The following is a 130,922-nucleotide window of genomic DNA, read 5'->3' as shown; positions in this document are numbered from 1 at the left end:
CTTTGAACTCACAAACATCGTATTGACTCTGGCCCCTGAGTACTGTGGTTAAAGAATCAGGCTATCATGCTCAGCTACTTTATTTATCTATTGTCTTTGTTATCTACCTAGCTCTGTCTTCTCTTTTCTTACCTCTTCATCTGTCGGTCATGTACCTTATTATTCCCTATCATCTATAGAAAGTATCGTATCTGTCATCCATCTCTCTTCTATTGTCTTTTACCTATCACCTGAATCATTATTTTCTATCATCTTCTCTATCTATCTATCTATCTATCTATCTATCTATCTATCTATCATTTATCTACAATCTATCTATCTGGTAAACTGTCTTCTATTATTCACCACTATCATCTATAATCTATATTTGTCAACCATTATCTACTTTCCTATTTTGTGGTATTGGGGATGAAACCAGGGTTTCCTGGGTAAATGTATTTATTTATTCATCTATCTCTTTTCATATATGAACTTGGCACAAGCTGGAAGAGTGAACCATAATTTTTAAGAAATGCCTCCACAAAACTGACCTGTAGGCAAGACTGTAGGGCATTTTCTTAATTAGTGACTATTAGGGTTAGGCCCTACCCATTTGGGCACCTCTGGGCAGGTGGTCCTGGAATGTATAAGCAGGCCGAGCAACTCATGAGGAACAAGCCAGGAAGTAGCCCTTCTCACTGGCCTCTGCTTCAGTACCTGCCCTGAGTTCCTGCCCCTACTTCCTTTAATAAGGAACAGTGACAGGTGGAAGCAAAAGATGGAATTAACCCTTTCCTTTCCTTCCCAATTTGCTTTTGTTCTCTGGTTTGTTCGGGGTTGTTTTGTTTGTTTTTGGAGACAGAGACCAGTTTCTCCATGTAGGCCCAGCAGCCCCAGAACTCCCTCTGTAAACAAAGCTGACATCAAACTCAGAAATCTGCCTGCCTCTGCCTTCCATGTGCTGGATGAAAGGTGTGTACCATCACTGGCTTTGGTCATGGTATTTTGTCTCAGCAACAGGAACCCTAACTAAGACACAGGGTTTGTTGCATGCAAAATAGTCTACTGTTTCCACTGAGCTTTAATTTGAATTTTCAGTCGTTCCTAAATTTTTTTAGGCTATACCCCACCCCATTTGATTTATGATTTTGATTGTGATAATATTTGTAGATGGATATACATACACTCATATGTATGTATATGTGTATCTCCAGATATGTATTCTCTAGCTATCCAAATCATATACTTTATATAACCTGTAGGCCAGTTTGTAGGGCATTTTCTTAATTAGTGAGTAATTAATTAGTGATTAATTAATTAGTCAGTGATTAACATGCAGTTGACTGTGCCAGCTATTTTTCAGCAAAGCTTTGAGGAAGTCCCATATTGGTCTTGGAGGAGACACATGATGAGAATTAAGAATCCAGTGAAAAGTTAGTGCTTGGTCAGGAGGGACTCTTCCAGAGCTCTGATAGGCTCTTAAAACCCAGCATCCAACAAAAGCTTCTAATTCTTGCATTCTGCTGCCTGTAGCTCATCACAATACCACCTCCATCGCTTGCTTGTTTAGTAGCAGGCAGCAAGGCCAGAGCTGCGAGGAGCCCCCTTTATCTGGAGCCCACTGTGGCTCCTACCTTTATTTCCTTGATGTGTGCTGCCAAAGCACACCCATGTATAATTTGATAATGAACCCTGTCATTTTGTACAAATAACATAAGGTAATTAATTTAACAGGTGGATGTAATCTGACTTTCTATCACTAATAAGTGCTTTACCATCTGTTTTGGCTCTACCCTTAACCCATGAAATTATTTCTCAAGCAGCCAAAGGAATATTAGTGTGTGTGTGTGTGTGTGTGTGTGTGTGTGTGTGTGTGTGTGTGTGTGTGTGAGTGTAGTGTGTGGTGTATGCATGTGTGTGAGTTTCTGGAGTACTGTTAACATTGGATTGTTGGATATCCCCTTTCATTGCTCCCCTGCCCTCTTGTCTTGTTAAGCTTAGACAGGGTCTCTTGCTCAACCTGACGCTCACCAATTGGCTACAGTGCTGAGCAGTGTGTCCCTGGGATTCTCCTGCCTCTGTCTATCAATAATGGGATGAAAAGCTGCCACACCCAGTTTGTACCCGAGTGTTAGGGGTCCCCATGCTGGAGCAGTGACTACTTTACCTGCTGAGCCATCTTCCCAGAGTCAAGTCTTCTTTGTTTTTAAAGTGAAAGGACAGTTATGTTAGTTGCAGACATGAAAAACCACACTCTAGAAGGTTCTAGGTCCCTGTGCAGTCAGTGCCTGCCAATGTCTGTAGCACCAGCTTTTGTGAGAGACCATCCCGTGAGAAATCAAGCCCTTCACAATCTCCCTAGGCAAAATGGCCTTTGCTAGGAGCTGGTTATCATCCCCTCCTCCCTATTCCCTTCCTGGCACCTGAGGCTGTAAAAGCTGAATTATAGTCCCTTCTTCCCTATCTCTTCCTGAACTCCCATGCCATCCAAGGACAGGAGTTACGCCTGAGTCCAGCCTGACACCCAAGGCTGTCAAGGAGGATCTATGTTCTGAAGATAAGATGCAGAGTGCCCGCTGCCTGGTGCCTGACCTCGCCCCCCATGTCAGCAGATGCCCGCTTCTTTGTTCTTTGTAAAATTCCCCCTCGATCCTGAAGAATAAAAATTTTTATTGAACTCTTATTCACCCCAGAGCCTAGACCCCTCCCATCTAGAGGTTGTTCTCGGAACACTCCTAAACTTTTCACCCCAGAACGTATCCCTAAACTCCTCACCCTACCCTCCCTACCCTCCCAACTGAAAACTGTTCCAAGAACATTTTTAAGATAAAAGACCTTCAAAATGACAAAATGAACCGAGTACATTGCCAGATGAAGGACATGATGACCCCTTAGTTATGTAGAATCCTTTGGCAGAACCCCTTGTCCCTTGGCAGAACTCCCTAGTGATGTAAACTTGTACTTTTCCTGCCCAGCTCTCCCCCCTTGAGTTTTCCTATATAAGCCTGTAAAGAGCTCTGGCTAAGGGTCGATTCTCCTCTACACCACTAGGTGCCGCTAGGTGTATGAGTTTCGACCCCAGAGCTCTGGTTGTCTTTGTGTGCTTTCATGTCGCTGCTGCTTTATTAAATCTTACCTTCTACATTTTATATATGGTCTCAGTGTCTTCTTGGGTACGCGGCTGTCCCGGGACTTAAGTGTCTGAGTAGGGGATCTCCCCTCGGGAATCTTTCATTTGGTGCATTGGCCGGGAATTCGAGAATCTTTCATTTGGTGCGTTGGCCGGGAAACAGCGCGACCACCCAGAGGTCCTAGACCCACTTAGAGGTAAGATTCTTTGTTCTGCTTTGGTCTGATGTCTGTGTTCTGATGTCTGTGTTCTGATGTCTGTGTTCTGTTTCTAAGTTTGGTGCGATCGCAGTTTCAGTTTTGCGGACGCTCAGTGAGACCGCGCTCCGAGAGGGAGTGCGGGGTGGATAAGGATAGACGTGTCCAGGTGTCCACCGTCCGTTCGCCCTGGGAGACGTCCCAGGAGGAACAGGGGAGGATCAGGGACGCCTGGTGGACCCCTTTGAAGGCCAAGAGACCATTTGGGGTTGCGAGATCGTGGGTTCGAGTCCCACCTCGCGTCTGGTCACGGGATCGTGGGTTCGAGTCCCACCTCGTGCAGAGGGTCTCAATTGGCCGGCCTTAGAGAGGCCATCTGATTCTTCTGGTTTCTTTTTTGTCTTAGTCTCGTGTCCGCTCTTGTTGTGACTACTGTTTTTCTAGAAATGGGACAATCTGTGTCCACTCCCCTTTCTCTGACTCTGGAGCATTGGAAGGAGGTGCGGGTCAGAGCCCACAACCAGTCGGTGGAGGTCAGAAAGGGTCCGTGGCAGACCTTTTGCGCCTCCGAGTGGCCAACGTTTAGAGTGGGCTGGCCACCTGAGGGTGCTTTTGACTTGTCACTAATTGCCGCCGTCAGGCAAATTGTTTTTCAGGAGGAAGGGAGTCGATGTGAAATCCGACCCCGTCAGGCTTCTTTTTCTCTGTTGCTATCTTGTTTTTGCTTGTGGTTTTTGTCATGAGACACAGACACTGTACGTCGGAGATAAAGTGGGATCCCTCCCTGTCTGTATGTCTGTGTGTCTGTGTGTCTTGTTCACTTGTGTGTCCTCCATTGGACCACCTTCTGATTCTGTTTTGTTTTTGGTTTGTCTGGTTTCAGGTCTGGTCTTGGTCCCAAGGAGTTGACTGATTATCTTGGTTTGGTTTTAGGCCGGTCTCAGGTTCTGGGGCCTTCCCATGGAGACAGGTCCATTTGGGTTGGTCATAGTGACAGTAAGCTTCTCTGAAAATCGCATGTAAGATGCCCTGTATTGGTCTTGCTTGTGTTTGTCATTTCTGTGGTACTGTGATTCTATAGTGGTTGCCTGAAAAACGGTTTCTGTGTGTGTCTTTTGTGTCTCTTTGTGTTCGGACTTGGACTGATGACTGACGACTGTTTTTAAGTTATGCCTTCTGAAATAAGCCTAAGAATCCTGTCAGATCCCTATGCTGACCACTTCCTTTCAGATCCTCAGCTGCCCTGCCTCCCACTCCAACTCCAGAGAGCAGCCAGCGGGTCACAGTGGTCCCGCCCATGGACCTGGAGCCTAGGGAAAAATGAGCTCGGAAATCCAGAGCAAATGAGGAGTGGTCCCTGAGAAGTCAGTGGCCTGGATGTTGTGGCTGCTGAAATAAAAAGAAGAGGAGGCTGTTCGAGTAGCCGGCCAAGAGCGCTGCAGGTTCCCAGGCAGCTTCTCATTCCCCTGTCCCTCCCATCCCGTCTCTTGTTAACAGAAAAACTGCTTTCACTTTAAGATAAGTGCCGGTTGCAGCCAGCTGTGAGAGCTGCACTCCCGTCTGTCTCTGCTCTAACGTTCCCTCTTCTCAGAAGGTGGCACCACCCTGAGTTGCTGGCAGTGAGTCTGTTCCAAGTTCCAGTGAGGGAGGCATCCGCCCACTTGGGGCTTCTGTCCAAGGTAAGGAGCACCTGTGAGTCTAACTGCCAGACTCTGATGGGGGTCTCGTCTCTGTGAGACTAGAAAGTGTCCCAACAATCTGACCAAGGTAACAGAAAGTTAAGACAAAGACAGAGATCAGAGTCAGAATCAGAGCTGTGCTGTGAGACAGAAAGATAAGAGAAATAAAATGCTGGTCACAAAAGTCAGGAAAATTAGAAAACTTAGATAGTACCTGGCAACAAAAGAAAGCTTTTGGCTGAAGATCAATGTGTTTAAGAGATAACAAAAGGGGTGCTAATACAGAAGCTGAGTCCTTAGAAGAGTCCGGTGGCCTACCTGTTGAAGCAGCTAGAAAAAGAGACTGTGTTTCATATTCCTCCACCGACCAGTGCAAAACAAGCTAAAAAGTTCCTGGGCACTGCGGGCTTTTGCAGATTGTGAATTCCAGGTTTGCTGAGTTAAAGAGATAAACAGCCCTTCGTATATATAAAAAAAAAAAGAACAATCTTAGATGGCCTTGGATGCCATTAAGACTGCCCTGATGTTATCCCCAGCTATGGGACTCCTAGATGTGACTGAGAACAAAGGTATTGCCAAAAAAGTTCTTACTCAGAGATTGGAACCCTGAAAAAGACCTGTGGCATACTTATAAAAAATTAGACCTGGTGGCTGTAGGATGGCCTGCTTGTCTGCACATAGTGGCTTCTGGTCAAGGACGCAGATAAATTGACTCTGAGACAAAACTTGGCACATGTCCTAGAAAGTGTGGTTCAGCCCCCATGACCGATGGCTGACTAACGCTCTTGAAAGCATTATCCAACCGTCCCCCTGACCAATGGACACATTATCAGAGCTTTTTGTTGACTGAACGAGTGACCTTCGCTCCCCCTGCTGTCCTCAATCTCACTACTGCCTGAGACTTCATCTACTCATCATTGTGCTGACATTCTGGCAGAAGGAACTCATACTCGAAATGATCTGAAGGATCAGATCAGCCTTGGCCTGAGAGTTTGAGCTGGTACAGGGATGGCAGTAGCCTGAAGGTTAAAAGTAAGCGGAAGGCGGGGACAGCAGTGCAGTGGTGGACAGAAAGCAAGTGATCTAGGCCAGCAGCCTCCCTAAAGGGACTTCAGCCCTGAAAGCTAAACTTGTGGCTTTAATACAAGCTCTATAAATGGTAAAAAAAAGAAAAGTCTACACGGACAGCAGGTATGCTCTTGCCACTGTACAGAGCAATATACAGACAAAGAGAACTGTTGACATCTGCAGAGAAAGACCTAAGATGCTGTGGCTAAAGAAATCAGATGGCAAATCTAACCGCCCAGGCATCCTAAAGAGCAATGATCCTGACAGTCTGAAGACTATCAAGTTATAGACAAATTAAGACTGGTAAAAAAAAAAAAAAAAAAAAAAACCCTGTATAAAATAGTAGAAACTGAAGAAAGAAAACTAGTCCTCTCATGAGGAGACAGACCTGACATCTACTGAAAAATAGACTTTACTGAAAAAAAATATGTGTATAAATACCTTCTGGTTTTTGTGAACGTTCTCAAGATGGATAAAAGCTTTTCCTTGTAAAACTGAGACTGCTCAGATAGTCATCAAGAAGATTATTAAAAATTTTCCAAGGTTCGGAGTGCCAAAAGCAATAGTGTCAGATAATGGTCCTGCCTTTGTTGCCCAGGTAAGCCAGGGTGTGGCCAAGTATTTAGAGGTCAAATAAAAATTGTATTATGTGTACAGACCTCAGAACTCAGGACAGATAGAAATACTGAATAAAACTCTAAACAGACCTTGACAAAATTAATCCTAGAGACTGGCACAGACTTACTTGGTACTCCTTCCCCTTGCCCTATTTAGAACTGAGAATACTCCCTCTTGATTCGGTTTTACTCTTTTTAAGATCCTTTATGGGGCTCCTATGCCCATCACTGTCTTAAATAATGTGTTTAAACCTATGTTGTTATAATAATGATCTGTATACTAAGTTATAAGGCTTACAGGTGGTGCAGAAAGAAGTCTGGTCACAACTGGCTACAGTGAACAAGCTGGGTACCCCAAGGACATCTTACCAGTTCCAGCCAGAGATCTGATCTGCGTACACCTGCGTCATGCTGAGACCCTCAAGCCTCACTAGAAGGGTCCCTGCCTAGTTCTGTTTACTAATCTGCCTTATTCTGTTGTTGTTCCCATGTTAAAGATAGAGTAAATGCAGTATTCTCCACATAGAGATATAGACTTCTGAAATTCTAAGATTAGAATTACTTACAAGAAGAAGTGGGGAATGAAGAATAAAAATTTTTATTGAACTCTTATTCACCCCAGAGCCTAGACCCCTCCCATCTAGAGGTTGTTCTCGGAACACTCCTAAACTTTTCACCCCAGAACGTATCCCTAAACTCCTCACCCTACCCTCCCTACCCTCCCAACTGAAAACTGTTCCAAGAACATTTTTAAGATAAAAGACCTTCAAAATGACAAAATGAACCGAGTACATTGCCAGATGAAGGACATGATGACCCCTTAGTTATGTAGAATCCTTTGGCAGAACCCCTTGTCCCTTGGCAGAACTCCCTAGTGATGTAAACTTGTACTTTTCCTGCCCAGCTCTCCCCCCTTGAGTTTTCCTATATAAGCCTGTAAAGAGCTCTGGCTAAGGGTCGATTCTCCTCTACACCACTAGGTGCCGCTAGGTGTATGAGTTTCGACCCCAGAGCTCTGGTTGTCTTTGTGTGCTTTCATGTCGCTGCTGCTTTATTAAATCTTACCTTCTACATTTTATATATGGTCTCAGTGTCTTCTTGGGTACGCGGCTGTCCCGGGACTTAAGTGTCTGAGTAGGGGATCTCCCCTCGGGAATCTTTCAATCCCTCCTCTACTCCCCGAGATGTATGCTTTAAAAAGAAGGCACCTCAGCATAATAAACGAGACCTGGACAAATTTGCTTGGTCTCCTGCTTTCTTTCCCTTCTTCTCATCTCCTTCCAGGTTTGTGGTCGCAACCACGAATAACTGAATATGGCAGGCTTTCTTTTCCTTTGCAGGCAGGGCTCTAACCCATGTAAGGCCTTCTTTCTCACAGCTAACAAGTTCCCACCTCAGGGCCTTGGCTCTCTACATTCCTTTGGAGGACTCTCCCCAGCCCCTTAGGCTCAGCTGTTTCTTCTCTTCATCTCAGACTTAGCTCAAAGTTTGCTTCCTCTAGGAAGCCTTTTCTGACTGCCACTGTTGATGTCCTGCCCCTGCCCCAGTTATTATTGCGTCACCTCATTTTGTTTCTCTCAATAGGACTCACAGGAGGACTGTAGATGTAGCTCAGTGATAGAGTCCTTCTCCAGCATGCACAAAACTCTGAGTTGTAACTCTGCCCACCCCCGTCCCCACCCTGACCCCAGAACAAAATAAACTGTGCATAGAGTGTATTCCCACATATGAGAGGTAGAGGCAGGAGGCTCAGGAGTTCAAGGTTATCCTTAGCTATGTATCAATTTAGAGGAAAACCTGGGAGACACATGAGCCTAAACACACACATACACACAACTTCAAAATGACACATTCATATGATAGAGACCCAAACCTCTGATTTTTCTTAGATTAAATCCCAATAGTACAATAGAGTTCGCACGCTTTGAAATTGTACCCTTCTGACAAAATGAGAAAACAAAGTCCTTGTTTAGGTGTATCCCTGTGTAAGCTAGAAAAACATCTCTCAAAGGTTAAGTGCAAACGAGTTAGCTCGAGGTCTCCCTAAGTCTTGGTAGGAGTGAGTTCTGCATTTCTACCAGGCTCCCAGGCAGCTGCTGCTCTCCAGACCACAGTTGTCACACCACAGATTGAGGCAGGAGTTCCTTTATTCATATGGAACTGTGTTCATGGCTGCCATCTTGAGCCTTAGGCTTCCAACATGGAGGAGGAGGAGGCTTGAAAGTTACTGTGTCTGATTGGGGGCAGTGTCGGGAAGTGCAAGGTGGTCCAATCACACCCTCCCAACCAGTATGTTTATTCCTCTGTAAATATGTTTCCCAGACTACTTGAGCAGCTTGCCTAACCTATCATGGGTGAAGACCCCATTCTGTCTTGGCAGATGGCAGACCAATGGCTTTCTCAGTAAGGATTTCATGTCACCTCTCATTCTGCCTTCCAAAAGCTAAGTGGTGCCATGCAATTAGTTTTCTAGTAATGGTTATGGACTCCATAGAAAGACCCAGTCTCAAAAAGACAAATGAAATTTATGGAGGTCCTACTCTGTGTCTGCCCCATTTTAGAGCTTCCCAGAAGCTGAGTGCAAGAGGTGAGCATCAAGCAGCAGATTCTGGAGCTGGTGAGCTGGCTCAGTGGTTAAGAGTGCCAACTGCTCTTCCAAAGGTCCTGAGTTCAAATCCCAGCAACTACACGGTGGCTCACAACCATCTGGAGTGTCTGAAGACAACTACAGTGTACTTACATATAATAAATAAATAAATAAATAAATAAATAAATAAATAAATAAATAAATAAATAAATAAATATTAAGAAGCAGATGCTTTGGTGATAAGTGCAAATAGTTCTATAATGGAAGCTTCTAGAACAGATTGGGGTTGAGATGTATAGTAAGTTCAGTGAAATGAGTGCTCTCACCTTGTCTGACTTAATTTTTGGCCTAAAACCAATCACTTCACATATCAGTGAAATTGGAGACAGGCAGAGAAATGGGTTGTAGGCGTCTCACTGTGCACCAAGATCTATTAGTATTATTCTTATTAATAATAGTTCTTTTTTTGTACAGTGCAGTCATTGTCCCCCTCCTGGTATAACCTCCGACAGTTTCTCATCCCTTTCCTCTTCCCAGTCTCCAAGATGATGTCCCTCCCCGCTACCCCCATGCATCAAGACCTTAGTGCTGTGCTCTGCTCTGTTTCTTTTCTGCTGCCTTACAGATTCTCTGTCTAATGCTTCAAGGAAGGAGAGTAGCCAAGACCACCAATTTTGCCCAGACAGGCTGAGAAAGAATTGAAAAGAGCTGGACCCTCAGGCTCAGGTTTAGGGTTGATTCTGAAAGATGACCAAGACACTTCCCAAGCAGTCAAGAAAAAGAAAGTGTTCCAGGCCAAGGATTTGGTGCGAGGGTATGAAGGTGTGTGAAGATGAGGAAGCTCACAACAATGTTCCAGGGTCAGAAGCTAGGTAGCCTGTCCTACAGGAAGCCAATGAGGAGCAGAGCTGCTCTTAGTGGGGAAACACAGAGGGGCACTGTGAGCTGCAGGGAAGGGCAGCTTGAAGTCTCAAGGCTGTGGCTGACACTCTCTGCTGAGCAGGTCTAGTGTACTGCAGATGCTTTAGTGTGGGGCTCTTGGGTGAGTGCTGCAACTTCTCAACTCTCTACAGGTGAATGAATGGTGTGGTCAAGAAAGTTTCCTCAGACTGGGCATGGTGGCACACGCCTTTAATCCCAGCACTCAGGAGGCAGAGGCAGGTGGATTTCTGTGTTCGAGGCCAGCCTGGTCTACAAAGTGAGTTCCAGGACAGCCAGGGTTATACACAAAAACCCTGTCTCAAAAAACAAAAATGAAAGTAAGAAAGAAAGAAAGAAAGAAAGAAAGAAAGAAAGAAAGAAAGAAAGAAAGATAGAAAGAAAGACAGGAAGGAAGGAAGGAAGGAAGGAAGGAAGGAAGGAAGGAAGGAGAGAGAGAAAGAAAGAAAGAGAGAGAGAGAAAGAAAGAGAGAGAGAGAGAGAGAAAGAAAGAAAGAAAGAAAGAAAGAAAGAAAGAAAGTAAGAAAGAAAGAAAGAAAGAAAGAAAGAAAGAAAGAAAGAAAGAAAGAAAGAAAGAAAGTAAGTTAGTTTCTCAGGGGAAGAGAGGTAAAGCCGGGTCACCTCTGAGGAGCCAGTGATGGGTTGGAGTGTGAGTAACGGTGTGGAGTTGTGGTTCTAGATTCTCCCTGGCCTCACCATTATGGGGGTGTGCTTGATCATCCCTGGGGTGTCCACTGCATACATGAACAATTTCACCAACAGGGGCAAGGAAACAGCTGCTCAAGTTCAGTCCCAAGGGCCTGGAGAACATTGAATAAGGAAGTGTTTTCCTGGCTGATGAGAAAAATCACTCAGCTATGGTCATCTGTTCCTGTTAGAATGTTGCGGCCGCCAGCAGCTCACAACATGAATGGTTCCACTGAGAAGGCCACTCGAGCTGTAAGAGAGGAATCTAGATGGGGCGAAAGAAGAAACGGAGCTAAGACAAATTCATTCTGATCAAAGCTCAAATTTTATTGTTGCGACACTAGTTATAAAGGAAGGGGGAGGGGACCCGATTCCCGCCGAATAATCTCTGGTCCAGTAGAAAGGTGCACGTGTGAGGCTCCGCAGGTTCCAGCAGTGGGCGTGGCAGAACGAATGAGCAGGAAGCTCCACCCCTGAGCAAGCAGGTTTCAGGCTGGGGGAGGGGAGACTACATTAGAAGGCTATGCAGCATATTATATACTATGTGCATGTTATGAAATACATAATAAAAAATGTTTCCCAGTCATTCATGGCTGAGTCCCACAGAACCTGTGAAAGTTATTCTTAGTGGAAGGTCTCTACAAAGGCAGGCAGGCTTGGGAGGTGCTTAGAGGTCAGAGGGTAGCTGGGAGAAGGATTGGGGAAAGGGCTAGAGTAGAATCAAGAGCTTCACTTTTATTTCATAGACAATAGGAAAACACTGGAGAAATGCCTGCCCCATCTAAAGGAGAGGGAGAGAAACCTATGAATGCATCCACACGCTGAAGAGGGATATTTTGTTTGTTTGTTTGTTTGTTTTGTTTTGTTTTCTAGAAATAGGATCTGGCTTCTAATCAGCTCTGCTGCCCGGAATTTGTAGCTTCAAATTCCTTAGCTTCCCACTCAGCCTCACAGGTGCTGGGATCACAGGCATGCACCACCACACCCAGCTATGAAGAGAGTGCTGTGATCTAAGAAAAAAATAAAGTATGCAAGCACTCTTTAAAAGCTTTAGCAAAAGCTATCTGCATATGGAGTGCTAATTAAACTCTTATTTTTTTGTTTTGTTTTGCTTTCCCATGAAAACAAACCCCACCCTTCGCTGGCACTTGTTTGTATTATTCTAAGTGCTTAAAAACAACAAATAGCATTTCCTTAATTGCTGAAACACAAATAATATTTTTAACACTAGTTGCGTTTGCTTGCATTTCAGCATATCAGGGCTTTAATCCTATATGTATTTAATTCCAGGAGCATGAATCAGAGTTGGGAGGGCCACTGCTCTGCCTGTTGGCAGGAAAGATAGAATTGTATTTAAAGTGGACTGGTAAATACTGAAAAGCTAGTCTCTGAAAATAGATGTGTGTATATTGCGTCCCACTCGACCGGCAAGAAAGACGCAACAAACCGGAATCTTCTGTGGCAAAGGCTTTATTGCTTACTTCTTCAAGAGCAAGAGAGAAAATGGCAAAACCCTGTCCCTTTTAAGGAGAATTATCCTCCGCCTAGGACGTGTAGCACCCTGATTGGCTGCAGCCCATTGGCCAAGTTGTCATCAAAGGGAAGGCAGAGCACATGGAGTGGAAAACTACCTTGGCACATGCGCAGATTATTTGTTTACCACTTAGAACAAAGGATGTCAGCGCCATCTTGTAACAGCAAATGTGAGGGCGGCTCCCCACATGTGTGTATATCCATAAATACACTTATTTTATGTTTGCTGACTTACAGACTGGAGAGCACACAGCCTGCAAAGGATTCAGAGTTATCTGCTACTCTCTAGTGAAGCCCATGTAGCTAATTGATTCTCATAGATGTTTCCATTGATTTTTGCCAAGTGCTTGCATCAATACCCAGTCTGCAGTTTAACCATGCCTGGACAAAATAAGACGTAGAAGAAATGCTTATTATCCAGCTCAGTCAGCAAAGAAGTAGCCGCTGTCATTGACAGATGAGTCTCTTTCTGACATCAATGTCAGTTGGCATTTGTTTATGTTAATGAGCAAGCAAGGCTGGTAAAGATGTCTGGTGTAACTTCATCTGCCCATGACACCTGTGGCCTCCTTGCTATAACAGAGAGGATTGGCAGCATTTTCCCACAAACATCTTTGCTACTCACAATGCGGTGGCTCAGATGTGCCTGCCTGTGAATATAATCCTCAACAAAGTCACAACACTCCCCTGCCTTGTTTGGCTTAGACAATCAGTTAAGCAAGAAGTCCAGTCATGATCAGCAGCTGCCCATTTCTCTGGTGTAAATACACCTACGAAGCAATTTCAAGCTGCCAGACTATGGAACTGGGAAGAGATGCATAGTGACATACCACCATGTAGTATTTCTACCACATACACAAGTTCCCAAACCCAGCTTTCCTGACTGTGTGCAGAGCTCACCTGACTAGCCCCCACAGACTCCAGTTTAAGCCTCCTTTATCTAGGAATGTCTACTTTATTTCCTCAGGGAGAGTGTACAGACTTTATTAAAATGTCAAAATGAACAGTCTTTGTGTGCTGTTCTGTAAAATAAGCTGAGGATAGATCTGCTTGTCATTCATTTTCTAAAGTCAGTCATAAAGGTGACCCAGAATACACACATTTTCAAATGTTGAGGCCTAAACTGGGCATGGTGGCACTTACTTATAATCCCAGAACTCAGGAATGTAGAGGCAGGCCAGTTTCTGTGAGTTTGAAGCCCGCCTGGTCTACAAGAAAATTTCAGGCTATCCAGGCTACAAAGTAGACCCTGTCTCAAAAAATAAGAACAAACACAAGCGTCTGGGCCCAAGGATGAGCTTCCTAAGTTATTTTCTTTCTTTGCAGAAACAAACACAAAACATGGATATTGGGATCGTGAACACTAGAGCAGAGACTTGTGGTGTAGACGTGAGCACATCTAGGGCATACCTCAGTGGAAGAACACCTTTTAACGGGGGGATCATTCAGAGGTTGAGAGCAGGTTCAACGCCCAGCACAGAAGTTTACAATCATCTGTCATTCCAGTTCCAGGGAATGTGATGCCCTCTCTGGTCTCTGAGAGCACTGCATGCATGTGGTGCACAGATATACATGAAAACAAAACAGCTACATACAATAATGACAAGAACTTTAAAATGTGTGTGTATGTGTGCATGTATATGTGTACACTTGTACATGTGTGTGCATGCCTGTGAGTGTGTTTTAAAGATAGGGGTAGGGTGGAAATAGATGACTTGGCAGTTAAAAGTCCTTTTGCTCCTCCTAGCACTCACATGGTGGCTTATAACTATCTGGCCAGGCAGTGGTGGCACATGCCACCACTGGGACACTTGGGAGGCAGGGGCAGGTGCATTTCTGAGATGGAGGCCAGCCTGGTCTACAGAGTGATTTCCAGGACAGCCAGGGCTATACAGAGAAACCCTGTCTCGGGAAAAAAAAAAACCAACTATCTGTAACCCCATTTCAAGGGGATCTGACACCCTCTCTGGTCTTTGGGCACACCAGCAAAAAATTGACCCCCCAGATCTAAGTTTCCATCTGTGTTATAATTGTGTGCTGCCAAATCCTTCCCTGCCTCTGTCCCCAAAGCACAAACCGTGAGGTGAGTGACACATACATGTGGCTGTCTCTCACCTTGGGGTGTAAATGGCTTGCTTTCACAACATTATCTGGGGGTAAGTACTCTATGAGGTGGAGGTGAAAGTCCCAGTGACATTTCCCTGTTCACATCACGGGTCCTTGTGGGTATTCCTATTTTATTGCATTGTTTACCACAAAGTTCCTTTAAGGCTCAGATCTGTTCATTCCAAGAGTAATCACTTACAAGTTAACTGCAAGCAAACTGGAAATGTCTGTGTTAAACCAGCCAAACCTCCAGAAAATTCCGGAGCTGAGAACATTACCTTTTCCCTTGGCTGGACAGTGAGAAATCTCAGTTTCTTGGGAATAACTAGAGGCAGAACATTCCTCTGGAAAATGGGCTGTTAGCCAATCTTACTGTGCACCAGGCATGGGCTATTCTATCCTTCTTCCTTTGGTTTCCTTAGCTGAATTGAGTAAAGGATGAAGCTTATGTTGCCTACAGGATTAGAGGTTTCTGTCCTTTGATCTTGCTGGTTTGGGGCCTGTAGATGAGGCAAGACATCGTGGTGGAAGAATGCAGGGGAGGGGAGATGCTCACAGCATGACAGAGGGAAATCAGAGAGAGGATAGAAGCCAGACTTCCAGTATTTTCTTCCCTGAAAGGATCTAGTAACACTTGCCCAACAAAGGCCTGTCTGCTAGCTTCCATTACCTCCCAGAAGCACTGTTGAGAGGATGCTAATGATGTCATGAGAGGTCTACAAGTCTTTATCCAGATGTTTTTAGCTCTTCAAAGTCTCAAAAAGAATCCACTTGTCTGAGAGAGGGTCTCACTGTGCAGCCCAGGTTAGCCACAGCCTAAGAGAGATCTGCCTGTTTCTTTCTTCAGAGTGCTGGGATTAAAGGTATGGCCACCACACCTGGCAAAGGTCTAGTTTTTAAAAATAACTCTCAGTGGTAAAACTGATCTGAAGTGCTGGGCATGGTGGCACATGCCTTTAATCCCAGCACTCGAGAGGCAGGGGCAGGCAGACTTCTGAGTTTGAGGTCAGCCTGGTCTACAAAGTGAGTTTCTGGACAGCCAGGGCTACACAGAGAAACCCTGTCTCAAAGAAAAAACAAAAACAAAAACAAAACAAAATAAAACTGATCTGAAATGAACTTGTATGAATTTATGCATAGTTCTTGCTTATCCCAACTTCTGGGATAACAAACCCTTTCTCTCTCTGCTACTGCTCTGATGTGGTTTGTCCCCTAATGATCCTTGTATTGGAACCTAGGCCTTGGTGTCATGGTGGGGCTCAGGTGGGGACTAGGAGGAGTTAGGGCACTGAGGGTACTATCCTTGGAAGCAATTAAGGGAGTTTTCTTGGGAACCTCCATTACTTCTCATTCAAGCGAGTTCTAAAGTAGGGAGTTGATGTCTGTTTTTCTGGCTTCCAGCCTGTGAACAATCTTACAAGTAAATAATGTCAACATTATGCTACCACCTACGTGAAGCTACATGGAAGGGGCTGCTTGATCTTAGACTGTACACCTCTGTCCTAGTTTGTTTTCTGTGCTGTGATAAAATACTGATTAAAACGAACTCGAGGAAGGAAAGGGTTTAACTGGGCTACAGGTTATAGACCATCATTCAGGAAAGCCAAGGCAGGAACTGGAGGCAGAAGCAGAGACCGGGGAGGAATGGTGCTTACTGGCTTGCCTTCCTTGATCTACTTAGCCTCTTTCTTACACAGGCCAGGCTCACCTGCCTAGGAATTGTGCCACCCACAGTGGACTGGGCCATCTACATCAATTAATAATCATGAAAATGTCATACAGACATGTCTGAATCCCAATGTGATGGAAACAATTCCTTGACTGAGATTCTCCTTCTTGTTATATCTAGGTTTGTGTCCAGTTGACAAAACTAACCAGGGCAGCTTCAAAAACCACTAGCTAACTTCCTCCCCTCTCCCCTCCCCTTGCTGTTCTTATTTTCTCCCGGTGTAGAGATGAGCCCACAGGCTCTATATAATCCAGATAAGCACTAACAATGCACCATTTGGGCAACATCCTAGCCAACCTCCTCTTCTTCAAAAATTTCAACCTCAGGTATATTATAGCAACAAAAACAGACCAGTACACCCAAGGGAAAAATAATAGGATTATAGTCTTTCATATGAAAAATATAGACTCAAATATATATGGATTCATAATTTCTCAGACTTTAAAACTAACATAGGTTTACATGGTATGTATTTTGAACCAGCCCCTAGTGAGGTCTACAAGAATACTGTATGATCAAAGGCATTTATATTTTACAGCAAAACATAAATGTTTGCATGGTATAGGATAAGTGAAATTGTATATTGCCTCAATTCAGTTTTAGAACAATTTTATCGTTGAGAATTATTATATCTTTTTTGAGTCAGGGTTTCTCTGTATAGAGCCCTGGCTATCCTAGAGCTCACTTTGTAGACTTGGCTGTCCTTAAACTCATAGAGATCCACCAGTCTCTGACTCCTGAGTGCTGGGGTTAAAGGGATGTGACACCATTCCCAACAAGAATTATTTTTAAAAATAGATATTTCAGGTATTTTTTAAAATAAATTTAGTGGTGTCCGTGTCTCTAAAGGTAATATCAGCATCTTCTTTTCTCGATGCATTAAAAATATGTAAATGAGGGCTGGGGTAGTAACTCTGTGTTCGAGCACTTGCCTATAGGTTCAAGGCCTTGGATTCAATCCTCAGTACCACATACAAAAGAGTGGGTAGTGTTCTCTTGATTCCTGTTCAACATTTAAACCTTAAATTATGTTCATGTCTCTGTGTGTCTGTGTGTCTCTGTTTGTGTGTGTATCCCTTTGTGTTTGTCTCTGTGTGTGTTTGTCTCTGTGTGTGTGTGTCTCTGTGTATGTGTGTGTCTGTGTCTATGTGTGTGTCTGTGTGTGTATGTGTGTGTCCCTGTATTTGTATGTGTGTGTATATGTCTATGTGTATGTCCGTGTGTGTGGTGTGTGTGTGTGTGTCTGTGTGTGTGTCTCTGTGTGTGTCTCTGCGTGTGTGTGTTTGTGTGTCTGTGTGTCTATGTGTCTGTGTGTGTGTGTTTGACACATTGATTAGTTTGACTGGTACTATATTATGTCAAGGAAAAACACTACTTTCTTTTAACTTCCCAACTCATCACAGAGACCATGTCTCCAAAAATAAAACCTTGAAAAGTCACAGGGAATATTCTTCAATTTCAGAGAAGAACAAAAGGACTTATAGGTGGGAAGAGAGGCAGAGGGATCAGAAAATTGCCTTGTGAAGGAGAGCCTGTACTATAACACAATACCCTGGAGTTATACATGCTGAGATGGGTGTGTCCCTGAGACACTCAATGGAAGGATGTTCACAATGGTGGAAAGTGGCAGAGAGTTGCAGAGATTTGGGATTGCAGTTTATTGCCTTGCGCCGGAATAAAAGCTACCCACTGGCACAACTATACAGCTATTTTTTTTTAAAGATTTATTTATTTATTATATGTAATTACACTGTAGCTATCTTCAGACACTCCAGAAGAGGGAGTCAGATCTCATTACGGATGGTTGTGAGCCACCATGTGGTTTCTGGGATTTGAACTCTGGACCTTCAGAAGAGCAGTCGGGTGCTCTTAACCACTAAGCCATCTCGCCAGCCCGACAGCTATTTTTGAAGTCTGAACTTATTCACAGGCAGTGCTGGTAAAATACTAGAAGCCATACATAATGTCTGACCTCAGCTGCTACCTCATACAGTATATTTGTACATGGGAGCCTTAAGAAGATGGACTGCTCTACTGTCCTATGGCAGCAGGAGACCACTTTTATTTCCCATGTTGGGCTTATAATGTCCCTCACATTCCCTTCTTTTCAGACCCACAAAAGATTTTTGTAAGGTTTCTCTAGGCTGTATTGTTGGCAGCAGCAGTAACCATGCCTCTTGCCTCGGGGAGTTAGAGGGTGTGATATTTGACTAGTGTCTTCAGAAACTCTGGGTTTTTAAAATACAGCTGAGAATTTCTGAATGAGATATAGATGAAAATGTCCTAATTCAGATGATTTATTGGCCCAGTTGTGTCTGTGATCAGTCAGCTGTGGGTTGGAGTACTCTCTGAGGACCATCTCTACCTCTGGTTCTCTTGGGTGTCCCCCACTTCCCACAGCACATCAGTGCATTCTATGATTTTCTCAGGGTGAAGCCTGGCCTAGCACCCTAAAACTATCTTCAGGTAACTGGGAGTGTCCCTAATTGTACAAGCTTAGGGGACAGGATGCTTAATAGTGGTTGGAGTATTCTTCCAAGTCGAAGGTCATGGGTTTGAATTCCCATTCGGCTTGTACCGTGGTCAACTCCCTATGCAAAACACGCACCTTTACCCTTTAACCCTGGCTTCTTAAGACTATGAGAAGGAGCACAGACAGAACATGGTCCCTATCATTGCATCCCCAAATAACTGTCCCTACATCTTGTCCCTCTAAAGTGCCCTGGAGGATTTCACTGTCCTGTAGGGGGCGAGCTACCCACACTGTCTCACTGGCCCTTTCCTGAGGTTCTGGTGGGGAATTCAGGGGGTTCTGAGGCTAAAGGTGGGATTGGGGAGCAAAAGGGTGGGCTCCCTTCCAGCCGGGAAGCAGTATCCCCGGTTCCACTCCACGCCCTCTGGGCAACGTTGCTAGAGGTCATGGCGGGTGCCGGGCACCGCAGTCCAGGACAGGGCGCGCCCACGAACCCAAGCACGTCCGGAAGGCAGAGGTAATGCAGCAGACCACAGCCACTGACAGGCCCTGAGCGCTCATAGCCCTCCTTGCTGAGGCCTCCGCTTCCTGGCGGCGCGGTAGCGGCGGGCGACCCGATTGGTGGTCAGGTCTGCGCCCCGCCCCGCCGGGGGTCCTCCGCGCCCTCCCCAGCCGGGCCCTCCCCTTTCCGCGGGAGGCGTCCAGGACAGTGGCTTGGTGGCGCGCAGTTCCCCCTGACTGTGCGCGCCCGCGTGTGGGCTCCTTTGCAGAGGACTCGGTAGCTGCAGCTCCCGGAGCACAGCGGACAGAGCTGCGGGCTGCGTGCGCCCCTGCTGCCACCGGGCCTGCCGCGGTGGCTCCCGCGCCCCGCGGCGACTTCCGCTCCCGCGCTTCTCTTTGTTCAAGTCCCCGAGCGGCGGCGGGGTCGGAGCCCGCGCCTTGGGCGACTGAGGCGGCCGCAGTCCGCGCCCCGGCGCCCTGGCGATGCCGGACCAGATCTCTGTGTCGGAATTCGTGGCCGAGACCCTTGAGGACTACAAGGCGCCCACTGCCTCTAGCTTCACGCGCACGGCCCAGTGCCGGAACACCGCGGCGGCCATCGAGGAGGTGAGTGGTAGCTTAGCCGGCGCCCGGCGGGAGGCTTAGGGTCGCGGGGATCGCGCTGCGCCCTGGGCACCCGCTAGGCTTCCGCGCCTGGTGCCCGATACCCAGTGCCCTCCGGCTGCGCCCACACCCGGGAAAAGTTTCTGGTACCCCAAAGCCGGACGCAGCCGGACCAGCAGTGCCCGACACAGAAGCCCTTTGTTCCCTGCTCTAGGGAGAGGCTGCTTGGCCACCTTGGGCCTTTTTTGGGAACGCTCCTGTCTGTTCCCATTTCCCTCGCAGTTTTTCAGGTTCTTTGCTCCCATCCTCAGAGAGGTCAACTTCGGCTGTAGAGTCTGTGGCGGCTTCGAGCCGGGGACCCCTGCGAGCTCTGCTTCCCGGAGTGATGGCTCTCCCTGCGTGGACCTCTCCAACTTGTTCCGGACTTAGCCCGGCGGGGGCAGCTGTGGCTTCTGAGCCACCATGTAGAGCAGATCCAGGGACCCCAAGCTGCTTAGGCACGGGTGCCCATCCCATCTTGGGAGGCCTGGCAGTTCCCACTACTTGCCACAGAGCAGAGCTGTAGAGGGATGTGGAGAATGGTCTCTTTGAGGTCCAAAAGGTCTTTGGTGGCCGCTTCTGGGCTACCTGTGTGGTGCCTGTTGACAGTGTGATCAGCTCCTGTGCCCTTAACCTGGAAAGGGCCTGCATAGTCATTGTATTGAGTGGCTAAGCAGAAAGCTCTCCAGATCCTGGGGAAGAGGGACTGCGAGAAGGAAGCAGTTTGGGTTGAAAATTGAAGCAGGCTTGGAAGAGGCTGTGTGAGTCCAGAGACCACGGCTGTCCACAGCTTGGGGAAGCCTCACTTACATCATTTTCTTTACCTCCCCAACAGAATTTAGAGTTTCGTGTTTTCGGCTCTGTAGGCATTGTGCGTCCAGCTGGACAAACAAAAGGTAGCTGGAGAACGAGACACACATGTGTAGTAGTAGTGAACCGATGACTACATTTCCTTTGCTCAGAATTTTAACATCAAGGTACATATATTAAAATACTTGTGTCAGAGGCTGGTGTTCAGAGAGCTTTTAAATTAAGCTATGTCATTACGTCCTTTCCCCTTGCTTGAACAAAGCATTCGCTATTAGGCGGGGGATGGGGTTGGGGACTAGACTATTGTTCTTTCTTGTAAAATATTTGTCTTTGTAGACCTACACAGTCAGGACTAGACTCAATGAAAAATACTAGGTTCAGCATCCTGCTCTTGGAAGTGAGCTCCGGTATCCGTTCTTCTCCTTCATCCTCGTCTCCTTTCTTTCCTCTCACCCCTCTTCCCAAAGATCTGCTTGTAAATCTTTTGTAGTGAGTTCAGTGAGAGCAGATTGCTTTAGTCCACTTTTCTCAGCCTGGCCTTTAGGTGCCACTGATGCCTTTAATGAGGCAGGTGGGGGATGAGGGGGATGAGAGCCCCTCCCCCTTGAGGGCCCTTGAAAAGCACTAGGAAGATAGTCACAGTGTTTTGAAAATACATCATTAATGCTTATGAAAATGATTACATCCAAAAAGGTAGGATTCCCTCTGTGGAAAGGACACTTGTGTGTGATGTCCTTAAAAGACAGCCCATGTTTATAAAGTTAGGACGCTTCTTTCATTGTATTGAATCAGTTAGGTATCAGTAATACTGGCAGATGTTGGAAAGCCTGGCAAATAGGAGTTGCAATTAAAGTAGGCATGGCCTCTCTCTGATTAATTTTAGTTTATAGTGGATGAACCCAAAGCTGCTTTTCCATGCAGTGCAGGAGATTACCCAAGAGCTCAGTTACTGAGTAGATTAATGAGAGACTGGATTTGGTCATTCTGTTAAATTGCAGGCTGGCTTCACTCAGCCTCCAAAGCAGAAAATGGATTTGAGTTGGAAACAGGGAAAACCTGAACTCTTTGCAGGCTTATCTCATTTTAAGTGAGGCCAGCATCCACTCTAAGCTAATAGTGTGTATGAACTGATTTGAAGGGTGAAAGGACTCAGTGTGGATTACTTAAAATAATGCTGTCTTTCTCCTCCTACAATATTTAATGTTTACTTCCAAAACAAAAAGTTGTTCTCTTTCTAGTGTAATAACACACCATGTTTACAATACTTAGACTTTAAGCAAATGTCTTTTTATGGTCAGATGAGACATTAGGGTAGGTTTTGTGACATACAAAAAGTTACGCATTTCATAGAAATACTACTAAAAAATAAGTCCCTGCTCTTCTACTTAAATGAGTTATGGAATTAGTAAACTTATCTGATTAACTTTGGCAAACCTGATTGCTCCCAATGGAGAATATGTCTAGCTGTTGTCATTTTCTGATTGAAATAGGCTTTCTTTCTTTTTTTTTTTAAGATTTATTTATTTTTATTATATGTAAGTACACTGTAGTTGTCTTCAGACACTCCAGAAGAGGGAGTCAGATCTCATTAAGGATGGTTGTGGGCCACCATGTGGTTGCTGGGATTGAACTTCAGACCTTCAGAAGAGCAGTTGGGTGCTCTTACCCACTGAGCCATCTCACCAGCCCCTGAAATAGGCTTTCTTGACTTGCACACCTGTAGCTAGAATGTCAGTAGTTAGCCAGTGCCTTCCTTGTATTACAGGTATCAAACTGTTGTGTTTAATCTCTATCCCTGCTGTGCAGATAAGGAATTTGAGGCTAGGAGATTAGTTCAGGTTATAGACACAGCAAGTGGAGTTTAAACTTGGCTGGATGCTGCTTTCTCAAACTGCATGGCGTTATCTAATGCTTAGTTATGGTGCTTTCTCAAAACTGCCCATAGCTAGATCAGCCACCTCCAAGTCAGGCTCCATCACTTTCCAGTTGTATGAATTGGGATGAGACCGTAACAGCCCATAGATACTTTTACCGTTTTCAGTCCAGTTCACAGTCTAGATAATCATGTCTATTTCTGAAGATTCTGGTACAGTACCCAGTAGACTTAGTAAATGGTAGCTGCTTTACCAGATTTCACTGTAGTTACTGTATACACCCTGGAATGAGAATGGAGCAGGGGAGAAGAAAATGGATGAATGGATGAAGGTGTGCATATAAATGCAAATTGTTGTCCCTCCCCCTAGGTGTGCCTGTGTGTGTGTGTGTGTGTGTGTGTGTGTGTGTGTGTGTGTGTGTGTGTGTGATGGCTCCTATGCTGACTGAGGCCAGAGGCTGAACTTGCAATGCTTTGCTGAATCAGTTCCCCACAGCCTGTCTCTGCTTCCCCTGAATCCTGGGGATCCCCAGCAGGTTCACAAGCTTGTGCACCAAGCACCTGACCCCCTAAGCTGTCTTCCCAGCCCCCATGCATTCTCTCTAAGGAGCTTATTGTCTTGGTAACAGGTGAGAGTGTAGGTGGTTTGAAACTTTTCACTTCCTGATGACTTTCTCTGGGTGACTTACTTTGCACAGTTTGCAAAGTGCAGAGTGCAACTGGTGACAGCTTTGTGCTTTGGAAATAAGGGAGGAAATTAGTAGTTGTGGCATAAATCTGAAAACCGAGCTGCGCCACCCCCCACCCTCTTCCCAGCTTTGATTTTTGTATCTTAGTTTTTTTAAGCCTCTGGTTACTTCAAAATACTCTGGAAATAGAGAAACATTGTGTGCATTCTTGGGACAGTCCTTTTGTTTCTTAGGGCTTCTTCATAGCTCCATTCATTCCTACCCTGCTTATTTGGCATTGATGTAGTTTTAAAAATAAATTTGATATTGACTCTTAAGTATTAAAATTTAACTTTTTCCTTCCATGGCCATGAGTCTCTTATTCTGTTGTCCTTGGTTATCTTGGAAATTGCTTTGCTGTTCTAACTGCCAAAGGAGAATGAACATCTAGACTGTACAGACTCCCAGGGGATGCTTTTCATTGGCCCAGGCTCTGCCCAGCAGTTCCAGTGGGAACTGGCCTTGCATTTGATTCTGAGTTGTAGTCCTTTGTGACTTGTTTGTAAACCAGCTCCTTCAGAATCCCAGGCTAACAGATTTTGAATCTATGGTCAGAAGGATACCCCCCTTTTCTCAGTGTATCCTTAGAAGGGAGTAGGTTAACAGGCGATCATTTTATGCTGCCCGGAAATCTGAATTGGTGTCTCTGGAACGTCTTGAATCACTTAGGGTGTAATTGGTTTCCCTCCAGCTGAATTCAGTTTCTCTTTTATGATTAGTAGTGCAGTTACTATGATACCACTCCTTGTGCATCCCAGCTCTTGCTGTGGTTCATTTGGGACCTGCTGCTGTGTGTTAGGTGAAGGGATTAGACATCTCTTCTCTTTGAAAGAATCTGTGGTTCCGTGGGGAGAAACCGATTCTCCAGGCAGATCAGTGACGTGAGGTCATGTCTGCCAGAGCATCTATGGTGATGATGTAGAGAACAGGAAGCCTGGGACCACTTACATGTGATCAGGGATGTGGATGAAAGGGCCTTGAATGGAAGCCTGGTGTAAGAGGCTCCAAGGTGGTTTAATCTAGTCTTCCATATCTGTGTCCCTACCTTAGAGAAATATTTATCCACTCTTGGGTTGGTGATCAACTAGGCCTTTGGTGGAATTTTCCTATCCATCCAGACTGCAGAAGGCTCCTTAGGCCAAGAATTTACAGAGGCCTTTCATGGTGGGGGACTGTGCTTTTGGCTTTTGGTCAGCATTGTAGCCCAAGAATGAAGTCAGCTCTTTGCTAACATTACTCTGTCTCAGATGCTTGGTGGCCACATGGGTTGGTGGCCACTCTGTTCTGTGATGTAGATTCAGGACTTTGTTCTCCATACTTGTAGGAAGTCTTGTTGATGAGCACAGTTTTAGGCCCTTGCAACTGCAAAATGCTTCACCTGACAGCACCAGTCAGTGTGGTGTGGAACTTGCAGAGCCTCAGGTTCCATGGCAGAGCTGTGGAAATAGAGTGTGCATTTTAATAGCACTCTCAGGAGCAGTGTGTGCACCAGGGTTTGAAAGTACTGTTGTAGGCTGCCCTGAGTCCTGGCTGTGTTCAGAGTTGCCTGGTGAGGGAGGGGGTATCTGTGGACTGGAAGAACCTGGTTCTGCTCTCCTGAATTCTGATTTCATAAGATTTGGGTGAGGCCTGGAGCTTTTATATTTGTAAAAGGCTCCTCCCTAGTTGATAATCACTGATAGACAGGTGATTATGTCATGTCGTGTGCCAGGTAGTGATGAATCAAGGTTATGCATAACTTGGGGAAGGGATGTGGTTTTGGAGGGGAGGAAACTGAAGTCAAGACAGGCATCTCTGCAGAGGTGACCTTTGAGCAGTCTGGAATGTAGAGGCTGCCTGCTTGCAAAGACCTGGGCATAGAGGAGTCCTGGAAAAGGGCTGAGATGTGAGTATCAGGGCAGAGAGAAGGCCTGTGATCAGAGGGGAGGGAGAGCAGAGGGGGCTGTGTGTAGGGGTGGCTTAGGTCCAGATAGCACTGGGCTTTACCTTGGGTAGAGAATTTGCACTTTGGCTGTGGAGTGATGCGAAGCTGTTAGAGGGTTTGGGGCTCAGACTCCCATGGTCTGATTTCCTTTTTAGGATTTACTTTTTATTGATTTGTATCTGTGTGTGACTCTCACAATGCAGATGTCCTTAGAGCTTATGCAGCCGGAGTTGTAGGCAGCTGTGAATTGCTTGGTTGTGGGTGCTGGGCATGAAACTTGTTACCTCCAGAAGAGCAGGAAGTTCTCTTACAATAAACCTTTTCTCCAGTCACTGCTTCACAGTTTAAAGACATTTCAGTGCTTGTTCCTAGGCCTTGGAGAAAAGTGGGGAGACCAGCAAAGGAGTAGGGGTTCATTTGTGTCTGCAGTGGTGGCAGTGTAGAAATCTCCTTTGAGCTGGGTTTCATTCCCTGATACTTGAAGCATGGGTCTCCTATCATCCCCAAGGTAAAAGTGGCACTGTCCAGTATGCCTTAGTGGTAGAGACCAGCTCTAATGTGAAGATTGGCTGGCTGGAGGACTTGTATTGAAAACAGTCCTTTTTTGCTTGTTTGTTTGTTTTTGGTTTTGGTTTTTTATTTTTATTTTTATTTTTGTGTTTTGTTTTTTTTTTTCAAGACAGGGTTTCTCTGTATAGCCCTGTGTGTCCTGGAACTCACTCAGACCAGGCTGGCCTTGTACCCAGAATATCTGCCTGCCTCTGCCTCCCAAGTGCTGGGATTAAAGATGTGTACCACCACGCCTGGCTATAACCAGTATTTTTATATGCTCTAATTCTATGTTAAGAAAATGTGCTTTTGCCAGTTGGTTGCCTAATACCAAATGGTCAGCACAGAAGCCAGACATATAAATAATATTATACAGATTGTGCAGGCTGTGTTTATATAATTAGGGAATATACATATATGTATAAAATAACAAATGAAAAGAGAGGTAATGAATTTGAAAGAGAGCAAGCAGGGATATATGGGTTGGTTTAGAGAATAGAAACGATGAGGTTATATTATACTTTCAAAAAATAAAGAAAAGTAATTTTAAAGTAAGAAAGCATTAAATGGGCTTATTTAAGATTATTCCTTTTTGAGAGAGTTCATATAGGCACAGTGGAGTCATGTGACTCTGGGTTTCAGCAGTTGACAAAACAGGAGTTCTGACCACTCTGGTTGGTTCTTCTATGTCCTTTCACTGTACAAATGTGGGTTTCCTTAGTGTAAGTACTAAGTACTTATTTCTTCAGAATTCTAGTACATAGTGAATATCAGCTGTACTATCCTGCAACATGAGATAACCCGCCCTTGATTTTTCTAAGTTCCCTTGGCTGAGAGCCTTTCTATATTAGACATTAGAGAGACATTCTCTTAAATTTCTTTTCTATATCCGTAGAGAAATTCATTCTGATTTGAGATATGTTTACCTAGAGAACCTGTCCTAATACAACTGTGGCTTTTCTCTACTTGGCCACTGATGGCGATGTGCTGGCTAACAAGATGGCTCAACAGTGTTTCCCTTACATTTCTGTCTTTCCTCCCAGGGTTGGTTGGTACCTATCATCTGGGAAAGGGAGCTGAAGTCTCCCTGAGCCCAGCACTGAGCCACAAACAAAACTCTTGTTTCCTAAAATCCCTCTTTATGTTCATTGCCTGGGCACCCTCCCACTCAGATTAATAACCCCACTGCACCTTGGGTAATGGGCTATGCAAGCTCTTCCCCTGGATTTCAGGAAGAGGAAGGCAAGTGCTGTGAGGCAAGCTCAGGCAAGGTCTGAAGTCAGGTCCTGGTAATGCAGGATCATTGCTCACAGAGAACAGGAGCAGGCAGCTGACTAGCCTGAGCTGGAATGTGTTGGGAACTAAAACGGGGCCCTGGGCAAGAAAGGAAAGGGGGGAAGACCCACACCCTGCCAGAGTTCCACCTATGCTCTGGACAGAGATGTGGGAGAGCTGCCATATACTCTCTGCTCAGCCCCGAGTGAGCATCTAACCCTTTGCCCCACTCTTTTTGTCTGAACAAGGGGCAGCCCAACCTGGGAGCCCCAGGGCTACTTTCCTAAAGCCCTGGAGTTATGGGAGAGAGGGATGAGGGGTGAGAGGTTCCCACACTGGTGAGAGTGAGCACAGTGGATCTGGACTGGAGCAATGAAGGCCTTCCATCTGGAGATTAGAAACGGCTCATTACAAGAAAGCCTATCCCTTCCTCCAAGCGCAGTGGGCCTTGATGAGCAGAGACATTCTATGGTTTTAGAGCTTTATTATAGAAAGGCAGGGAGAAAGAGAGAAGGTAGAAGAGAGAGACGCCCCCCCCAGAAGGCTCGAAGGGGGAAGGCTAGATAGAAAGAGAGTAAGAGGGAGAGAGGAGAGGAGAGAAGACAAAGAGAAATGAAAGAGGAGAGAGGAGTGAGAGAAGTGAGAGGTAAGAGAACAAAGGAGAGAGATCAAGAGAGATAGGTGAGGCTGAACAGTCCTTTTTATGGTCTTTACTGTTGCTAGGTAACTGTGGAGGAGTTTAGCCTGAAGGTCAGAAGCTTGGGACATTGCCTACCTGACTTTTAGCCAGGCTTCTCTTGTGGTGGCTGGGGTGGGGGTGGTGGAAGGTAATTTAGGCAAGAGCCTGAGTTCCAGAAGCATGAGGGAATTGATGCCTTCCTTGTCAAGTAAGTGAATTATCACGCTCCCGGGGTTCAGACCTCAGCTCAACTGGAGACCAACCTATCTGTGCATAGCCCAATGCCGCACATGAATGTTGAGTTCTCCCCCAGGGCTGGGAGGGGTGAGAGTCTCCCCCAGGGCTGGGAGGGGTGAGAGTCCTCTTGCGAGACTGACTCAAATGCTAATGTAGTGCAAACCACACCTGAGATCTGGAAGTGCTCTGGTCCTGGACTTGAAGCACACTTTAACCTTGAGGAAGGGTGAGACCCACTGGCCAATCAAGATCTCCACAGGCAGACCTGCCATTCAGACAAGTAGGCGGGATTTTATGGGTGCCTTTCCCCAAGTTCACTGTGGCTGTGCAGGCTTGAATGGTTCTCTGTGTCCTGCTCTGAGCTCTGCTGTTGGGTGCTGTGAGAGGACCTCAGGGAAGCTCTGAATTCGAGACATGGTGAGCACAGGGTTACTGCCCACAGAGGGTAGGGGCAGGGTGCTGAGCAGTGGAAGCTGGGGTGGTGAGTCCTCTTGGGCTGGATGGGAAGTATAAGCCATATGTGAGCACCTGTGAGGTCTCTCCTGTTGCTCCTCACTTGCTCCATCAGGGGTGACCTCTGAATGACTTCCCTATCATTGCCCAAATCCTTTTGACCTTAGGCTGGCTTGTGAAAACAAGGGTGGTTTCTTTGAGTCTGTAGCACACATGTCCAAACCCCTTTGTCTTTTAGTATACATTAAGAAGACAGGTAAAAATCTAGTAGGTCTGATTTCATACATTATACTTCTTTTTGTTTTGTTTAGGTTTTGTTAATTTTTTTTCTGTTGCAGTTTTTTCATATATTTTGCATCATATGTTTAGTGAGTTGATTATCATTTGGCAAAGGGACTTTAATAATTTCAGATAGTTTTGTGGTTTTATTGAAAAATGATAGACCTCTGAGCTGATATTCTTCTATTCCAATCGTTTCTAATTTTCGCCTTCACATATTTTGCAGAAGTCCCAGTTGTTTATTGTTATGAAACTTTTAGAATCCACATTTTTTGACTGAGATATCAATTTTTTCTCTTAGTTTTGAATCCCTGAGATTCTGTCTTCCTTTCCTGTTCTACGGGTGACCCTTGCCTCTGTAGTTGTCAGTGTACAGGTAATCTCATGTCCTGCTCTTAGAGACTTAGCAACAGCTTATGTCATTTCCTGCCTCCATCCCCTGTGTCTGTTGTCAACCGTGCTTTATATACATGGACCACCAGCTATAGCAGCTCTCTATTTTTGTTCCCTGTCTCTGTTCTCTGCACATGCACACTCTCTGTCATCTCTCCCCTCATGGCTCTCTTTCTCCTCCCTGTCTGTGTGCCTGTCTGCAGGTCCTCTTGTGTACTTCTATCCCTTCCCCAGGTTCTCACTCCTCTCCCTTCCCCCAAACAACCTCTTTTGCACTTTATCTGTTGCATGCTTTAATTTCTCAGACCTGCTGTGATGGGAGAGCTTGGATTTCTTGGTTGCAATTGTTCCTGGCTGTTACTCTCTATGTTGCTATGCTGGTATGTAGCCATCTCTGTTTGGGTGATTATTGACCTAGGTACTGGCCTCTGGGTTTGTCTTTTTGGGTGGGAGTTTTGTTCCTGGGTTACTGTTTGATGCATGGATTTGAAGATAGTGTTCATTGACAGTTTCCTATTTTACTGACCTGTTTGGTGGGTACGGTCAACAGTGGATGCTTTGTGATATTAAAAGCTGGGAGAAGAGACAGGCAGTAACAGAAGATCTTAATAATCCACAAGGAGACATGGTCAGCAGAGAGGTCAAGTACCCCATGGTGTTTAATACAATGTTGGAACAACTGGGAAAATTGAATCTGGGGTAAATCAATCAATCATGAAGTTGATCTATGGAAGCTTACCTTGTGTCCTTTCAGGTATGGAATGTGGTTGAACAGGGAGTATCTGCCCAAGTCCGGGCTGAGACACAGGGATGAGCCAGGAATGGATGGGCAGGTGGGGATTGTCTATGGTGTTATAGGAGGCTTGCACAGGAGAAGAGGAAATTTCCAGTGGTATTCTGTTCCAGTGTTAAGGGCAGCTGATATTAGGGTCTGCAGTAACAGATAGTGAGGTAGGTCTTTGGACAAAGTCTAGTCTACAGACAGGCATGGTTGTGGTTAACCAGGAGTTTCTGTCTATAATCAGGGGGCTAGGAACAGAGATGAGTTTGTAAATCCCAAACAGTTTGCTTTTTGAGAATGTACATTTGTACATTCCAGCAAAAATCCCATGACAAAATCCCCTTATCAACAGCCAGTTAAGGTACATCAGCAGGGTGAAGCTACATAAAGATAACTAAGACCTCCTATAGAAAACAAAAACAGAAACAGCTTACCCATCATGGTTGACAGATTTTTTACCCCCTTGCTTCGTTCCTGCACATTATGCCAGATATACACTTTTAAAAATATTAACAATGCTGATTTGTATGCAAACTCCCCACTCTTGTTGTAACTACAATAAATACTCAAAACCTCTAGACTTGATCTCTCAGTTTGTACCTAATGGGAGTTTGACTGCTGAGAGTCCTTGTTACTGAGCTCACAAAAACGACCTCTGTGTGTTTGCATTGCAATCGGCTCTGTGCTGGTCATTGCAGTTTCTGTGAGTTGGGCATAAAACCTTGATGCTTTGACTGGAACCCCAAGACCCTCAGGACTCCCATCTGAAGGGTTGAAAGCCCGCTGTTAGGATGTGTCATTGCTGTTCTTTGTATCAGTGACCTGTCTGTCAGAAATGTGTCTGTCTACCTTGGTTTTTTGATTTTTCTTGAGTACTCATGGAGGGAGATGAACAAAGCGATTTTTGGAACTCCAGTGAAGTGGAAATGCTGGAGAGTCATGGCAAGAAAGGGCTAGGAAGATGTTCCAGGGCCTGGAACAGGGGTTGTGTGCCCCTGGTCTTAATTTCTGGGTAGTTACAGCAGTCTTGGAACCCTGCTCCATGGCTCACAGCTGCCATTTTCTCCTCTGTACAAGTGGTGGAATCTGCTGCATAGCCTTCACTGCCCCCTTGTGGCCCTCTATTATGTGTGTGGAACTTTAGTATTCCCTTACTGAGAGAGGAAGTGAGACTGTTTCCATCCCAATTGGTATAGTTACTCACCCTCCAACTTGGGTTAAGTCCTTCTTATCAAAAGGACCTGTACCCATTAAATTGCCCCTGACAGAGAGCTCTTTATGACCTCATTCAGGGCAAAATCAGACTCTGCAAAACGGTGGAAAGGACAAAGACCTCATTTTTCCCCCTTCTAAACAACCCTGTTCTCAGTCTATATGTGACTCTGTAGTTTTGAACTTGATGCTGTCAGTATATGGGAAGTTGTTTTTCATCCCTTCCAGCAAAGTTAGCATATCTTCCTTAGACCAGCAGTCTTATTTCCGGGTCTGTTGGGGTAATCTGCTCCTGTATTCACCTTCCAGCTGTTTGGACACCTCACCACAGGGCAGTGCAGCCTCTCTTCTCCCCATTCCACTGTATCCTTCCATGCTCTGAACCAGGAGCCCTTCCAATTTTATCCTGGGTCAGACACTACTCCATCTCCCTGATGTGGTGGCAGGGGTCCTGTAATTGATATGGTTAGATCGTTGGTTTTGGAATTTTACAACTTTCTCATTTATTATTGTCTCTGTCATAGTTGTTTTAACTCAACATTTCAGACTACAGTCATCTGAAGGAGCCTCAGTTGCTGGTGTGCCCTCATCAGAATGGCTGGTTCCTATGTCTCTGAGAGATAGTGTTGATAATTGATATAGGAAGACTCTTCCATGAAGGGTGGCAATATTGGGAAGCAAGTGGTCGTGGGTTGGATGAGAGAGCTAGGTGAGAATTGTAGCTGCCTGTGGCCATGTGAACTGGGTTCCCCTGAAAGGCAGCCCGGGGCTAAAAGAGATCAGAGGGCAACAAAAGAATGAGGCCAAGACAAACCTTTATGTTCAAAGCCTCTGAAGTTTACTGAGAGTCCCTGCTTATAAAGAGGGTAGGCCCATCGTCTGCCAGCCCATTCTTTGTGCCTGGAGCCAGCCCATAGGTGATCTACAGGGCTTGTCTCCAGATAGTCTTCAGGACCTTTCAGCAGGAAGCAGAGTATTGGAGAAGAGCAAATAGAGCCATCAAGGCTCTACCCTAGGTGTACTGGCTGGTTTTATGTGTCAACTTGACACAGCTGGAGTTATCACAGAGAAAGGAGCTTCAGTTGAGCAAATGCCTCCATGAGATCCAACTGTAAGGCATTTTCTCTATTAGTGATCAAGGGGGAAAGGCCCCGTGTGGGTGGGACCATCTCTGGGCTGGTAGTCTCAGTTCTATAAGAGAGCAGGCTGAGCAAGCCAGGGGAGGCAAGCCAGTAATGAACATCTCTCCATGGCCTCTGCATCAGCTCCTTCTTTCTGACCTGCTTGAGTTCTTGTCCTGACTTCCTTGGTGATGAGCAGCAGTATGGAAGTGTAAGTCGAATAAACCCTTTCCTCCCCAACTTGCTTCTTGGTCATGATGTTTGTTTAGGAATAGAAACCCTGACTAAGACACTAGGTAATCTCCTTCTTAGTGGCAGCAAGGTCAAACTCTGGATCAGCTTGCTTCAAGGTTGAGGGGGGCTACAGAGCATGAGAGAGTGACCAAGCAAGAAAGCAAGGCAGGAAGTAGTGTTTGTCAAATGTTTTTGCCTTCATTTTCTAGCTTTAGTTGCTAGTCTGAGCTCCCAATATGGTGGGCTGTGATTTGACAGAACCATGTAAAACAAACATTTATTACCTGAGATGCTTCTGCTCAGAGGAAAACAATTACATCAGCAGAGTTGCAAGGTAGAGCAACAACAATAACAACAACAGCAGCAATTATTTCAAAAGCTGATTTTGCTGCTGGAGAGAATCTATGGTCTCTTTTGAAGGAATATGGAAACTATCAGAAATTGAGATGGCAAATGTCATAGAAAGCTGTACATGGAGCTTAATCAGTTGTTCCCATAGGGTCTGGAAGATTGGAGTGTTGACAGTAATGCAGCCACACGAAGTTGAGGTCATATTATTTCAATGGAAAATGGACTGAAAACTTTAGGAAGAGGTCATTTGTGTGGTATTTTGGCCAAAAAAAAAAAAATCTTTTGTACTTCACTTATGCCCTGAGATATTGAGTATTGAGTAAAAATTATTGCCTGATTTGTATATTTTTATTCTATTGATAAGTATTTGTTCAATCTTCCTATTTCTTTATTCAAGTTACATTCATATCGGTACACCCATCCCATTCCACCTTCCACAGTCCCTCATCACTGACTCCCTTTTATCTCCCCAGAGAGGGTGGGAACCACTTGAGTATCCCCCAACTATGGCATGTCAAGTCTCTGTAGGGTTAAGTCTCTGCAGGGTTAGACACATCCTTTCCCACTGAGGTCAGAAAAGGTAGCCCAGTTAGGGAAACAGTTTGCACAGACAGGAACAACTTAAGGGAAATGTCCCGCTCTGGATGGTGGGGGCCTCCGTCCCAGCCTGCGTGTGCTCTTTGGTTGGTGGCTCCATCTCTGAGAGTCTCCTAGGTTCTGGGTTAGTTGACTCTGAGGGTCTTCTCATAGACTTCCTATTCCTTCAGAGGCCGTCAATTCTTTCCCCAACTCTTTTAAAATACTCCCTGAGCCCTGTCCAATATAGGCTGTGGGTCTCTGCATATGTTTCAGTCAGATGCTGGATGGAGATTCTCAAAGGACAATGATGCTAAGCTACTATCTGCAAGTATAACAAATTATCCTCAGTAATGCCAGCCTTGGTGCTTGCCCATGGGATGGGTTACCAGTTGGGCAGGGTATAGTTTGGCCATTCCCTCAGTCTCTGTTTCAACTTTGTGCCTGCCTTACTTGCAGACGGAACAAATTTTGGGAGGAAAGGTATTTGGTTTTCTTGGTGTACTGAACACTTAACTGGTGGTTCTGCCTGACTGCAAGATGTCACCTCTTCATGGCCCATAACTCAATGCTATATATCTCAGCTAAGATCACCTCCCTAGCTGCACTTGTGCCCTCCTATTCATATTCTCAGGCACATTCGACAGGTGCCTCCACCCTAACCCTCCCAGCATCTGCTGATTTCATTTCATTTTCCTGGATTTCTGGCATTCTCTTGTCTCTTACCACACCTGTTCCTAACACTCCCCTTCTTTCTTGACTACCATCCCATCCAGTTCTCTCCCTTCCATCTGCCTCTTCTGTCTCTTTCATACTCCCTTCTGAGTGAGATTCAACCATGCTCATTTGTGCCTTGTCTTGTTTACTGTCTTTCCGTCTATGAAGTGCAGTGTGGGTATTCTGTACTTATGGTTATTATTCACTTGTAAGTGAGTATGTACATGCATGTCCTTTTGGGCCTGAGTTACCTCATTCCAGATATTAGTTTCTAATTGTACCCATTTCTCTAGAAAATTCATGATGTCCTTGTTTTTTATATCTGAAGAGCATCCCATTTTGTAAATGAAACATGGTTTTTTGTGTCCACATTTCAGTTGAGGAACATCTGCCTTCTTTCCTGTTTCTAACTTTTATAAATAAAGTGGCTATGAACTTAGTGGAGCAAATGCCCTTGTGGGTATACGCCTATGAAGGTACCCTAAGTGTAGCACTTCCTCCTGCTTGTATGTTTTAAATTAATGGGAGGAGTATTCAACGTGTTTCCTCATCCCAGGATGGAACCTTAAACAAAACCTGCTGCAAATGTGGTCAAAGGGAGGCAGGGTCCGTTAATTTAGAAGCCAAACGTCACAAGATCATCCACATTGTGCCGCTTCTAGAAACTGAAAGATGAAAATAGCATAGTCATATATTCTTTCTCTATGGTTTCAGTTTAGCACCACTCCAGCCATCTTTTGACAGAGTCAGGATCCCAGGGAAGACTCTTTGAGAGTTCCTTGCATTTAAGTGGTGAGGTTGATGCTTGAGTTGCATTTTGTGACCACAGGTTGTGGAGAAAACTAACACATTGAGAAGTCTGCCATGGAGAGATGCTTACTGGGAGATGAAGTACCCAAACTGAGAGATGTATGAGAAGTTACAGGAAGAGCACCATCTATGCCTTTAGCAATTGAAGTCCAATGTGTTTGAGACAAAGCTATAGGATTTGGTGTTTGCCCTGCTGGTTTTCTTGCCTTTGTCCAATCTTCTCTCCCTGTGTGCACATTCCTATTGATTGGAATGGAAAGGGGTATTCAGTGCCATTTTATGTTGGAATGATATAACTTGCTGTTTGATTTTGCAACTTTGCTTTCTGATGTGGCTGTCAAGATATTGTCTTGAGTGTCAGCAGAGACTTTAGACATTTGAACAGTTCAGGAGCCTTTCTAGATTCATCTTGGGGAAGATGAAAGTGTATATACACTCAAAATTTTCCTTTTTCTTTCTTTCCTTTTTTTGTTTATCCTATAATTTAGATATTCATTATCACCCTGATCACTGTCCCTACTCTGGGTCCCTGCCCTCACAGATTCCCTCCTCCCAATCTCCTATGTTTCTCCTTTGAGTGGGGTTGGGGCCCCCTATGTACCCTGTGGGCACATAGATTATAGTCTATTTTTTAGGATGGCATATGCTCATGACATCAATACTGCCTGAGGGTTCAGAGTCATTGTATTCTGGCTGTTGATGTTTCCCCAAACTCTTGTGTTTGTTTTGAAATTTTTAAATAAATAGGAGTGTTTTTGCTGTGTGTGTGAATATGAATATCATGTGTGCCACATCGTTACTGTTGTTGGAAGGTGGATTCAGAACTCCTGTTCATAAAGCCATGTGTCCTGTGAATGCTAGTATTTGACAACTGTTATCTGAAAGACCAGCAAGAGCTTTCCACGGCTGAGTTATAGCTCTCTCCTGCCTTATGCTGCTTTTTATGTTCTACACTTACATTAATAATATTTTCATCTGTCCATTGGTCCATTAAATGTGCCTTGATTGCTAGTAAAGTTTTAGTAATGTTGCAGTTTAAAGAGTAACACTTCCTGTTTCTGCTAGATGAGTACAGAAGTGCAGGGAATGTATACTTCTTTGTAGGAACTGTAGTAAACAACTGAGTTCTTTCTATCATTTTTGTCTCCATGGTTGATTTTGGCAGTGGAGTAAGGGTCTTAATATGTATCCTTTGCTGTCCTGTAATGTGTTACATAGAACAGACAGGGATCCAGCTCAATGATGTATACCTGCCCGTGACTCTGGGATTAAAGACATGAACAAATACACCCTGCTTGTCCATGGTTTTTCTCGTTAGTGATTCTTCTTACAATTTCTGGGATGTGTCCTCAGTACTGTTGATCTATTTCACCCTACATCTCCCTCTCAATTGGAATTCCTCTGGAAAGTCTTTACCCTATTTATTTAAAATGTTCATAAGCAACACAGGTGAACCTTCAACTCAATTTCCTTTAAAATGTCATGGTACTTAGATTATAACTTCTGTGTCAGGAAGTCAGTGGAGGAAGTACCAGAATTACATGAATATATGGTCAAGGAAGCGTACATTTACTTTACAGTGATGTCAGTACCATGCTTTGTGATGTACACATGTATGGGATATTTTAGGATGCAGTGACTTATGATGATGTGCACGTGAACTTCACTCGGGAAGAGTGGAATTTGCTGCATCCTTCCCAGAAGAGTCTTTACAAAGATGTGATGCTGGAGACCTACTGGAACCTCACTGTTATAGGTATGACTGTGAATTTTCTTTTGCTTTTCAAAATAGTGGGAAGACATCTCTCTTGGTTAGTGATGGTGCTCTGTTATTACAATTGAGAACATGGAAGACTGAGCTGGATAAATAGTGTCCAGTGATGTGAAAATTCACAGTACCTTGAATTTTGCCTTATTTCCAATACTGTATCATTCATTATTCTGCTATTGTCTTTTAGGCTACACTTGGGAAAACCATCATATTGAAAGACATTGTCAAAGTTCAAGAAGAAATGAAAGGTAATTTTCATGTGAAAGCTTATGCAATTATGCCTCTAAGGAAATTTTACTATGATATTGAAGCTCTAAATCAAAGCATGAGTGTAAAATGTCAATACTTAAAGTGTAACTATGATTACAATATTTTTTTAATATTTATTTATTTATTGTATATAAGTACACGGTAGCTGTCCGCAGATACTCCAGAAGAGGGCATCAAATTTTGTTACAGATGGTTATGAGCCACCATGTGGTTGCCGGGATTTGAACTCAGGACCTTCGGAAGAGCAGTCTGTGCTCTTTACCACTGAGCCATCACGGCAGCCCTAATTATACTATTCTTATAAAATTGTACTGCCTAGATATAGTTATCTGATTTATCTATCAAAGCATTCCTTTTTAAAAAAAAAAAAAAAAGAGGAGGAAACATTGCCTTAAGGGATACCTTTATTCAATTTGTACCTCTACTAGAGCTATACTGATCTGACAATGTGTATAGACTTACAAGACTTAGATATTGCACATCGAATAGTGATAAATATATATGCAAAACCTTCTGTTAAGCAAATAATCTATGGGAAAGTTGGTGATACTCATATCTTTATAGTGAAATTGATCATTTGTTTAGGGTACAGTTTATGAGAGTCAATAGTGTTGTCATAGGAGAAACCTTAATTCATATATTACAGGTCTATGAGGAACAAAAAGTCAAACAGTGTGAATGCAGTGTGGAAACCTTTCATTTGTTACTCTTCTATTAATATATATATATATCATGTGTCACAATTGACAAAAGCCATGTGAGCATAGGGATATTGAAAGAAGCAATGTACCGCTTTCTATCCCAGAACTGTGAGAAAATTGTCAGATTCTATCTTTGGTAGACTTTCTGAATATGATAAAAGTTTGCAATGAATTGGTTTTCTAATTTTACTGGGAACTTCCCCAAGCTCACACTGGAGAAAATCTTTATGGGTACTAGGAATTTGGAAATTCTTTTTGTCCTGGTTTACATTCAAATGTGGTACAATTCACATTGCAGGAAAAAATTATGAAAGCAATTACTGTTATAAAGCTATGAGTTGTTCTATTTTCCTCATATAGATGAAATACATCATAAAAATATCCCGTATAAAAAGGATGTTATAAACGTTAGCCATGTAAGAACCATCACAGATATCTCAAAAGATGCAAAACAACCCATAATGAGGGAGAACCCCATGAACATATAAAGTGATAAAACCAGATGATCTGGTACATCTTTATCAGTAGACCAATTTGTAAACTTTATTCATCATGATGAAATGATTGAACAGGGAAATTAATGTAGTAAACATATCACATGTGCCAATTTTCATTGCAGGTATGTAAGTAATCATAGTGGAGAGAAACTCTATGAATGTAATGAACGTTCTAAAGCCTTTTCATGTGCCAGTCATCTCCAATGTCTTAAAAGAAGACAAATTGGAGAGAAAACACATGAACATAACCAATGTGGTAAAGCCTTTCCAATACCCAGTCATCTTCAATATCGTAAAAGAACCCATACTGGAGAGAAACCCTATGAATGTCATCAATGTGGTAAAGCTTTTACAAGTCACAGTGGTCTCCAATGGCATAAAAGAACACATACTGGAGAAAAACCCTATGAATGTAATCAATGTGGTAAAGCCTTTACACGACACAGTAGTCTCCAATGTCATAAAAGAACACATACTGGAGAGAAACCCTATGAATGTAATCAATGTGGTAAAGCCTTTGCACGACACAGTAGTCTCCAATGTCATAAAAGAACACATACTGGAGAGAAACCCTATGAATGTAATCAATGTGGTAAAGCCTTTGCACATCGTGGTCATCTCCAATGTCATAAAAGAACACATACTGGAGAGAAACCATATGAATGTAATCACTGTGGTAAAGCCTTTTCACGATACAGTTATCTCCAATATCATAAAAGAACACATACTGGAGAGAAACCCTATGAATGTAATCAATGTGGTAAAGCCTTTCCAATACCCAGTTATCTCCAATATCATAAAAGAACACATACTGGAGAGAAACCCTATGAATGTAATCAATGTGGTAAAGCCTTTACAAGTCACAATGGTCTCCAATGTCATAAAAGAACGCATACTGGAGAGAAACCCTATGAATGTAATCAATGTGGTAAAGCCTTTGCACAACTCAGTACTCTTCAATATCATAAAAGAGCACATACTGGAGAGAAACCCTATGAATGCAATCAATGTGGTAAAGCCTTTGCAGAACTCAGTAGTCTCCAAAGTCATAAAAGAACACATACTGGAGAGAAACCCTATGAATGTAATCAATGTGGTAAAGCCTTTGTACAACTCAGTAGTCTCCAACGTCATAAAAGAAAACATACTGGAGAGAAACCCTATGAATGTAATCAATGTGGTAAAGCCTTTGCAGAACTCAGTAGTCTCCAACGTCATAAAAGAACACATACTGGAGAGAAACCCTATGAATGTAATCAATGTGGTAAAGCCTTTGCAGAACTCAGTAGTCTCCAACGTCATAAAAGAACACATACTGGAGAGAAACCCTATGAATGTAATCAATGTGGTAAAACCTTTGCATGTCACAGTGATCTCCAATGTCATAAAAGAACACATACTGGAGAGAAACCCTATGAATGTAATCAATGTGGTAAAGCCTTTGCAGAACTCAGTAGTCTCCAACGTCATAAAAGAACACATACTGGAGAGAAACCCTATGAATGTAATCAATGTGGTAAAACCTTTGCATGTCACAGTGATCTCCAATGTCATAAAAGAACACATACTGGAGAGAAACCCTATGAATGTAATCAATGTGGTAAAGCCTTTTCACAGTACAGTCATCTCCATTGTCATAAAAGAACACATACTAGAGAGAAACCCTATGAATGTAATCAATGTGGTAAAGCCTTTACAAGTCACAATGGTCTCCAATATCATAAAAGAACACATACTGGAGAGAAACCCTATGAATGTAATCAATGTGGTAAAGCCTTTTCACAACACAGTCATCTCCAATGTCATATAAGAACACATACTGGAGAGAAACCCTATGAATGTCATCAATGTGGTAAAGCTTTTACAAGTCACAGTGGTCTCCAACATCATAAAAGAACGCATACTGGAGAGAAACCCTATGAATGTAATCAATGTGGTAAAGCCTTTGCAAGACCCAGTTATCTCCAATGTCATAAGAGAACACATACTGGAGAGAAACCCTAAGAATGTAATTGGTAAAGCCTTTGCATGTCACAGTCATCTCCAACGTCAGAAAACTAAACATACTGGTGAGAAGCCTTATTAATGTTATCAATTTGATAAAGCCTTTACAGGTCACAGTCATCTCCAATATCATAAAAGAACACATACATTCCTGATATAGCTGTCTCTTGTGAGGCTATTCCAAACCTGGCAAACACAGAAGTAGATGTTCACAGTCATCTATTGGATGGAACACAGGGCCGTCATTGGAGGAGCTAGAGAAAGTCTCCAAGGAGCTGAAGGGGTCTACATCCCTGTAGGCAGAACAACAATAGAGACTAACCAATACCCCCAGAGCTCATGTCTCTAGCTGCATATGTAGCAGAAGATGGCCTAGTCTGCCATCATTGGGAAGAGAGGCCCCTTGGTCTTGCAAACTTTTTAAGCCCCAGTACAGGGGAATGCCAGGGCCCAGAAGTGGGAGTGGGTGGGTAGGGGAGCAGTGTTGGGGGAGTGTATAGGGGGACTTTCAGGATAGCTTTTTAAATGTAAATGAAGAAAATATCTAATAAAAGATTGAAATGTAAAAACAAAATATGCTGGAGAAAAACTCTATGAATGTAATCAATGTGGTAAAGCCTTATCAGGTCACAGTTGTCTCCAGTATCATAAAAGAACCCATAATGGAGAGAAACCTTAGAAATGTAATCAATGTGATAAAGCCTTTTCTCAAAGTTATTGTCTCTATAATCAATGTGGTAAAGACTTTTTACAACTTTATAGTCTCCATTATTTTGAAAGAACACATAGAAGACAGAAACCTTAGGAAGGTAATCGGTGTTGTAAAGCATTTGATGTCACGGTCATCTACGATGACATAAAAGATCACATACAAGTGAGAACCCATGTCAATGTTATGAATGTAGTAAAGCCTTTGCATGCCATAGTTCTTTAGGCATACACAAGACAAACCACAATGCAGACAAACCCCAATTTAAATGTTTGCTTTTCTGAGAGTTGGTTTGGTCATGAGATCTGTTCCTAGCCATTGAAAGGCTGAGGGAGAAACCCCCTGAGTATATTTAGTAAAGCCTTTGCACAATTTTGTAGTTATCTTCATCATGGAAGAATTTTAACTGGGTAGAAACATTGTGAATCTATTTAGTATGGTGAAGCTTTTTCATTGAGCTGCTTTTTATGTATATTCTTCTTTTTATGAGACTATTCGTACTGGTGACAGATGCTATGAATGTCAGCAGTGTGGTAAAGCCTTTGCATTGTTGAGTCCAGTTAGGTTCAACACAACTCACACTCCACAACAATGCAAAGGATAAGAATTTAATTGGGCTGGGTGGTGGTGGTACACTCCTTTAATCCTAGCACTCGGGAGGCAGATGCAGGCAGATTGCTGAGTTGGAAGCCCGACTAGTCGCGAGTGCATTCCAGGACAGCCAGGGCTACACAGTAAAACCCTTATTGGGAAAACAAAAAAAGGAAAAAAAAAAAGAATTTATTGAGGAATTTTCCATCTATATTCATAAGGGATGCAAAAATACTCAATAAAATTCTTGCTAACCGAATCAAAGAACACATTAAAGCAATCATCCATCCTGACCAAGTAGGTTTTATTCCATGCATGCAAGGATGGTTAAATATACAGAAATCCATCAAAGTAATCCATTATATAAACAAACTCAAAGACAAAAACCACGTGATCATCTCGTTAGATGCAGAAAAAGCATTCAACAAGATCCAATACCCATTCATGATAAAAGTCTTGGAAAGATCATGAATTCAAGGCCTATACCTAAACATGATAAAAGCAATCTACAGCAAACCAGTAGCCAACATCAAAGTAAATGGTGAGAAGCTTGAAGCAATCCCAGTAAAATCAGGGACTAGACAAGGCTGTCCACTCTCTCCATACCTATTCAACATTGTACTTGAAGTCCTAGCCAGAGCAATTCGACAACAAAAGGAGATCAAGGGGATACAAATTGGAAAAGATGAAGTCAAAATATCACTTTTTGCAGATAATATGATAAAATATATGTGACCCTAAAAATTCCACCAGAGAACTCCTAAACCTGATAAACAGCTTAAGTGAAGTAGCTGGATATAAAATTAAACAAGTCAATGGACTTTCTCTACACAAAGAATAAACAGGCTGAGAAAGAAATTAGGGAAACAACACCCTTCTCAATAGTCACAAATAATATAAAATATCTTGGAGTGACTCTAACTAAGGAAGTGAAAGAAGAAAGAAATTAAAGAAGATCTCAGAAGATGGAAAGATCTCCCATGCTCATGGATTGGCAGGATCAACATTGTAAAAATGGCTATCTTGCCAAAAGCAATCTACAGATTCAATGCAATCCCCATCAAAATTCCAACTCAATTCTTCAATGAATTAGAAAGAGCAATCTGCAAATTCATCTGGAATAACAAAAACCCTAGGATAGCAAAAACTCTTCTCAAGGATAAAAGAACTTCTGGTGGAATCTCCATGCCTGACCTAAAGCTTTACTACAGAGCAATTGTGATAAAAACTGCATGGTACTGGTACAGTGACAGACAAGTAGACCAATGGAATAGATTTGAAGACCCAGAAATGAACCCACACACCTATGGTCACTTGATCTTCGACAAGGGAGCTAAAACCATCCAGTGGAAAAAAGACAGCATTTTCAACAAATGGTGCTGGCACAACTGGTTGTTATCATGTAGAAGAATGCGAATCGATCCATTCCTATATTCTTGTACTAAGGTCAAATCTAAGTGGATCAAGGAACTTCACATAAAACCAGAGACACTGGAACTTATAGAAGAAAAAGTGGGGAAAAGCCTTGAAGATATGGGCACAGGGGAAAAAGTCCTGAATACAACAGCAATGGCTTGTGCTGTATGATCGAGAATTGACAAATGGGACCTCATGAAAGTCCAAAGCTTCTGCAAGGCACAAGACACCGTCAATAAGACAAAAAGACCACCAACAGATTGGGAAAGGATTGTTACCTATCCTAAATCAGATAGGGGACTAATATCCAATATATATAAAAAACTCAAGAAGGTGGACTCCATTAAATCAAATAACCCCGTTAAAAAATGGGGCTCAGAACTGAACAAAGAATTCTCACCTAAGGAATACCGAATGGCAGAGAAGCACCTGAAAAAATGTTCAACATCCTTAATCCTCAGGGAAATGCAAATCAAAACAACCCTGAGATTCCACCTCACACCAGTCAGAATGGCTAAGATCAAAAATTCAGGTGACAGCGATGCTGGCGAGGATGTTGTGAAATAGGAACACTCCTCCATTGTTGTTGGGATTGCAAGCTTGTACAACCACTCTGGAAATCAGTCTGGCGGTTCCTTAGAAAATTGGACATGGTACTACCGGAGGATCCAGCAATACCTCTCCTGGGCATATATCCAGATGATGTCCCAACCGGTAAGAAGGACACATGCTCCACTATGTTCATAGCAGCCTTATTTATAATAGCCAGAAGCTGGAAAGAACCCAGATACCCCTCAACAGAGGAATGGATACAGAAAATGTGGTACATTTACATAATGGAGTACTACTCGGCTATTAAAAAGAATGAATTTATGAAATTCCTAGCCAAATGGATGGACATGGAGGGCATCATCCTGAGTGAGGTAACACAAAGGAACTCACACAATATGTACTCACTGATAAGTGGATATTAGCCCAAAACTTAGGATACCCAAGATATAAGATACAATTTGCTAAACGCATGAAACTCAAGAAGAATGAAGACCAAAGTGTGGACACTGTGCCCCTTCTTAGAATTGGGAACAAAACACCCATGGAAGGAGTTACAGAGACAAGGTTAGGAGCTGTGATGAAAGGATGGACCATCTAGAAACTGCCATATCCAGGGATCCACCCCATAATCAGCTTCCAAATGCTGATACCATTGCATACACTAGCATGATTTTGCTGAAAGGACCCAGATATAGCTGTCTCTTGTGAGACTATGCAGGGGCCTAGCAAACACAGAAGTGGATGCTCACAGTCAGCTAGTGGATGAGTCACAGGGCTCCCAATGGAGGAGCTAGAGAAAGTACCCAAGGAGCTAAAGGGATCTGCAACCCTATAGGTGGAACAACATTATGAACTAACCAGTACTCCGGAGCTCTTGACTCTAGCTGTATATGTATCAAAAGATGGCCTAGTCGGCCATCACTGAAAAGAGAGGCCCATTGGGCACACAAACTTTATATGCCCCAGTACTGGGGAACGCCAGGGCCAAAAAAATGGGAATGGGTGGGTAGGGAAGTGGGGGGGGAGGGTATGGGGGACTTTTGTGATAGCATTGGAAATGTATTGAAGAAAATACATAATAAAAAAAATCAAAAATTTAAAAAAATGAATTTATTGGAATTAAGTCACTACTGATCAGTGAGATACACAAAAGTATACTCAGAAGTTTATCTTCAAAACCCCACCGCCCACACCCAACCTGAGACAGAAAGTTGTATAGCTTTCAAACACAAAAACCTCAAAGTCCTGGGCCAACTTACAGCTACATTTTCTCCCAAATCAAAACTTATTTTTATTGAATGAGTCAATAAATGGTGATTGCTAACTCCTTGTATTTTGTTGTTGTTGCAGCTGCGGGTGGTGTTGGTGTTGGGCTGGGTGTGTGCTTTCCCTTCTTTTGTAGACAGTAAGAGATTATTTACTACCCGTGTTTTCATGTGTATCCTTAACTTCCTCGGGTTAGATTCTACCTCTATCTCTTTGTGTTGGTCAGTATATTTAGAGAGAGGTTTTTTAAATTTGAGTTTATCGTGGACTATCTTAATTTTTTCTATTTACAGTGTAGTTATTTTTTTACATATTAAAATCCAGGCATCTGTTTTTTCTGGGGCACATGTGTACAAACACTTCTGACGTCTACAGACTCCAAGGAGAAGACATCTGTGATCTTAATAGATCTTCCTTTATGTTTTTCCTGGCTTTTTACCTTTGCAGCTTTTAGTATTCTTTCCTTGAACTGTGTGTTTTGATTATTACACAAGGAAGAGACTTTATTTTTTGGTCCCTTCTGTTTGGTGTTTTGATGATTCTTGTGTTTTCTTTTTGTTAGGAAGTTTTTCTTCTAGGATTTGGTTGTCAATACTTTCTGAGACTTTGAGGGAGGATTCTCCTTCCTCTCTTCCTAAGTATTCTTATGTTTAGTCCATTTACAGTGTTCTGGATTTCCATGATATTTTATATCAGGAAGATTTAGACTTAACATTTTCATTGTCTGATTTACCCATTCCTTCTATTGCTTATTTAATGATTGAGATTTTTCTTCCATGTCTGTGTCCTGTGGGTGAACTTTGCCTCTGTAGTTCCTTTTTGCAGTCCTAAATTTTTATTTCCACTATTTCCTAAGATTTAGTTTTCTTTTTTTGTTTCTATTTCCACTTTTATGTATTGAATAGTTTTGTTTACTTCACCCGTTGGTGTGTTCTTTCTTGGCTTTATTTATAGGAATTTTGGCTTTCTCTACTTTTTGGTTTGTGTTTTCCTGGCCTTCTTTGTGGAATTTATTGATTTCCTCCAATTTTTTTCTGTTTTCCTGGATTTCTCTAAGTGATTTGGTCATTTCCTCTTTAAGGAACTCTGTCATCTCCATACACTTGGGGTTATAGTGTTTTTCTTGTAATTTAGCTTTGTTGGAATATTTAAGACCTTCTTTGACAATATAAATGAGCTCAGAGTCATTAGCCAGAGAGTGATAAATGCTGGTCCTTATTACATTATCGAGTACCAAGGTCATGGAATGGAATGGCGCTATCTAAGCTAAGTATTCAGCTTAGATTTAATCAGATGTGTGATTAATTCCAAGGTATTCTTTCTCCTTATACTGGACAGGTAGCCAAGTGAGGCACTTTTTGAACGAGTTACTTTTTGTGAGACACCTGTTTTTATCACTATCCTTGGAGTCATCATTAAAAAAAAAAAAGAGCTGATGGTGACAGGGTGAGCAACTTTGTAATTTTCCAGCGTGTATTTATTCATGTTAGGTGAATGAAGACAGACCAGATTGATAGATATGCAAATTTGGGACTTTAGCTTGAACCAAGCAATATTGAATTTCTGATTTTGGAGATATGTCCAATGTACCTTCAGGGTTTAGTCAGCTCAGATGATTATGACACAGGCCATTGGCTGTAGTTGTGTGTCATGTGACAGATCACAGTAACTGATATTGCACACAGGAGCCAGGTCAAAGAGTATTGAATTAATGCCATTTTTTTTCTGCCAGATAACACACACACACACACACACACACACACACACACACACACACACACACACATATATATTCAATTATGTTTCAATTTTTCCTTTTTTAATTATTTTTTTATTTATTTAAGTGCATCCTGTTCCTGTCCCATTGTGGACAGAGAGACAAGGCAGTCCTCTGCTACACATGTGCCTGGGGTAATGAGCCAGCCCTGGATGCTTCTTGGTTTTTGGCTGGGAGGTCTGAAGTGTCCAGGTTAGCTCACAGTTTTGTTCTTCCTATCTGGTTGCCATCCTCTTCACCCCCTGAAGTCAGTACACTGTCCTGTCCTTATGTGACATTTCCCCCTACAACAATATATCAATATATAGATATATATCAATCTATATATTTCTATATCTATCTATTCATCTCTATATCTATATATCATCTATAGATCTTCAATCTATATATCTATGTATCACCTATAAATCTATATATCTACATATCTATACATCTATATGTATATATCTATATATCTGTACACCTATCTATACACTATCTATATACTACACTATACATCTATATATCTATACATATATCACTAAATCTATACATATATCATCTATATATTCATATAGATATAAATCTATATATAAAAGTCTATATATCTTTAAATTTATATATATATATATATCTTAATCTATCTATCCATCTATCTATCTATCTATAAGTCTGTGTATATGTTTTGCTTGATTTACCCCTGTCTAAAAGGTCTGTTATTTTCTAGGTTTCAGACGTTCAGCCTGAGAGGAAACAGTATGAGTAACATTTGATCTGATACCAGATCCTCGACTCTGGACCCATATTTTAGATAATTTTGGGGATTGTGATTACATCAGTCCTACCTCCTGTGATCAATCAGTAAACACATCTAATGCCTGCAGCTGGCAAGAAGAAAGGTTGATGGCATTTCAGTTCCCGGCCTTGGTGTCTTTGGAAGAGACCATGAAGGAGAGGGAAGAAGAAGCAGGAAAAAGGTCCCATGGGTGGATGGATTGGGAGAGCATGGCCAGGAGGGCTAGCCTGAGAGTATGAGCAGCCTGGGCAGAATATGGCAAGTGAGCCGGGCGTGGTGGCACTCGCCTTTAATCCCAACACTTGAGAAGCAGAGGCAGGCGGATTTCTGAGTTCTAGGCCAGCTTTGTCTACAATGTGAGTTCCAGGACAGCCAGGGCTATACAGAGAAACCCTGTCTCAAAAAAAAAAAAAAAAAAAAGAATATGGCGAGTGATAGCTCACAGTTCTTAGTAAAGAAGTAGAGAAATTAGCATAGAGGAATGGTATGTGCCCCATGATGGTGCTTTAATGCTTATAATAATTATTATTATTAATCATAATTATTATTTCTTATTATTTGATATTATTTCACATTATTATTGTTTAACATATTATTACATCATATTAATATTATTTCTTATTTTATTATTTCTTATTATTTCATATTATTTATTATTACTATTTCTTATTATTAGTTTATTATTCTCTTCTTCGATTATTAGTATTATTTCATAACTCTATAATTTATGTGGTGATAAGAAATCCACAAGTAATATTTACCACAACAACTTGGCTGTAAAAACAGCTTGTGCCCAATGACTGAAATGCAATTGAAAGGAAGATGTGGTTTTGCACACTTGTAACCTCAGAACCCAACAGACAAAACAGAAACATGGCCAACAGTTATTTTCTTGCGATAAGAAACAGTTATTTTCTTCAGAGGAAGAAAGTTCTCTGGGATCTCTGTTAATAAGGTCTCTCTCTCTCTCTCACACACACACACACACACATAAATATGCCCCCACAAAAACACCCACACACATATATGCCACTTACATACATTCACACATACACATGCACACACACCACATACTTATATTCACACACATATACCACACATACACATGCACACACACAAAGTACAGCCACACACATATACACACCACACATACCCCCACACAAACAATCACATACATATCACATACATTCATTCACACATATACACATACACCATACATACTTACATTCACACACATGCACACACATAACATATACTTACATTCACACGCATACATACAAACACACCACACACCCCTTTTTGATTCTGGTTCATTTTGCTTAATAATGATTTTCAGTTCCTTCTGTTTCTGTGCAAGTATCATGATTTCACTTTTCTTCCTGACTGCATGAAATCATGTCATGTGTACACCCTGTGATCAATTTGGTTAACAAGAATGAATGCATAAAGCAGGGTCTGGGCTGAGGAATTTGCATTGTGGGTATTCCACATAGCCAAGAGTGACAAGGCATGTCCCAGAGTCTCTTCTCCCTCAGTGAGCCCCTTGGAGCATGGCTCTTGGCCAAGGTTGTGGGGAAGGCAGGATGAGGAAATCAGTAGCTGACATTGTTTGTATACCTACTTGCCTGGTGATTTCTGCTGCAACCACCAGGTTGTGTGTCTGATGACCTTCCACAGGTTCCACCATTTGCCTGCACTTTGACCCCATGAGTGTCAAATCAGAACTCCTGGAACCTATTAAATCTTGGGGCTTTGAGACACTTTGAGAAAATATGGACAAGGTGGAGCACGGGGTATCCAAGGTCAGTGAAGCTGGGCTGTATACATTGTAGAGGACATGGATCTGTGAACCCAGAACATGCAGCTCAAAGCATGAATGCTGTGTAGGCTGTAGACTGAATGAGGGCAATGATTGTCCATGCTACAGATGCCTCATTCTGGTGGAGGGTGTTGACCAGATGGCTTAGGGAATGTCTCTGTGCCTGTCTCTCAATGTTTCGATGAATCTAAAACTGCCCTAAAATAAAGTCAGTTAAAAATACATATGGGACCCAAGGAGCTAAAGGGGTTTGCCGCCCCATAGGAGAAATAATATGAACCAACCAGAACCCCCAGAGCTCCCTGGGACTAAACCACCAATAAAAAAGAATCCCATGGCTCCAGCTGCATATGTAGCAGAGGATGGCCTAGTCAGTCATCAATGGGAGGAGAGGCCCTTGGTCCTGTGGGCCAGGAAGAAGGAGTGTGTGGGTTGGGGAGCATAGGAAGGGGAGCAAGTTATAGGTGATTTTCAAAGGGGAAACAGGAAAGGGGATATTTGAAATGTAAAATAATGAAAATATCTAATAAAAAATACATATGTGGACTGGTGGTGTGGCTCCATGCTTAAGAGTTCTTACTGTTCTTTGAGCAGACTGTAGTTCAGTTCCTCCCATGTTGAGAGGCTCACAATCACTGGTAACTCCAGCTCTGGGGGATCAGGTGCCCTCTTCTGGCCTCCACGGGCACCTGCACTAACATGCATATTCCTACCCTAATGTGCACATATCTGTTAGGGAAGTGCATGGCTTTTCTAGTCCATTTCTTGGATTTTTTGTCTGAGTCTTAATTCAGGGGTAGTCCTTTGCAAAGCACTGAGTATTGAGTGCCTGCTTTGTTTATAGCTCCTGGTTAGGCACTGATGCAAGGTAATGAATGAAGTGATGCCCTCTTGACTTCATGGTGTCCAGTCAACCTGGCTGGGTGGGAGGAGGGCAGACACACAGTCCTCACCCCTACCCCCAGTCTGCAGAGCAAGGGGAGTCCTAGGTCCTCCTGCTCTTTAGAACAGACTCTGGGCCAAACCAGTGCTTGGATCAGTAAGAACATTGCAAGTATGATCATTGCTGTGAATGGAGAGACTGCACCATAAGGGGAAACAGAGACAGTGTTGTAGCCTAGGAAGAGAAGTTGTGCTCGGGTGACAGGACTTTCCTGTCCCATTCTGACTGTCACTTAGCTCTTGAGTCAATTACTAGCCTCCCTGTGAGCCCTTCTTCCCTCTCGAGGAAATGGAGGTAACACTGGGCCTCCTTCCTTGGTCTGTCCTGAGCATCTCAGGGGACAATGACAGCTTTGAGTGAGGTACAAGACTATTTAGGAACAATCCCATAAAGTTCACTGGGAAGAGGCCTCCAGTCCCCATGTTGGGAACAGACAGGGAGGAAAGAGATGGCCTTCTGAGCTGGCTCTACAAGGGTGGCTAAGTTATATTCATGATGCTGACTGTGTGTATCTTTGACCAGATTGGTGAGGGCTTGTGTGCTGTCTGAGTTGGGATATAGTTTTACTCCATGTGTACATTTTCTATGTGCCATTTTCTGAGCCAGCGAAGCACGTCTGGGCAATATGGGCTTTGAGGAAAAGGCCTGGCTTGGGTCGCTCCCAATAAGGTCCAGAGCAGGACCTTGGGTGCTCCTTTGAGCCTTCCCAAGCCCAGCCAGGATGCTCCATTAAGCATCCTAATGACCAGAAAAGAAAAAGGTCTAGGAGCCACACACAGCTGCATCTGGATAGCCCAGTCACCTGAATCCATAGAGCAATGGCCATGACCATCACCCACATTGGCTTTGTGACAATGTTATTCCAGCTGAGGGTCACCAGTATCTCACCAGGCTTCTATTAATGGGGAATCATAGGAATTACACACACACACACACACACACACACACACACACACACACAGAGAGAGAGAGAGAGAGAACATGCATACACAAATGCACACATAGTACACACGTGCATACTCACGTAAACACACACACAATCAGCATTACTTGGTGTATTAGTCAGGGTTCTCTAGAGTCACAGAACTTATGGATAGTCTCTAGATAGTAAAGGAATTTATTGATGACTTACAGTCAAGATTCAATCTTCTGGAATCCATAGCCACTATGGCTCAAGATCTTCAAACCAAGATCCAGATAAGGATCTCCAAGCCTCCAGATAAGGGTCACTGGTGAGCCTTCCAATTCCGGATTGTAGTTCATTCCAAATATTGTCAAGTTGACAACCAGGAATAGCCACTACAATCCACCCCTTGTCAACTTGACACAAATAATATCTCATGTTCACATGAAACAATAACAAGGTTGTAAATACGCCTAACATGATATAACTATCCCTCGTACAATCGCAAACGTGTTAGTAAATTTACAATGGGCATTCATATTACTTTATAATCCTCGTTTCTGCAACTGGTTACGTGGCCTTAATTGGTATTTATAACTACCTTCCTCTACTACCCATTCTGTATTTCCTTCACCTTCAGCCAGCACCTCAGCAGGTCTTGGCTCTTTTCCTGGAGGATTGACCCATACCTTCATTCCTGATGGGTCTGTGTCCTTTGTCATCCTGCTTGGATTAGGCTGTTGTAGTTTCCCATTGACTTTAATCACAGGACATGGTAGTACTAAGAGACGCCCTAAGGGATCTCCTACACTCTGAGGCTGAGACTTGAATTTTCACTGTAGTTCAGCCAACCTTACAATGAGAGTTTCTGTTTGATTTTCTGCAACTTGAGCTCTATTGCTACAAGAGAGAAGATTCTCCTCAAGGACACACTTAGCAACTTTTAGATCGTTTACTTGTGTCTGGAGACTTTCAATTTTATCACACAACTCCTTCCTTTCATTCATCATTTTTTCCACAGATACTAAGAGCAGCCAGCCAGTAAAATCATTTTCCGATTTTTTCCCCATCTTGTAGAAAGCTTTGTGCACTGAATCACCTAATTCATTAAGAAAATCAAGGGCATTAGCTTCTTTAAGTTCGGAATATAGTTTCAACCATGGGTCTTCAAAATTCTCTGAGCTCCCAGGAGGGAGAGAATCTGGAGAGGTTTCAATAGTTGAAAGTGCTGGTGGATCAACAAGCCAATTCCAGTATTTTAAAAGATTCATCCTTGTACTTCTGTTACTCTAGAACCACTCCTGGTACCAACTTCTGTATTAGTCAGGGTTCTCTAGAGTCACAGAACTTATGGATAGTCTCTAGATAGTAAAGGAATTTATTGATGACTTACAGTCAGCAGCCCAATTCCCAACAATTGTTGAGTCACAGCTGTGAATGGAAGTCCAAGAATCTAGCAGTTACTCAGTCTCACGCAGCAAGCAGGCAAAGTAGCAAGAGCAAGAGCTAGACTCCCTTCTTCCAATGTCCTTATATTGTCTCCAGCAGAAGGTGTAGCCCAGATTAAAGGTGTGTTCCACCACACCTTTAATCCCAGATGAAAGGCGTAGCCCAGATTAAAGGTGTGTTCCTTCAACTCGTGAGATTCAATCTTCTGGAATCCATAGCCACTATGGCTCAAGATCTTCAAACCAAGATCCAGATAAGGATCTCCAAGCCTCCAGATAAGGGTCACTGGTGAGCCTTCCAATTCCGGATTGTAGTTCATTCTAAATATAGTCAAGTTGACAACCAGAAATAGCCACTACACTTGGGTACTTGGGGTAAGTGAAGGGATGTTGTGAGCTCACCCTGGTGCCAGTGCCCTATGTGACCTGTGGTCTTCTTTTCCATGGGCATGGTCTAGCAGCTTGTCAAGCCTGTGCATCATCCCCCAGTGGTTCTGATCCCTACTCTGCCTTGGCCTCCACTTGGTCCTAGAAAAGTCAACCTGAGGCCAAAGGGCCTGCAGAGCATTAGAGCTATGGATGAAAGGGGTGCCATTTGCTGAGACTGTGGGGACAGTCTCTTCAGTGATCTCAGAGGACAGGTCAGGAAACTGAGGCTGAGAGGTAAGAAGAACCCTGTAAGTACCACGATGAGCCAGGCCTACTTAACCATGAGGCCAGCATCACCACCATTGTTTCAGAGCTTGTGCATGTTTCATGGTTCTTTCTAATCCCAATGCCTGCTGCCTCAAGAGGTCTGCAAGATGCAGAGGCAAATGTCAAGCAGCACTTCTGTCCCTGGCTCTGGTAAATGCAACTAATTCCCTAGAGACTTAGACCAGCAGTTCCCAGCAGACCTGGGAGTGGCTGGGTCTCCCTCACCCCTAACCCCAGCCCCAGACACCCAAGCTCCTATAGCATTCATAGAGGGAATTTCATGGCACAGGGTGTCCTCAGGACTTCCTGTGGGTGGAGTTCCTTTCTGGCCTTCATCTCCTGGAGGGAGAGGATATCTCCTGCTGCCTTTTTCTTCACTCCCAGACATTCCATAGACACTCTGTCCAGGTTGTCAGTGAGTCTGAAGGAGATACCCAGAAAGAGGCCCTTGTCTTCGGAAAGAGGGTCTTTGGGTCCCCTCAATTGAAAATAAACACAATGGAATATGGTGTGCACTGCTAGGGCTAAAGAGAGCAGTTTCTGAATCTATATGACTGAATGTCACCTGCATACATGCCTCCAGGCCCCAGGGTCCTCGACTCCAGGTGCCATCCATGCACAAGTGTATGGTAGGGTCCAGTCAAGCCTGGAAACTGATGTCTGGAAGCTGGAGCAGACAAAGAGGTCAGAGGAGTACAAGTTCTAGCCTATAGTGTCTCTTGTTATCCTGAGGCCCTTTGCTTTGGTGTACACCCAGTGACTCCTCTGTAGACAAACACACCTCGGCACTGAATGAGGAGAGTCTGGGTCAGATAGTTCTTAATCTTATGTCAGAACTTTGCTATGGTGTCAGAAGTCAGAGGATGATCAGTAGAAAGATCCCTCTGATGATTGGCACCTCCTCCATTCCCACCCACCTGCCTGTGGATGAAAGCGTGTTCAAGTCTGGGGCACAGCCTTGCTGCTAGCTGTCTACCTTGGCAGGCAGTATGGCTGTGCTCAGCATGTATTAAGAATATACTCTGTCCCCAGTGATCTTGAGGCCTCTGGCTTCTAATGGCAAAGAAAAGCAAAGTAAAGCCTGGGCCTTGAACTCATTACAATATTAGAAAAAGTAAAGCTGGAGAGAGGTTAGGCTTTGAAGGTTGTGTGTAGGGGCTTCCCTTTTCAACCAAGTATTCCAGGAAGGCTAAGAGATGTGAGTTCGGAGAGAGCCTGAAGAAGGTGTGGGAGCAAAGGCCCAGTGGCAGCCATCAGGATGGATACAGAAGCAGTGGAGATATTCGTGGCCAGAGAGGATGGGAAGATGGTTCAGGCTGATGGGGGTGCAGTGAAGCTCTGCATTTCAGAGCTCGATGTGTACTGAGTGACAGCTCTGCGGTAGTAGATAATGACCTGCTCCCTCCCTACCTAATTTCTCCACATGTTCCTGCTCTCTCTGTGTCATAGTGACTCACCTCTGAGCACACTGAGGCTTCCTCTGAGCATCCATCTTTCCTGTCCACCAGTCTGCATCTTCTCCATCTGCCTAAGTTTAGGGTCATTCGCTCAGCACATCTTCAGGCCAAGTCCATGCATACTTGGTAAAGGTGGCTGGATGAATGAATGAGCAAAGACTCGTATTCCTGTGTGTAAGAATAGCGAGCTCCCAGGGCAAATATCTCTCAGAGTCTTGTTTAGTGCTCTGAGGAGTCCTCCTTCTAACCGCTCTTCCAACTGGGCTATCACTGGAGCCAGGAGGGATGGGAGCCTCTGAGTAGTCAGTGAGATAACACATCTCTGTGTTGGTGAAGGGGTGTTGGGGTGTGGGTGTGTCTGTAAACTTTGCAATGTGTATGGTATGAAGTGTGAGCCACTCCCTGAGGGCCCCTAACCCTCACACTCCTATTCCCAAGCAGTAGGCATGGACTTCCCAGGATACCTGCTGCCATGAGAGAAGGGGCCTTCCTCCTCCTGAAACCCCACCCCTGTGTCTAGCAAGCCCTTGGTGCTTGGGCCCCTGTACTAGACCTGCCCCTCAGCAACAGGAGATCTGCGGTCCCTGCCCTGATGTCTGCCTGGCTACATCCTTCCTTCCCTCCCCTCATTTCCTCTTTGAAGTACAGGAGTTAGGAAGTCACTGGCCCTACCCAGGGATGCTTCCAGATCACAGTGAGCCCAGGCTCTTTACCAGCACAGAACATAATTTTTAATGCTACTGCACTAGGTGTGACCTGCAAGAGAAGCTTTTCAGGTCGGTGGCTTCCCTCCTCACAGGGTGCTGTACTCAGATGGAGCTCATTGAGGAAGCCTGTGGTCTTTCACAGTAAAAGTCCTCCAATGTCCCCACCGAGCATTTGCCTGGTGGTTCAGTTTGTCTCTGTCTCCTCATAGCTTCTGTTTCCCTTTCTTTCATAGAAATAGGCTGTAAACTCCACACACAGGGACCTTCACTCTTGGTTTACAGCTAAGGAGACAGGACTCAGAGAAATCAAGGTAGCAAGAACATATGGCTAGAAGGGAAGGCTGTAGGCAGGGATTGACCCAGGGACCACCAAATCTGCTTGTCCCATTAAAGCCTTACACAGTGAATTGCAGTTCCTTTTAGAGAGGGACACACATAGGCTCAGTCAGGAACAATGAGAGATATTCTACCCTGTTCTTTGCTACGCCTGGCTCAGCACCCCTGGGTTACTGCTGGACCCTTCCAGGAGTGTTGGGTGCTGGCCACTGCCCAGGGCAGCCTGAGACATTGACCATGCAGAACCAGTCTTAGAGGCCCCGTGCCATTCCCCTGGCTACTGGGGAAAGGCCATTGCTGGCTTCTTGGCCTGCAGCATCAGAACAGAGTTGATATGAACTGTCATCCCAGCCAATCAGGAGCCCATGTGTGAGTCATTTCATAGCTGGCTCAGGGACCCCAAAGAACCTGCTGGATCCAGCCTGGGACAACGTGCCAACCTGAGCCTGGGTGCTGAGCAGCAAGGCAGAGAAGCCTATTCTGACTCCATCCCACCAGGACTGACTGCACAAGACGTCCATCTGTAGAGGGACTGGGGGAACGAATTGGAGGCCTCTGCCCTCTCCTGCTTGCAACAATGTCTTTCATATCCTTCAAAGGGGCACTTAAGGCGTGCTGTGTTCCAGTAATTTCAGCAGACTGCGGAGTGTCTTGAGTTCAAGGCTGGCCTGGGCTGTATAGAAAGACTATCATAGCCAGATGGTGGTGAGGCTCTCCTTTAATCCCAGTACTCATGAGGCAGAGGTAGATGGATCTGTGTGAGTTCCTAGCCAGCCTGGTCTCAGAGGGATTTTCAGGACAGCCAGGGCTACAAAGAGAAAAGACTCTGTCACATGAAAACGGGAGGGGGAGGGAGAGGAGGGAGGATAGGCTGGAGTTGGCTATTACTGTTGGTAGAATGCTTGCTTAAGATTCACTGAAGTCTAAAGTCTATCCCTAAGTGCACCACAAAATGCATGTGGTGGTGCATGGCTCTAACCCCAGCCCTTGGGAAATCGAGGCAGGAGGATCAGGAGTTCAAGGTCATCGTCCTTTACATAATGAGTTCAGTGTCCAGCCTGGAATACATGAGACCATGTCTCAAAACCACAGATGTGGACTCAGCCCACAGGAAGAAGACTGTTTGTATAACACAGGTGTCTGTTCCTCTGGCTCAGCCTTGAGCTTCTACTGTAAAGTCCAGCATTGATTGTGTCCTGAGATTTTGACTTGCTAATTCCCTAAGGTTTCTATAAAGCTGGACATTAGGTGAGGAACGTGAGGGCCTGGATTTGCCCTGCCTTTCATGTCTTTCCAGCTATCCCCATTGCCAGTTCCTAGTCTGCTTGGGTTGGTCCTCTTGGTTGTGCTCCATGTTAGCTGGCCAACCTCTGTCCCTGTGGGGATACTATCACTTCCTCATTGGGCAGCTGTTGTGTGCTGCAGGGCAGTGAGTTCTCCTTAGCTCTGGCCCTGGCACCCACCCACACATTGCTTTTTGCTTTCCCCTCCTCCACCACAGGGAACTAGCTGCCCAGATGTCCTGCTGGTCCCATACATAAGCAGAGGCCTGTAAAAGGTCTGGTCTGGTGATGAGCATCTTTGATGATAATGACCTCTTGGGAAGGAACAAGAAGCCTTTCTTGGGACCCCATAGCTGGATTGCTGTCCAAAAGGAGGGACATCAGCATCCGGCAAGTGAACAGCTCCTAGTGTGACCCATTCCTGAGTGCCTATTATACTGTCACTATTGTGCCAGAATGGAGCTTTCTAGAAGACTAATTCACCCACATACCTCACATTCCTTCCTGAGTCCCTAACCCTGGAGGTCACAAAGTGTTTGAGCCTTCAGGATAGGAGGAGTCTCTTGGGTCTCATGCTGAGCCTCTGAAATGTCATGCAGCCCTGACTCACAGTTATAAACAGTTTGTGTACCCTGCCCTGTTTGGGGGAAATGTGGGGGTTCACGGTGGCAAAGTATTAAATGCAGAAATGCAAGAAACTGCAGTCTGAGAGGTGGAGTGCTCCCTGTGTGTAAGCATAAGGACCTGGGTTCAGATCCCAGCACCCGTGTAAAGCGCCACATATGTCCTTGTTCGCTGTGACCCTGGCACTCTGGAGTAGAGACAACAGAAACCAATTCTAGGGTCCTTCTGGCCAGCTAGTGTAGACAAAATGATGAATAGTACTCTCTGGATTCAGAGAGAGGCCCTGACTCAAAATCAGGGGCAGGACTCTGAGGCCTGTAGACCTGTCTCTGTGCTTACAAAAAACTACTACTGTTTCAGAGGACCTGAATTCAGTTCACAGCACCCACATCTGGCTCTGTGAGCCACCAATAATTTCAGTTCCAGAGCCCTGACTTCTTCCCGCCTCTCTAAGCATACATACACACAGACATGCATGTGAATAGAAATTTGAAAGTCTTTTTTAAAACAAAAAAGATAGCTGGGCAGTGATAGCACAGAACTTCAATCACACCATTCGTGAAGCAGATGGAGGTGGGTCTCTGTGAGTTTGAGGCCACCCTGGTCTACAGAGTGTGTTCCAGGATAGCCAGGGCTATACAGAGAGATCCTGTCTTGGGAGAAGTGCAGAATAAAGAAAAGCAAAAAGAAGGAAAAAAAAAAACATTCACATGTCGACCTCTATATCCTGCATGGGAAAGCATGCCTGTGTGTATGTGTATAAGGGTGCATGTGTGTGTGCATGAGGGTGGGTTTGTGTGTGTGTGTGTGTGTGTGTGCATAAGGGTGTGTGTGATGTTTTTTTTGTATATGCTCGGCTCAGGGATTGGCACTATTAAAAGGTGTGGTACTTTTGGAGTAAGTGTGGCCTTGTAGGAATAGGCATGTCACTGTGGGTGTGGGCTTTAAAACCCTCATCCTAGCTGCCTGGAAGTCAGTATTCTGCTAGCAGCTTTCAGATGAAGACGTAGAACTCTCAGTTCCTCCTGCGCCATGCCTGCCTGGATGATGCCATGTTCCCTCCTTGATGATAATGGACTGAACCTCTGAACCTGTAAGCCAGCCCCAATGAAATGTTGTCCTTTGTAAGAGTTGCCATGGTTGGTCATGGTATCTGTTCACAACAGTAAAACTCTAACTAATATAACGTGTAACACACACAGGAAAAGGGAGTTCAGTGTCTGATCCGAGGAAGTGCTCTGAACAAAGCAGGACCAGAATCTGAAGGTAGATGAGAATTGATGCTAATCCTAGTGGCCTCTTCCAAGAGAAAGCACATATACCCAAGGACTGACCCTGTCTGAAACAGACAGCAAGAAGGGCAGAGAGGTGGAGGATCTGCAGATGCAGAGACCCTGGGACTGAAACAGACTTACCAGGGTCCAAAGAGAGGAAAAGCGCAGTAATGATGTCCCAAAAGTGTCAGTCTTAACAGAAGGTCAGAAATGCCATTCGGGATGTTGGAGAGAGTGACCATGGAGTCTGGGAAATCCACCCCCAAGGAGTCGTGGGATGTTTGTGTCTGAACAGGCTGCAGGGTGTGAGTAGGAGCTTCCTGGGTGACTGGAGTGGGTGTGACCCAGAACAGCCTAGCTTAGTGAGGAGAGTCACCCACATGGCTCCCTTCCTGTTACAGTAGCAGTTTCTGTTAAGAAAAAAAGTTCTTGGGGATTTCCTCTTCTTTTCTCCACCTCCTCTGGATCCCCAACTCTTGTGGGGCCTCTCGGGCTTGGGAAAGAGCAGAGGGAGAGAGGTCTGGCAGTACAGGGTGGGCCTTTCCGTGCAGCCTTGCCAGCTGCCCCTCTTTCTCCTTTTACATTGCACTTTTACCTTGTTGCTTAAGTTTTATGCATATGGATTAGTTTGTGTGTGATGGGCAAGTGTCCCAGCTCATGTAGGTCAGAGGACACAACCTTTGGGATTCAGTTCTCTCCTCCTACCACGTGAGTTCTCAGGCTTAAACTCAAGTCATCAGGCTTGGTGCCTGGTGCCTTTTCCCAGGGAGTTATTTCAATGGCTCTGATGCCTTTTTTTATTATTATTTAAAAACAACAAAAAAACAAAAACAGGAAAAAAACCCCAAAAAACAAAACAAAACAAAAGTCATTGATGCTCTGGGGAGTTGGGAGATTGAGCTCTTGTCGTATGGCTTGGGAGTCAGGAAGGATTTGCAGTGACAGTGCCTTGACATGGGACTGTGGCTCAGATGGCAGGCTGAGGTTGCATGCTGGTACCCAGTAATCCCCTATCCTCCCTCCCATAGATCTCACTGGGTGGCTGTGTGTTGTCCCACTCAGAAGAGGAGGGTACATCTCTCACTGTAGCCTTCGGCCTCCCTGGCTGGTGTCAGGCTGGCTTCTCCAGAGAGGTCCAGAGTAGCCCTGCAGCCTATGTCTGTGGACCTGAGGAGGACTGTGGGATGGGAACACATTATCTCTCACTCATGGTATCAATGAGTAAAGTGATCATCGGATGCCATAGGATGGTAATGGCTGTGAATAGGATCCCAGTGGGGTGGCATCAGCTCCAGAGTCCTTGGTACTGCACAGCACTGTACAAGAAATAGGATGACATTCATATATAATATGAGAGTTTTCTACAACCACATGGAAAGAGGAAAGAAAAACGGGGTGAACAATGTCCACAGCCTGTTGGATTTAACTTTTTATACCAAGCGGGCCCAATAACTGTGTATTTTACCTTAAGGACTTACTTAGTTTGGACCAGTGGTTCTCAAACTTCTAATGCTGTGACCCTTTAATACAGTTCCTCATGTCATGGTCACCCCAACCAAAAAATTGTTTTTATTGCTACTTCATAACTGTAATTTTTGTTATCGTTACAAATCATAATATAGATATGTGCTTTCTGATAGTTTTAGGCAACCCCTATGAAGCGTCCTGCAGTCCCCAAGGAATTAGGACCCACCCATTGAGAAGCTCTGGTTTAGACCTACTATGCTTTCTTGCCTAGTTTAGAGATTGAAAGGGGTGTCTGGAGAAAGCTAGGGAATCTGCCAGCCTGCGCCCTCTAGTGTCCGTGCAGACTCAGTGCAGCTTGTGTGGCTCCAGGTGCATCTCCTGCAGCTGATGGCCATTATGCAGAGGGCTGCACTGAAATGGAGGCTAAGGCTGTTTGAGTTTCACCTACAGCGGATGGAGGATGATGAGGGGGATGACAAGGACGAGGACAAGGACAAGGAAGACGAGGATGAGGAGGATGAGGAACAATATTCTGCTGGTCACTGTAAGGAAGAGCACAGTTGAGGCTGATTTCCCCCTGCCACCTTCTGTTCCACCTGACATGGAACAGGCTCTCCATCAGCCAAGTCCAGATGGTCTGTTGAAGTTCAACTTCACAGAGGATGCACCCAGTCTCTCCTGAGTCCAGGACTTCATAGGGATTTGGTACCCACGTCTCCCACCACCTTCTTCCCAGGGTCTATGTCTAGCAGTCCTTGAGGTTGGCAGTCTGACTGATGAGATTGCTGCGTGGTGGGATGAACTGTACCATGCATGTTCCTAGCTAGCACTGAGCTGTGGTTAATGGGACATTGGCGCTCCCAAGGTCCTTTCCCAGCAACAGCACATCTGTGCTGTTAGCAAAGCTTTTTACTCGCAGTACCAAGCTCTGGTTAAATATTTTCACAGAGCTCACCAGCTACTTGTTTGGTCTTTCTTTATTTTACAATTCAGTGTGTTAAGGACAAGAAGAGCATAACAGACCCTGGGAGAAGGGGTAGGGGCTGTTATCTCCCTCCCCCAATTCCCATTACTGTGAAGTCACATGTCCTTGATGCTCCAAGGCTGTTGTCTGTCAGATCTAAGCCCTGCTAGAATTTGAAGTGAGAGGTGGCCATGTGAAACCAAGAGACCCTCATTCCTCCTTCCTAAAAAGATGAAAGTAGGGTTGTCTGATCAATGAAGCCTGGATTAGTCTGATGGCTGGAGCTAGGTAGGTATTTTTCTTCAGTTGAGCAGGCACAGTGATTTTTCTGTCCCTGCATAAGCATTCTTTTTTTGCCAGGTGTTTTCCCAGACAGCTAAACATCACTAAGGCTGGCTCGGTTGCTTAATGAATGACAGAGGATTAAAGGGGTGTGTACTACTGAACCTGTAACACATCTTTGCTGCTGTCTCAGTGCCTCCAGGAGAGTTAAAATGAGTTCTCTCATATTAAATGTTTTATCCAGGTCTCTGTTAGGCATCTACGGGCGAGTCCCAGGAAGCATCTGTGAGGTCGCCAGTATTCATGCAGGTTCATGAATGTGAGCATTAAGAGATCATGGCTTTGACAGCCACTTTATTGGCCAGGATCTTCTTTGGGTACCAGCTAAACACACCTTGGAAACTCATTGCCTCTGAGGATGATAGCAGGGAAGGGGCCCAGGATAGATCAAAACCCAAAGGACAGAGCCCAGCTCTAACCTAGGTCTTTTATTTCTCAATTGAACTCTTTCTGCTAACTCCTAGGGTAGGACCCCCGATATGGGGACCCCCACTCTAATCCAGGGATAGGGTGCACCCACGAACACGCAAGAATCTTGTTGCAATACACACGAGGCTTTATTGGTAGAGCTCTGGGCTGACACGTACCTCACACAGAAGGCAGGGGAGTCGACTCCGAGTCTCCAGAGCTAGGGGTTTTTATGAAAGAAAAAGGGATAGGGGTGCGAGGAATTTCAACAAAGGTATGGGCTTGGCTCATTCAAACATTAACAGTAAGATTACATGTCAGCCAAAGGACATCATGACCTTGTTCCTGTGGGCTGGGGGCTTATCTTTGTTCACATAGCAACCAGTTGATGTATGACTTTACCCAGGCGCCAAGGGGCAGTAGACAGAGGGGAGGTTCCGGCCAGATGGTGTCAACTCAGACAAGATAGCCTTGTCTGTGTCCTTGCATTCTTTTTCATCTCTACAGTCAAGAGCCCTGCCCTGGCATCTGGGCTCCTAGACAACTCTTTTACATGAATCACAAGTTACAAAATCTCATTTTCCTTCACTAGCTGAGCCATGTGAGATGGCTTACCACTCACTGGAGGCTCTGTCATCTTCCAAAATCCCCTCTGGGCCTTCAGTTTTTACTCTAAATTCCATCTTCTTGGCCAGAGCACCTAGTTGTCCTGCCTAGGAATGTGCATTTGTAGTGCCGCGCGCTCGAGAGTAGGGACCACAATCCAGCATGACTCAAGCATCTATACTTCAAGAACCCAAGAGACTGGAAAACACTGGAGCAGGTCCTGACTGCCTGCTCAAGTAAGGGCTTCTCTGGTGATCCACTCTCCCAGGTGATGGGGTGTATCTGTCAAGAAAGAGGCTAAGGTTGGGGTGGGGGGCTTTCTACTGCTGGAAGTCTGCTTTCTTGTCCTACTTGGAGGATTATTTGGCTAGCTTGCTATATGACGGTTGGTCCTCTGTCCCAAGTGTCTGTACTGAATCCTTGTCCCCTTTGGAGGGGAATAGGGGTCACTGTCACTGACTGCAGTGGCTGAGAGTTCCTGTGGCTCAGGGCTAGCTATTGGATATTGAAGAGTCTCAGCAGCACTTAGCATTGTAAAGGTGTGTTTTCCCATCTGGGTGTAGTGGAACATGGCAGGGCAGTAGTACTATGCTCCATGGAGTCCCTCCAGGACTAAGGCTTCTTTACATAGAGCCCTTCTTTACTGGAGTTTCAGAAAAGGGTCAATCCTACCCTCTCTTCCTCCTTATCTCATACTGCTTGTGCCATTGGTCCCAGGTGCTTAAGATGGCCAGACACATTCCCATTGTCACCACCCTTTCTTTGAATGACATTGCATGCAGGAGCAGATCTTCAAGCCATTGCTCCTCAGAACCAGGTCCCGAGGCTCAGACCCTTCCTTTTCCCTTTTCTACATCCCATGAACCCTCAACGCCTCAGGGATAGCCCTGAAACATGGATTGAAGGCTCCTGAGTGGTCTTCATCCTCCTGATTCTTACGCCTTGTTTTTTGCATCCACAGAGGGTCACTTGGGATCTGCTTGGAGGCTAGCTATGTCAACGTTCTTCCTGCCTCCAAATTAGTATTAGTACATCCTGGGAACAAGGCCATCTGTGTGTGTGTGTGTGTGTGTGTGTGTGTGTGTGTGTGTGTGTGTGTGTGTGTGTGTACTATAACCACAACAGCAAGAATGTCCAAAACCAATGCAAAGCATGAATTCTAATTAGCAGCCTGTTACCAGGGAGGAGGCAAAGGCTGGGCAGAGGCACAGCCCTGTGTTCTAGAGCTCCTACCTCTGAAATATTTGGTAAGGAGCAGATCTTCAAGCCATTGGGAAGGGAATGAGAAATAAGGGAAACGAAGCCTTTCCTCCAACACCTCCAAGGCTGTCTGCACTGCAGCCTCCTCTCAGCAGATATCTGCAGAGCAGGTACAAGGAGTTTGGCATTTCAGTAGCATCTGTTAGATGATAAATCACAGACACAGCAGTGATGTGTGTTCAGTGAGGTGAGTGGATGCTTCGTGCGTGAGCTGGAAACCAAGGGTCTGTGGCAAGGCTATGGGGTGCAGGGCTGTTGATCATGAAGAGGAGCCACAAGCACAGGGCTGGCTTTGGTGGCAATGCAGCTGTTTCCACATTGCACTCTCTTGGACTGTCATACCTGCACAATCCCATAGCAGGGTATCCTGGAGTCAGGTCCTGGCTCACTTAGGAGAGGTTCTGCAGCTCTCTGATGGTCAGTTCTCTGGTTAGCAAGATGTATCTGATGGGTGACATTTCTAAGTGAACTCCAGGCCAGAGACACATTGTAAGTTTCCCTGTGTGAATGGTTCAGTGGTGAGGGCCTTGGAGCTACATGGCTTCACCGGGTCTAGGTCTTTTCTCCCCAATACTAGTATTTGAGCAGGGGACCCCACACCTCCCATTTTGGTCCAACCTGGCTTCTCTACCTTTTACCTGCTACTACCCCAAACTCTGCCCTCTTTTCTGGGGTCTCCTGTTCACATTGTTTCACAGTTTTGTCTCCTGCCTGAGGGCCTCCTGAGGGCCTGCCTCTGACAGTAACATCCTAGTAGTCACCTCCTGGCTCAGCTCATTGTCCCTTCCTCTAGGTACTCCAGTTCCCTTCTCCCTCCCATGCCCTCCTTTTCCCTCTCCCTCATTTCTTCCTTCCTTCCCTCCTTCTTTCCTTCCTTTCTCCTCCCCTCCTTCCTCCCTTCCTTCTCCATCAGTATACCTGGATTGTCCCCAGACATCTCTTTTTGCACCTCTTGTCCTGCTCCACTAAGGGATTCTTTGGACCAAACATCACCAGGTATACCACCCTCCCACTGTTGGCTGCCCTATTCTTACCTACACCTCCGTGTTCCCAGGGTGGCTTCAACTTTACATGTGTTTTGTTAATTGAGTTTCCAAAATGAATTACCTACAATAAAACCAGGGCATTTCTATCCTTTCCCAAAGAGTCATGATATGGTCTTACTCTATGTTGGGGTGTGAATTAGAGCCCTGGGTAGTGGGCTCCATGGAGAACAGCTCATCTGTATGCTTATCCTAGGACTGTGGTGACCCCCTCAGCCACCAGCAGTCACATTTGTCCTCTTAGGGCAGACTCTCTGTGGCTGGAGAAGTTGGTATTGTGTGCTCCTGTTCAGAGCTGGATGTAGCTAGCTTCTGGGGGTACTTCCAGCCAGAACTGGCCACCCTGTCAAGCTCAATGTCCAGTGAGCAAGGGAGCGGTTGGCTGACTTGTGGTTGAAGCCCAGGCTATAGGTGATAAGAAAAGAGGACACTAAACTGTGGTAGAAGCAAGGTAGTTGCACTGATCTTTCTCCCTTAAGCATGGTGGTGGGAGGGGCCTGGGGCAATGCAAGTTTTTATTGGAATGGTTCAAATATGTTTAAAACTTCTGTATTCCAATTTGCTGGAGGGAGGAATGTTTCTTTTCAGGCTACACCTGTTTGTATATGGCCTCTTTTTGTGTTTATTGTTTATAATGGTAGTTATGAGAATAATGTTGTTAATTGTAGTAGTGATATTTGTTATGATAGTATGTGCTGGAATGCATCTGAATATCATTTAGCTGTTGTGACTAGGATGCCTCGCTTTGTACCTTGGCCCTTTCAGGCTCCTTCTGCTATGACTTTGTTTGGACCTAAGAGGGATTTTTGGTATTGCTGCAGCCATTGTCACTGCTGTAGCAATCTCTGCCACCACAGCCACCGGTGCGGCCATATCCCTTACAAACTGCCGCGGCTGTGAATAATTTAACCGTTGATGTTGCAGAAGCTTTGAATTGCTGACCGCTGTCTACTGCTTGAAAGAGTGAGCCAGAATTGATGGACTTGCCCTGTGTCTGATATTAATCAGCATCCTAGCCTTCTGGTGCACTTGCATGCAGAGTCGTCAGTGCGGAGCCCTAGCCTTGATGATACAGGCTTTTGTGGCAGTGAAAACAGGACAATCTCCTCATGTGTGGCTTGGCATACTAGAGAAGTAGTCAATGATGGGTAAGACGCCCTGGGCGTGTCACCAACCTAAGACAGGTATCAAACCAATGCTGTTTGTCTCCCGATGATGGGTAAGGGGCATTGCCGCAGGGTGCAACCTAAGACAGACATTCTGTCTGCCAATAGGTACAGAAGGGGGAGATGTGGGGAGTGGGTGTGGCAGCAGTCCCAAGATGTCGCCCGGGACTGCACCAAGACTTATGACTTGCACCCGACTTCCTCATACACCTGAAAATAAGCCATGACCATCGTGAGAACTGCGCAGGTGCACCATGATGCAAGATCGGACCATATGACGAGTTATGATTCTGGCCAATGGACTGCTGTTACATGGACTGGGCTGATGGGGTGTGGTTGAGGGGTTATATAAGGGATTGCGATTGGGGGCAGAGAGATACACAAGATACTATTCCTGGAGAGAGATTCATGCATGCATGTTGAAAGGTTTCTGAATAAACTGCTTTGAGAAGACCGTAGTGTCTTCGCTCCTTTCTAGCTACATGATACCCTATCTCAGAAAACAAATAAACAAATAAAATTACAAAGGAAAACACGACAAAAGGGCCTACAAGGTACCTGTCCATTTAGCCAATTCCCCACTTCAGTCAACTTTACCTTTCCAGTAAGTTCTTCCACAGGAGGCCTCCACTCACAAACCCATCGGACTTCTTCTCACAGATGGCATCAATCACCACATGCCCTTGTGCATAATCTTCCATTTGTATATCTCTCTGTCTCTCTCTGTCTCTGTTTCTCAGTTTCTCTCTCTCTCTCTCTCTCTCTCTCTCTCTCTCTATCTCTCTCTCTCTCCACCTGCCCGTGTGTATGTTTGTGTGTGTGTTTGTGTATATGTCTTTGAGAGACAGACAGTTCTCTGTGTAGTCCTGGCTATCCTAGAACTTGCTCTGTAGCCCAGGGTAGCCTTCCTTGAACTCCTATCTGTCTTCACTGTCACTGAATGCTGGGGTTAAAGGCATGCACCACTATTGGCCTTCCTGTTCTCTCTCTTTTAATAGAACTTTGTTAGACAAGGTCTCATGTAGCTCAGGCTGGCCATGAACTTTCTATATAGTCATAGATAACCTTGAACTCCTGATAATCCTGCCTCTACCCTCCGGTTATGGAATTACAGATGTGTGGCACCCGGCTACCTGAATTGATGATTATTTCTGATCAAGATACTGTGGACATTTGAGTTGGTTGTTTGTACAGGGGAAGACATGTTTAGATAAGTAAATGTGTGCTTTGAAAGGCAATATCAAGCTGCCATATGTCTGTGTTGGACAAGGAACTTTAAATATCTCCCAGTCCTGTAGATAAGTAATTAAAATATGTACATAGAATGCTAACAGCCTGGGAAAGATGTGAAGAAGACAGGGGAGGTAGCAGGTAATACTGAGTGCATGTCTCATCTTCCTTAACAGGACCTAGCACCTAGTGCTTAGAATTCATAAGCCTCTGAGCAGTTCAGAGTGGTTTCCTTTGGGACTTGGGTAGAGGAGACTCACCCACACTAGTTCTTCTTCACATTTCAAAAATAACTGAGCTATGCAGGTGTGTTACTGTGAAAGAAAGAAACCAAAGCTGAGGTAGGGAAGTGAACGAGCATTAATGTCCAGTGGCCATTCACTGCAGGATCTCACACTTGGGCCTTGTGGGAGACTGCAGTGCAGTGTGCTGGCCAAGGAAGCACAGTCCTGAATTTCCATGGGGGCTGTTTCAACTGTTAACATTCACATCAACATTCACCAACCGATTGATGCCAATTCTAGATCTCTCTGGCAGAACAATATCTCATAGGCATAATAAAGAGTGGGGCCTCCCATAAGTTTCCCAGGTGTCTCTTCTAGGGTTAAAAACATCATGGCATGTGCTGGTAACTTCTCCCAGTATTGTATGGAGGGGGACAAGGAGGTCTTGGGGGGGTCTCTAAACCCCCTATCAACATGCTTTAAAGCTTTTATACCTGGGTCCACATGAAACCCTACTTACCCAGATTAATCCAGAAATCTGCGTAAGAATGGGGTTTTTAAACGTCATTTATAAAATTAGGGTTGCTGACAAAAAAAGTTGAACTTTGAAGGGCCAAAGCCATGTTCCTGTTCTCCAGTTTTGTTGGGAGCCATTAAGGCAACGCTATTGTCCTGATCTCTGAATTGGGCCTCTCCCCCCCCCCCCCCCCCCCCGAGAAGAAAAGAGGGTCAAAAGCGGGCCACCGACACATGGATTCCGAGAACTACAGGATGTTCCAGCCGTGGGTCATCACCGCTCTCCTGACCACACCCTGACACCACCAAGTTCCTGCTTCCCTGTGTAACTGCCTAAGAATGTGCAATTCTATTGCCCCCCCTCCCACTGATAATTACTTCCCCTTTTGCTTGTATTGCCCTACCCCTCCCACTGATAAGTATCTGTACTTCCCCCTTTGCTTGTGCATTTAAACCTTGGACCTTTCTCAATACATTGGGCTCTTGATACAACTTCAGAACGGTTTCCGTGTCGTTATTCGTACAAGACCCTCGTCTCTCTCTACCCCCCATTTGGTTCTTAGGAGGAGGTCCCCTCGAGATCCTCGAATAACTGGACCTGCTGGATGGGTCACAGTTTCATCCCAGAGTCCACTCAGGATGGGTGTCAACCTAGTTCTAAATTTACCCTAGCTGTGTTAGCTAGAATGTGAACCACTAGCATCCACCTACACAGGCAAGATTTATTTACTATGCAGCATCAGCAAATGTATCTGTGACAAGGAAAGAAACAAACACACCGGGTCCCCCACGAGAAAAAGAACTAGCTGTTCAAAGCGAAGAGTCAGGATTGGGTCCATGAGACCCCTTTGCCCCAAGCTGATGAGCTGAGGGGTTTGTATCGATCCTGCCTCTTGTGTAACCCTTACAGGACATTTGACAAAGCTTCCTTCCACTGATTTAGGCTTGCCTCTCCCTGTCCCCTTATACCACGATTGTGCATGATTGCTCCAAGTAGACTGTATTTAGACATAAAAAGATATTCTTTCTGTCTTTCCTAGAGTGTTCTGGGTTTTGCCATGTTATATAGAACCATTTTGTACCTCCTGAGGAGAGCCATCCTAGAAATGCTTAAAGTCAGAGCTTGCACTATCATGGTCTTGAGTTCTTCTGGCCCAGAAGATCTCAACCTGTGTTATCATAACCCATTTGAGGATCGAATGGCCCTTTCACAGGGAGTCACCTAAGACCCTCCTGCATATCACATATTTACATTATGATTCATAACCATAGCAAAATTACAGTTATGAAGTAGCAATGAAAATGACTTTATAGCTGGGAGTTCACCACAACATGAGGAACTGTTTTAAGGGGTTGCAGCTTTAGGAAGGCTGAGAACCACTGCTGTAATGGATGGCACTGGACATACAGAGGATATTGCTTAGCCAGCATGGTGGTAGGATGTGATAGGAAGCCAGACTTGGGGTTTCAGGTATCCACAGCTTACCTTGTGTCTTGGCCTTGCAGGTTTAGTCTCCACTGCCAGCTGCCATAGGCAAGCAGAACAGCAAGCTGGGTCCTGAGGTGCTGCAGGACCTGCGGAAACACAGGGAGTTCACTGACCATGAGCTTCAGGAGTGGTAGAAGGACTCCCTCAATGACTGTCCCACTGGCTACCTGACTGTGGACAATTTTAAGATCTAGGCCAACTTCTTCCCCTACAGAGACACCTCCAAGATCACTGAACATGTCTTCCACACCTTTGTCACCAACAGTGACGTCTCCATCGACTTCCGAGTGTTCATCATTGCTCTGAGCCTGACCTCTCGGGGCAAGCTGGAACAGAAGGTCAAGTGGGCCTTCAGCATGTCTGACCTAGACAGCAATGGCTACATCAGCTTCAGTGAAATGCTGGAGTTAGTGCAGGTACCTGCACTTGACAGGGCCTGGCACATGGGGAGTGCAGGCATCCAGGACCCCCATCCCCAGCCCCATACACCAGGTCATTCCTCTGCCCTCTTGCTACCTGGTGTACTAAAGGACTGCATGTCTTTGCACAGAATAACAATAAAAGCCAAGCATCTATCGATTGCTTGCTGGACATCAGGCCCCAGCTGAGCTCATCCATCAGGTTTATTCACACAATTCTATAAAACGGGTCTTTTTTTTTTTTTTTTAACCTCTCTGAGATCTGAGGCTCAGATAGGTGATTAAGAATTGTCAAAGCAAGAACTGGGAAAATGGCTCAGTGTTGAAGAACACTTGATACCCATCATGAGGACCTGAGTTCTGATCCCAACACCCATGGAAAAGCCAGTAGTGGCTGAGCATGCCCGAAACCCTAGAACTAGGGGAAGCGTGAGTCCCAGAAGCTTGCTGAGCAGGCAGCCTAGCTAAAATGGTAAGCCCCGGCCGGGTTCAGTGATAGAGAAAAGGGAACCTTGTGAACACCAGTATTCCTGTTTGGCCTCTGCACGGGTGGGTGTTCATCTGCACACACATGTATAACATACACACACATTAGCTGTCTATAGGGCTTCCTTTAGAAATCAGAACGACACAGTAAAGGATGAGTCAGCAGTCAGTTCTTCACAGGAGCGATGCTTATGTGCACCCTGCATCCTTCCTGCTCCATGCTCTAAACCATCTCTGTATTTGGTCCAGTGGGCTGACTCTGTGGGTAAAGGTGCTTGCTACCAAGCCTGGCAGCCTGGGTTCGATCCATAAGACCCACATGGTAGGAAAAGAGAACCAGCTTCCACAAGTTGTCCTCTGAATTCCACGTGAGATCATCTCCCCCAAATAAATAATTACATACATCCATAAAATAAGTAAAGTAGTTATATACAGTGCCTAATACAAGATCTATAGATGTTAATAATAATTTGTATCATTTGGGAAATAACAAGAAACTGTGTGCCTCCAGTTTCGTTTTCTAGACAATTTCCCACCTGTAGTTTGTTGAATCTGCAGATTCAGGACCCATGGTTGGGCAGGGATCAATGTATTTCCCCTTTGACCTTCCCTCCAGGATTTCCCAGCTCCCCATCAAAGATTTTCCTTTCAGACAGATGCTTTGTCACACAACCTCCCCTCTACTCTGAACCAAGGAGCCCTCCATTCTTCCACGCCCCAGCTGTATCCTGTGCTCTTGAACGTCACTTAAACTTTCCTGGCTCCCTTTGCCCAGCACCTTGTCTGTGAGACTTGTTGTGATGAGAGAAGGGTCCTGAATCTGCCCTGTCCATGCTCCTTGGTTAGCAGAGCGAGGACCATAACCCACCCTCCGTCCTCCAGAGCACACTCACAGATGCCCCTTTGCAGGCCATCTACAAGATGGTGTCCTCCATGATGAAGATGCCCGAGGACAAGTCCATGCCTGAGAATCGAACAGACAAGATCTTCAGGCAGATGGACACAAACAATGAAGGTAGGAAACATGGTAGGAGTGAGCACGTGGGGTGGGAAGAGGGGATTGGGAGAGGGGGTGGGGGTGGGGAGAGGGGAGTAGGTGAGTCTGTGAAACTGTTGATGGCACAGAGGTGTTTGGGATATACCCTCTGCCCTGTGGAGGCCTGCCCTTTTCCAGCCCACTTGATTCAGCTCTGATTGAGGGAGGGAGACTAGAATTCAGGGTCAGGTACACCTAGCCTGCATCCTGCACCCTTCCTAGGGCTCTATAACCATGGGCATGTCAGTAGACCCTCTGAGCTGTAGGCTTCATCCGTGTTGTCTGAGTTAGGGTTTCCATTGCTCTGATGACACACCATGGCCACAAGCAACTTGGGGAGGAAAGGGTTTATTCACTCACAGTTTCCATATAACTGTTCATCATCAAAAGCAGTGAGGGCAGGACTCAAACAGGGCAGCAACCTGAAGGCAGGAGCTGATACAGAGACCATGAAAGGGTTGCTACTTACTGGCTTTCTCCCCATGGCTTGCTCAGCCTGCTTTCTTATAGAACTCAGGATCACTAGCCCAGGGTTGTACCACCTACAGGGTTGGCCCTCCTCCATCAATTACTAATTAAGAAAATACCCTCTGGTCAGGCATGGTGGCACATGTCTTTAATCGGAGCTCATAGGAGACAGGAGACTGTCTGTGAGCTCAAGGCTAACCTGGTCTAAAAAGTGAGTTCTAGGACAGTCAGGGCTGTTACATAGAGAAACCCTGTTTCAATAAACAAAACAAAACAAAACAGGGGAAAGGAGGGAGAGAGGGAGGGAGGTACACACACAAACACACACACACACAGAGAGAGAGAGAGAGAGAGAGAGAGAGAGGGAGAGAGAGATAGAGAGAGAAAACGCCCTACAAGTTTTCCGGCAGACATTTTATACAGACATTTTCGCAACTGAGGCTCCCTCTTTCCTGATAACTATAACTTGTATCAAGCTGACATAAAATTAGCTAGCACACATGTTGAGAGAAACAGTGGTTTTACTATTTCCACAAGTATATATGCAGAGGGGAGGAAGGTCACACTGGTGGCTGAGAGGTGAGACACTGAATCAAGGGGCTTTGAGTCTTGAGATTCTGAACCAGGCCATCATCCTGGGATGTGAGGCACTGCGGATTCTCATGGGGCTCATCAAACATAGAAGCCACTGAGCCTCATCTTACTAGGAGTCTGAGGTTCTACCACAGATGCAAAAAGGCAGGTCTCAGGAGGAGGTGAGGTGGTGAGAGGTCCTGCTGTGCCTTGGCTGAGTTTCTCACAGGACCTCAGCAAGGGTGAGGTAGCTGCATGGTGAGTTGATTCTGCCAGTCTGTGGCTTTGTAGAGCCAAGACTGGTTGGGTTTTGTTCCAACAGGAAATGCAGCATTAAGGTGTGAAAGGCTCCCCAGGTCGCACTTAGATTGAATGTAAGCTAATGCATAGGAAAGAGCAGTGAACAGCCTCCAGTGCTCTGTGCAGGTGAGCTGAGGACCGTGCTCAGCGGGACTCAAGGCTCCTGTGGAACTGTAGACAGCAAAAGCTTTCCAGACACCAAGGAAATGCTTTTCAATGCACACAAAGCAATGCAGCCTCTTGCCTGGTGCTGCCTTTCAGCCATTTTCTAAAGTGTTCTTTACTATCTTGTGTACTCTGACACGGAGGCTTGTGTTCCAACAGACCATACTGAGGCTTGCCCACTTCCCAGGTTTGGCTTTCTTCTCTGTGAAATGGGGATAAGCCCACTGGTGTGGGTGTGAGGCTGAAGTAGCACTATGTTGGTGGCAAACTTAACATGGAGGGCCATTGTTTCTGATTGTCAAAGCCAGGAGCTTTAGCAGTTTCAGAGTGTAGACCGTGCTCCCACTGTGCACTTGTCCAATTGTATGTGTCTCACTATGGAGGCCATTGAGCGCATTCTCTGCCCTGTAAGCCAGGGGCCACTTGCTAGCACTCAAGAGATGAGAAGTCTGGGCTGTCAGAGAAACTGGTACAGAATAGGACCAGAATAGGACAGCAAAGGTGGATAGCTCTCAACACCCGAAGCTGGCAAGAGTCTACACTAGGGGGGCACTGTGATAGTTTTAACTGTCAACTTGACTCAGTTTAGGATCACCTCAGAATTCTTTTTTTTTTATTATTTTAATTTTTATTTTAATTTAGATTTAGTATTTATTTTCTACATGAGCGTTTAACTGAATGTATGTTTGTGTAATATGTTAGAGGCCAGAAAAGTGCACTGGGTCGCCCTGGAACTGGAGTTACAAATGATTGGGAACCGCCCTATGGATGCTGGGAACTTTATCCAGGACCCTCTGAAAAAGCAGCAACTGCTCTTAACTGCTGAGCCATCTCACCAGCCATAAAGGAGAGTCTTTTTTTGCTTGTTGGTTTGTTTTTTAGAGACAAGGTTTCTCTGTGTAGCCCTGGCTGTCCTGGAACTTGCTGTTTAGAGCATGTTGGCTTTAAACTCAGAGATCCACCAGTCTGCCTCCTGAGTACTGGGATTAAAGATGTGTGCCACCACTGCTCAGCTCAGAAGAATCTTAATGAAGAATTATCTAAATCAGTGGTTCTCAACCTATGGGTTCCAACCCCTTTGGGGGATCAAATGAACTTTTCCCAGAGGTAGCATAAGACCAACAGAAAACACAAATAGTCATATTCAGATTCATAACAATAGTGTAATTACGGTTATGAAGTAGCAGTGAAAATAATCTTATGGTTGAGGGTCACTACAAAACAAGGAACTACATTAAAGGGTCACAGCATTAGGAAGGCTGAGAACCATCCATCTAGATCATGGCAGTCTATGAGCGTGCCTGTTGGGGGTTGTGTTGTTGGTTAATTGATGTGGGAAATCCCATTACTATTCTCTAGAAAGGGGGCCTGAACAGTGTAATAAAGGGAAAAGAAGAGTATCAGAAAAAAAAGTGCAGAGTATCATTATGAGCCAGGTGCTCACACCTCTATTCTCTCTGCCCTGTGAGGTTTTAAAGCCTTGACTTCCTGAAGTGATGAATTGTAACCTAGAAGTAAACCAAAGAAAACTTCCTCCTTTAAGTTGCTTTTAGTCAGGGGATTTTTATCACAGTAACAGAAATGTAATTTGACCTGCAGCCATAATTTGTCCTGTCTCCCCAGTTGCCCCAGATCGTGGTGGCTCTCCAGGCCTCTAGGTGGGGCTATCAGCTTACTGGAGGTCCCAGAGTTCATTACCAAACCTAACCTCATGACTAGTGCTCAATCCTCAGGATGTACACCTTGAAAGGAGAACCAGCTCTTACAAGTTGTCCTCTGACCACTTGTGTGCCTCAAAATGGCACATGTCCCCATATGTGTGTGTGTGTGTGTGTGTGTGTGTGTGTGTGTGTGAGAGAGAGAGAGAGAGAGAGAGAGAGAGAGAGAGAGAGGGAGGGAGGAGACTGGACATTATCCATTTTCTAGAGGGTTCCAGACTTTAACCAGAGCACTGGCTAATCCTAAGTCTCCCTCTTCCATTTCTCAGGCAAAATGTCCCTGGAAGAATTCAACAAAGGTGCCAAGAGCGACCCATCCATTGTCCGGTTGCTGCAGTGTGATCCCAGCAGTGCTAGCCAGTTCTGAGGGGAATGGGCTTTTACACAGTTGTGAGAAACACAGGCTTGACCTGCCATCTTCAGCTTTGCTTGCAAAAGTGGTTTTCTCCGTGATTTCTCCTGCTCTCTAGGGACCTGGGTCCAGACAGCACATCACACTCACCTGGTCTGGCTGGATGCAGCTCCCTCCTCTGTCTGATCCAGATAGATGTCCCTCCCCATCCAGTCCAGGCTGGTTCCTTCCAAGGTTTCAAGTGTTCTCAGCTGTAGGGCTCCTTCCCTGCCCACAGAGGGCCTGGAGGCCCTTAAGGACACCAGACAGGACTTTTCAATATCTTACCGAGACCAGCTGATTTATTCTATGATCCCAGCTGACTTTGTGAGGATGAAGATGGAGAGTAGATAGGCAAGCCCTTCCTGTGCATGGCTCCACCTCCCTTGTTCATTTGCTCTGACCAAAGCTGTTTGCATGTATATACTGCGGTATCCTTTCTTTTAATATATAAGTTTTGTATAAAGTGAGAAGGTTCAGCCCCTGTATTGAAAGCCTCTGACTGCCTTTAAAGCATGGTCCCCTGTGGCCTGTGATTCTCCCCACCCCCAAGTCTGGCTGTGCTGTGGTATTTAAGTATTCATTTGCCTAATTACACAGGAGATACATGCATGCCCAAGGCTGTGGACATCTGCCCTCTGTCCTGCAAACACAGGTGTTCCTGTGTGCTCCATCCTTCCTTTCTATTGGTCTGGCATATTAAAATGATCTAATAAACCAAGGTCTGTGAGTTTCCCATGTTGCCGCAAGCACCCTGTTCATGGTTCACTCTCCAGTGAGTGTGGGGATGAAGCAGATAAGTGGTAGACATGGGGAAAGTCCTTGAATGTATGGAACAGCCGAGAATTTAGTCAGAGAGGAGTCCATGCCAGCCTTTCCCCACTGAGTGGGCCCACACACAGCAAGGCCATTGGCCTCCTGCTTAAAGCCACAGAACCTGTAGACTGAGCCCCAGACCGTCTAATGATGTTCAGGAAGCACCCACTGAGCACCTGTCCTGGGTGAGCACTGGAGACTCTGAGATTGGCCAGACATTGTCTTTGCTCCCACCTCACCTCAAGGAGAAAGGTGCTGTTGGCTAGAAGGTGTTTTAGATATTGGACAGAAGCAGTCCCTCAGGGCCAAATATATGCCTTGCCTAATGTCACCCACCAATCTTGCAAGCCGTCCGGCGGCTCACATGGACGGGGTACACCTGAGTGGCTGGCTGGCACTTAAAGAAAGGGAAACTAGGAGGAAGAGAGAGAAATGGAGCCAAGACAATGTTCTGATCAGGGTTCAAATGTTTAATGACAAATGCACTTATAAAGGGCAGGAAGGTGGGGAGGCCCATTCCCACCAATTCATCCTTGGAGCTTGGAACCAGCTGCAGGTGATGATGTGCAGGAAAGGGCATACTCTCCGGAATAGCTCTGGGGCCTCTCAGCAGGTAGCAGTTTCTTGAAGAGGAACAGTGAGTGGCTGAACAATTGAGTGATCTAGGGAGGAAGGCTCCACCCTAGGTAATCTCCTTAGTGGCAGCAAGGTCAAGGTCTGGCTCAGCCAGCTTCAGGCTGAGGGAAGGTTACACAGCAAGTTCAGGATCACTTATTCAAATAATGGGGAATAAGGGGATGGATGGATGTGTCTGCCCAGTTATGAAGACCCCCCCTTCTCTCTCTCTCTCTCTCTCTCTCTCTCTCTCTCTCTCTCTCTCTCTCTCTCTCTCTCTCTCTCTCTCTCTCTCTCTGCCACCATCTGATTGCTGGGATTGGAACTCAGGACCTTAGGTAGACCAGTCAGTGCTCTTAATAACTGAGCCATCTCTCCAGCCTTGGGAGTCTTCTCAAATGGAGAACTTAAAGACACACAAGATGTGAGAGTACAGTGAGGGGCAGAAATAAGAGCACAGAAAGGGTCGGCTGAGGCAGGAAAGTCATGAGTTCTAGGACAACCTGGACTCCATAGGGAGACCTAAGCTCAAAAATCCAAGATCAGAGACCAAGTCTGATCTCCCAGACCCGCATGGTGAGGACTCCCCTAAGTTGTCCTCTGACCTCCATCTGTGTTTACAACCCCAGCAGTCTGGGGACCTGACAATCCCATCAGGAGTCCAAGGCCATTCCTAGCTACATACTGAGTTTGAGGCCAGTCAGGGTTCCATAGTGAGACCACGCCTCAAAAACAAAACGTGACAACTGTCATAGAAAGTACTAATTAGGACTTGGTGGTTAAGAGCACTGGTGGCACTTCCAGAGGCCCTGAGTTCAATTCCCTAGCACCCATATATCAGCTCACGACTGTCTGTAACTCCTGTTCCAGGCGATGTGGCACCCTCACACAGACATACATACAAGCAAATATGCATGTGAAATAAATTTAGATAAACCTTTAAAAAGAAAAAGAAGAACTTATTCAAGGAAGAAGCTGTTTTGTGGCCAAACCTTGAACTAGCCTTGCCCATGGGACTTCCTTTTTCTGGGAGCCATTGACGTTGACTAAATTGTTCTCATTGAAAGGCCAAGGAACAGTCTAACAAGTCTCGATTCAAAGATATTCAAGAGCCACCCTATGGTGCAACACTAAACGTGACCCCTAGATGGCAGTGGTGCACTACTCAATTGCTGCTTCTGCAGTCTGCAGAACTGTTTTTCCACTGGGTGAGTCTGGGGCTTCTGTTTACAGATGTCCAACATCAGAATTCATGGATGGAAGAATCAATATGCTAGTGAGTGACTGAAAATTTGTGGATCAGAAAATTGATATCAAGAAGATAGTGTGTTTCCCTCCCCCTTGCTTTCGTGGAAGTTCACTTACTAGGTTTCTCAGAGACTGTCTCAGTAAGGAAAGACCCCTCAAAGTGTAGAATTTAGCCAAAAAACAGAAGCACCCCCACTGGTGTCACTTGTGCTCGGAGCTATGCTGTAAGCTCATGACACGGACTTCAGAGTCACTCCAGCATCAGCTGCAGCTGTTAAATATAATCGACAAATCATGAAAGTGCATTTTCTTTGATCCAAGCTAAAATTAGCACACGGCCCTGCAAAGCCTTCTAGACATGTAGCCTTTTCTGGTAAATACAGCTTAGAAACTAGTCCATTGTGATTTCTAAGCTGGTTATTTACCACAGGATGGACCACAGGGGGAGGGTACTCAGAAGTGAGCTTGAGCAGAAAGCCGCCTGTACAAAGGGTACAGAGAGGAGGATGGGGCAGGAAGGAAGGGTACAGAGCCGAGGATGGGGCAGGAAGGTTCATTATTAGGAGACCCTATGGTCGCCTCCCCACAGAATCTTCTCTGCAATTTTCTAACCATAGGAAGAGCCATCAGTGACAGTGACAACACAGATCTACACATGCCCTGAAACTGCATCAGATACCATGCACACAGCATGCATGTGCCTGTTCCTGCACACAATCATGATATGACAAAGCTGTGTGGATGGTAGCAGTGTCCCTATCCCTGACTTCAATATCACTGTAGCTGTGCAGGACAGGACCAGGGGTGAACCTGAAGGACAGATGCATGGACCCAGCTGCAGCTTCCTCTGGGTCTGTCATTATTTAAACACCAAATTAAATTTTATTTAATTTTTTAAAACAGGGCTGTGGGGAGACAATGGCTTAGTGCATAAAAAAATGTTTGATGTAAGCATGAAGACCAGAAATCAGATCTCTAGAACCATGTAATAGCTGGGCAGATATGGCAGTTACCTGTAATCCCAGCATCTGAGAGGCAGACAGGACATCCTCAGGGCCAGCTGCCTGGCTAGCTTACCTGGAATCAGCAAGCTACAGTTCAGGAGAACTGGCCTCAATAAATACAGTGGAGAGTGGGGTAGGGAGACACCCAATGTCTATCTTGAGCTGCCCATACATGCACATGTGCCCACAATATGGAAATACACATGCACAGTGCATATGCATACACATGCAAAAACATTAAATTCAGAAATGTAAAGAAATCTGTAGGCCCGGGTGTCTGTGACCAGTCCATTCTTCTGACCTCAAGCTGAGGTTTGTAAATCTGGCCCTTTCCTCTCTACGTATCCCTCAGCTTTCTCATACTAGCTTGGCCTGAAGGAAACCCATCACTGCCTTGGTCCTGAATTCCAGGGCCACTCCATGCTAGAAACTGGGGTCCTCCTTAGCATCTCCTTCTATGTCCACTTAAAACAATGATTCTCAACCTTCCTAATGCTGCGACACTTTAATACAGTTCCTCATGTTGTGGTGACCTCCAGCCAAAAAAATTATTTCCCTTGCTACTTCATAACTGTAACTTTGCTGCTATTATGAATTCTAATATAAATATTTTTGGAGATAGAAGTGTACTGAAAAAGTTAACCCTTAGGTTGAGAACTGATAAATTTGCCTTGCTCCGGTTGGGGCTTGTTTCTCCATCTTTAGACCTGTCAAGAATTCAGGCTCTTGACAATTGTCATCTTGAGCAATTGACACTGAGAATAGACCCATAAGTCCAGACCCATAATCATGGCCAGGAGCCTTTCCCGGCAGAAAAATCACCTGGCATTGCTCCCTGTGGGCTGGGCACCTGCCTTACAGGGTAGCCCTATAGTGGATACAGGGTTTGTCTTCGTAGGTAATGTCCTCCTCTTTTGTGGAAATTTTAGACAAACTCAGTGTCTGAAGCAAAAGACATGAAGATTTAAGGAGAGCTTCAGAATGAAAGACAAGTAGTCTCTAGAGAGACCAGGTTCTATCTGGTCAGAACCAACTAGCCAAATCTGATCCTCTGGTTCCAGAGCCAGGGCTGGCTCCAAAAGTCCACTCAGAACCTCTCAGGCATTAGGCACCAGATAAAAGGCCTGGAGCAACTTCCATGGGAGCAGGTGGCCATGTGATAGGGGAGTTTGGAGTTTAAGGACATTTTGTACCTCAGCTGCTCTTCTCACCCACAACTAGTACCCGTGTGACATATGTGTGAGCCCACAAGTCACACAACATCCCAAACCTCTGCTCCTTCCTTTGTGAAGTGAGACTAACTAAACACATGCAGTACTAAAATCCCTCCTCTGGGGAGACAAAATGGTACAATTCCCTCTAAGGTCTCAACATCAAACGGAAACAAGATTTGCTAAAGTTCATTCTGTAAAGCCAATGAGTTTATTGAGCTTCCATAGAGAACATAAGGGGGAGGTGTTTGCAGTAGTGTGGGTGCTCCTCACCAAAAGGCTGCACATAGAAAGCCTTTATCCTGCAGGGACCAGTTCTTCTCCATAGCCATATGCATGAAGGAGCCCCGCCCCTAGTCTTCCCAGATGTCCTGGCCAACTTGGAGGGTGTTTGTTTAAGCCAGGGTGGGGCAGTCTTCCTCAAACCCACAGATGTGCAGGCTGGGATGCAGGAGATAAAGAGCAAGCAGGGACCAACCACACCCTAACTCTCTCATCTGTGTTTGCAATTGTATAATCTACTGGTGCACAGACATAGCCAACAACTTTGGATTTTAGTTGATGCCAGATGTAGCCAAGATAACTGGCCAAGATCAGTGGTTATGGGGGTAAAGAGAGGCTGGGCAGCACTTTCTTCACTGTCACCAGTTGGATACTAACTAGGATGGATTTTGTTAAGCCTGGAATGGTGCTGGCATGGAAGAGCTGCACAGTGAGGGTTAACTGTGGCAGGGAGCTTGGGTAGGAGGTCAGCAGTGAAGACAGTCAGTCCATTCAACAGACACTGTGCTCAGAGGCCAGAGCTGTGCTACAATGGTGGCTCTTGTCAGGAGTTCAGGCTCCACTGTGGAAATGGACATCAGGAGTTGGCTGTAATATGAAACTATAGCCTTCGGGGATGTGGTCTCTGAAGGGGTTTAGCAAAGACTTGAGGAATGATGCTTGGGAGTGGGCCCCTCACTCTAATGGAGACTCCAAGCAATTATACACTCAGTCCTTCACTGAGCCACATCTGACGTCCCCTAGGGCAGATTTCTTAGAGACAGTTCCTCAGCTCAGAGTGGCTGAGCAATGCAGCCAGAGCTGGCAGGGTGTGCTGGTTTCTTCTCTGGTGTCTGTGACCAAATATCTTCAAAAAGCAACTCATGGGAGAAAGGGTTTCTATGGCAGATGATTTAAAAGGATGCAGTCTATCATAGCAGCAGGAAGCAGAGAGAGATGAATACTGGGACTCAGCTGGCTTTGTCCTGTTTATGCTCTCTGGAAAGCTAGCTGGGGTAATATCGCTGCCCCTGTTTAAGGTGGGTAGCTGTTCCCATTTCAATTAACCTAACAGACAATCCCCTGAAGACATACCCTGAGTCATATGTCTATGGTGATTCTAGATCAGTGGGTCTCGACCTGTGTGTCTCAACCCCTTTGGGGGTGGGGGGTGGGGTCACACATCAGATATTTACAATCCGATTTGTAACAGTAGAAACATAAAGTTTTGAAGTAGCAACAAATAACTTTGTGGTTCGGGGATCACCAAAGCACAAGGAACTGTATTAAAGGGTTGCAGTGTTAGGAAGGCTGAGAAGAGAATCGCTACTCTAGATCCTGTCAAATTAACAACTAATAGTACCCCTCCCATACCCATTTCTTGAGAATAGACATTGTTTAGATCTGGAAATCCCCTACTCTTCCCCTTCTCCTTTCCCCCCGAGGGCTTATAAAAACTGGGATCTCTTTCCCCTCGAGGTCGACTCCTCTACCCCTGCATGGGATATGAGTGGTCCTCAGAGCTCTTGCTTTCCCCGAATAAAGCCTCATGTGGTTTGCAACAAGCTCAGTCTATTGTGAGTTCTTGGGTGTCCGCTATTGTCCTGAGGCCTGAGCGAGGGGCTCCTCTCAGAGTCTTTCAAAGCAATCACAGAGGGTCAATCACAAATCTCTTCCAATGGAAATCCATCCATACTAGGCCCACTGAGTCTCACTGCACTGATTCTTATAATTTGGGTAGAAGAAAAATTGCCACCAATGTGTCTCCCCAGTGGGCACAGACAAACGACAGGGAGATAAATGCCTTTCCTGACCTCCAGTAACCACTGTGAGCATGGCTTGTCAGAGGCCTTTGAGTGAGGAAGGCCAACATTAGGCACTGTAACTCAGCGTGGAGATGACCGCCCCTTCAGGTCTTGGGGCTGAGCAGAAATCAATGTCAGAGGACCAAAGGAGGAAGAAAACTCTATCGTGCTCAGGGCTGCATGGAAAAGGATTGGAGGTCACAGAGCCACAGTCCAGAGATGCAATTACACTGGACAAGTACTTAGAACTGACAGTTCCCTATGTTTGTCTCCAGCCTTGAAAGGCAACTCTGTTAACAACAGTGTTCATGTTCAAGGTGTAGTTGATCCATTATTCCTGCACTTAGCTGTCAGAGCGTGGCAGCTAAGGCCAGGACTATACAAGCTTCCATTCAGAGTTTCAGCTGATACCTGCTAGTGGAGATCTCCCAGGCCCAGAAAGACAGACATGGCAGATAGTCCTGAGGTAGCCTCCAAGTTCAAATGGAACCCTGCTCAGGTCACTGTGGGACCTGGAGGAGAGATGCCCAGTCTGACCTGGAATGTTCATACAGGTTGCCAGAAGCTGGTAAGGGGAGTTATGGAGCTTAGGCTGCAAGCAGGGCCATCTGGGGAAGAACAAGAAGCATAAGATAGAGGCAAGATGATCAGTGGGAAGGGAGGGGAGAGAAGGGGAGGGGAGGGGAGGGAAAGGGGAGGGGGGAGGGGAGGGAAAGGGGAGGGGAAGGGGAGGGGATGGAAAGGGGAGGGGAAGGGGAGGAGAGGGAGAGGGGAGGGGAAGTGGAGGGGAAGGGGAGGGGGAGGGGAGGGAAAGGGGAGGGGAAGGGGAGGGAAAGGGGAGGGAAAGGGGAGGGGAAGGGGAGGGAAAGGGGAGGGGAAGGGGAGGGGGAGGGGAGGGGGAAGGGGAGGGTGATGGGAGGGGAAGGGGAGGGGGATGGGAGAGAAAGGGGAGGGGAAGGGGAGGGGAGGAGAGGGAAAGGGGAGGGGAAGGGGAGGAGAGGGAAAGCAGAGGGAAGGGAAGGGGAGGGAGAGGGGAGGGGATGGAAAGGGGAGAGGAGGGGATGAGAGAGAGATGACTGTTAGGGCCTTGATGGTATTTGTTAACAAGCTATGAGATGAGCCAGGGTGCAGGTCACTTAGAGGTCAGAGGGAGGAAGGAAGTCTGACATCAGAGCTTTCTCCCTCAGCCACACAGACAGGACTGGTAAATGCTCACTAGAGCATTCTTTGTCATAAGAACCAGGGCTCCCAATGGAGGAGCTAGAGAAAGTACCCAAGGAGCTAAAAGGACCTGCAACCCTATAGATGGAACAACATTATGAACTAACCAGTAACCCGGAGCTCTTGACTCTAGCTACATATGTATCAAAAGATGGCCTAGTCGGCCATCACTGGAAAGAGAGGCCCATTGGACACACAAACTTTATATACCCCAGTACAGGGGAACGCCAGGGCCAAAAAAATGAGAACAGGTGGGTAAGGAAGTGGGGGGGAGGGTATGTGGGACTTTTGGGATAGCATTGGAAATGTAATTGAGGAAAATATGTAATAAAAAAAAGGAACTGAACATCAATCATGAGAGATGCAGTCAAGCAATTTTGGGATATGGAATGCAGTATGCAGAATGTGTGATACACAGACATAGGTACATACATTCACAAGACTAAGATATATCTAAATAGCCACATGAAAAAGCTTGGCATACTTCTGTATATAAGAATCAGGTACCAGGCAGTAGTGGAGCATGGCTTTGATGCCAACAGGAGGCAGCAATAGCTGAATCTCTGAGTTTGAGGCTAGCCTGGTCGACAGAGTGAGTTCCCAAACAGACAAGGCTACCCAGAAAAACCCTATGTCAAATAAATAAATAAATAAATAAACAAACAAACAAACAAATAAAATAAAGGAGAGAGATGAGAGGCAACCTCCTTAGGGGTCCCCGAGAGTTCCAACCTTGAGCTACGGGTGACTTCTAAGATCTGGTGATAAAACAGGCCCCTGAGTTGGTCTCAACCTATTGCCCACTCATTATGAGGAGGGAGGCTACCTGCCAATGTAGTAGCCCTATAGAGAGGCCCAGGTAGCAACATCCCACAGGAACCAGGGCCTACCAGCTGCCACCTGAAAACACACAGAGAGAAAGCTGCCCTGGCCACAGCCCAGATTCTGGGCCAGCTGAGCTACTGCATTCCTGAGGGACAGGAATGCTGGGAGAGTGAACACTAAGAGCTTAAGGGTAACCTTAGGAGGAGGTCCACTGTCTGAAGGCACACCCGTGGGGACCCATCAGGAATGTGACTGCTTCCTGAGAAGGCCTGGGCTGCTGACAGTCACTAAGAGCTCTTCAACAGTCACAGACAACATTTAAAACAAAAAGAAAACAGGCTGGAGAGATGGCTCAGTGACTCAGAGCACTGGCTGCTCTTGCAGACAATCCCATTTGGTTCCCAGCACTCACATAGCATCTTACAACTGTCAGTTTCTCCAGTGACTCCCTCTTCTGGCTTTCAGAGGTACTGCACTCATGTGGCACACCTACATACATGCAGACCAATGCTTATACACATAAAATTAAACAACCCCTTAAAAAAAAAAAGCAGAAGCCAGGCATGGTGGCATATACCTTTAATCCCAGCACACAAAGATACAGCCTGATCTACAGCCTGTATCTACATAGCGAGTTCTAGGACAGCCAAAGTTACATTATAGAGAGACCTGGTCTGCGTTGAGAAAGAGAGAGACAGAGACAGAGACAGAGACAGAGACAGAGAAGGGAGGGAGAGGGGAGAGGAGGGAGGGAGGGAGCATTGGGCTGAAGTAAAGAAATGGCCCACTCATCCCATTTCCCACCATGCCAACTGCTGGTCTCCAACACAGACTGGCCAGCAAGTAACAGAGGGAGAATCAGTCCCAAGAGTTTCTCAAGACACACTGAGATAGGTGCTCAGTGCTCTCACCTTCTGTCTGTCTGTCTGTCTGTCTGTCTGTCTGTCTCTCCCTCTCTCTCTCTCTCTCTCTCTCTCTCTCTCACACACACACACACACACACACACACACACACACACACACACACACACACACACACGAGCCCATCTCACTGCCTCCTCTGCCCACTCGCCTACTCCAGAGTTGTTAGTGAGGTGGGCCTGCCATCTGAGAGCTGGGATCAGTAGAGGAAGCACAACAATTGACTGTCTATGGGTTTTGTATGAGAAAAGAGAAACATTTAGTCTCAGAAAGGATGGCATTGCTAGGAGTACCAGAGTGGAATGGGCTCCCATCCTGGCAGGGACTATGAGGAAGTCACCTCCCTCAGGGTGGGGAGAGGGCCCTTAGGGAGCTCACCTGGGACTGCAGTTGTCCCTCTGCTGTGTGCTCTGAGGCAAGTTTGGAACCTAGGAGAGTCTAACCCACTGTTCACCTGCTTTAAAAGGTCTCTGATTTGTATGGGATATCTTTTCTTACAGCAAAATATAGACCTAATAATCAACAAGGAGAGACCTGGCCCTGATAGAGCCAAAGAGGATGTTTGGAGTAGGAGAGGGACAGAGAAGATAATAAAGAGACTTGTAGATTGGTGTGAACAGGAACACCAGCAGCAAATACATCTTCCAGCAACTGATACATCTTCCAGCAGCAGATACATCTTCCAGTATCTGAAACACTTTCCAGCAGCAGATACATCTTCCAGCAGCAGATACATCTTCCAGCAGCAGATAGATCTTCCAGCAACAGATATATCTTCTAGCAACTGATACATCTTCCAGCAACAGATATATCTTCCAGTATCTGAAACATCTTCCAGCAGCAGATACATCTTCCAGTATTTGAAACATCTTCCAGCAGCAGATACATCTTCCAGCAGCAGATACATCTTCCAGTAACTGAAACATCTTCCAGCAGCAGATACATCTTCCAGCAGCCAGGGATTTCAGAAAGATGTGAGGGTAAAGAAAAAGAACCCGTGCCTACATTTCGTGAGGTACAGGCATTCTTGGGGCTTTTGAGGCTGCAGGTGACTCTCAGAAACCATGTGTCACCAACCCAGGTGGAGATGGAAGTTGTTGGGTAGAAATTTAGAAGTCCTCATTTGCAATAGAAGTGTCTGCCTTCTCACCACGCCTTAGCAGCCCAAGAAAGTTCTTCAGGCTCCAGCTTAGCAAGGCTTAAGCAACTGCTACTAATATGAAGAGGTTTATTTTTAAAGCAAAATCTCCCTTGTAGTTACAAAAATAAATCATATTCAGGCTGGCATGTAGCGAAGTTGGTCAAGGGCTTGCCTAACTTTCATGACACCCTGGGTGGGGTACTCAGTGCTACATAAAACTAGGCATGGTTGCACACATCTATAGTCCCAGAACTCAGAGGTGGAGGCAGGAGGATCATAAATTTAAGGTCATCGTCATCCTCTAAACAGCAAGCATGAAGTTTGGGTCCACTTTGGGCTATATACACCCTATCCTGGAAATAAACAAACAAACAAATAAATGACACTTGTAAAATTTCAAATAAGCCAGGCAGTAGTGTTGCACACCTTTAATCCCAGCACTTGGGAGGTGGATTTCTGAGTTGGAGGTGAGCCTGGTCTTCAGAGTAAGTTCCAGGATAGCCAGGGCTACACAGAGAAACCCTGTCTCACCCCCACCCCTCAATTCTCCAGATGGTTCCAGCCCCCTCAGGAGCCTCCCATTGCCTCATATACCTTTCTCTCTCTCTCTCTCTCTCTCTCTCTCTCTCTCTCTCTCTCTCTCTCTCTCTCTCTCTCTGTCTCTCTCTCTCTTCCTCTCTCTCTTCCTCTCTTCCTTTTTGGGATATTTTTTTCAAACATAGAATTCCCTAGAGACTCTTTATGGCTAAGCTGCATTCCACAGCACCAGTGCATGGCAGCTGGGTTACCAAGTCATTATTGAAGGACATCTGGACAGCGCTTATGGCCATTACACACAATCATTGTGAACACTTACAAAAAGGTGTATCTGTGAACATGAGTTTCCATGTCTGTGGGATAACTGCCCAGGAGCACAATGGTTGGACCTCACAACAATTGTATGCTCAGCTCAATTGTTTGTTTTAAAATTTTATTCATTTACTTCTTTCATAGATGGAGTGTATGAATGTGGAGGTCAAAAGACAAATTGAAGGAGTCAGTTTTGCTACATTGATCCTGGGTTTTAGCCTCAGGTTATCAAGCACCATTACCCACTTAGCCATCTTACCAGCCTGTGTGCTGTTGGGCATTGGGCTATACACTGACAGTCTGGTCTCCAGTCAAGCTGAGGTGTAACCCCGGGACCCAGTGGTGATAATTGACTTACATGGGACAGAAGTTCTCTCATGTCTCCTGGAACTCTGGCTCCTGTCAAAGTTACCGCCCCCACAGCCCTTACAAGAGAAGCATGGCTTTAGTCAAATAGCCAATGCTCCACGCTTCTGACCTTCAGGTTAAACGCCTCCCCAGTTACCTAGCAACAGTAAAGATAACAGCATACTATAAGAGGTGTTATGTGGCCCCTCCTCATTCTCTTGCTCTCTTGCTCTTACTCCCCTTACACTTACTCTCTCCTCTCCTCTCCTCTCCTCTCCTCTCCTCTCCTCTCCTCTCCTCTCCTCTCCTCTCCTCTCCTCTCCTCTCCTCTCCTCTCCTCTCCTCTCCTCTCCTCTCTCTCTCTCTGTCTAACCTTACTCACTCCCTCTTACTCTCTTTCTTCTCTCTCCTTTTCTTCCTTCTCTCCTCTTGGCCATGGCTGGTCTCTCTCTCTCTCTTTCCAATCTTTTCTCATTCTCCCTGCCTTTCAATAATAAAGCTCTAAAAACATAGACTGTCTCTGTTCATCTAGGCCTGCTGTGCTTACTCTCCCCTGCATTGGAACCTCTCTCCCTCAGCCCTCACTCCCATAACCCCAGTGCTACAGGGTGTAGTCCTGTGGCCCCAGGTAAGGGGCTGTCCCTTTTCATCCACCACCACCCCCCTTCGAGTGGGGTCAGTGGCTTAGATGCCCACCCAGGTCTGGGTAGAAAGCATCTGATAGCCCTCCTGCGTCTGCCTGCCCAGAGCATAGGAGGAACTCTGGCCGGACGTGGGCTATCCTCCCTTCCCCCTCCTTCCCTTGCCCCCCTTTAGTACCCACAGTGTGCTATGTTTTGTTTCTTACAAAACAGCTGAACTGTTTTCTAGGAAGGTGAATTAGGAGACCTGAACAGATAGTGAACATATACAGAGACATAAAAGGGGGATTTATTAGAGTGTCTTCCAGGCTGTGGTCTAGTTAGTCCAACAACGGCTGTCTACTAGTCCAGGAATCTAGTAGTTTTTCAGTTCATGACGATGGGCCTCTCAGCTGGTCTTCAGTAGACACTGGAATCCTGAGGACATAGACTCCAATGTCAGTGAATGAATGAGCTTGCCAGTGAGAGCAAGGGCAAGCAGGCAACGAGCAAAAGAGCTTCCCTTTTCCATGTTCTTTCTATAGGCTGCCATGGGAAAGTGTAGCCAGATAAAAGGTGGACCTTCTCATCTCAAAGGATATAGATTACAAGCTGGTCTTCTCACCTTGGAAAACTTGGATTAAAAGTGGGATTTCCCACTTCAAAAGAAAAAAAGTTCTCACAGGTGTTCCCAGCAGCTTGGGTTTTACTTCATTCCAGATGAAGTCAAGTTGACAACCAAAAGTTGCCGTTACAGGTGGCTGGGACATTGTATATCCATACCCACAATTTATGAGAAATTCAGTCACTGTGAACCTTTGCCAGTGTTTGGTGTGTCACTGTTTTTATATTAACCATTTTGCAATGATAGTTCACTATGGGGTTTATTTGATTAAAAACAAAGAGAAGGGTCTAGAGAGATGGCTCAGTGGTTAACAGCATTTGATGCTCTTCCAGAGGACGGGAGTTCAGTTCCCAACACCTCCATCAGGCAGCTCCCAACCAAGTGTAAGGCCAGCTCCAGGAAACCAATCGCCTCTTTACCTTCCTTGTGCACTGCACTCAATTGCGTGCATTGACACACACACACACACACACACACACACACACACACACACACACACACACACACACACAAATCTCTACATAACTAAATATCAAAGAAAATTTAGATAAAACATTCACTGATGTCAAATGTCCAGGGAAACAGTTTTGATGCATTCATGCTAGAGGTGTACAGTGCATGTGTGTCTGCTGCCTGTGGAGGACAAAAGAGAGCATAAACCCCACCCCCCTCATCTGGAACTGGAGTTGCTATGGTTGTGAGCAGGTGCTGGGAATCAAACCTGGGTCCTCTGCAAGAAAAACAAGGACTTTCATTGATCCATCTCTCTTGTCCTGGAGAACTTGTTGGTTTTTATATGTTTATCTGGATTTTTTGTTGTAGTTTTTGTGTTTGTTTTTTGGTTGTGTGTTTGATTAGTTGGTTGGATTTTGGTTTTTCAAGACAGGGTTTTTCTGTGTAGCCCTGGCTGTCTTGAAACTCGATCTGTAGACCAGACTGGACTTGAACTCAGAGATCTGTCTGCCTCTTCCCCACACTCCAAGTACTGGGAATAAAGGTGAGAGGGCAGCCACCACCATCACCACAGGCTGGCTGAAAAGGCTTGTCTTTTATCTGCATGCTCAGGTGCATTCTTTAGTTTTCTTAGTTTATTTAGTTTTCTTCAGGTTCTTTCGTTTTCAGGTTAGACTTAACTTTCTGTCTTTAGGGCCCAGTCCCCTGAGGTGCCGGGAGTAAAGCCCTGCCAATGCAAGACATTTTTCAGTTGATTCGTGATAAAACTAAGCCATCTCTGTTCATCTGCTCCCCACCTCCTCGAGTCATTGCTGATCTCCGTGACACCCACACAGTCATGTGTGGATCCACGGAGGATAACCTCCCTCCAGTATTAACTGAACACGGCTCTTCATGGTCCCCAAATGCCAATAAAAGCAACATCTAACTCACTGAACTACTTTGCTTCCTATTGCTGTGTTAAACGCTATGATCAGAAGCAACTTGGGGAGGAATGATTTCATTTCATTTGGCAGCTCAAAGTACATTATGAAGGAAAAGAAGGGAGAAACTCAATCAGGGCAGGGACCAAGAGGCAGTAACTGAAGCAGAGACCATGGAGGAGGGCTGCTTATGGTCTTGCTCCTCACAATTTGCTCGGCTTGCTTTTTTATTTTTATTTTTTGAGACTCACCTATTTTTAGCATATGTATGTATGTATGTATGTATGTATGTATGTATGTATGTATTTACTTATTGCTTGTCTGCATAAGATGTACATGCTATGTCCAAAGCAGCCATGAGAGGGCTCCAGATCCCCTGAAACTGGAACAACAAATGGTTGTGAGCCACCATGTGGATTCTGGAAGTTGAAACCAGGTCCTCTAGAGGAGCAGCCAGTGTTAACCACTGAGCCATCTCTCCATCTCCTCAGATAGCATTATTTATAGAAGCCAGGCCCACTAATCACAGTGGCTGGGCCTTCCCACACATCAATCATTAATCAATACAATGTCTCATAGATTTGCCTACAGGCCATCTGATAGAGGCATTTTCTCAATTCAAGTTCTCGCTTCTTAGATGACTCTAACTCATGTTAAGCTGACAAAACCACTAACTAGCACACCCCCTATTAAAGAGCTAAGAGAATCCATCTTGTTTTACAGGTGAGCAAGCTGGAACCCTTACAGGGTGTTGCAACTCACCACAAACTAAATATCGATGGATGTCAGAATTCCAGAATGTGTGTCTGTGGTACAGCTGACGTCTTATATCTGTCCAGTTGTCTGTCCGATCTGTGTGGCCACCCTTTCTAAGGTCAAAATCACAAGTTTCTTTCAGGCTACTAGGACTCTCTCTGATCACTGATTTGAGTATCAAGACTGAATCTATCTCTGTCAAACAAGGAAAAACCTTTGACTGTTCCCTGTGCCTGAGGACGTAATAAACTCTGTTAGCCGAGTCAGATCCACCTAGTGGGAAACTAAATAGCTCTCCCTGGCTCCTGTTTGGACCTGGGGCTCGGGCACAGGAGTGCAAAGACAGGCCCACCCCCATGTCCCTTCTCAGGTGCCCTACCTGGCTGTTTCCTTCCCTCTAACTCAGGAGCACTGCTCCCCAGTCCCTTACTTCTCTAATCCTCCTTCCCTAGTGAACACAGTTAACATAGATTTTCACACTAAGACACATGACTCCCAGCCCTGATGCAAGCTAAGATCAGTTAAGTAGAATGCTGAAGAATATTCATGAAGCCTGGCAAGATGGCTTTAGTGGGCAAAGGAGTTTATTACCAAGCTTAATTGATCCTGTGGACAAATGTGGTGGAAGGAGAGAACTGACTGTAGCAAGTTTTCCTCTGACCATGCACCACCCATGTATACAAATACAGAAACAAAATATTAAAAAAAAAAAAAAAAGACAACCGTGGGCAGGTTCCAGGTCCCAAGGTTCTGGTCCAATCCCCGTATGCTGGGAATGTTTAAATCATCTGGGATATTCTAGTATGGCTTCAAGGATGAAAATCAACTTCACAATCTGAATGAAAAATTAAATAGTAGAGGGGTCATAACTACTCCTAAAGTATGGGGAAGGTTTTTATTGTAGCTATAAGGAAGAAAGCAGACAGAAGAAAGAGGCCAGACTGAACTTGCCGGCAGACTAAACCATGAGAGAAGAGAGGGAGGGAGGGAGAGAGGGAGAGAGAGAGAGAGAGAGAGAGAGAGAGAGAGAGAGAGAGAGAGAGAGAGAGAGAGAGAGAGAGAGAGAGAGAGAGAGAGAGAGAGAGAATATCACTAACCAAGAGAGGTAGCCAGCGCCAAGAGAATAGCATAACCGAAATGGCTGAGTTATACAGGGATCAGGCTTGGGGAAGGGATTCTAAAGTCTAGCTCCCAGGATGGAGAAGTTTAGGGTAGGGGATGGGGTGAGAAGTGCTAGGAGGAGCCATAGGTACTGAGGGATTCTGGGAGAGCTGGGAGGAGCCATAAGTACTGAGGGATGCTGGGAGAGCTGGGAGGAGCCACAGGCACTGAACAACACTCCTCCCTGGTCTCCTAGAGACCCTAAGTCTATTCTTGGAAGGTGTGCTCATGTCTTCCCCCTGAGCATGGGGGCCTGGACTCTGGAAGGTAGATTCTGCTGTCAAGGGAGGCAGTAGGGCTAGTGACAAGCTTTCTTCTGCCCTATAAAGCAGAAGTTTCTGTACCTGTATCTGTCTGCCACTGATTCTTCCTTTAAGCAAAAACCCTTCTGTTTTTAGAAATTGAAATCCCAGAACTAAGGTCCCAGCCACCTTGTACAGTGCCAAGGTCCTGACCCTGGTCCTGAACTGGGATTTTATTGTGAAAAGGAGACAAGAATCCTCCCTGGGGTGGCAGACATCAGCAGAAAGATCTAACTACCCCCTCTACCATCAGAGAATGTTCAGAAGCCACAGCTGGGCAGCAGGGTCCTGAGAGGACAAACAACACTGTACATAGTTGACACGTGGTTCTGGCTGTGTATGCCTGACATAGTCTGGGCCCCTCTGGAGATCTGGGAGTCACCCAGATCTCACAAAAAAAACTCCCTTATTTCTTCCATTAGCCAAATTAGGATGCTGCTTCCTTGGAACAGAGAGCCCGTTGGCTGTGAAGTCAGAGGAAGGAGCAAAAAAGAAAAAACAAAGCAAAACAAAGCACTTGTCCTTCATGGGACCAGCCAGTCTGAAGAGCATGCTCAGGTCTAGGGAGGGTTCTGGGTGTTCTTCAAGCCATCCCCTGGCCTGTAGGCTTGTCAGTCTTCAGTAGCCAGAGAGGCAGCAATGTGCCTGAGGTTGGGTCTCCTGGAATGCAGCTCCTTAAGCCAGGCCCCAGGCCACAGCATCACAGAACTGGACTGTGGCACCTTGATTCCTACACCTCTCCTGCAGCAATTCCTTTGGGAGCTGAAGCTTGAGAGCCCTGGTCTTAGCCTTCAATGCAAGCCTGGAGCAGCCCTTGAGAAGGCAGGGCTCTCCTAATGGAAAGAGACTGAATTCTCCCAACATAAAAACCTTCATTTTTCAATGAGAAAACTGAAGCTGGATAGCCAAGTGGTTTATTCAAGAGCCATTGATTTGTGAGGATTGGAGTGTAGACCATAGGATACTAGAAGACAGGAGCATTGTTCTGAGAAGGGGGAGCCCACAGCAATCACTCTAGATTGCACCCCACTAGAAAAGCACAGAGTTCATTGTGTAGATAGGACAGGTTGGAGATGCAAACTCTGTTGGAGTTATCAGATTGGAAAGCAGGAAGAAACTGTGACTGTCGTGGCAAGACCAAGGTTGTTCTAAAGACACACTTGTGCCCTCCCTTCAGCTTTCTGAGGACCGTGACAATGGACCCCAAGGAACTGGAATTTTCACCAGGAATTTCAAGCTGACATAGGGAAAGTGCTGGGACCCTGACAGTATCTAGAACAGGAGTCTGTCTCTACTGCTGACAGCCTACAGGACAGATATGGGGAAGGGTTGTGTGCTGAGAAGAGACAAAGATGGGTTGACCACGGGATGAATCTTGACCACGACTGCCAAACCTAAACACATCTGTAGTCAGTAGCAGAGAGAGATGAATCCTGGTGCTCAGTTGCTTTCTCCATTTTATTCAGCCCAGAATCCCAACCTACAGAAGGGTGCTACCAACACTTAGAGTGAGTCTTTCCTTTTATATGTTGCTACCTAGAAATTCCCCTGCAGATGTGTCCACAGGTTTATCTTCTAGGTAATTCTAGATTCCATCAAATTGACAATCATTATCCACTGTCACAGAGCCATCAGTGAGTAGGTGGTGATCCTCATTAGTGTGAGCACTGTATGTGGAGTCAAGGGACCTTGTTCTTGCAATGGCCATGCTGGTAGTCACCCTTGTGGAAAACAGCCAGACTCTGCTGTCCTTCTTGCTTAGCCCTGGGTTCCAGCACCATATAAAATGGGTTTGGAGGTACATCCCTGTGATGCTATCACTTGCAAGCAGTTTGTTATTGTTTGTTTTTTTGAGACAAGGTTTCTCTGTGTAGCACTGGCTATCCTGGAACTCACTCTGTAGACCAGGCTGGCCTCCAAATCAGAGATTCAGCTACCTCTGCCTCCTGATGGTTGGGATTAAAGTCCTGCACCATCATGCCCAGCTCAAGAATATCTTTATATCAGGCCAGCCTGGGATGCATAAGACTCTGTTTCAAAAGACAACAAACAAACACAAAAGCCCAGTGTCTCCCATAACAGTAGTTAGTTTAAGATGACTGTACCATTCATCAGTGTCTTCTTCACTTCCTGGGGCTTTTGTAAAAAAAAAAAGGTTAACAGTTAGGGTGGCTCACATGGTAATGTATCATCTTAGCATTCTAGACACTAAGGGCTGAGATTGATGTGCTGAAGGGGTTGTTTCATGTGAGGCCATGTACTGGCTGGTTTTGTGTTGTCAACTTGGCTAGGGTTATCACAGATAAAGGAGCTTCAGTTGGGAAAGTGCCTCCATGAATTCTGCTGTGGGGCATTTTCTCAGTTGGTGATCAGTGGGGAGGGCCTATTGTAGGTGGTACCATCCCTGGTCTGGTGGTCTTGGGTTCTTTAAGAAAGGAAGCTGAGCAAGCCATGGAAGAAAGCCATTAAGTGCCACCCCTCCATGGCCTCTGCATCAGCTCTGGCTTCCTGACCTGCTTGAGTTCCAGTCCTGACTCCCTTGGTGATGAACAGCAATGTGGAAGTGTAAGCTGAATAAACCCTTTCCTCCCCAGCTTGCTTCTTGGTCATGATGTTTTGTGCAAGAATAGAAACCCTAAGACAAGCCTGGAGGCCGAACTTTGCCCACACCTCTCTTTGGTTTGTGTTTAGCCATCTTCCTGTGTTTTCCTTCTTCTATCCGTATTTGCTTCTGGGTCCAAATTGCCTTTCCTATGAATCAAATGGAGCACAAGTTGTAGGCTGAAGTGATGACAAGGTGGATAGAGTGCTTGCTGTGTTAGCTTGAGGTCTGGGATCCTTTTCCCAGGACCAGCATAAGTAGCCAGGAGTGGCCCTGTAAGCCCAGCACTGTGGTGGGTGGAGACAGGAGGATCACTAGGAACACTGGGCACCTGCTTAGCACCAACTTCAGTGAGATAACCCCTGTCTCATACATTAAAAAAGTAATTTTTAGAAGTCCTTGATTGTAATGGCTTTTAAACCAAACTGAAAATGAAAAAGAAGGAAGGCAAATTTTTCTTCTCAGAAAGACAGGGATGCTATTAGGACACACACACACTGTGCTCACTTCAGCCAAGATCTTATTTCTAAATAAGGCCACACACTGAGGCACTGGGGCCAACTTCCTCATAGCTCTTCTCTGGGGAATACAGGATGTTAAATGATTTAGGGGTGTAAGCACAGAGTGCATTCAGGGAGCCCGGGATTACAGTGACAAGCCTAGATTCTAAGTTTCAGCTCTGTACTGTTTGAACAAGCTACTGACAAGGAGACCCGGGACCTGTACTCACTGGTTGTTGGTCACTGTCTTCTGAGTTGAAGGTTTCCTAGAGTTTGGGTAGGAGGCACAGGTGGCAGGCATAAGATTGCAAGGGTTTGCCATCCCTGATTTGTGTGATTTCTCTTCACTGGGCCACGGGTGCATAAGAAGTACTTGGTAACTTTCTTTCTGTCTGTATGTCTTTCTTTCTTTGTTTCTTTCTTTGTTTCTCTCTTTCTTCCTTCCTTCCTTTCTCTCTTTCTGTCTGTTCATCTATCTATGTATCTATCGATCTATCTATCTATCTATCTATCTATCTATCTATCTATCTATCTATCTATCTATCTATCTATCTATCTATGTCTATCTATCCAACTATCTATCTATCTATCTATCTATCTATCTATCTATCTATCTATCTATCTATCTATCTATCTATCTATCTATCCATTGTGAGACAGGGTCCATGTAACCCGGTCTGGCCACTATACCCTGTAGATGCAGTTGTGAGGGTAAAGGTCAGGGCCTCAGGTATGCTTACCATTCACTCCATTGAGCTACATCCTGACTCCCTTTCAATAATTGTTTTTATTTCTTTCTGAGACAGGTTCTCTCTATATAACCTTGACTAGCCTGGAACTCATTATGTAGGCCAGGCTGGCCTGAAACTCACAGAGATCTGCCTGTCTCTGCTTCTCAAGTGCTGGGATTAAAAGCACGTGCCACAATACATGGCCCAAGAATTGAATTTAAAACATGTGAATATTTATATTATTATCAAATGAGCCGGGCACTGGTGGCACATGCCTTTAATAACAGCACTTGGGAGGCAGAGGCAGATAGATTTTTGAGTTTGAAGCCAGCCTGGACTTCACTGTGAGCTCCAGGACAGCTAGGGCTACATAGAGAAGCCTGTCTTAGAAAGAGAAACCTGTCTCATAAAAAAAAAAAGTATCAACTGAGCATCCTTTCCCTACCTCTGAGTTTTCAAGGACATTTAAAAAATTGTTTTATTACTATTTTTGTGTTTGTTTTCTTTGTGCATGCATGTGCACATGTGTGTATGTATGTACTATGGTACATTGAAGTAAGAGGACAACTTTCAGGAGTAGGTTCCCTCCTTCTACCATGTGAGTTCTGAGTTGGAGCTCGGGTGTCAGGTCTGTGCAGCAAGTAACTTTATCTCTGGGCATTCTCACAGGCTCTACAGGGCCATTCATTTTCTTAAGGCAAAACAAAGATACATTAAGCAGGGAGAGGAGACTCAACCTCAGAGTTCTGGTGTGACAGCCATGAGAAGCAGCAGTACATGTTATCCAGCTCAATCAGTGAATGGCCCAGCCCAGGACCATTCTCTACCTCACCTAACAGGTCCCACATAACATCTCAGTAAGTCCCATTACATACCCAGTAGCTTTTCTATCCCAGTATTTCAAACTCCTTCCACAATCCTTCCCAAAACACGGGACCAGCTCTTAACAATACCCTACTCTGGTACCAATTTCAGTTTCTATCTTAGTTACTTTTCTGTTAGTGTGATAAAACACTGACCAAAAACAATGTGAGGACAGAGTGTTTATTACAGCTTACAGTTTATGGGCCATCTGGAAGGGAAGTCAGGCCACCAACCCAAGGCAGGAACCTGGGGGTTTGTGGACTGCTTCCTGGCTTGCTCCCCCTGGGTTGCTCAGTTTGCTTTTTTTATATCCCACAGCATCACATCAATTGAAATCAAGAACATGCTGGATGGTCTTGTTTATAGGCAGTCTGATAGAGGCATTTTTTTTCAGTTGAAGTTCCGTCTTCTCAGATGGCTCTAGCATGTGCCAAGTAGACAAAAAAAAAAAAAAAAAAAAAAAAAAAAAAAAAAAACATCAGACAGGGATTCAGTCACATATCTTGCAATAATAATAAATGTATAAAAATGTATTTTTATGGAGCCGTTGAGTAGTAGGGACTTAGTGAGCTGTCCTGTGGGAGCTTGGAAGGGAATATTGAGAGCAATGCAGACAATGGAGGCCTGGCTTGTGGGGTTTCAGAGGGATATTTGAGAATCCCTTGAAGATTCTATCAGGGCAGTGTGTATGGTATATTTGAATTATGAATCTGTGGGTCTTGTCAATTTGAGATGAAAAATCTGGTGTGATTAATAAGAAACCAGTACCACTAAACTGAAACCTTTGCTTTACTGGGAAAATAGAGAACTGATCAAAAGTAGCTGCAACTGAGAAATTAGTGGTGATTAAGAAGAGACCATCAAGCCGGGCGTGGTGGTGCATGCCTTTAATCCCAGCACTCGGGAGGCAGAGGCAGGCGGATTTCTGAGTTCGAGGCCAGCCTGGTGTACAAAGTGAGTTCCAGGACAGCCAGGGCTACACAGAGAAACCCTGTCTCGGAAAAACAAAACAAAACAAAACAAAACAAAACCAAAACCAAAAATACAACAACAAGAAGAGACCATCATCATTGAGGTGAGGCTTGGGAGTGTTTCATTAGAGTAAGCACACTAAAGCTGTTGTTCAGAGGGAGCCAAGCCCATAGGCCATGCTGGTAGCCAACTCAGTAATGTGTCAGAGTCTCTCACATCTAACTGGTTTTGAAGACGCAGTGGGGTCATGGCGAACAGCTGAAGCTTGGCACTCTGAGAGGCCAGCAGAGGTCATCAGGGAAAGTGCAGCCTCAGCTATGGTGGGAACCCAAAGACTGAATGAGCCATGGAGGGAGGCTGAGGCTTGGCACCATATGTCAGGGTCAGGGTCCCTGAAGAGAGACCAGGAGGCTATGTGAAGGTGCAGCTTTTGGAGCCCCCAGCAGATGGAGATGTCAGGATGGTGAGGCCACTGCCCATAAGAGCAGAGGGTGTAGAGTGGAGCTGGCCTGAGCCTATGAGTTGAGTTGAACTGTGTGTGTTAGAAATGCCAGAACTCAAGAAGTGGAGTTGCATAGAATCTCTGGAGCCCAGAAGATCATGAGTGCCAGGCCCTGGGGACTGAGTTATTTGCATGGTTGGAGTTTAGCTTTGCTTTGTTCAGACTGTGGCTACACCCTGGGTCTTCCCTCATGAAATGAGAAAATATTATTATTTTTTTCTTTCACAGCAGTCTACAGTTTAAAGACATTGGCCTTTTAAAAAATTCTGTATTTTTAAAAAGACTTTGGACTAAAAGTCTCAGAAAATGTAAAGATGATTGGACTTTTAAAGTTATTCATGCTGTAGTATTGACATTAATATATGAAATATTGAGGATAAACAAGGAAGGAAGAGTTCTGGCTTAATAGTAGTGTTGGTGTAACAGGTTGACAGGGGCCAAATGTTCTGATTGACATAAGCTAGAGTTATCTGGGAAGCAGCACCTCAGTTGAGATGATGCCCCCATCATATTAACTGTGGCAAGTCTGTAGGGCATTTTATTGATTGGTGATTGATTGGAAGGCCCCACAGTCCCATCCCTAGACAGAGGGTCCTGGGATGTATAAGAAGGCAAACTACGACCAAAGGGAGAATGTCAGTAAGCATCATTCCTCCATGGTCTCCACTTCAGTTGTTCCCCCAAGTTCCTGCCTTGAGTTCTTGCCCTGACTGCCCTTCAAGATGGAGAATAAACTGTAGACTGGATGAACCCTTTCCTCCCTAAGTTGGTTTTGGTCCATGTTTTATGACAGCAATGGAAACGTAACTAAGACATTGTCTTCTTAGGTCATGACACCTTTCCCTAATTTGACACTCCAGTTGAATACCACTTCCTTTTCCTCCCCAAAAAGGACTCTGCTATGCTGACAATATCCAGACCCATCTTCACAGATACTCTCCTTTGACAAGTCTTCCTTTTAGAAAGAGAGTCCTCTGAAGATTCATGTCAAGATAATGGCCCAAGCTGCTATGACGAGTTTTTTTTTTCCATTTTTTATTAGGTATTTAGCTCATTTACATTTCCAATGCTATACCAAAAGTCCCCCATACCTACCCACCCCCACTCCCCTACCTGCCCACTCCCCCTTTTTGGCCCTGGCGTTCCCCTGTTCTGGGGCATATAAAGTTTGTGTGTCCAATGGGCCTCTCTTTCCAGTGATGGCCGACTAGGCCATCTTTTGATACATATGCAGCTAGAGTCAAGAGCTCCGGGGTACTGGTTAGTTCATAATGTTGATCCACCTATAGGGTTGCAGATCCCTTTAGCTCCTTGGGTACTTTCTCTAGCTCCTCCATTGGGAGCCCTGTGATCCATCCATTAGCTGACTGTGGGCATCCACTTCTGTGTTTGCTAGGCCCCGGCATAGTCTCACAAGAGACAGCTACATCTGGGTCCTTTCGATAAAATCTTGCTAGTGTATGCAATGGTGTCAGCGTTTGGATGCTGATTATGGGGTGGATCCCTGGATAAGGCAGTCTCTACATGGTCCACCCTTTAATCTCAGCTCCAAACTTTGTCTCTGTAACTCCTTCTAAGGGTGTTTTGTTCCCACTTCTAAGGAGGGGCATAGTGTCCACACTTCAGTCTTCATTTTTCTTGAGTTTCATGTGTTTAGGAAATTTTAACTTATATCTTGGGTATCCTAGGTTTTGGGCTAATATCCACTTATCAGTGAGTACATATTGTGTGAGTTCCTTTGTGAAAATGTTACCTCACTCAGGATGATGCCCTCCAGGTCCATCCATTTGGCTAGGAATTTCATAAATTCATTCTTTTTAATAGCTGAGTAGTACTCCATTGTGTAGATGTACCACATTTTCTGTATCCATTCCTCTGTTGAGGGGCATCTGGGTTCTTTCCAGCTTCTGGCTATTATAAATAAGGCTGCTATGAACATAGTGGAGCATGTGTCCTTCTTACCAGTTGGGGCATCTTCTGGATATATGCCCAGGAGAGGTATTGCTGGATCCTCCGGTAGTACTATGTCCAATTTTCTGAGGAACCGCCAGACGGATTTCCAGAGTGGTTGTATGACGAGTTTTAAAAAAAGGAAACTAATTGAAAACCTGCCATGGATAAATAGGACCTAGATCAATCTTGGAGCTCTTAATTCAGCATTGGGGAAGATGGGTTTCAAAGCTACAGCCATGCAGATGCCCCAAGACACATATGACTCATCAGTAGCCAAGTGCATCCACTGAATTAGGACAGCCATGACAGCTAGTTAGCATCTAGTTAGCATCTGGATACTGGTGGAACCACGCTTTGTTCCCTAGTCTGTTTCCTCAATGGAAGACAGAGGCAAAAATATGAGACTGAAGCTGCTAATTTTCTTTTCTTCTCTCTCTCTCTCTTTTAAAGGAAAAAAATCCTTTATTTGTCTGTGTGCTTTGCCTGCATGTTCGTATGTGCACCATGTGTGTGCTTGGTGCCTGTGGAGGCTGAAAGAGCACATCTGATCCTCAAAACTGAATGGCAAACAGTGGTGAGCTGCCATATGGATGTGGGAACTGAACCTGGTTCCTCTACAAGAGCAAAAAAATAAATGTCTCCTCACTGCTAAGCCATAACTCCAGTCCTCTCTACCTGTTCTTCAACATTATCTTTCACTTCAAAAGTACACTCTCATCTGAGTCATCTGAATGTTGTCAGCATAGGAGAATTCATTGCAGGGACAAAAAGGAAGTGTTCCTCGCTGTGAGCACTCTGGAGTGTCAAATGGGGAACCAGCGCCATGACCGCTTGTGGAAAAAACACAGTGCCGTAGTTACTTTGCTATTGTCATGATAATACACTGACCAGATGAGTAAATGTACATTTAGAGTTAAAATAAATGCCTAAGAATAGGCAGAGATGGCTGAAGAGATGAATGGAGAGATGATTGGAGAGATGAATTGAGAGATGAATGGAGAGATGGATGGAGAGATGAATGGAGAGATGCCTGAAGAGATGAATGAAGAGATGGCTGGAGAGATGAATGGAGAGGTGGCTGGGATGATCAGTGCTCAAAGACAGCTGTCCACATTCTTTCATCTAAGGTGGTGGTTCTCAAACTGTGGGTCATGTCCCCCAATCAGATATCCTGCATATCAGATACTTGCATCAAGATTCATAATATAAGCCGGGCGTGGTGATGCACGCCTTTAATCCCAGCACTCAAGAGGCAGAGGCAGGCAGATTTCTTAGTTCAAGGCCAGCCTGGTCTACAAAGTTAGTTCCAGGACAGCCAGGGCTATACAAAGAAACCCTGTCTCCAAAAAACAAAACAAAACAAAACAAAACAAAACAAAACAAAACAAAACAAAACAAAACAAAACAAAAAAAGAGCCTTGCCCTGGTGGCAAAGGGAAACAGCTTTCCCAGGGCTGTTTAGAAAAGATGCTGTGTCTACAGTCTGCTGTGCTTGTAGGTGAATCACTTTCTGTAGCAAGATAATAGATAATCCTGAGTCCCCTTATGGAACATTTACTATATTTACAATACAGTTCTGTGTGTTGTACAACCAAGTTTCCTAGCCTCTCAAAGGAAGAACCAGGACTCAGTAAGAGTTAGAGACTTGCCAGGGTCACATAGAGGATGTCTCTGTGGGGACAACCAGGCAGCTAGATGCAGTGCCTCTCTAGAGTAGCAGGAAAAACCTGTGGGTCATAACCCATTTGGCAAACCTCTATCTCCAAAAATATTCACACTACAATTTGCAACAGTAGAAAAAAATTAGTTATGAAATAGCAACAAATATAGTTGGGGGTCACCACCATATAAGGAACTGTATTTAAGGGATGAACTATATTTAAGGATGTCAGCATTAGGAAGGTTGAGAGCCACTGCTCTAGGCTGTACCTGATGGATAAATATTTACTTAGATTTTATTTATTTTTTGTGGATGGGTGACTTGCTTGCATGTATGGATTTGCTCCACTCAAGTGTCTGCTGACCACTGGGGTCAGAAGAAGGCATAGGATCTCCGGACTTGGAGTTACAGATAGTTGTAAGGGGCCATGCGGGTGTTAGGAATTGAACCCAGGTCCTCTGAAAGAACAGCTAGTGTTCCTGACTGCTGTGCCTTCTTTCCAGCCCTTAACTTAACCTTTCTAATGTAGGAGGTGGATGATACTGTTATTGGAGGAGACAATCAGTAAACATGAGCTGATCTGGATAGTGGTATGTCCTAAATATCTGCCTCCAGGTATATGTACAACACAGTTCTGTGTGTTGTACAAACAAGTTTCCTAGCCTCCCAAAGGAAGAACCACGGCTCAGAAAGAGTTAGAGACTTGCCAGGGTCACATAGAGGATGTCTCTGTGGGGACAACCAGGCAGCAAGATGCAGTGCCCTCTGTGTGCAATGGTTGGGTGGAGAAGCAGAGGAAGCAGCCAAGGTTTCTATGGGCATCCAGCACATCCTGATCTGGTGTTATGAGAACTGCCTGAATGTACAGTAATGGTAAATGTGTCCCTCCTATACACACAGCCAACAGGAACCCATCAGCTGTGAACCACAGTACTCCATGCCAAGCACAGACTAATGCCAGCAGTAGTTCCTGCGGCTGTCAAACTTGGTTTCATCAACTTGTCCTGGGTTCCCAGGGGGTTTCCAGGAAATGTGGCTGGTTTGTATCAACCTCTTTGAATGGGGGAAATCCCATGTTGACAAAGGGGAAGCCACAACAAATCACAGTGAAGGAGCAGGAAGCAGCTCTCTGATTTCTGGCCCCAAGTGTAAGTTATCCAGGGCAGCCCTGGTCCTGAAGCTCTCTCCTTGATTCCTTAACAGGAAGGAAATGATATCCACATGGAGGAGGGGTTTCTTGTAAATGACTTGCTCTGGGTGGGCATTCTTGACCGCTTTACCTCCTCTCCTTGTTGGGAGTGTTTCTCTCTCTCCTTACCCTAACTAGGGAAGTCCTATAGAAAGTCCTTAACACCCACTGGGGTGCCACCCAGAGAGACAGCAGTAGGCTTCCCTGCATGCCCATGTGTGGTGATTTCATCAAAGCCAGAATTCAGAACAATCAGTGCCACACTTCCTATTATACTGCCTCTTCATTCCCCCATAACTGTGTGCAACTCCAAGGTCTTGCCTCAGGAAGCCAGGCATGTGGTAGCCTCTCTGTGACTCCCCTGTCAGTACTCCTTAGTGGGCAGGTAGCCATGAAAGCCAATCAACATATGTTTCTGTAATTAAGTCCCTTAGAATAGGACTTTGATCTCTCAGAACAGAAAGAGCCCTGACTAAAACAGAGGGATTTTAGACAGTTTGTGGAATGCTGAGCAGTGTGAACTGGTAGGAAGAGGAGACCCCTGGGAGGTGTTGGAGCCTAAAGGGACATCCTCATATGTATTTTGTCACCCAGAGCATCTCCTAGGTGCTCCTATGAGTGTGTTCCTGTGTTGTGTCCCTGTTCCAAATGTGGTCCTTTCTAGGAACACCCTCTAACCCTCAGCTGTTAACTGCTGATTATGTATAAGATACTGTGTTAAGTCCTTATCCAAATAAGGTTCTTACAGCAACACAGAGGCAAAACATCTATTGTTAGAAAAATCAGACTGGTTGAACCAGCTTCAGGAGTTCCAGAAGTCTGAACAGAGATATATATGTCCCTTTGGGTGACTCTGAGAGCCCAGCTGTGAGGCTGGAAGGTGACAGAAAGGACAGGCAGGGTGGTCTGGTACCTCACCAAGCTCGCAAAAAGACAGGAGAGACCCACTAAGGAAGACAGGTGTTTCCTTGTGTCTGCTTGGGGACAACTTGATTGACGACTTTGTGAGTAGCAGTGTTATTACAGGAGAGGCTCATGACAAACATTGAGGATAATGGGCAGGTAGCTTTGTCACATGACCCTTGAGCATCAGGTATGGAGGCATTTCTTACCTGTGGGCTGAATTGGGGTACAGTGTCTAGGCAGAGCTTGAGAACTGAAGGATGAGGTCAAGCCCAGCTTTGCTCTGCGACAATGAGTGTGCCACTTTGCCTTTCTGAACTGCAGAGGGCATATTAGTGCCCGCCCCCATTTTGTCTACCTACAGGTAAACCAGATAAAATCTTGTCACTCCTTGCATACTGCCAGGGCACTCCGGTGGAATCAGCTTGTGAGGCAGAAATGCCAAAAAGCTGCTCATGAGAAATGAATTTCTAGGACTCTCCTCCTGGAAGTGTGACGAAAGTCAGCTCTCCAGTTTGGGTCAGTTTGACAGGCGAAAAGCCTGAAAGCTTTTAACGAGGATAAGAGTTCCATGGAAATCCCCCTCCCGGAGTTTTGGCGTTTTCCCCTAACCCATAACAATCAAATTTCCACCGAGTTAGTCTAATGTATAGATTCACGTGCACTCTATTAAGCATTACCTTATAGTAATGCCTTTTAAGATTGTATTCTAACATAGCTAAAGCCTTTTCCCAGTGTTCTTAGATTCCAGATAGCAGCAAGGAGTTTAACCTATTCAGTAACTAATAAAGCACTAGCCATTAATTCAGTTGTCTGCAGAAAGAGTCTAAAATTCTCACTGAGATAGAAATTCATATTACAGACTACATTCCATGCCAAGAGCAAATTAGTATACTATACTGATAAATGGAAATTCTCCAGACATAGATAAGTATTAACGAGGCCTAAGAATTCCAAGGTTCATGACACTACTTTATTCCTGAAGCCAGGCAAGAGTTTATATCCCCCTATCCCAATTAACGCTGAGGTGTGAAACTCTTGCCTGGCACAGGGCTGATCCGAAGCAGGTGCTAATCTCTAATGTAAACATAGTCCTTTTGAAGTCACTCCTCTTACATCTGGAGGGATACTAATCCCTAGCGTAAACATTTATCTGGTTCCTGCAAATTCTTTTTGTAGTCACTCCTCTTGCACCTGGAAAACTTCAATGTACCGTATCTGTTATGTTTTACAATTTATGATATTCGCTGTAATATAGTCTAAGCTGGACCAGAAAATTACATTCAGATCCAACACCACCCTTGCGTGTTCGTCTGTTTGTCACCCCATCCGACTCTTTGCCCATCTGCTTAAGAGATCCTGTTCCATGCAGACACAGGGAGCCAGAGGGTCTGCAGCAGCATACCATTTGCATATCCGTTACTAAGGTAGCAATGAAAAGGTACAAAGTGTGTAAGCACATTTTTACAAAAACCTGAAAATATAAGTAATAGCAATTTGTGGACTGGAATGTAGGGACCATTTCGTTTTCTGGGATGACTACAAAGACAGATGGAGTTTGGGGTCTAAGTGATGGAAATAACCTTGCAGGTCTAAGTTATACCCCGGCCCGAGGATAGGGTGAGAGTTTGGACATGCTTTCCCTCCTGCATGCTGCTGCTGTCCCAAGGCAAAGCTGTCACTCAGGAAGCATGGCATGTAAAACTTCATCTGTTCCATGAAAAGTCAATTATCTCTTCCGATACATTGCCATCCCTGGGTGATAGATGGGAGCTATTAGCATGCCCTTGGCAAAGACCTTGCCATGTTTTAATTCTGTCTTTCTGGCTGGACTGTCCCTGGCCCAGACCCCTCTTGAAACCCAAGTCTGGGATCTGCCAACTTTGTGGAAACTTCCCAAACTCACTTAGACCCCCAAAGTCTCTCCTGTGGGCTGTGGAGGGACCTCAGTGCCCTTGGCTCTTGTTACTCTCCTATGTGGCTTTTGTTAAATCATCTGTGATCAGAGCAGTTTATACAAAGAACTTTAACAGCAGGAGATGAAACAAATATCTCCCTTTTGTGGGAAGAGCCCTGTGTTGGTTCCTTTTGTTGCAGAGCAACCCTGGACATCTTCAACTTGTGACCATAACAATGGAGATCACATTCTATTTTAGTCAGCTCAGGCAGGCAGCTGTGAATAGTCTTAGTGGGACTGACTGACCATCCAGCTTCCACAGAGAAAACTTTAATGCTCAAGCTAGGAAGAGGGGGGTTGGTGGGAGTGGCCAGGCTGCAAGGCCAGGCCTGCCCCTGGCTTTTTCTCTGGGAGAAGTAGCATTTTGGTATCACTATCCTTTTTCTTGGTAGTTATCAAGATGGTAAGGAGGACTCTGAAGTACTATCTCCAAGAGCAGGTAGGCTTCTGGCATGTTCCTCCCATGGACAGACCAAATACGGCTGTCTCTTCTGCCATCTGATTTAGGCAGCTTGTTTTTATTTCCTGGCCAAGGAAGGTGCACTGTTCACTGTGCAGCCAGCTTAATTTGAAACCTAAAAAGACATATTCCTTTAGCTTAGGTTATACCACCTCCATATGGACCCTGATCCTTAGAGTCTGGCTTATATAGAACATTCACAGAAGGACAACCAGACAGCAGGGAAGCTCCTGTGCTTACAGATGGGCGAGCACCATTTTGAAGTGATGTTAGCTCACAGAGCCAGCTGAGTCTTGTTTGTAAGGTATGCGTGGAGAGCCTACCTCACAGATAGTTAAAATGGTGAAGTATGACAGAACACAGGCCACACCTCCTTCCTGTAGTGGTTTGAAATAGAAATATCCCCTAGAGCAGTGCTTCTCAACCATCCTGATGCTGTGACCCTTTAATACAGTTCCTCATGTTGTCGGGACCCCCAACCATAAAAGTATTTCACTGCTAATTCATAACTGTAATTTTACTACTGTGGTGAATCATAATGTAAATATCTTATATATGATCCATATGAAAAGGTCATGTGACTCCCCACAAGGGGTTGCCACCCATGGGTTGAGAACCACTGCCCTAAAACCTCAGGGATTTAAACAGCAAATCTCCAGTTGGTGATGCTGTCAGAGGAAGTTCAGGAGGTATAGCTTTGCTGGAGCAAGTGTAGCATAGGGGTGGGCTTTCAGACTTTGTAAATGCTCCCCACTTCCACTTTTGCTCTTGTCCTCTTTCTGAGTGGAGTTGAAGATGTGATCTTTCAACCTCCTCTTCCTCCCTTTGTGCCTGTCACTTGCTGTTGTGCCTTCCTGCCAGGAGAGACTCATATCCCGCTGTAGCTATGAGCTAAAACAAACACTGTCTTCCATGAGTTGTTTTTGGTGAGGGGTTTTGTTATAGCAACAGAAAAGCAATGAACCCACTTTCCCTTTCTATCATCCCAAGGGATCTGCTTTCTAAGGAACTGATTGGAAAAACACAGAACATAGATTTTTGCTTCTATGAGGGTTAGCGTGCCAGCTTACTCTTATTATCTTGGAAATTCCTCCTTCTTACTCTATGGCTAGATATGCAATGATAGGCCTTGGTTTCTCTCTGGAGAAACATAAGCAACATCTACTCCCTCCTCCTAAGGCCCCAATGACAAACCAACATATGTTTCTACTGAGGATCATCCAGCAGAACCAATGAGTTTACTGAGGTTACGTCCTGGTTAGTTTTTTCTCAACTTGACACAAGCTGGAGTCAAACAGAAAGAACCACAATTGAGAATATGCCTCCATCAGATTTACTATATGCAAATCTGCAGGGTTTCCTTGACTGATAATTGAGAGAGGACGACCCAGCCCACCAGGGATGGTGTTCCTCTAAGCTCCTGCTCTTGAACAGCATAAGAAAAGAGGTTGAGCAATCCATGGGAGCAAGCCCGTAAGCGGCATACTTCCATGGCTTCTTTTTCAGTTCCTGATTCCAGTTCCCTGCTTTTAGCTCCCTCCCCAACTTCCTGTCATGATGGACTACAAGCTGTAAGATGAAATAAACCCTTTCCACCCCAAGTCACTTCCTTTAATGGCAGTCTATCCTACCAATAGAAAACAAACTAAGCAAACTATTCCTTACAGTGTGGGTATGAAGAGTTACAAGCAGGTACACGGGTGAACCCTAAGAAGGCGCACTGGAAACTCTTCACACAGCACATCTGATACATCCCATCTAACTACATCCGCTCCACAGCCATTGTGCTTTAGTAATCCCTAAGCCGCACACTAAGTACAATTGGGCCGAATTGAAAATGCCTGCAAGGAGAAGATGGAATCTCACCTAAGGATCCAGGGACTCCTTTTCTGAGGGAAGGTCAGCATTCCACAGGTTGCTTCTGATGATCTCTTGAGAGAACGCATGGTTGATCTGATAAAGATGATGTCTGTTTTGGTCAGAGGGCTGTGTTCTACAACAATGTTCACCTGCTACAGGCCCTCTGGCCAGCATTCCAGTACCACTTTTCCTGCTATTCAGCTTAGTCCTTGGGATCCAGCCCTCTGGGTTAGGGTCAGAGATCAGCTCCATTCACAGTAGCAGCAACAGGTATGGGACTGAATGACGCAGGTCTATCTTCTGAAGGCTCCTTTCTACTTCTCATGCCAACTGTTCTTCATCTTTGAGTCCAGCACTTTGGTAAGCCTGAAGACAGAGGTTTGGACACCAGTGTTTTAGCACCAAAAATTTTTCTCACCCAGTAATCCTGTCTTTTTTTTTCTTTCTTTCTGAGAACATGTGTTTCAGACATGGAAAACTTAGCATTACTCTATACAAGAACTGATCCTTGTAAGCAGATGTTTATCATGAAGAAATAATCATCAGGATTCATAGTATAATTATTTTATAGATGCTAAACTCTATTCAAAAGATAGCTATGAAATTATAAGATTGAAAGCAATCCCATCTACCAAGTACTTTTGAAAGCATAATAAATTGAATGGTAGCAAACCCCTGAGACATGAACACCATAGAACACACTAAAGCGTCCATAATAGTAGAAAGCCTAGGGTAACAGGTTTCATGTAAAATAGATCCCTAATGACTAGGGAGTATTTTCCAGGGGAGTCCTGGTATGTAATGTAGATAGAAACTGTATTCTATATTTGTTTGTTTATAATAATAGGATCTCAATATAACTATGGCTGACCTCCAAATTGCTGCAAGGAGGGAAATGGCCTTAAACTTTGATCTTGCCTCCACCCTCCAAGGGCTGTCATAACAGGCCTGTACCATCCCCACACCCACATTGTGCAGTGCTGGGACTTGAAGCCAGGACTGAGTGAGCTCTAACCCCAGTCAGTCAGAATGCATTTATTCGCTGAACAGATCTTGAAAGAGTTAAGAGCCTGGATACCAAGTGCTCCCTCCACCATGAGCTTTACTGTTCTGACCACACTTCCTTTTACAGCCACAGCCTGCTCCAGCTCCAGAGACACAGGCTCTGTGGTAAGCAGAGCTATACTAACTGACATGCTATAAAACTCCAAAGAATTAGGAAAAGCCCACAGTCTGCCTTTCTCCTCGCTGCCAAAGAATGTGCCTCATGTTTTATTGCCTAGGAAGATAAAATCGAACACTGAGTCTGATCTGGAGGTTGTTCTGCTAATTTGAATCCCTCCTACCTTATGTGTGCTTGGATGGCATAGGGCCCCTTCTTAGCCTCTTAAATTTTACATCACTGGAGCAGAGGCTATGACATTTCAAAGGTTAGTGCCAGGGGCGGAGGCTTGCATATCTCAGTCCTTCCACCCTTCTGTTTTCAACACCTCCTGATGTTTGCATCCTTCCAGGATGATAGAGCTTGAGAACCAGAGCTGCATGCAATCACTTGCTCTGTGATCTCATCCTCTTCTCTGCATCTCCAAATTCTGTCAGTGCCAAGAAGCTGCCTCACATGTTGCCAGTCTGGAAGGTTCTTCCTGGAGCCAGGGAGATGACTCAATGATCAATGAGAGATGACTCAGCGATTAAGATCTACTGCCCCTTCAAAAATTTGGGTTCAGTTCCCAGCATTCCCAACTGGGGATCGCAACCAGGGGATCACACTCTGGCTTCTGGCTTCTATGGGAAAGTGCACTCATGAATGTACCTGCGGGTGAGCACACACACACACACACACACACACACACACACGCATGCACACACATAATCAAAAATTAAATAAAAAATCAAAGTGCATAGTGGCATAAAATTTAATTCCAGCACTTTGGGAGGCAGAAGTAGGCAGAGTTGTACCTATGGCAACACAGGAGTGGAGATGCCTAGGCTGGACATGAGAAAAGACACAACATTCTGAACAGGTGGAGAGGGGAAGTTTTGCTGGACTATTCTGTGTGTTGGAGTTTATAGCCCATCCTTGGATAATACTTCTGAAATAACGTGGGGCTGCTTTTGATGGAATGAATCCTGAAGTGACCACCCACATGGCAGTTCACAACTGTCTGTAACTCTAGCTAAAGGAGATCAGACATTCTAACACAGACATTCATGCATGTGAAATACCAGTGCACTACAATGAAAATGAATATTTTGTTTAAAAAAAAAAGAAAGAAAAATATAGTGGAAAAATGAAGAAAAAATATAGACGAGCTCTCAACAATTGGTCATGGTGGTCGTTTTTTCTCAGCAATAGGAAGTAACTAATATGACTGCTGTCCTTATGAAAGGAGAAATGTGGAATGCTTGCCCAGTTCCAACTAGGCTGTCCTCTCATTCTGTGGTCTAACAATTCCCATGCTCCCTTACCAGACCTTCCCTTATATTTGTTCTATCTTCATCTACTTATCCAGCTAATCTTATCTTCTAGTATCTGTCTCTATTAACTACAGATCTCCTGTATGACAATCAATCTCTGTGATATCTTCTTCTATGATCTAGACCTGTCATCTATTTCATCTGCATTTTGGTTTTGTTTTAGTTTTAGTTTTTCAAGACAAGCTTTCTCTGAATAGCCCTGCCTATCCTAGCACTCAGTATTTAGATCAGGCTGGCTTTGAACTCACAAACATCGTATTGACTCTGGCCCCTGAGTACTGTGGTTAAAGAATCAAGCTACCATGCTCGACTATTTTATTTATCTATTGTCTTTATTATCTACCTAGCTCTATTTTCTCTTTTATTATCTCTTGATCTGCCGGTCATGTACCTTATTATTCCCTCTCATCTATAGATAGTATCGTATTTGTCATCCATCTCTCTTCTATTGTCTTTTACCTATCACCTGAATCATTATTTTCTATCATCTTGTCTGTCTGTCTATCTATCTATCTGTCTGTCTGTCTGTCTGTCTGTCTATCTATCTATCTATCCATCTATCTATCCATCTATCTATAATTTATCTATCAATCTATCTATCTGGTCATCTGTCTCTTATTATCTACCATTATCATCTATAATCTATATTTGTCAACCATTATCTACTTTCCTATTTTGTGGTATTGGGGATGAAACCAAGGTTTCCTGGGTAAACGTATTTATTTATTCATCTATCTCTTTTCGTATATGAACTTGACACAAGCTGGGAGAGTGAACCATAATTTTTAAGAAATGCCTCCACAAAACTGACCTGTAGGCATGTTTGTAGGGCATTTTCTTAATTAGTGACTATTAGGATCAGGCCCTACCCATTTGAGCACCTCTGGGCAGGTGGTCCTGGAATGTATAAGCAGGTTCTGAGCAACTCATGAGGAACAAGCCAGTAAGTAGCCCTTCTCACTGGCCTCTGCTTCAGTACCTGCCCTGATTTCCTGCCCCTACTTCCTTTAAAAAAAAAACAGTGATGTGGAAGCAAAAGATGGAATTAACCCTTTCCTTTTCATTTCTTTCCTTTCCTTTCCTTTCCTTTCCTTTCCTTTCCTTTCCTTTCCTTTCCTTTCCTTTCCTTTCCTTTCCTTTCCTGTCCTGTCCTGTCCTGTCCTGTCCTGTCCTGTCCTGTCCTGTCCTGTCCTTTCCTTTCCTTTCCTTTCCTTTCCTTTCCTTTCCTTTCCTTTCCTTTCCTTTCCTTTCCTTTCCTTTCCTTTCCTTTCCTTTCCTTTCCTTTTCTTTCCTTCCCAATTTGCTTTTGTTCTTTGGTTTGTTCGGGGTTGTTTTGTTTGTTTTTCAACACAGAGACCAGTTTCTCCATGTAGGCCCAGCAGCCCCAGAACTCCCTCTGTAAACAAAGCTGACCTCAAACTCAGAAATCTGCCTGCCTCTGCCTCCCATGTGCTGGATGAAAGGTGTGTACCATCACCGGCTTTGGTCATGGTGTTTTGTCTCAGCAACAGGAACCCTAACTAAGACACAGGGTTTGTTGCATGCTAAATAGCCTACTGTTTCCACTGAGCTTTACTTTGAATTTTCAGTCATCCCTAAGTTTTTAAAGCTATACCCCAACACATTTGATTTACGATTTTGATTGTGATAATATTTGTAGATGGATATACACACATATTCATATATGTGTATATGTATATCTCCAGATATGTATTCTCTAGCTATCCAAATCATATACTTTATATAACCCGTAGGCAAGTTTGTAGGGCATTTTCTTAATTAGTGACTAATTAATTAGTGATTAATTAGTTAGTTAGTAATTAACATGCAGTTGACTGTGCCAGCTATTTTTCAGCAAAGCTTTTAGAAAGTCCCAGATTGGTCTTGGAGGAGACACATGATAAGAATTAAGAATCCAATGAAAAGTTAGTGCATGGTCAGGAGGGACACTTCCAGAGCTCCGATAGGCTCCTAAAACCCAGCATCCAACAAAAGCTTCTAATTCTTACATTCTGGGGCCTGTAGCTCATCACAATGCTCACTTGCATCCACCTGCTTGCTTAGCAGCAGGCAGCAAGGCCAGCACTGCCTGGAGCCCCCTTTATCTGGAGCCCACTCTGGCTCCCACCTTTACTTCCTTGGTGTGTGCTGCCAAAGCCACCCATGTATAATTTGAAAACGAACCATGTCATTTTGTACAAATAACATAAGCTAATTAATTTAAAAAGTGGATTATTCTGACTTTTTATTACTAATAACTGCTTTACCATCTGTTTTGGCTCCACCCTAAACCCATGAAATCATTTCTCTGCAAGCAGCCAAAGAAATATTAGTGTGTGTGTGTGTGTGTGTGTGTGTGTGTGTGTGTGTGTGTGTGTGTGTATGTGAGTGTAGTATGTGGTGTATGCATGTGTGTGAGTTTCTGGAGTACTGTTAACATTGGATTGTTGGATATCCCCTTTCATTGCTCCCCTGTCCTCCTGTCTTGTTAAGCTTAGACAGGGTCTCTTGCTCAACCTGACGCTCACCAATTGGCTACAGTGCTGAGCAGTGTGTCCCTGGGATTCTCCTGCCTCTGTCTACCAACATCGGGATGAAAAGCTGCCAGACCAAGTTTGAACCCGAGTGATAGGAGTCCCCATGCTGGAGCAGTGACCACTTTACCTGCTGAGCCATCTAACCAGAGTCAAGTCTTCTTTGTTTTTAAAGTGAAAGGACAGTTGTGTTAGTTGCAGACATGAAAAACCACACTCTAGAAGGTTCTAGGGTCCTGTCCAATCAGTGCCTGCCCATGTCTGCAGCACCGGCTTTCTTTTCCTTTGTAGACCAGGCTCTAACCCAGGTAAGGCCATCTTTCTCACAGCTAACAAGTTCCCACCTCAGGGCCTTGGCTCTCTACATTCCTTTAGAGGACCCTCCCCAGCCCCTTAGGCTCAGCTGTTTCTTCTCTTCTTGGCAGATGGCAGGCTTTCTCAGTAAGGATTTCATGTCGCCTCTCATTCTGCCTTCCAAAAGCTAAATGGTGCCATGCAATTAGTTTTCTAGTAATGTTATGGAGTCCATAGAAAGATCCAGTCTCAAAAAGACAAATGAAATTCATGGAGGTCCTACTCTGTGTCTGCCCCATTTTAGAGCTTCCCAGAAGCTGAGTGAAAGAGGTGAGCATCAAGCAGCAGATGCTGGGCCTGGTGAGCTGGCTCAATGGTTAAGAGTGCCGACTGCTCTTCCAAAGGTCCTGAGTTCAAATCCCAGCAACCACATGGTGGCTCACAACCATCGGTAACAAAATCTGATGCTCTCTTCTGGAGTGTCTGAAGACACACTACAGTGTACTTACATATAATAAATAAATAAATATTAAGAAGCAGAAGCTTTAGCGATAAGTGGAAATTCTATAATGGAAGCTTCTAGAACAGATTGGGGTTGAGATGTATTGTAAGTTCAGTGAAATGAGTGCTCTCTCCTTGTCTGACTCAGTATTTGTCCAAAAACCAATCACTTCACATTTCAGTGAGGATGGAGACAGGCAGAGAAATGGGTGGTAGGCATCTCACTGTGCACCAAGATCTATTAGTATTATTCTTTTTAATAATAGTTCTTTTTTCTACACTCCAGTCATTATCCCCCTCCTGTTCTAACCTCTGACAGTTTCTCATCCCTTTCCTCTTCCCAGTCTCCAAGAGAATGTCCCTCCCTGCTGCCCCCATGCACCAAGATCTTAGTGCTGTGCTCTGCTCTGTTTCTTTTCTGCTGCCTTACAGATTCTCTGTCTAATGCTTCAAGGAAGGAGAGTAGCCAAGACCACCAATTTTGCCCAGACAGGTTGAGAAAGAATTGAAAGAGCTGGACCCTCAGGCTCAGGATTGGGGTTGATTCTGAAAGATGACCAAGACACTTCCCAAGCAGTCAAGAAAAAGAAAGTGTTCCAGGCCAAGGATTTGGTGTGAGGGTATGAAGGTGTGTGAAGATGAGGAAGCTCACAACAATGTTCCAGGGTCAAAAGCTAGCTAGCCCGTCCTACAGGAAGCCAATGAGGAGCAGGGCTGCTCTCAGTGGGGAAACAGAGAGGAGAGCTGTGAGTTGTGGGGAAAGGGAGCTTGAAGTCTCAAGGATGTGGCTGACACTCTCTGCTGAGCAGGTCTAGTGTACTGCAGATGCTTTAGTGTGGGGCTCTTGGGTGAGCTACTCAACTCTCTACAGGTGAATGAATGCTGTGGTCAAGAAACTTTCTCAGGGGAAGAGAGGTAAAGGCGGGTCACCTCTGAGGAGCCAGTGATGGGTTGGAGTGTGAGTAACGGTGTGGAGTTGTGGTTCTAGATTCTCCCTGGCCTCGCCATTATGGGGGTGTGCTTGATCATCTCTGTGGTGTCCACTGCATACATGCACAATTTCACCAACAGGGGCAAGGAAACAGCTGCTCAAGTTCAGTCCCAAGGGCCTGGAGAACATTGACTAAGAAAGTGTTTTCCTGGCTGATGAGAAAAATCACTCAGCTATGGTCATCTGTTCCTGTTAGAAGGCTATGCAGCATATTATATACTATGCGCATGTTATGAAATGCGCAATAAAAAAGTTTCCCAGGCATTCATGTCTGAGTCCCACAGAACCTGTCAAAGTTATTCTTAGTGGAAGGCCCCTACAAAGGCAGGCAGGGTTTGGAGGTCCTTAGAGGTTAGAGGGTAGCTGGGAGAAGGGTTGGGGGAAGGGCTAGAGTAGAATCAAGAGCTTCACTTTTATTTCATAGACAATAGGAAAACACTGGAGAAATGCCTGCCCCATCTAAAGGAGAGGGAGAGAAACCTATGAATGCATCCACATGCTGAAGGAAGAGGGATTTTTGTTTGTTTGTTTGTTTTGTTTTCTAGAAATAGGATCTCACTATGTCTGGCTTCTAATCGGCTCTGCTGCCCAGAATTTGTAGCTTCAAATTCCTAAGCTGCCCACTCAGCCTCACAGGTGCTGGGATCACAGGCATGCACCACCACACCCAGCTATGAAGAGAGTGCTGTGATCTAAGAAAAAAATAAAGTATTTCAAGCACTCTTTAAAAGCTTTAGCAAGAGCTATCTGCATATGGAGTTCTAATTAAACTCTTTTTTTTTTTTTTTTGCTTTCCCATGAAAACAAACACTGCCCTGTGCTGGCAATTGTTTGTATTATTCTAAGTGCTTGAAAACAACAAATGGCATTCCCTTAATTGCTGAAAGACAAATAATATTTATAACTCTAGTTGCCTTTGCTTGCATTTCAGCATATCAGGGCTTTAATCCTATATGTATTTAATTCCAGGAGCATGAATCAGAGTTGGGAGGGCCACTGCTCTGCCTGTTGGGAGGAAAGATAGAATTATATTCAAAGTGGGCTGGTAAATACTGAAAGGCTAGTCTCTGAAAATAGATGTGTGTATATATCCATAAATACACTTATTTTATGTTTGCTGACTTACAGACTGGACAGCACACAGCCTGCAAAGCATTCAGAGATATCCGCTACTCTATAGCGAAGCCGATGTAGCTAATTGATTCTCATAGATGCTTCCATTGATTTTTGCCAAGTATTTACATCAATACCCAGTCTGCAGTTTAACCATGCCTGGACAAAATAAGACATAGAAGAAATGCTTATTATCCAACTCAGTCAGCAGAGAAGTAGCTGCTGTCATTGACAGATGAGTCTCTTTCTGACATCAATGTCAGTTGGCATTTGTTTATGTTAATGAGCAAGCAAGGCTGGTAAAGATGTCTGGTGTAACTTCATCTGCCCATGACACCCTGGCCTCCTTGCTATACCATAGAGGATTCGCAGCGTTTTTCCACAAACATCTTTGCTACTCACAATGCAGTGGCTCAGATGTGCCTGCCTGTGAATATAATCCTCAACAAAGTCACAACACTCTGCTGTCTTGTTTGGCTTAGACAATCAGTTAAGCAAGAAGTCCAGTCGTGGTCAGCGGCTGCCCATTTCTCTGGTGTAAATACTCCTACAAAGCAATTTCAAGCTACCAGAATATGGAACTAGGAAGAGATGCACAGTGACATACCACCATGTAGTATTTCTACCACATACACAAGTTCTCAAACCCAGCTTTCCTGACTGTGTGGCACAGCTCACCTGAGTAGCCCCCACAGATTCCAGTTTAAGGCTCCTTTATCTAGGACTGTCTACTTTATTTCCACAGGGAGAGTGTACAGACTTTATTAAAATGACAAAATGAACAGTCTTTGTGTGCTGTTCTGTAAAATAAGCTGAGGATAGATCTGCTTGTCATTCATTTTCTAAAGTCAGTCATAAAGGTGACCCAGAAAACACACATTTTCAAATGTTGAGGCCTAAACTGGACATGGTGGCACTTACTTTTAATCCCAGAACTCAGGAATGTAGAGGAAGGCAAATCTCTGTGAGTTTGAAGCCCACCTGGTCTACAAGAAAATTCCAGGCTATCCAAGCTACAAAGTAGACCCTGTCTCAAAAAATAAGAATGAACACAAGTGTCTGGGCCCAAGGATGAGCTTCCTAAGGTATTTTCTTTCTTGCAGAAACAAACACAAAACATGGATAATGGGATCGTGAACACTAGAGCAGAGACTTGTGGTGTAGACATGAGCACATCTAGGGCATACCTCAGTGGAAGAACACCTTTTAAAGGGGGGATGATTCAGAGGTTGAGAGCAGGTTCAACGCCCAGCACAGAAGTTTACAATCATCTGTCATTCCAGTTCCAGGGAATGTGATGCCCTCTCTGGTCTCTGAGAGCACTGCATGTACGTGGTGCACAGATATACATGAAAGCAAAACAGCCATATACAATAATGACCAGAACTTTAAAATGTGTGTGTATGTGTGCATGTATATTTGTACACTTGTACATGTGTATGCATGCCTGTGAGTGTGTTTTAAAGATAGGGGTAGGGTAGAAAATGATGACTTGGCAGTTAAAAGTACTTGTTGTTCCTCCTAGCACTCACATGGTGGCTTACAACTATCTGGCCAGGCAGTGTTGGCACATGCCACCACTGGGACACTTGGGAGGCAGGGGCAGGTGCATTTCTGAGATTGAGGCCAGCCTGGTCTATAGAGTGAGTTCCAGGACAGCCAGAGCTATACAGAGAAACCCTGTCTCGTAAAAAAAAACAAACAAACAAAAAAAAAACCAAAAAAACAAAACAAAACAAAACAAAACAAAACAAAAACCAACTATCTGTAACCCCAGTTCAAGGGGATCTGACACCCTCTCTGGTCTTTGGGCACACCAGCAAAAAATTGACCCCCAGATCTAATTTTCCATCTGTGTTATAATTGTGTGCTGCCAAATCCTTCCCTGCCTCTGTCCCCAAAGCACAAACCGTGAGGTGAGTGACACATACATGTGGCTTCTCTCACCTTGGGGTGTAAATGGGTTGCTTTCACAGCATTATCTGGGGGTAAGTACTCTATGAGGTGGAGGTGAAAGTCCCAGTGACATTTCCCTGTTCACATCAAGGGTCCTTGTGGGTGTCCCTATTTTATTGCATTGTTTACCACAAAGTTCCTTTAATACTCAGACCTGTTCATTCCAAGAGTAATCATTTACAAGTTAACTGCAAGCAAACTGGAAATGTCTGTGTTAAACCAGCCAAGCCTCCAGAAAATTCCGGAGCTGAGAACATTACCTTTTCCCTTGGCTGGACAGTGAGAAATCTCAGGTTCTTGGGAATAACTAGAGGCAGAACATTCCTCTGGAAAATGGGCTGTTAGTCAATCTTACTGGGCACCAGGCATGAGCTTTTCTATCCTTCTTCCTTTGGTTGCCTTAGCTGAATTGAGTAAAGGATGAAGCTTATGTTGGCTTACAGGATTAGAGGTTTCTGTCCTTTGTTCTTGCTGGTTTGGGGACTTTAGGTGAAGCAAGACATCCTGGGGGAAGAATGCAGGGGAGGGGAGATGCTCACAGCATGACAGAGAGGAATCAGAGAGAGGAGAGAAGCCAGACTTCCAGTATTCTCTTCCCTGAAAGGATCTAGTAACACTTGCCCAACAAAGGCCTGTCTGCTAGCTTCCATTACCTCCCAGAAGCACTGTTGAGAGGATGCTGATGATGTCATCAGAGGTCTACAAGTCTTTATCCAGACCTTTTTAGCTCTTCAAAGTCTCAAAACGAATCCACTTGTCTGAGAGAGGATCTCACTGTGTAGGCCAAGTTAGCCACAGCCTAAGAGAGATCTGCCTGTTTCTTCTCGTTAGAGTGCTGGGATTAAAGTTATGGCCACCACACTTGGCAAAGGCCTAGTTTTTAAAAATAACACTCAGTGGTAAAACTGATCTGAAGTGGGGGGCGTGGTGGTGCATGTCTTTAATCCCAGCACTCAGGAGGTCAGGGGCAGGCGGATTTCTGAGTTCAAGGCCAGCCTGGTCTACAAAGTGAGTTTCAGGACAGCCAGGGCTACACAGAGAAACCCTGTCTACAAAAACAAAAACAAAAACAAAAACAAAAACAAAAACAAAAACAAAACAAAGCAAAATAAAAACTGATCTGAAATGAACTTGTATGAATTTATGCATAGTTCTTGCTTATCCCAACTTCTGGGATAACAAACCCTTTCTCTCTCTGCTACTGCTCTTATGTGGTCTGTCCCCTAATGGTCCTCGTATTGGAGCCTTGCCCTTGGTGTCATGGTGGGGCTCAGGTGGGGACTAGGAGGAGTTAGGGCACTGAGGGTACTATCCTTGGAAGCAATTAAGGGAATTTTCTTGGGAACCTCCATTAGTTCTCATTAAAGCGAGTTCTAAAGTAGGGAGTTGATGTCTGTTTTTCTGGCTTCCAGCCTGTGATCAATCTTACAAGTAAATAATGTCAACATTATGCTACCACCTACGTGAAGCTACATGGAAGGGGCTGCTTGATCTTAGACTGTACACCTCTGTCCTAGTTTGTTTTCTGTGCTGTGATAAAACACTGATTAAAACGAACTCGAGGAAGGAAAGGGTTTAACTGGGCTACAGGTTATAGACCATCATTCAGGAAAGACAAGGCAGGAACTGGAGGCAGAAGCAGAGACCGTGGAGGAATGGTGCTTACTGGCTTGCCTTCCTTGATCTACTTAGCCTTTCTTACACAGGCCAGGCTCACCTGCCTAGGAATTGTGCCACCCACAGTGGACTGGGCCATCTACATCAATTAATAATCATGAAAATGTCATACAGACATGTCTGAATCCCAATCTGATGGAAACAATTCCTTGACTGAGATTCTCCTTCCAGTTATATCTAGGTTTGTGTCCAGTTGACAAAACTAACCAGGGCAGCTTCAAAAACCACTAGCTAACTTCCTCCCCTCTCCACTCCCCTTGCTGTTCTTATTTTCTCCTGGTGTAGAGATGAACCCACAGGCTCTATATACTCCAGACAAGCACTAACAATGTACCATTTGGGCAACATCCTAGCCAACCTCTTCTTCTTGAAAAATTTCAACCTCAGGTATATTATAGCAACAAAAACAGACCAGTACACCCAAGGGGAAAAATAATAAGACTATAGTCTTTTATATGAAAACTATAGGCTCAAATATATATGGATTCATAATTTCTCAGGCTTTAAAACTAACATAGGTTTACGTGGCATGTATTTTGAACCAAGCCCCTAGTGAGGTCTACAAGAATACTGTATGATCAAAGGCATTTATATTTTACAGCAAAACATAAATGTTTGTATGGTATGGGATAAGTGAAATTGTATATTGCCTCAAATCAGTTTTAGGACAATTTTATTCTTGAGAATTATTCTATATTTTTTGAGTCAGGGTTTCTCTGTATAGAGCCCTGGCTATCCTAGAGCTCACTTTGTAGACTTGGCTGTCCTTAAACTCATAGAGATCCACATGTCTCTGACTCCTGAGTGCTGGGGTTAAAGGGATGTGACACCTTGCCCAACAAGAATTATTTTTAAAAATAGATATTTCAGGTTGTTTTTTAAAATAAACTTAGTGGTGTCCGTGTCTCTAATGGTAATATCAGCATCTTCTTTTCTTGATGCATTAAAATATGTAAATGAGGGCTGGGGTAGTAACTCTGTGTTCGAGCACTTGCCTATAGGTTCAAGGCCTTGGATTCAATCCTCAGTACCACATACAAAGGAGTGGGTAGTGTTCTCTTGATTCCTGTTCAACATTTAAACCTTAAATTATGTTCATGTCTGTGTGTGTGTGTCTCTGTGTGTATGTGTTTGTATCCCTTTGTGTGTGTTTCTATGTATGTGTGTGTGTCTGTGTCTGTGTGTTTGTCTCTCTGTGTCCTGGTGTGTATGCATGTGTCCCTGTGTTTGTGTTCTCTTGATTTCTGTTCAACATTTAAACCTTAAATTATGTTCATGTCTGTGTGTGTGTGTGTCTGTTTGTGCGTGTATCCCTTTGTTTGTGTCTCTCTGTGTGTGTGTCTCTCTGTGTCTGTGTGTGTATGTGTGTGTCCCTGTGTTTGTATGTGTGTGTATATGTCTATGTATATGTTTGTGTGTGTGTGTCTCTGTGTGTGACTCTGTGTGTGTGTGTGTGTGTGTCTATGTGTCTATGTGTCTGTGTGTGTGTGTGTTAGACACATTGATTAGTTTGACTGGTACTATATCATGTCAAGGAAAAACACTTCTTTCTTTTAACTTCCCAAGGCATCACAGAGACCATGTCTCCAAAAATAAAACCTTGAAAAGTCACAGGGAATATTCTTCAATTTCAGAGAAGAACAAAAGCACTTATAGGTGGGAAGAGAGGCAGAGGGATCAGAAAATGCCTTGTGAAGGAGAGCCTGTACTATAACACAATACCCTCGAGTTATACATGCTGAGATAGGTGTGTCCCTGAGACACTAAATGGAAGGATGTTCACAATGGTGAAAAGTGGCAGAGAGTTGCAGAGTTTTGGGATTGCAGTTTATTGCCTTGTGCAGGAATAAAAGCTACCCGCTCGCACAGCTATTTTTGAAGGCTTAACTTATTCACAGGCAGTGCTGGTAAAATACCAGAAACCACATATAATGTCTGACCTCAGCTGCTACCTCATACAGCATATTTGTACATGGGAGCCTGAAAAAGATGGAGTGGTCTACTGTCCTATGGCAGCAGGAGACCACTTTTATTTCCCATGTTGGGCTTATAATGTCCCTCACATTCCCTTCTTTTCAGACCCACAAAAGGTTTTTGTAAAGTTTCTCTAGGCTGTTTTGTTGGCAACAGCAGTAACCATGCCTCTTGCCTCGGGGAGTTAGAGGGTGTGATTTTTGACTAGTGTCTTCAGAAACTCTGGGTTTTTAAAATACAGCTGAGGCTCTGATCAGATAAATTGTTGCTCTATGATGTGTTCTGACATGGGGTCTGGTTTTGGGGATCTGTTACTTTGGCACTATTCTTTTTTGCCTCTTAGTGTACTATACCTCAGCCTTATTTGAAATACAGAAGTCTAATTGAAGAATAGTCCTAGGAAGATACATAAAATGATTTGTTTTATAATTCATCCCCCATGTCCAGTTTGGTTAGCTTGTTATGCAATATAAGTCAAATGTCAGGTTGTTTTCTCCTGTGCCCTTTTTTATCATTAAAATGAACACAAAATGTGAATAAAATAAAATAAAATACAGCTGAGAATTTCTGAATGAGATATAGATGAAAATGTCCTAATTCAGATGATTTATTGGCCCAATTGTGTCTGTGATCAGTCAGCTGTGGGTTGGAGTACTCTCTGAGAACCATCTCTACCTCTGGTTCTCTTGGGTATCCCCCACTTCCCACAGCACATCACTGCATTCTACGATATTCTCACGGTGAAGCCTGGCCTAGCACTGTAAAACTGTCTTCAGGTAACTGGGAGTGTCCCTAATTGTACAAGCTTAGGGGACAGGATGCTTAATAGGGGTTGGAGTATTCTTCCAAGTCGAAGGTCATGGGTTTGAATTCCCATTAGGCTTGTACCATGGTCAACTCCCTATGCAAAACACATGCCTTTACCCTTTATCCCTGGCTTCTTAAGGCTGTGAGAAGGAGCACAGAGAGAACATGGTCCCTATCATTGCATCCCCAACTAACTGTCCCTACATCTTGTCCCTCTAAAGTGCCCTGGAGGATTTCACTGTCCTGTAGGGGGCGAGCTACCCACACTGTCTCACTGGCCCTTTCCTGAGGTTCTGGTGGGGAATTCAGGGGGTTCTGAGGCTAAAGGTGGGATTGGGGAGCAAAAGGGTGGGCTCCCTTCCAGCCGGGAAGCTAGTATCCACTCCACGCCCTTTGGGCAATGTTGCTAGAGGTCATGGCGGGTGCGGGGTGGGAGCCGGGCATCGCAGCTTATGACAGGGCGCACCCTCGAACCCAAGCACGTCCGGAAGGCAGAGGTAATGCAGCAGCCCATAGTCACTGACAGGCCCTGAGCGCAGGTAGCCCTCCTTGCTGAGGCCTCCGCTTCCTGGCGGCGCGGTAGCGGCGGGCGACCCGATTGGCGGCCAGGCCTGCGCCCCGCCCCGCCCCGCCGGGCGGGCCTCCGAGCTCTCTCCAGCCGGGCCCTCCCCTTTCCGCGGGAGGCGTCCCGGACAGTGGCTTGGTGGCGCGCAGTTCACCCTGACTGTGCGCCCTCGCGTCTGGTATCCTTTGCAGAGGACTCGATAGCTGCAGCTCCCGGAGCACAGCGGGCAGAGCTGTGGGCTGCGCGCGCACCTGCTGCCCCGGGCCTGCCGCAGTGGCTCCCGCGCCCCGCGGCGACTTCCGCGCCCGCGCTTCCCTTTGTTCAAATCCCGGAGCAGCAGCGGGGTCGGAGCCCGCGCCCTGGGCGACTGAGGCGGCCGCAGTCCGCGCCCCGACGCCCTGGCGATGCTGGACCATATCTCCGTGTCGGAATTCGTGGCCGAGACCCTTGAGGACTACAAGGCGCCCACGGCCTCTAGCTTCACCACGCGCACGGCCCAGTGCCGGGACACCGCGGCGGCCATGGAGGAGGTGAGCGGTAGCGTAGCCCGCAACGGGCGGGAGGCTAGGGTCGCGGGGATCGCGCTGCGCCCTGGGCACCTGTTAGGCTTCCGCGCTTGGTGCCCGATACCCAGTGCCCTCCGGCTGCGCCCACACCTGGGAAAAGTTTCTGGTACCCCAAAGCAGGACGCAGCCGGACCAGCAGTGCCCGACACAGAAGCCCTTTGTTCCCTGCTCTAGGGAGAGGCTGCTTGGCCACCTTGGGCCTTTTTTTGGGAACGCTCCTCTATTCCCATTTCCAGCGCAGGGTTTCAGGTTCTTTGCTCCCATCCTCGGAGAGGTCAACTTCAGCTGCAGAGTCTGTGGCGGCTTCGAGCCGGGGACCCCTGCGAGCTCTGCGCCCCCGGAGTGATGGGTCTCCCTGCGCGGACCTCTCCAACTTGTTCCGGAAGTAGCCCGGCGGGGGCAGCTGTGGCTTCTGAGCCAACATGTAGAGCAGATCCAGGGACCCCAAGCTTAGGCACGGGTGCCCATCCCATCTTGGGAGGCCTGGCAGTGCCCACTACTTGCCACAGAGCAGCGCTGTAGAGGGATGTGGAGAATGGTCTCTTTGAGGTACAAAAGGTCTTTGGTGGCCGCTTCTGGGCTACCTGTGTGGTGCCTGTTGACAGTATGATCAGCTCCTTTGCCCTTAACCTGGGTAAGTTATCCACCTGGATAACTGCATAGTCATTGTATTGAGTGGCTAAGCAGCGAGCTCTCCAGACCCTGGGGAAGAGGGACTGCGAAAAGGAAGCAATTTGGGTTGAAAATTGAAGCAGGCTTGGAAGAGGCTGAGTGAGTCCAGAGACCACGGCTGTCCACAGCTTGGGAAAGCCTCACTTACATCATTTTCTTTACCTCCCCAACAGAATTTAGAGTTTCGTGTTTTCAGCTCTATAGGCTTTGTGCGTCCAGCTGGACTCACAAAAGGTAGCTGGAGAACGAGACACACATGTGTAGCAGTAGTGAACCGATGACTACATTTCTTTTGCTCAGAATTTTAAGATCAAGGTAGACATTTTAAAATACTTGTGCCAGAGATTGGTGTTCAGAGAGCTTTTAAATTAAGCTATGTCATTACATCCTTTCCCCTTGCTAGAACAAAGCATTCGATATTAGGCTTTGCCTGGGCGGGGGTGGGGGGGTGGGGTGGGGTGGGGGACTAGACTATTATTCTTACGTGTAAAATGTCTACACAGTCAGGACTAGACTCAATGAAAAATACTAGGTTCAGCATCCTGCTCTTGGAAGTGAGCTAGGGTATCCGTTCTTCTCCTTCACCCTAGTCCCCTTTCTTTTCTCTCTCCTGTCTTCCCAAAGATCTGCTTGTAAATCTTTTGTAGTGAGTTCAGTGAGAGCAGATTGCTTTAGTCCACTTTTCTCAGCCTGGCCTTTAGGTGCCACTGATGCCTTTAATGAGGCAGGTGGGGGATGAGAGCCCCGCCCCCATGAGGGCCCTTGAAAAGCACTAGGAAGATAGTCACAGTGTTTTGAAAATACATCATTAATGCTTATGAAAATGATTACATCCAAAAAGGTAGGATTCCCTCTGTGGAAAGGACACTTGTGTGTGATGTCCTTAAAAGACAGCCCATGTTTATAAAGTTAGGATGCTTCTCTCATTGTATTGAATCAGTTAGGTGTCAGTAATACTGGCAGATGTTGGAAAGCCTGGCAAATAGGAGTTGCAATTAAAGTTGGCATGGCCTCTCTCTGATTAATTTTAGTTTATGGTGGTTGAACCCAAAGCTGCTTTTCCATGCAGTGCAGGAGATTACCCAAGAGCTCAGTTACTGAGTAGATTAAAAGAGACTGGATTTGGTCATTCTGTCAAATTGCAGGCTGGCTTCACTCAGCCTCCAAAGCAGAAAATGGATTTGAGTTGGAAACAGGGAAAACCTGAACTCTTTGCAGGCTTATCTCATTTTAAGTGAGGCCAGCATCCACTCTAAGCTAATAGTGTGTATGAACTGATTTGAAGGGTGAAAGGACTCAATGTGGATTACTTAAAATAATGCTTGCTTTCTCCTCCTACATTATTTAATGTTTACTTCCAAAACAAAAAGTTGTTCTCTGTCTAGTGTAATAACACACCATGTTTACAATACTTAGACTTTAAGCAAATGTCTTTTTATGGTCAGATGAGACATTAGGGTAGGTTTTGTGACATACAAAAAGTTAAGCATTTCATAGAAATACAACTAAAAAAATAAGTCCCTGGCCTTCTACTTAAATGAGTTATGGAATTAGTAAACTTATCTGATTAACTTTGGCAAAACTGATTGCTCCCAATGGAGAATATGTCTAGCTGTTGTCATTTTCTGACTGAAATAGGCTTTCTTGACTTGCACACCTGTAGCTAGAATGTCAGTAGTTAGCCAGTGCCTGACCTGTATTACAGGTATCAAACTGTTGTGTTTAATCTCTATCCCTGCTGTGCAGATAAGGAATTTGAGGCTAGGAGATTAGTTGAGGTTATAGACACAGCCAGTGGAGTTTAAAGTTGGCTGCATGCTGCTTTCTCAAACTGCAATGCGTTATCTAATGCTTAGTTATGGTGCTTTCTCAAAACTGCCCATAGCTAGATCAGCCACCTCCAAGTCAGGCTCCATCACTTTCCAGTTGTATGAATTGGGATGAGACCCTAACCGCCCATATATACCTTTACCATTTTCAGTGAACTAAGATAATCATGTCTATTTCTGAAGGTTCTGGTACAGTACCCAGTAGACTTAGTAAATGGTAGCTGCTTTACCAGATTTCACTGTAGTTACTGTATAGACCCTGGAATGAGAATGGAGGAGGGGAGAAGAAAATGGATGAATGGATGAAGGTGTGCATATAAATGGAAATTGTTGTCCCTCCCCTTAGGTTTGCCTGTGTGTGTGTGTGTGTGTGTGTGTGTGTGTGATGGCTCCTGTGCTGACCGAGCACAGAGGCTGAACTTGCAAAGCTTTCCTGAATCAGTTCCCCACGGCTTGTCTCTGCTTCCCCTGAATCCTGGGGATCCCCATGCAGGTTCACAAGCTTGTGCAGCAAGCACCTGACCCCCTAAGCTGCCTTCCCAGCCCCCATGTATTCTCTCTAAGGAGCTTATTGTCTTGGTAACAGGTGAGAGTGTAGGTGGTTTGAAACTTTTCACTTCCTGATGACTTTCTCTGGGTGACTTACTTTGCACAGTTTGCAAAGTGCAGAGTGCAACTAGTGTCAGCTTTGTGCTTTGGAAATAAAGGAGAAAATAAAGTTGTGGCATAAATCTGAAAACTGTGCTGGGCCACCCCCCACCCTCTTCCCAGCTTTGATTTTTGTATCTTAGTTTTTTAAAGCCTCTGGTTACTTCAAAATACTCTGGAAATAGAGAAACATTGTGTGCATTCTTGGGACACTCCTGTTGTTTGTTAGGGCTTCTTCATAGCTCCATTCATTCCTACCCTGCTTATTTGGCATTGATTTAAAAATAAATTTGATATTGACTCTTAAGTATTAAAATTTAACTTTTTCCTTCCATGCCATGAGTCTCTTATTCTGTTGTCCTTGGTTATCTTGGAAATCACTTTGCTGTTCTAACTGCAAAAGGAAAATGACCTTCTGGACTGTACAGACTCTCAGGGGGATGCTGTTCATGGGGCCAGGCTCCGCCCAGCATTTACAGTGGGAACTGGCCTTGCATTTGATTCTGAGTTGTAGTCCTTTGTGACTTGTTTGTAAACCAGCTCCTTCAGAATCACAGGCTAACAGATTTTGAATCTATGGTCAGAAGGATGCCCCCTTTTTCTCAGTGTATCCTTGGAAGGGAGTAGGTTAACAGGCTATCTTTTTATGCTGCCCTGAAATCTGAATTGGTGTCTCTGGAACATCTTGAATCAGTTAGGGTGGAATTGGTTTCCCTCCAGCTGAATTCAATTTCTCTTTTATGATTAGTAGTGCAGTTACTATGATACCACTCCTTGTGCACCCCAGCTCTTGCTGTGGTTCATTTGGGACCTGCTGCTGTGTGTTAGGTGAAGGGATTAGACATCTCTTCTCTTTGAAAGAATCTGTGGTTCCGTGGGGAGAAATCGATTCTCCAGGCAGATCAGTGACATGAGGCCATGTCTGTGAGAGCATCTATGGTGATGATATAGTCTGCCCGAGCATCCATTGCAATGATGTAGAGAACAGGAAGACTGGGACCACTTACATGTGATCAGAGCATCTATGGTGATGATGTAGAGAACAGGAGGACTGGGACCACTTACATGTGATCAGAGCATCTATGGTGATGATGTAGAGAACAGGAGGACTGGGACCACTTACATGTGATCAGAGCATCTATGGTGATGATGTAGAGAACAGGAAGACTGGGAACACTTACATGTGATCAGAGCATCTGTGGTGATGATGTAGAGAACAGGAGGACTGGGACCACTTACATGTGATCAGAGCATCTGTGGTGATGATGTAGAGAACAGGAAGACTGGGACCACTTACATGTGATCAGAGCATCTGTGGTGATGATGTAGAGAACAGGAGGACTGGGACCACTTACATGTGATCAGAGCATCTGTGGTGATGATGTAGAGAACAGGAAGACTGGACCACTTACATTTGATCAGGGATGTGGATGAAAGGGCCTTGAATGGAAGCCTGGTGTAAGAGGCTCCAAGGTGGTTTTATCCAGTCTTCCATATCTGTGTCCCTACCTTAGGGAAATTTTTATCCACTCTTGGGTTGGTGATCAACTAAGCCTTTGGTGGAATTTTCCTATCCATCCAGACTGCAGAAGGCTGCTTAGGCCAAGAATTTACAGAGGCCTTTCATGGTGGGGGACTGTGCTTTTGGCTTTTGGTCAGCATTGTAGCCCAAGAATAAAGTTAGCTCTTTGCTAACATTACTCTGTCTCAGATGCTTGGTGGCCACATGGGTTGGTAGCCACACTGTTGCATGTGTAGATTCAGGACTTTGTTCTCCATACTTGTAGGAAGTCCTGTTGATGAGCACAGTTTTAGGCCCTTGCAACTGCAAAATGCTTCACCTGACAGCACCAGTCAGTGTGGTGTGCAACTTGCAGAGCCTCAGGTTCCATGGCAGAGCTGTGGAAATAGAGTCTGCATTTTAACAGCACTCTCAGGAGCAGTGTGTGCACCAGGGTTTGAAAGTACTGTTGTAGGCTGCCCTGAGTCCTGGCTGTGTTCAGAGTTGCCTGGTGGGGGAGGGGGTGTCTGTGGACTGGAAGAACCTGGTTCTGCTCTCCTGAATTCTGATTTCATAAGATTTGGGTGAGGCCTGGAGCTTTTATATTTGTAAAAGTCTCCTCCCTAGTTGATCATCACTGATAGACAGGTGATTATGTCATGTTGTGTGCCAGGTAGTGATGAATCAAGGTTATGCATAACTTGGGGATAGGATGTGGTTTTGGAGGGGAGGAAACTGAAGTCAAGACAGGCATCTCTGCAGAGGTGACCTTTGAGCAGTCTGGAATGCAGAGGCTGCCTGCTTGCAAAGACCTGGGCATAGAGGAGTCCTGGAAAAGGGCTGAGATGTGAGTATCAGGGCAGACAGAAGGCCTGTGATCAGAGGGGAGGGAGAGCAGAGGGGTCTGTGTGGATGGGTGGCTTAGGTCCAGATAGCACTGGGCTTTCTTTACCTTGGGGAGAGAATTTGCACTTTGGCTGTGAAGTGGCGCAAAGCTGTTAGAGGGTTTGGGGCTCAGACTCCCATGGTCCGATTTCCTCTTTAGGATGTACTTTTTATTAATTTGTATCTGTGTGTAACACTCGGAGTGCAGATGACCTCAGAGCTCATGCAGCCAGAGTTGTAGGCAGCTGTGAATTGCTTGGTTGTGGGTGCTGGGAATAAAACTTGGAACCTCCAGAAGAGCAGGAAGTTCTCATACAATAAACCATTTCTCCAGTCACTGCTTCACAGTGTAAAGAGATTTCAGTTCTTGTTACTATGCCTAGGAGAAAACTGGGGAGACCAGCAAAGGAGTAGGGGTTCATTTGGGTGTTGCGGTGGTGGCAGTACAGAAGTGTCCTTTGAGCTGGGTGTCATTCCCTGATCCTTGAAGCATGGGTCTCCTGTCATCCCCAAGGTAAAAGTGGCACTGTCCAGCATGCCTTAGTGGTAGAGACCAGGTCTTCTGTGAAGATTGGCTGGCTGAAGGCCTTGTATTGAAAGCAGTCTTTTTTTGTTTTTGTTTTTTGTTTGTTTGTTTGGTTTTGGTTTGGTTTTTTTTTTTTTTTTTTTTGTGGGGTGGGTTTTTTTTTGAGACGGGGGTTTCTCTGTATAGCCCTGGGTGTCCTGGAACTCACTTAGTAGATCAGTCTGGCCTCGAACTCAGGAATCCACCTGCCTCTGCCTCCTGAGTGCTGGTATTAAAGGCGTGCACCACCACACCTGGCTATAACTAGCATTTTTATGAGCTTTAATTCTATGTTAAGAAAATGTGCTTTTGCCAGTTGGTTGCCTAATACCAAATGGTCAGCACCGAAGCCAGACATATAAATAATATTATGCAGATTGTGCAGGCTCTGTTTATATGTTTAGGGAATATACATATATGTATAAAATAACAAATGAAAAGAGAGTTTATGAATTTGAAAGAGAGCAAGCAGGGATATGTGGGTTGGTTTAGACAATAGAAACGATGAGATTATATTACAATTTCAAAAAATAAAGAAAAGTAATTGTAAAGTAAGAAAGCATTAAATGGGTTCATTTAAGATTATTTCTTTTTGAGAGAGGTCATATTGGCACCATGGAGTCATGTGACTCTGGGTTTCAGCAGTTGACAAAACAGGAGTTTTGACCACTCTAGTTGGTTCTTCAATGTCCTTTCACTGTACAGAGGTTGGTTTCCTTAGTGCAAGCAGGTGTCCAGTGAGTCTCTGCAGGCCAGCTTCCATTGTTGTCAACTTAGAGGAGCCAAGACTGACAACTCCAGAGATATCAAGTGCTAACCCCTGGGGAGACAGGTAGCATTAGAGGCCCTTTTTTAGAGGCTTTTCTTTTCTTGTTTTACTTTTTAGTCAGGGCTTCAGGGTTGCCTTGAACTCTATGTACCAAATATAACTTTGGATTTCAGATCCTCCTGCCTCTGCCTCCACCTTGGAAGGCTGCAATTACAGCATGTGTTATCATGTTTGTTTTATGTGGTGCCAGGGATCAAACCCTGGGCCTCTTGAATGCCAGGCAAACATTCTACCAACTGAGCTGCCTCCGTAGCCTCTAGAGGCGTTTACTGAGAGGCCTTCACTGCCACACAGTGAGTTGTCTAATAATATACCTGGT

General features: G+C 45.0%; 1 long non-coding RNA gene across 1 annotated transcript; it reads left to right on the top strand.

Moving 5' to 3' along the window:
- The first annotated feature begins 19,432 nt into the window (after positions 1–19,432).
- Positions 19,433–75,679, top strand: 2410018L13Rik (RIKEN cDNA 2410018L13 gene). The gene is made up of 4 exons (NR_015504.2): positions 19,433–19,831; positions 36,828–36,888; positions 71,219–71,324; positions 74,839–75,679. It is a non-coding gene; the product is annotated as an RIKEN cDNA 2410018L13 gene (long non-coding RNA).
- Positions 75,680–130,922: the final 55,243 nt, after the last annotated feature.

Source organism: Mus musculus, chromosome 12 (assembly GCF_000001635.26).
Source record: "Mus musculus strain C57BL/6J chromosome 12, GRCm38.p6 C57BL/6J".
NCBI lineage: Eukaryota > Metazoa > Chordata > Mammalia > Rodentia > Muridae > Mus > Mus musculus.
This window is presented reverse-complemented; position numbering and strand designations above follow the sequence as displayed.